The sequence below is a fragment of the Hemicordylus capensis genome, chromosome 2 (assembly GCF_027244095.1).
Source record: "Hemicordylus capensis ecotype Gifberg chromosome 2, rHemCap1.1.pri, whole genome shotgun sequence".
Taxonomy (NCBI): Eukaryota; Metazoa; Chordata; class Lepidosauria; order Squamata; family Cordylidae; genus Hemicordylus; species Hemicordylus capensis.
Genome location: NC_069658.1, coordinates 400,927,133 through 401,070,568, shown reverse-complemented (window position 1 = coordinate 401,070,568; position 143,436 = coordinate 400,927,133). Strand labels below are relative to the sequence as shown.

The following is a 143,436-nucleotide window of genomic DNA, read 5'->3' as shown; positions in this document are numbered from 1 at the left end:
GACCAAGGGGGGGGGAGGGGAGGGGAGGGTTCTCCGAGGAATCCAACAGCAGCAGAAAGAGTACCCGGGAGGAGGAAGGAGAAGTGCTCGATCTCGCAGCACAGTCCCCACCGCGTTCCCGATCCAAGGCAGAGAGGACGGAAAGGGAGGGAGGTCCTGCATTCTTCCAGCTGCCTGTAATGGATCCTTTTGTGAAGACTGGCTTTTATTGGAAGGAAATCTGGTGGCATTTGAATCCAACATGATGTTTTTATTTATTTATTTACTTTATAGCCAAGTTTGTTTACCGGGAAGGAAATCCCGCGGAGTTCAGTGGAATTTAGTCCCAAGTAAGTGTGCATAGGGCTGCAGCCTGAGTGCTTGAGGGAGATTGTCTTTCTTAGTCACTTCGTCGAAAATCGCTTCTTGAAAGGGGTTGGAAAGTTGCTTTCCTCACTTTCCTCCCACAGACACCTCCCCCACCACCACACACATACTCACACACACTGCTCCAGGCAAAGCTAGTCAAGATTTTCTAAAGACTTTATGAATATGAAGAAAATGTGGGGTTTAAATTTTTTATTATTACTACTATATTTATTGTTTTTCCTCGCCCTGCAGCAAAGTCAATACTCTGAGCTTGGCTTTGTTGTGGCACAGGCAGGCTGTTTCTGAAGGAGCGTCACAAGCAAAACTCAAGTCTGCGAGAGATCAAAGTCCAGGCCAGCCGCGGAAGTTCGAAAAGGGCCTGACACGCCCCTTTTGATCCACGTCAGAAAGAATCTGTGGCATTTAAAGACGTTCTTTGGCTCGCTGCTGAGCGATCTCCAGGAACAGCCTCCGAAAGGGAAGTGCTCTGGCAGCCTGGGTCTGTGGACCCCTTTAAACCTCTTAACTTTACACATCCCAGAAAAATCTTTACATACCCTCTTCATTCATTCATTCATTCGATTTCTATACCGCCCTTCCAAAAATGGCTCAGGGCGGTTTATGAGGGAGAAACGGGACTTTATAATTCGGGATTTTCTTAAAACCTTGTCTCTTTTAAGTAAGTAAATACACTTGATGTCACCGACAGCGTCGATTTTTCCTCTAGTATTTATATGGAGGGTGCTGGAGATATAGGGAGTCGCTTTGAAGGCGCGTCCCCCACCAGGAAAAAATGCCAAGAAGGTAGTTTTTTGAAATCAACACTTTCCCCCTTACTTCTGTCTTAAACACATTACTTGGTAAGGCATAGAAAGCACGGTAGCATCGTGACCTCAGAAAACCTAATAGTCTCAGGGCGGCAAATATCATCTTCTGCAAGCTACAACCTGTTACCTCGGTTGGGCCAAGTGGGCCAAGAACGTCAGATGTGTTGCTTAAGGCTGCAATTCCTGTGCAAGCATACTAGAGATGTCTGATTAGAAAAAAGCCTTGCTACCGCTAACAGTTTCCTAACTAGTAAAGAAGTAAGGTTATTACGCCGGGACGTGATCGTAACTTCCCTATGCTGCCCTAACATTGATTTATGCCCAGATAAGTAGCGATCCTATCCTGCTACAGCTAGAGAGAGCTATGAGCTGGGAAATCTCATCTTAGCCATGAACTTAACTAAGTGCGACTCTGCGCACAGTTAGACCGGAGTCAGTTCCGTTCTCGATGGGACTTACTTGAGTAAACATGCAAAGGATCCTCACCTGGTCTTAGGCAAACCATAGTTATCCTTAGCCCGCCCCCACTCCGACTGGAAAATGGGAGTAATCATACTGGCCTACATTACAGGGGTGTTGTAAGGAGTGCCAATAACATACGGCTTGAACACTTGACGTGGGTTACATAAATGCTAAGTAGTGTTGTTATCTAAGTGTAACCCGATGCAGCCAAGAGAGCACAATTCACGTCCTAGGAAGGGCGGTGACCCACGATTTAGAATCCTTTTAGCCAAGGTACTGGCGCCCCATCTTCAACACTAGATGTGGAAATAAGTCTTGCAGACGTCGCTGGAACTTCCTTCTAGATAAGGTTGCTATCCTGAGCATAATGACTTGATTAGTGTGTGTTCCCATATAAATGTTCTCCAGAAAATGCGAGTAAAGCACCTATGCACACTTACTAAGTAAGCCCAATTAAACACAGCGAGACTTTCTTCCGAGTAAACATGCATTGGATCGGGCCCCTTTGGATTTAAATAGTGGGGTAGGGGCAGCAGCTTTGTATTTTGCATAGTGCAGCGTCCTCATTTTGTTCTGTAGCTAATCAAAAGATTTCGGAGTCGACACCGACTCAACGGCACACTTTACCTTTAAGTGGGCGGGAGTCCTCTCGGAAGCCAGACGGTAATCTTTCGCATATTCCTCTGAGAGTAAGCCACTTTGCATATGCTCTGAGGACTTACACTCAGGAGGACTGGACCGTCGGGCCGGGTCGGGTCATGGCATATAAGGCGGGGGAAAGGCGCGAAAAGAATAGACTGTTACTTTAACTGCCCCTAAGCACAGAAAGTCAAACTCCCAAAAGGTCACTGCCGCTGTTCTCACTCCACCTCCAGAGAGCTGGAAAGAGGCAAAATGAACTCGGCAGAAGGAACGACCGAGTGCTTAAAAGGGTCTGCCGCGGTTCCTTCTCTCCCTTAGAGAGCCGATTCTTAGGGCTGACTCACACGTTGCACGCTGCGAGATTCCTCCTTGTCCCATGGCTGAACTCTCGCTGTCTGGTAGCTGACCGTGTGAACAGCTTCGCTTGAAAAGGATCGCGTTGGAGGTGACAACCGGTGATATGAAAGAACTGTCAGTGGTTGATGTGGTAGTTTCACAAGTGTAAATCGCTGTTTAATGAAGCAGCACTAGCGCTCTAGAGCTATTTCAGCTCCAGCCAAGATAATCAGCTTTTGTCCAGCTCGCATTGCATCCAGATCATCAAAGCTGCCAGGAATCTGAGGACACAGGTACTCACTATAGGAGCAACCTCTCCCCGTTCCCAGATCTTTGTGCACCACGTTATGAAGGTTACTTCACTGCCAAAATGTTGTGAAAAGAAAGACGTTAGTGGGAGGTTCTAATCATATCCCGAATGCAAGTTAAAGGGAATGCTGTGTGCGTGGGGAGGGGAAAGAATGGGACCATTAAGGAACCAAGGGCTATTAGCTATAATCTGCAGAATCCACTCGATATGGACAGTACCACGTGTGTGTGTGTGTGTGTGTGTGTGTGTAGGTTTGAACGGTATCCCAGGAAAGAAAAACTCTGGCATTCAGAACAATAGCGTATCATGGGGAAGACTAGCCTGGACTCTTTCCCTTGAGGTGCTAGTTTGTCGTGCAGGGAATGGGGAGTGGGGAGAAGGCGATCAGGGGTGCAGACAGAGGAAAATTTTGAAGAGCAACCCCTCTCTTACATTTCTTGGGCGGGAGAAAAGACACCTTTGCAGAGGGAGATGTGAGTTGTTAGGTTTGGTAGGAGGGAGAGTTGAGTAAAATAGCGGGGGACGTCTCACATGTTTAGGGGGGAACTGCACCCGGAAGGGAAGACGGCAAAAAACTGCACCCCCGTCTGTAACCTGAAGTAGTGCAGTCCATTTGAGGACAGCGTTAGCACCTGTTTCTGTCGCTTACATATACTGGCTCTGTGGGTTCTCCCAGCACTGGAAAGGGGCGGGGTGAGAGAGGCCCCCCCCCGCTTCTTCTTCTGATGCTTGGCAGCTTGCACACGGGAGGTGGCGGGGGTTATGACCGGACCAGTCAGTCTGCCAAACGGTGATCATCCGAGTCCTTCCCAGAGAGAGCATCTGCGCCGCTAACGGCGCTATTATGCTTAACTGGTTTATGCACGGAAACCTAGATGAGCTGCGGACTGATCCGGCAGCAATCGTCAACTTGCAGTGCTGTCGGGTTCAGAGCCCAGACTGCCCTCCCAGTAACAACAACTAGGCGACTGGGACTTGTCCAGAAGCCTCGCGGCCGAAAGGAACCTTCAGGAGCGGAACCTCCTTTTCCTGCCAGAAGAGACCGTGACTCAGAGCAGCCGCAGCCTGTAGGAAAGAAGGCACGCACCCACGGTGCTCAATGGGCCCTCCTGCCAAGGAAGCAAGCGGGCATAGGATGACAGACAGCTTTACTTGCAGTCCGAAGTCCAATCCCTGGAGCGATGTCTCCATGAAGATCGCAAACAAGCCGGCGAGATGTGCCAATGGTCTGATGGTGGTACAGTATAAAGCGACAGCAGCCTGCATATCTCTTCCGTCCGCCACCATTCAGCCCCAGTGCTTTCCTCTTCTTCAGTGAGGGCACTAGAAAAACCATTAAGGGGGGGGGCATAAGGGCAAAGTCCATTTCTGGGTGGTCCAGCTGTATCCCGCATGTTAGATGTCTGAAACAGAAATGGGGTGCAGGTGTGGGGGGCAAACTACTTGTCTAAGGAAGCGCTTGCCTCCCCCCCCCTTGCTCTTTCTGGAGGTGTTTTGGATGCAAGTTTAGACCTAAGTTGGATATCAGACAGCCATGGCTCAGTTTGATTTCGGGGCTCACCAGGCCTAAGCACCGGAACCAGATTTGAATTCCACCACTCAGTTCTGGAAGAACTGAGGGATAATGACGTATTTCAGTGGGAAACAGCTTCAGGAGAGATCCTGCATCCATCCATCTATCCATCTTTCTTTCTTTGGAACCTTTTGTTGAAAAGCGGAATATAAATATTGGTTGTTGTTATTGTTGTTTAAGATATACAAGGCGCTGGATTAAGCAGTACAGGTCTCCACGCCTCTGGGTTAAGGAAAAAGGCTTCCCAGGAGTGAGGGCACCCCCAGCACCTATCTATTTAAACATTAAGCACCAGTGGCATTCCTCCCTGCTTTCAGATACCCCCCGCAGCATCCATTGGCATTTATTTTATTTATTTACATTTTATATCCCGCTCTTCCTCCAAGGAGCCCAGAGGGGTGTACTACATACTTAAGTTTCTCCTCACAACAACCCTGTGAAGCAGGTTAGGCTGAGAGAGAAGTGACTGGCCCAGAGTCACCCAGCAAGTCTCATGGCTGGATGGGGATTTGAACTCGGTCTCCCCGGTCCTAGTCCAGCACTCTAACCACTACACCACGCTGGCTCCATGCCAACATGTCGTCTGTTTCCACGTGGCTGGATGGGCGAGGGTATCTCGTCCCTTCAGAAGAGGAAGCTGGTGGAGGAATAGCTTGGAAGGCGGTCTGAGGTCAGGTGGAACGCAGCCAGCCCTAGGAGGAAGCGCCAATGAACAGTTCTTGATCCCCAAGGAAAAGCCCTTAGACCGGTTCAGTGAAAAGCAGAAGGGATTAGTAGTGAGAAGAGGATTCGGAGCCAAAGTTAGGAACCAGTGGAGCGACTCGGCTAAACGGTAGGAGAACCGACAGGAGGAGCTGCTTGAAGGAGCTGCTGGGCGTAGGGCGGAGGTACAGCCAGGAGATCATGGCATGGGCATGACCTGTTTCCTCCCTTGGCCTCCTCCAGAGCAAGGACCGGGATCCGTTTGTTCCAAGCCTTCCTCAAGATCAGCAACAGTTTGATATTAAAAGAGGTGTGTGGGGGGGAGGGGTGCTTTCGGATTTCAAGGAACATCCATCCCCTCTCTATGAATATGGGACTAGTGCTTAGGACAGAGATATAGGAAGACTTCTTACTAACCGCTTGATCACTCCTGAGGAGAAAGAAGCTGCTCCCCGAGCACAAGCCCGAGTCGTCTCCGATGCCCTGTCTAATTCTCAGGAAAAGAGGGTTAGGACCCACAAGGCAAGGAGCTGTCGCACATCTGGACGTAGTGAGAAGATTGTACTGTTGCCAGCATTTTACTGCAGATCATTTCAGAGCCTCACAGACAGGCAGGAACCCAGCAAGTGAAACCGTGCATGCTTCCAAGCATGGAGTTACAGTGGAAGTCACTCTTCTGCATTGTTGCTTCTGAATTTCAGCAGCTGATACAGGGGAAACAGCGGGAGCTCCCCTGGGGGGGGGGAGGGATGAAGAAGTGGCAACCATCGCCAAGGCCGGCGTGATCCCAGAAACTATATTTTAAGATATTATTTATATCAGCAACTATCTTTTTAGATATTAAGCACGGTGGCCGTCATAACAGGCAGCCAACAGCGGACGAATACCGCACCCACTCCGTGTAAATTACTCCGAAAGACCGATTCACTGATGATGATGATCGCCACTAAACTGTCATCGAGGCTCAGCTACGCTCTTATAAATGCAAAGGGTGGAGGAAAGACCACCTTTCTACTATCCTGATTTGAATTTTGCCTGGGGTGCTTAGAAGGTGCTAAGAAGCCATTAGTCCGGGTTAGATGGTCTTGAGCACGTCTCTCTAGTGTCAGAAGACAGCGCCCCCTACTCCATCTCGGATATCTCCCTTCCTCTTCCGACGCAGAAAGGGCCCCAAGAAGACCACACAGCCGTTGGTGGCTTCCTCTTTTAACAGAAAACCCGCGGGGAGATCTGGAGGAGAGGCCCACCTCAAAGGCAGAAGGCTGCAGGGAGAAGTTCTGGAAAGGAGGAGAAGGAAATCGTCTACAGCTAACAGGACCGAGGATGACCGAGCCCTGCCTTTCGGGCCTGATTCACTTCAACGGTCAACAGACTCACGGTGGAGCGAAGATAGGAGCCCAGCGCCCTGCCTGGTTCTCGATCTGTCACTCTCTCCTCTAATCCGGTATAGGGCAGAGCGAGGAGCATAGCAAGGTTGCAGTGAGCCTTGCTCGCTGAAGACGAGAAGTGAAGATCTTCTTCGCCCCCACCCCAGCCATCTGCCCAAGTCTTTGCTACAGAAGAACTCTACGGACATGGTGTAAAACCGCACATTCCCGGAGTGCCCGTTCTCTTGCTCCTGTTCAAATACTTTCACACACTCCCCACACAGGCTCAGAATACAAACACACACGGCTCTTTTTTTCAGCCCAGGTGAGTCCGGGAGGTGGGAGGAAGAGAGCGGAGAGCGAGCTGTCACTCAGCCAGTGAGCCCCCCTCCCATTGCGGGCCCAGGGACATTTGTACCACCTTGTTCAGTTATAGCTATGCCCCAGGGCAGTGACCGGAGTAAGAGAAGGGGCAGGGGGAAGTAAATATCCCCAGATTTCCCATCTTTGTTCCTAAGGACGTTTTAGCTGTTTGGGCTACATCAGAGATGAAAGAGGAAGCACAAAGCAGCTGAAGAAGTGCAGGCAAGGGTTTAGGCAAGCCGCTTCAAGCGGAGTATGTGGATTAAAAGGATCCAGCTCGGAATTAACTGATTGTGCGGACCGGGACCTTTATGCCTTGGAGGTGAGGTCATCGCGTTGTTCATCAGGGTGATTGTTTTGAATTGCTTTGCAGCTTCTGATCCTAGTTTGAGGAACATATTTGCTCACTGTGATTTTGCCAGGCAGTCCTGGAGATCATCTTTCTCGTTAACAGATGGCACTAAATGATATGTGACATATACTGGAGTATGATATTGTGTAGTTATTGTGTAGCAAGTTATTTAGTTAGTTAGTTAGTTAGTTATATTCCACTCTTCCTCCAAGGAGCCCAGAGTGGTGTGCATGGTTATGCTTATGCTCACAACAATCCTGTGAGGTAGGTTAGGCTGAGAGATACATTACTGGTCCAGAGTCACCCAGTGAGCTTCATGGCTGAATGGGGATTTGAACTCTGGTCTTCCCAGTACTAGTCCAACACTCTAACCACTACACCATGCTGACTCTGGCTTTGAGGAGTCCCCCCAACCCGCTCATTTTACTGAACTCACCCCAGCAAACCAGTGTGGTATAGTGGTTAGGGTGTTGGACTAGGATCAAGTAGTCCTGAGTTCAAATCTCCACTCAACCAAAAAACTGACTGGGTGACTCTGGGCCAGTCATGCCTCTCTCAGACTAACCTACCTCACAGGCTTGTTGCGAGGATAAACTTAACCATGTGCACAGCTCTGGGCTCCTTGGAGGAAGAGCCAGATATAAATGTAATAACTAAATAATAAAAAACAAATACTAACCCATATCTCCTGCCCAAACCTGTCTTTCCTCCCTACCAAAAAAAAATTTAAGTGAAGAGTTGCTTCTCAAGTTTTCCCTCTGGAAAAACCCTGGAAATCATAGTGGTGACTCAAAGGCAACAGCAGTTTTAAGGGGCACAAGGATTAAATGAGAGCACTCCATATCTATTTAACAGTGTTTAATGATTTTTAAACTTTGGGATTAGTCCTTGTTGGGACCGGTTCCTTCAGGGAACAACTACATGCACTTTCCTGCTCTCCCCTCCCTCCCCCCCTTCTGTTCCTCAGGAGCGCTGTCGGAACAGATGCCTCGGTCAGGTACTCTCTATTAGGTTTAAGGACAACTGAAAGCTATGGGTCGGTTTGTGCTAGCCAAGACTATATCTAGACTAGAGAATCTCGTAGACGGAAAGGGACAGAATGGTACTCTTCCTTTTGAATATGTCTCATTCAAACTGGAAAGAGTTGTGCTCAGACATGGAAAGCTGAAGGAGAATTGTGTGGCTTGGCCTCCATGGGCAGTCTGTGTTGTCTTTCTCCCCGGGGGCAAGAATCCGGGATGGTGTTCTTTGGCCTAACTTTCCCAGCCTCCCCAAGGTTTCACGCATAAGGGCATAGGCATACACACATCCCTAAGACAGATGGACTTTTTCTGAGCTCTTCTTGGAACAAACTTGGGCAAACAAGGCTTGTGCTATTTGATCCAGTATTCAAAGCCACACAAAGCTGCTTTGCCTCTTGTTCACACAAACAGGGTAGTTTTTGGGCGGGTGGTTCAAAAGCTTCCCCATCCTTGAGAAAAGATTGGAACAGAGAGACTATTTTACATTTGCATCTGAATACATTACACGCTAACCTAGTAGAGCAAGGCCAAATCACGAGTCAACAAGGGCCAGTGTCCTCATCACTCTGCAGTCTGCATAATGAAACACGCTAGGGGTGGTGGCTGGGGGGAGCGGAACGGTTTACCATCTTGCGTGAAACAGAGAATGACTTTGGCCTATTCAGGAAGGCAAACCCACTTCAAATGTCCCTGTGATGAACATACGCCTACAGTTGGAGTGGGGCTAATTGCAATATTCCATTAGTGGTTATGAAAACAGTTTCAGGGATGGTATTATTTATTATAATTAGACATCCAACTTTCAGTAAAGCAGCACAATCTTGTTAGGAGCATTCCCGAGAGACTTTTTGACTGGGAGCAGTAACAATAGCCAGTTCCAGTCCTCTGTCCTCTGCCAGCCAATGACCAGCTAGCTCTATGACTATTGGCCCTGTGCCTCCCTGGCTAGGAATCAGTCTCTTTCCTCGCCCTTCTTATTTTTATTTCTCCCCATCCTTTTAGCCACTGAGAGTCTTTTGCAATGGATGTTTGGTTAAAATGCAGACTAGTAGCGGATGATATCATGTAGTCATGACTGAACAGCAGCAGCAACAACAGCAACAACAACAACAACAGTTCCACACCTGTTTGGGAAGGCTAGGCATTGGGTGGAGGAAGTGAAGATAATGCTCGCCTCGGATTTTAACTGGTGGGCGTAATACCTGCTCCAGTTGGAAGCAGAAGAAATGAAAGCTAGTGACGCCTTCAATGAATTCTTGACACACATCTTAGAAGTTGCCTTGCCTCCCTCCATAAGTACATGACGACGAATATTTATATATCGCTTTTCCCATATTTATATACCGCTTTTCAAGTAAGTGGGGCCAAGGGAAAATAAGTGAGTGGTGGTGATCTGTCCATCTCCTAGATCTGAAATCGCATAATAAATAGCTTAACAGGTCAAGGCGTAGAGGAGTTGAAAGCTGAGTGGTCATATGAGAGACAGTGTGATGTTATTGTGGATTATTGCACTAGGGCCAGGGAGAAGCGGGTTTCAGATGCAGGCTCAGCCCTTCAGCTCACTGGGCTGAACCATCATTTACTCTAACCTACTGCACAGGACTGTTGTGATGCACAGGACTGTTTGTGTATCACCTAAAACAGAGAAGTGGGACATAACTTAATTGGGAAGTGAGACCATGCATGTATGCCCAAATAACATTATAGTAGTCTGTGCCTCTATGTCCTTGAATGTTTCTTATACGCTCATCTGAAAGATGCACACTTTGAATAACCCAATAATTTTAAATCAAAGCCTCTGGGGAGGCACGCTTACAATCGCAGTTTACACCAGATATTGATTGTAGAGCTGAGGTCCTGAAACCAGAGAGACTTAATTTACTAAAGGTGCTCAAGGCTGGAGTGTAGGTTAGTTAAAGGCGAGTTCACATACATCGCTGGATGGCTGCAGTTTCAAGAGATGACTGACAGGCTTCACTCAGCGCCTTTCATTTCCCCCTCACATCAGCTCAAACGCTTTTTAATGGAGACCGTTCACACTTCAGCCGCGAGCCATCCAGATAACAGAGCCTATACGTACGTGAACCAGCTGCTCCCTTACTATAACCCCCTGATTCAGTTCGGTTCGGTTCTCAGAAACTAGTGCTTGTTCTGTAGTTTTATAGCACGTTCAGGATTCTGCCTACCTGCTATATAATCTCTATCTCGTTCCTCGGATAACATGGATGTGATATGACCTGAAATTTCCCCTTTAACAGAGGAGAGATGGTGAGTTGCCCCGTACACTCTTTAAGGTGCCAGGCAACTTATAACAGACACATTTGACTGAATGCCGGATTCTAGTCCTCAAGGGTGTTACAGAGGGAAGGGGGCTCATGTTCAAGCACATGGGCTTAAGCCATTTGTAGGCTGCTCTGTATAGGCAGAAGACAGGGGGGTTCCCTCGGGTATGTAAACTTCACCGTGGTATAGCCCGATCCTATAGGAAGTAAGCCCCGCTGAACTCAATGCCCAGAGAAGCGTGTGTGGGATTGCCGCCTTGCCTTGAAATAAAGTGCAGCTGAAACGCAACTTGCAACCCGGTTCATGCCACCTCCTCACAATCACAGCAGCTGGAATAATGTAATCCAGTATCACTACCACCCGGGCCTCGGCTTCCATTCCTATAATGAGGTAATTGCGAGTAGGTAACTGTGAGTAGGTGCCTTAGAGGATCACAGCGCAAGGCCGATGACCCTCCCCCTCCCCCAATATACCAGCTCCTGAAATCATGGTATTGTCAGCACGGTCTTGCTGTAGAGCATTCTTCCCGCGCACACACACACACACACACACACACACACACACACACACACAGAGAGAGAGAGAGAGAATTTCTACATAGTCAGTTGGACGAGATTCGGTTTTCAAATGTTCAGACCCCTGGGTTGCCCTCTGCCTCTGGGGTGGGAGGTCTCATTGCCCCAAGGCTGTGGGGAGGCCCTGATTGGCCGCCGCCCACCCGGGGTCAGCTCTCATTGACCTCAGTCACCTCTTCCTCCAGTTCCCCCCTTCCAGGTCCGCGCTGCCGGAGTCTCCCTCCTTTCCGCTTCATTCTTCCCCCTCTGGTGCAGCCAAGCGCGCTGATGGGATTGAACAGACACCCGCTGGGTCTTGGCTGGACCGGCCGCGAAGAGAAGGAACTCCCTGGCTCAGGGACAGAGAGCGCTGCTGCCTTGCTTGGAGCTGCCTGGGCAGCGCTTCCTACTAGGCACGACCACCAGCACCTGCTCAAGCGACCGTGATGGTGGTGGCACCGCAAGGACTGTCGTGCTCAAACGGCGATCCTCAGTCCAGGTGACAGGAGAGGGCTTGTGTGGAGGGAACTCAGCGACCCACGCGAGTGACGATGCGGCCCAGCTTCTGAGAAGGATAGAAGCGGCATACGTAAGCACACTTGCTTAGAAGGCAGTTCGCTAAAAATCGAGGAGGTTTTGCCTCCAGGAAAACAAACAGTGTGAGTAGCAGGGGATCATGCAAGGGTCTTCTGCTTCTCTAAGGTCCGGACACTAGACCTGCAGGCCTTGGGTCCTGATCTTTCCGACCCCGTGCTTCAGCCAAGCGGGCTATGTATGCGGAGCCGGTTGTGCAGAGAGTTTCCACTCCGAATCAAACCACATTCATTGGGAAGCAAGGGAGTCCAGAAATCAAATAACGCCTTCCCAAGAAAAGTCTGACTTGCTGCGGAAGGCTATGCATGAAGAGGAAAGGCGATTGTCTTCCCCTCTCTCTCCAGAAATGGACTGTTTCTAGACACTTGAAAAGAATAATCTTAACCGGAACTTTTCCTTTTTTCTTTCATTTTCTAAAATAAGATATTTTTTCCCGAACAACAAGCAAAAATAAATTGTGAGGATATGGAGATATTCTAAGGATACTGGGATATTTAGACGACACGTGAAGATTCCAAAACAGAAGCTTTATAAGACATCATAATGATATTCAGGATCCGATTAGGAGCCAAAGGCAGCAGGATGGACCTTCTTAAGCATAGAGGATCCACCCACCCCCTCTATACAGCCTGCTGTGCAGATCTGAGGTTTCGCCCTTGCTGTTTGGCCCTTTGCTCGAACTCCTCTTCCTGCCTCCACCACTCTTGGGCACAGATGCATTTTGAATACTGGGAAAGGACCTCCTATTCCTTCCAACCTCTCCTAGATGCTCGAGGACGTCGCTTCCCCCAAGACCGCTCTAGGATTCACATCCCACCCCCTCTCTCTCTTCCCCTGCTTCCGCATACCTTGGCTTGTGGCCCTTTGTTGTTTCCGGTCCTCCTTGTCACCTTGAGGGAGTGGAGTGGGCTTCTTGGCCTACAGCCATGCAGTCTGGGGCTCACTTCATAGGCCTTCAAGGTATTTCTGCCGCGAAGCTTCCCATAACAGGTCTCAGTGGAGGCAATGGAGCTGACTATTCCGGGTTAAATGGTTTCTCGGTTACAGCCAGAGTGTCTCGAACCCAAGCAAAACACTTCGTGGGTCATTCTCTGCATACCCTCGGAGACAGAAAGGAATGGGAGTCAATCCATTAGTGATTCCTATATTTGTTTTTATTATTCTTCTATCATGTCTGTACATCTGAGGAGAAATTCTAGGGATAAGCAAATATACTCTTCCTTTCCACTTCCAGCCTCTGATTGTTTTCTTGGCTGCAGCAAAGAAATGCTCGAGAGACCCTCCTGCTCCTTCCTTCTCCGGGTCCCCTTCCACATGAATAAATGGTTAGTTTGAGGAAACCATCACTTCTGGCCGGGAACTGGATAAGGCTGCTAAACACATACCACACTAATGCACACTCCAGATGAAGAATGCCTAGCTATTTTGATTGGGGCCCGACATATTTATTATAATAATAATAATAATAATAATAATAATAATAATAATAATAATAATAATAATAATTATTATTATTATTATTATTAACAACAACATTTATATCCCGCTCTTCCTCCAAGGAGCCCAGGTCCTAGTCCAGCACTCTAACCACTACATCGCGCTGACTCTTATCCCGAGCTGTGATGGGGCGGACAGAGGCCGAACTTCTTTTTCGGATGAGAAACAGGTTTATCTGCTGGAAGATGGGGGTGTGCTTGGGAGGACTGCCTGGCCAAGAACTGGAAGGCAGGTTAGGTCTTCTTCAGCGTGTAAGCTGCTCTGCAAGGGCGTCTCTCCAGAAGACTTTGCTTTGGCGCACTGTCAATTTTCCCCGGGCCTTGTGATCGTCAGGGAGGGGTAAAACTAAGCCACGCTAGCGTGACACCAGTGCAGGGCACCTTTGCCTCCGGCAGGAAGCCGCGACTGCCTCGCCCACGTGCCGCCTGCCCTTGTCACTTGCAAAGCACCCCCACCCTTGGCGCACTCGCAGAGGAGACAGTACGGCTGACAGGCCAAGAGACACACACCGTATTTATCGGCTTAGCCGCGCCTGTTGCATTCATAACCCTTACACTGAGACAATCAAGAGTGAGTTTCCTTATTACGCCCACTTGCCTTGTGCTCGGCATCATCCCCTGTAAACACGTGCCAAGGTTATTTTTCTTTAGAAACTACAGCTAAAAATCACACGACTTAAATTCTGGGTTAATTAACCCTGGCTAACTACTAAGCCATGGCTCCTACTCACATCAGTAACGACAGAGAGAATACTATTTAGTCATTAGCATGCAAGGAAAGATGGGAGGAAGATTACCACTCTGTAATTACCTTTATGGGATCTGGGGATGGATAGTTTGGGGTATCTGATCTGGATCAGATAGATCTCAGCAGGCGCTTTGTGCTATAAGAATTCACCAGATGCCTCACACACACACAAACATTAACCAATCTGCTCATTCTGATCTTATCGCGATACACTCCCACAGTCATGAGCAGTAAACACCAGTTGATGACACAGCCGGTCTTGGACGCGCCCGTTAATACAGGCTTGTGCACAATATAAACTGACCAGTCTGCTAACGCTGCGATCCTAAGCCTCCAAACCTGCTTGGAAGTACTTTTCCGGTCACAATCCCCTAATCCCATTACCCCACTGTTAACTAAACATAAGCACACAGAACTGAAATAATCGCATATCTTCTCCTGTCTACCCTTGCCTTCATGTCCCTTCCCTTCCTCTGTTGCCTCCCTTGCGACTATGTCTAGGCTTGGCTGTAAGCTTCTTGGGGCAGAGAACTGTTATCTAATTCGCTGTAAAGCTCGGGGAACATAGATGGCGCTATATAAATAATAAAATAATAAAGCAACACCTACCCACGGAGCTCAGGGAGACTTAGGAAGCCGTCTCATATCAAGTCAATATTGTCTACACTGACTGGCAGCGCCTCTCCAAGGCCTCCGTCAGAAGTCTTCCCCAGCCCTACCTGGAGATACCTGGGACCTTCTGCATCCAAGGCCGATGCTGTAGCACTGGGCTACGGTCCCATCTCCGAACTTACTGCCTAGAAAACATGTTCAGGATTGGGATGCCTGCACACTTACTTGGAAGTCACTTCAGTGACAGTGGCCTTATCACCTTTATTGGCAGGACAAGAGGAATTGGTTCAAGTGTATCTTAAGAATTCCCTCCCCCGCCAACGTTTTCTTTGTTTGATCTGTTCCGGTGCCAGGAGTGGTTTCGCGACCAATAGCAATACACAGTGCCGAGCCTATTGTCCCCTTCTCCCAGCAAGACCAGCTGTCCAAAAGAACTTTTACTGTTGTCTTAGAATAACTTCTGTTGCTGTGAGGGTACGTCTGTAAAGGGAGGCTATGTGTGCACGCTTTCGAGTGACACCGAATCCTTCATCACCCTGACTAAAACTAAAACAGGTAGCTGTTTAGAAAGTTGCACAGTTCTAGGTCTGCATATGGACGGACTTAACAAAAGCAGCAGCAACAAGATATCGCTTTCAGTGTTGTGCATTCAGTGTAGTAGACTGAGAGGATGGGGAGCAGACGGGCAGCAAGGAAACCAGTCGACCACTACCCCGCCTTTCCACCCGCTCTCCACCCCTTAACTCTACGCCAGTCCTGGCTCTCACAGCCAGACGCCCATCGGGACTCGCGCACAAGGCTGCGAGTTGACGTGCATTCCCTCCAAGCACCATATTTTTGCGCAGGCGCGAGAGCCACCACAGGCAGGGGCGAGCGTCCATCGCTGCATCTAAACAGCCACCTAGACCGGCAAACACCTTGTAAAAGATTTGACGCCCCGCCTCCCCTTTTCCAAACACGGGATTGGACGATTGCCCTGGCCCACGCCCCGCAGGGCCGTTCCCGATATTGCAACACTATTATATTGCGATGCCCCCAGGCGTGGGATGAGGTGGTGGGGGAGGGGAGCGTAACCAGCAGGCAGCCAAGAGCGATACAGACCCAGAGACAGTCCTTTCCCAGCCGAGGCATCGCGAGGCCGTCCTTGTGCTCCACTCCCTCGGGCAAGCCAGCTCAGATCGCCCACTGCTGCCTGTTTCCCCAAGTCCCATCGCTCTGGACTCCCCAGAGGGAAGCCTCTTGGTCCCTGATTGCAGCTCCCAGCCCAGAGAGACAAAAAGCGTGAGCCCGGGTAGGAAACAGGTGTTTTGCAGCCCGTATTTCACGAGGCAAACACACGCACACAAAGAGAGAAAGCGAGGAAGGAGAAAGGGAGGGAGAAAGCAGCAAGCCCGCGAGAACAGCGAATTTATCACACTACTAACGATCCTAAATAGAACTGCTGGCATTTTTTCTTCATAAAATCGCAATACTAGACCATTTTATTTCCACTTTCACACAGGCGCACGCTCTCCGAGACAGTCAAAATTGCAGCCAGATGGAGACAACCTAGGTGGAGAAAATGCGTTTACCTTATTTATCCGAGCGGAGGTGCACTAACATTGATGCTCGGCAGACTCCGCAACATTTCTCCACAAAGTGACTGGAAAGTGACCAGGCATTTTGTTTCCGACTAAAGTCTACCCATACCCAGTCTCTTGGGAGGAACAGGGAAGAGACTACGAGGCACATGGGGGTCTTCAAAAGATCGTCTATTATTGCTATCTGTCCCATTGATAAAGCAATAAGGATCCAGATGATTGTGAGAGAACCCCCTCCCCTCAGCCTCCACCCCTACGCTCTGCTCTGTAGGTTAGAGTTGCCTACTATAGATTTGATTCCGACCCTAACGCTCCTATTGATTGATTTATTGATTGTTACGTTTCTATACCGCCTTTCATTTAGGCGGTTCACAGAAAAGTTAAAACAAGACTATTTCCTTACCGGTAAAGTATAGGAAGACATCCCTCCTGCATTGTTTGGAGGCATTCTCAATATTGTAGTTGTTTCTACAGTACGTCAATCACCTTGGAATTGCTCTGATGCAAGAGGCGTTTATTTGCAGAGGCTCTAAGATGAGCATTTAGGAACGTTAAGCGATGTAGTTCGAAATGCTTTTCTTCGCACTTTGCCCACTGGGCTTGGTCTGGAAGAAAACCAGCACTACTGACCCACCTAATAAGTGATCGCTCTCGTTATCCTCTTTATCTCTGCGAGTTATTTAACGACTCGAGGATTGTGCTAGGAGCTGTACAGAGCTCCTCACGATTTTTATAGATTCCACCCTCCTACTCTCAAGCGGCAAATGGTGGATCGGACTTTGTTTTTAACCATTCTACAATATTGTGCAATTTTTGTTTTCTCTCCGTTTCTTTCCCCCAGATCGCTTTGGAAGAAAGCCCCCCCCCCACTTCCTGAAAGAGGAAAAAAAGTTTCTGTCTCCATCCCCACTTCCCACAGAGCCTGAACTTCTGAGTTGTTTCAAAAGGTCTATAAAGTAAACATAGTTAACTGGAGTAAAGAGGTAGTAAAGTCACTGAGGGATGAAATACAGGGAAATACTATCTTAAAGCAAATAACTGAACTCTTAAAGAGCCATTAGTGATTTAAAGGGGTTGGCGGGAGAGAGGGTTTAAGGGGAGATTTGCCAGGATGATTCAGCCACAAGGATACCAACATGCAGGAGAGGAATTCATCACCACTCAGGAAGAACTCCTTGATTACTTCGCACACGCACACGCACACGCACACACACGTGCAGCCACGTCCTTTGCAGACAGCTTTGCTCTGTCACTGTATCCCCCCAAGTCACTTGACGCCTCTGATGGAATGTGACATGCCCCACGCCTCCCCCCCTCCTTTTGCTCTCCTGCTTGAGCAAACTTGAGAAAAACTAAGCCCAGAGGTCCTTGGAGCAAGGAAACCAGAGCCTCGTATTATAGGCTCTTGAGGTCGCCTTTATTTTCACTACCCAAACTGTTGGAAAGTATTTAAACTTAAGCAGAAACAGCTGTATTGCTGGCGCTGCTCTTTGTTGCTGCGAAGGAGGACTTTGTAGTCTAGGACTGGCTTCTAAAAGGGAGAAAAGTTTTGGCCGCTATTGTCCCATGCGGTGATTTTGACGTAACCTGTCAATACTCTCGACCCCCACCCCCGCCGCAAAGTTGTATAAACCTCATCTTCTGTATTAACCACAATTCGATTATATATCGGCGGTATGTATCAATCGATCTAATCTACCTAAGCCATTATCCTTAGAGGTAGGTATACTGTATAATATAGTAACTTTACCAAACTCTGGCTCGCTTGTCTATTGATCTACACATTGATACATGGATGCTGAGCTCTTTGTCCTTGGTTCCAACCTACCACAACAGGACAGCCACAAATTGACAGAAAATCCGAATAGTCTGCCTGTGTCTCTTCCGAAGAGCGATGTTTGGCACCCTCTTAGTCAGTCGGAGAGAAATATTTTTGTTCAAGCCTATTTTAGAGACTAGTTCAGGTATCTATGTTGGTAGTAGGACTGTGGATCGCGAGCGATATTTTTTAATGCATATTTAACCATGTCAAGTATTTCCATCCTCACAGCTTAGTGCTAAACACTTTTTATTAGAAATGTCCCATTGTAGCCATAGGAGTTTGCTTTCAAGCAAGCTCATTTAGGATCGCAGCTTGATATGCCTTCCCGATGCAATCCCATAGGCATTTACTTGGAGATGAGAATCACCGCTGACCATGAAAGTTACTTTCAGGTAAGCCAACTTCAAACAGGATCTCACCTTAGCTCAAATAACTCTGTCTCCATAAGACAGGTGGGTCAATAAAGATCGGTAATAAGTAACATAAACCTTTCTCTCTCTCTTTGCTTGCCAATCTATACCTTTCTATTTTATTCCATTCATATATGTGTGTGTGTCATGCAGAAAACATGTCAGTTAAAGTCCACCGAGTTTTGCTCAATGTGTTGTAATAAAACAGGCTGTTGCGTTTTAACTTTCTTTGCACAGACGTCTAGGAGAAGGTGAATTCCTTGCAGGACTTCTTGTTCGCTAGCTGCACAGCACAGGAGCTTCCAGATTCAGCGGAATGTACAAGAGAGAGCTGAACCTAGAATGCGGCTCTTTCTTCGGCGTGTGTGCGAACAGAGGGCTGCTTCCAAAGGTCCAGGGCTGTTTGGATCGTGGCCGGGCGGAGGAGGAGGTGGACGACGTGGAGGAAGAGGAAGACGACGTCCCCTCCTCCAGGGCCGTGGAAAATGAGAGCGGGTGCGTGTGCTCTTTGTTGGCGATTCGACTTGTCCAGTCCAGTGTATATATGTGCGTGGATGTGCGTTTTAAAAAGATTCCATTCTTTTATCGTCGCTGCAGCTTTTCAGGAAACGCAGTGTCTCTTCTAGATGAGCTTGGAGTGGGGGCGGGGGGAGCGGTTTGAGACATAACCCACTCTGCTCCCGCCTCCTCCCGCTATTAAGATACACTATGCAAGCGAGAGAGGAAGGTGTACAGGCGGATGGGGGCTTTCTTGTGGAGCGCGCACACACAGAGCCAAAACCATCATCGCTGTTCCAAAGCCTTCCATTATCCCAGCCGTGTTTCTGGAAACTTGCTACCCCCTGTCATTATGGGCACCTCCCTTGCCCAATCGCTTAGTATTTCCCATCACTGAGGGAGGCAGAAGAAGGGAATTTCTGTATAGGCATAAGGAGGGAGCGTTGTTTATTGTGCAGGAGCAAGGAAGTCGGATTTAAAAGACAAACAGAAAGAACTGAAAGCTTTTCGTCTATTCTTTTCGTCAATTCTCTCTAAATGCCATTTATTTAAGTATCCCCCCACCCACCGCACCCGGTGGAGACTGGACGGCGAAAGCAGAGAGATCGGGGTGGGAGCGGATTGGAGAGCTGCAGCGAGCAAGGCTGGATCTGAAGGAAGAGAGGGGGAGGGAGGGGGGACTGGGGAGGGTTGCAGAGATTTGCACCCCTCCCCCTCTCCATGGCCAGACAGCTGAGGACCCCCCCCCCGCCCAACACCCCTCCTCTCTCTCTTCCTCAGCCGTTCTGGCGGTCTCCCCCCCCCCTCCTCCTCCTCAGGATGCAGCCTCCCCACCCCCCTCTCGCCTCCCTGTTCCAGTGGCTCCGCCCCCTTTTTCATTGAAACGCGGATCACGTCGCAGGGAGGCGGGGGCAGCTGGAGGGGAAGAGCCAGGCCCAGGCCGAGCCAGCGCTTCTGCAGCGGCAGCGGCCTCCTTCCCTCCCTGCTCCCCCAGGCAGGCAGGCAGGCTCGCTCGCTCGCTCGCTCGGCCAGCAACAAGTGCGGAGGCAAGCGAGGCGAGGGAGGGCGAAGGCTGACGTCAGCGAGCAGAGTATTATGGTCTGGGCTGCGCTGGCTGCTGCCTCCGCCGCCGCTCCTGCCCCCGCCGCCGCTTTTCTGCTGCCAGCGGCCGAGTAAACATGGAGCTCTCCGCCGTGGGAGAGAGGGTGTTCGCGGCCGAGGCCTTGCTCAAGAGACGCATCCGCAAAGTAGGTGCCTCCGCCTTGCCGCGGCTCGGCTGGCTTTGTGCGCGCGGCACCCGAGCCGCAAGGCCCGCGCGAGCGAGGCCGCAGACAGACGAACGGCGCTTCGCTTCGCTCGCCTCCTGCTTGGCTCCCCCCTTTCTGCAGCAGCACTTCGGAGCCTGCCTGCCGCTCCCCCTTTCTGCTTGCGCTGCGCAGATTGCCACCATCGAAAGCGTGATCTTCATCTTCTCTCGCTTTCTTTTTGAATGCATGCACGTTCGGACTGCCTGTATATTTTGCTGCATGGATTTTTGCATGCATATTTTAGCACGTTCTGCAGCACGCCCCCTTTTTCATGTATGCCCCCCCCATCCCTTCCAGCTTGCATCTGCGTTGTAGTGGCACGCTTTTGGCCTTTTTGCATATTTTTGACACATGTCTTGGAGTGCATCTTTGCTTTTATTGCATGCATGTTGTGGCAGGCAAATCGTTGTTTTCTTGCATTCTCTTTTATTCCCTCCCCCTTCTTCTGAAATTCATGCTAATTTATCCTCTCTTCATGACATCTGCAGGGTCGTATGGAGTATCTCGTGAAATGGAAAGGCTGGTCTCAGAAGTAAGTAACTGTCAATGCAACCCCTGCTGTCTAGTCCATATTTTGGTGGTGCTGGTCTTATTTTACTCTGTGTTAAAATTTAGGTATAGTACTGGGCAGAGGGATGGGATAGATTATTTTTTGAGTGACTTGTATTCTTCACATTCTGAAAAATAAGAACATCTGTGTATCTTTTATTCTGTTATTAACTTCTTCCTCCTTTTCTAGATACAGCACTTGGGAACCTGAGGAAAACATTCTAGATGCCCGCCTGCTTGCAGCTTTTGAGGAAAGGTATGCTAAAGGTCTCTAAATGCATGCATGCATGCATCATACTTATTTCAGCCATATCACTGCATTTTGTAGCAGTACTAAATTGATGCTCTGTTTTATTTTTTAATGTGTTTTTCTTTTCTCTTCTTTTTTTAAAAAAAAACTGCATACAGGGAAAGAGAAATGGAACTTTATGGTCCTAAGAAAAGAGGTCCCAAACCCAAAACCTTCCTGTTAAAGGTAAAAAATGAAAAGAGAGAGAGCTGGGCCTTCTATGCTATGATATATTGTGACATGCAGCATAAAGCAGTCTTAAAAGGCAGCATTGCTGAGGAAGATTCATTTTTTCTGCTGTGTTGGTGTGTGTATGTGAGAGAGGGGTGGGGAGGGAGGGCAGGGGGGAGCTGGGACCAAGATGGCATCACTGGCTTGTAAGTTGCAGTTATGAAACTGCTGTGGCAAAGTATTAAATCAATCCAGTTCCTCTGTCTGTTTTACAGGCCCAGGCAAAAGCCAAAGCCAAAACCTATGAATTCCGTAGTGACTCTGCTAGGGGAATCCGGGTGCCTTATCCGGGAAGGTCCCCTCAGGAGCTGGGCTCTACTTCCCGGGCAAGAGAAGGACTGAGACAAATTCCCCTGCCCCCTCAAAGCAGCTCCACCACTGTTACCACCAACACCTCCCGAGTGGAGACAATACAGGAAAACAGGGTTGGGTTAGAGGAAGACCGATCTGAAGGAGCCTTTAAAAAGCGAGGCCCAAAACCCAGGAAGGAGCTTTACAAAGACCTGCCAGAGACTGCAGATGTTGCCTCCAAGAGGAAATCAGTGGAAGCAGGGGAAAAGGTGGTGGTTGACTACCTAAAAGCCAGAAAGTTGGAAGAGGCAGCCAATCCTGGTGTGGCCAAGTTCAGTCCAGGACACAGTGTGATCCAGTTAGCCCGGAGGCGGGAGCCTGAGTTACCCAATGCTGTTTCTACCCCCAGAGCAGAAGCTGGCATGAAGCTGGGTGCCCCTGAGACTTATCCTCCCAGACTAACCAAGCACAGGGCAGATTTCCTGGATCCGAAAGGGCAAAGTGGTTTGGACTTGGGTGCCCCTAAGATTTTGCACAGTTCTGCAAACCAAGGCGGCTTATACCGAGATGGGATAGGGACCCAGGCTGGCAGGCCTTCCCTCATTGCCCGCATCCCTGTCTCCAGGATCCTTGGGGACCCAGAAGAAGAAACTTGGAGCCCGTCTCTCAACAACTTGGAGAAAGTGGTTGTGACTGATGTGACATCAAATTTCTTGACGGTTACCATTAAGGAGAGTAGCACAGACCAAGGGTTCTTTAAGGAAAAGCGATGAATTCCTTGGAGAAGAGGAGGCATTTAAAGGGTTTGGGTAGAGGCTGGCTGGTTTTGGTTTTCTTTCCTTTTCCTTTTTCGTGGACAGGATAAAAGTATCTGTCCTTAATTCATCCCCCCCCCCGCCACCAATTACAGTTTTGGTTGAAAAGATTATCTCTAGAGTTATATTTTCTATTAGATGTAAATATGTTATTTAAAGAAAAATACATATATATATCTATATACATATATATATATATATATTTCAACTCTAAGTTTTGTTTTGTTTTAATTTAAGGCTCTTGGAGAAGGACAGTCAAATGGAGAACTGGTGTATCTCTTGCCCCATTTGCAAGAGCAGGTGTAGATAGTGAATGACCTTATTAGCTAATTATAACATCTTGATTTAATTTTTTTCAATATTTTCCCTTCCCTTCCCCCAAAGATGATGTTGATGGCAAATAGGGGATAATGTATTCATTGGGGGCAAAAAGGCTCCAGTTTCTTGATTGTTATATTATAAGGTGTTGCTTTGTACAATCAAGTGTGCTGTATACACAACTGTTCTAGCTGGGCAGCTGAAGTGAGCACTTGACTTTACAGTATTGTCTTTCTTTTTGTTTTGCTCCAATTTAAAAAAAAAGTTGTTGGCTTAAAAAGTGTCGATTAAAAAACAGTTGAAAGATGTTTTAGCAAGGAAGTATTAACTTGAATTACCTTTTCTTGCAAGAGAAAAGGGGATTTGTATGTTTTAATATTTCAAAAAGGTGTCGCTGCTGCCATGCACTTTAATACGATTGTCATGAGGAGGAGGAGAGAGAGAACTGAACTGATACTTTAACTTTGTTTGCTCCCCCCCCACTCCTTCCTTTTCATTCCAAAAAGAAAATCTGTTTACATTCCTAACATGCCAGTAAAGTTGGGGAGGAGAGTAGTTCACTGCTCATATTTTAGGTTCTCCTGCTGTTATATTGAAAGTGGATTCTACCCCCACTCCCAGTGATTGCAGTTTCTTTCCAGGTCATTGGATGCATGTTTTTAAAAGTTTGTATCTTCCTCCATAAATTGAAGTCTCCAATTAGAGATGCAGAGGAAACCAATTACTTCCTTTTAAACCGCCAGTGAATTATTGGGGCAAGATCAGATTAAAAATGGGCTGCTGTTATGCAGGCTTTCTTTTTCTTGTACTTCCTGTAAGACACCCCGCCCCCTTTCCCTCCATCCCCCATCTCCCATGAGATTCTGCTCTCTGTGGTTAAAAATTGAGTAGCCTTTGCCCGCCACATTTATGCAAGATATAAAAACCCTTCCCTGCGCTCCTGCAGAAAGCAATATATGACATTTGAAGAATTCTATAATACCTTGCTGAACTCTGTCCCACTGTATAGGAACATAGACTGGTTTCCTAAGCCTGCATTAACCACCTGCATTAGGAGGGGGATGTGCAGAATGGGGGTTGGGGTTGTTTTCATCTATGTATCGCAGGTGCTGTGGTGTCCCTCTAGATATTGATTTAAGCACTGCTTGTTGGTTCAAAAAGCACAAATCTGCCTAGCGGCCCCTAAGGGCCTAGCAGGGGATGAGTAGCTATCTCCATCTTCCTCTGAATGGCCTACTCACTGGAACCTTTTAAAACATTTTCTAATTTGGAGACTGCAGAGGGGATGAAAGCACATGTGCATAATGAGAAGTAGTGGAGGAGGGAAGCAAGTGGGTGTAGGAAGAAGCCAGAGGGCCTTTGCACTTCCTGGGATCAACTAGAGAAACATTTGCTGCTTAACCCAAGCTGCATCTTCCATGTATTATTTTGCAAATTTTCTCTCACCTTTCTTCAAAAAAATCAGCATGCAGATTTTTGTTTAGACTTTATCAAGGTCTTAGGTTAGGTTCTTGTTCCCCATTCTTGTTTCTTTTAAAATAAAGCAAAGTTTGAAAACTTCAGTAAGTTCAAAGAACTTAAGTAACAGACTGCAGATGTGCTCTGTTCTTTTTAAATCAAACCTACATGAGGGACATGTAAGTCAACGTATGTATGCTGACAAAGGTTCCATAGTCCTCTACTGAGGGTGGGTGGGGCGAGAGGGTAGTAGCCTGGAGGAATCCCTCTTTGGTTGAAGTAGATCAGAAGTGTTGTCCCTACCTCCTCAGGTGTCAAGGGTGGTCTATGTTACCTATGATGTGTGTTTCTAGACATGCTCATGGGTATATAAAAGCTAGACATACATGTGGGTGTATATGTGTATGTACATAGTTACATATATTGAATGTATGTGTGTGTGAGTTATTTAATTAAGATTTGTAAAAAGGAAAAAAAAACCCCAACAGAACCTATAATCATTGATCTGGCCGAACCGTCTCAGAAGTGAAGCTTAAGTAGGTGTCTCCTGCCAATGTTGAATGTCTAATACAATACCTGCTTTTTATGTGAATTGAAATATATATATATATATATATATACTTTGTAAATAGAGATTTGGCTTTGTTTTGTGTTTGTTGCTCTGTGAGGTGGAAGGAGAGGCTCCTCCCTAGTTGCAATCCAGGAGATAGCGATGTGTATTTGCCTACTAGAGAGATCTGTGGAACTTGGGCAAAACTGAATCCCCTTTTGCTTAAGTCAGCAGTGTTGCCTGTAAAATAGGCAGGCGGACTGCCTGGGCTGCCATTGCCTGAGTGAGATGTTCCAGTCAAGGGAAAGGATTCTGTGACCATCTGGCTGGGTCAGTCTCTCAGCATGCAATTGGTGACCAGTTGATTCAAGATAAAATGCTGCTCTTGAAGCCCCTTTTGGGCTTCACTGAAATAAAAGGAATTAAAATCCAAGTAGACTGTAACCTGCGCCAATCTCTCTGACTATAAACTGGATTAGAGTCACCTGAAAGGTGGAACTTTACTATTCTTGGCCTAGGGGTGCCTCACTATCTTCAGTTCAAAACATGGACATAGAAAGCCGCCCCTCCCCCACCTGCCTGCCCCCATTTACTGGGCTCTGGAATTAAAAGAGGCTGGAAGATATTGGAGATTTGAGGTGGATGCAGCCCTATTTCTGCCATTTTGACATGCACCAAGCAGTGAACACTTCTATTTAGTGGACCTTAAAATGCAGGACTCAATTTAGGTATGAGGAGTTGACTTCACTGGGAACCATTCTCATAAGCATATTCTATGTGAGCTGAACTTTCAACTTGATAGAGTGGTGGAGGGATCTCAACAGGTACCCTAACAGAGATTAAGGAATAATGGCAAGGTCCTTTCTTATACCTGCTTTGAGTATTGTCTTCCTGAAAAGGAGGGCCAGTTTTCCAGTTACTTTGTGGCAAGGATAAGGTCATATATGTGCATGAAAAGTGGACAATTCACACTTCAATGCAACAAACCAATGACTGAGCTTCATTTAAAATACAGGACAAGCCTGTCTCTCTTTGGGATAGGCCTCTTAATCTCTGGCTGCATTCTGTTGTGGATTAGAAACACTATTAATATTAGGAACCCAGGGTTAGCTGTTGAGATAACAGACAGAAGACTGAGTTAATTTTCTCTCTGAGGGAAACAGCGTTTGAGTGCCTTCAAAGAATATTCCTCTCATCTTGTCTTGACATTGTCATAAGCATCATTTTATCTCAACTTGGGGGAAATAGGCCGCTTTTATTTTACCGATGCTGCCTACCCCCTCCCATTCTTGCCCAATCTAATCTGTGGCTCCTAATGCCAGGGAAAGGAAAATGCATAGCAGTGCTGTTAAAACTGCAAAGACCAGAGTATTCAAGAGCCATGGATGGTTTGTCAAACGGTTGGGTGCGGAGGAGGTGGAGCGACTAGAAAGACAATAAACTCTGCTGAAAAACAAAATCAAAACCCTGGTCTGCAAAGTTGTCATAGCATTTTTTAAAAAACCCTCTTCCACTACCAAGCAGCTCGAGGTGACAGGTATATATTTCCCCCACTCCCATTTGATCCTTGCAACAACACTGTGAACGGTGGTGGTGGTGGTTAGACTGAGATTTTATGACTAGTCCAACCAGCTTGGGGTATTTGAACACAGGTCTCGCTAGTCCAAGGTGACACCCTACCCACTACACCATAGGTCATCTTGGTTAGAAGAGTCTTGGTGACCATGAAAGTCATATCATCTTGGGCGTGGTGGGGAGTGAGCCAGTTTTTAGAAGTCTTTATAATCGGAAAGCGGTGAAGTAATTTGGCTTACTCAAGAGTAAAGCAGATTAAACTACGGCTAGTTTAGAATGGGTAGTCAATGGAATAGTATATTGTAGCAGCAGCAACTGTGTTGCCAACCTGAAGAGCGAGCCCTAAAACGGGTTAATGAGTATCTGTGTTCGCAGCACAAAAATAGGCTGCCTTTCAGCAAGAAGCTTCCGAATGAGAAGAGAAGATGGACAGAAGAGTGTGCCCAGCAAAGCTATGGAATTCTCCATCCATTTACCTTTGAACAAAGCCGTCTTCCGTTGATAGCAAAGCCCCTCGCAGAATGTGTGTGGGATGAGGTGGTGGTGGTGATGGGAGCGGGCATAGTTTTGTCTGTAAATACATGTTTTGGCTGGGAATGTCTGTCTTCTCCAGACACTGCGCCTGCTTAATTACTGTTGTTATGGCGTGCTTTCGTTCTGTTGTGTGCCATCAACCAAGCAATTAGCAAGGCCAGAAACGGGCTGGGCTGCGTGCTCTGGCCAGGCAACAGACAGAACGTACCTTGCGCTCCTTCCCACTTTTAAAGCATCTCCTCTCTGCTGAGTAACTCTTCCAAGGAGCTCGGGGGGTGGGGTGGGGAGAGGCTCTCCTCGGCCCGGTCAGCCTCACAACAGCCGGGTGATTTATCGACCACCTCGAGGGCACCCTGCGAGACGACTTGAACCCGATTCGGGCGGGCTTAGTCTGACCCTCCAACCACTACACCACATGAGCGATTCTCGACACTGTCCCCTTGGAAGCACAAGCGTTGAATGTGGCGTTGAAGTGGGGCAGAAGGAGGTAAAGTCTGGCAGACACTACCACCCTGTGAGCGGCCTTCTCCTTCTGCCCGCAAGAGGAGCCACGCGTTAGACTGGCCGCCCAATCCTGCGCAGGTTGAATTCCGAAGGAAACCCCCTGGAGTCTCGGGCTTTCTTCCAAGTAAGTGTGCTCACACAGGACTAGAGGCAACCTCGCGAGGTAGGAAAGGCACCGCAACTCAAGCCAACCGACAAACCTGCCCGGCTCTCGCTGCACACCCAGCAGGGCTCAGGGGGGCTACCAGGGGAGATGCAGATTTAACGGAGCGAAGGGATGCAAAGAACACGGCCCTCCAGCTCCATATTTTCCCACTGGCCTCCTCACTCCGAGGGGCCGCTGGAGAGAGGAACTAACACGGCGCCCTCGCGCCTAGCTACCACCCCTGCTTATTACCGACGTTACTTTCCCCAGAGCTTTTCGAACCGACAACGAGTTCCCAGGCGGAGATTACCCCGCCTTTTCACATTAGCTGCTGCGTTTGTTGGCAGGGGCAAGGGAAAGAGGAGGAGTGTCCCTCCTCACGGCCGCTTCTCTCTAGCGGGACTTGACTCCCCCTCTTGAGCCAGGCAGGCTGCAAACTCCAGAGCCTGCGGTGCTGGTAGGGTGAGCTTCCGCGGGACTTCAAACCGAAAGTGAGCGTCTTCGAGTTTGAACGGGCGGGGAGGGCTGGGCTTTCTCAGCATGAAGTGATGCTTGTACTTAGCCTTCTCCGCACGCTTGCTTCGAAGACAGTCACGCGTTAGCTCGCGGCACAGTCAATGGTCACACCTGCATGTGCCTCACTGATCTCTTGGTGACTCCACTCCAGTCCCAAGTTTTTCATTGTCTCCACTTCGGGGGGTGGGGAATAGTTTGACACGGGATTAGATGAAAGTCCTGCTTTTGACAGTTCATTCACACAGGCCAGTCCCAAACTGCTCCTCTCCCTGTACCAGCCCTTACTCACCTTACCTCGGGGCAGATCAACAGGAATATTGTTTCATTGTGGAAGGGACGTTTTCGTCGGCTGGAAGCAGGACTTTAACAGCGGTGGCCCCACGTTGTGGAATCATTTTCTCCTTGAGTGAGAGATGCAGCCTCCTTGACTATTTTTATTAAATGCGGAAAGTCGTGTGTGTAAGTGTAAATATCAGTGCGGGTATGACCTTTCTCACTATACACCCTCCTGATGTGAACTGTTTTGTTTTAAATTTTGCTACATATATTGATTTTGTTTAATATATATCTATATAAGCCACTTTGAGCATACGGGAAAACGGCCTATAATTAACACTTGCAAGACCTGAGAGCACACCGTAAACACAGCTATCTTGCTGAATAAGCAGATCTAGGTGTGGTCTATGCCTGGATGTGAGTCTTCTAGGGAATCCCCCTGTGGCCTGTACGCTTCCTTGGATTCCACCATGAAAGACGGGGGCGGGGGGTGGTAATACAAACTATAACTGCTACAGTGATGAGCGCATACATGAGAACTGGCCGTGTACTTCAGCCTGCGCGCCCTTTAGGTTTTCTCATTTCGAACTTTGCGAGTTCGAATCCCTAGATGGGTGAGGCGGAGAGCGGGACAAGGAACCCTCTCCCTCTTCACTAACCAGCCATTTTTCTTGGCTTATCCGAGTTCTATCTTCAGTTCTGACACGGGGCGGGAAGGAAAGGTCGCCTATAATCGGGCCAAAGGTTTAAATGCCTTCGCATTTGTAATCTCAAACTTTCTACACAAGCCTCTCTTCTGCTGTACTCCGATTTACTGTTGGGTGAAAGGCTCAAACCAAACACACACGAAAGTCCCTTTGGGCTGTCAGCATCTTTGCATTAAATCAGGAGCAATAGACGCTTTCGTGCTCCGTGATTCTTTCCTTTTTTCCCTTTCTTTTTTTCTTTGCATCGGTAAGGGTGCACACGTCTGTCTTCCAGACGTGTGTTTACACCGGAACTATCATAGGGGGCAAGTAACTTCGGGGAAATGGAGAGAGTAGGAGGAAATGGAATTAAAAGCGTTTAACGTGGATTCGCGAAAGAAATAGCTCAAGCGAGTGTGAGCGGATTCACACTGAATCCGAATCCTTCTTCCACTCCAGATAGGACAAAGTAGTCATAGGATCATAGGCAACTGCTTTAAACGAGTCAGACTATTGGTCCATCTAACACAGTACTGTCTGCACTGACAACAGAGGCTTTCCAAAGTTTCAGGTAGTTGTCTCTCCCATCCCAACTGCAGCGATTGGAACCTTCTGCAGGCAAAGCAGTTACTCTACCACTGAGGTAAGGCCCCATCCCCTAAGGGGCATATCTTGCAGCAGACAGTGCTCGCCCATTCAAATGTGAACCAGGGCAAGCCCTGTTTAGCAAAGGGGACAATTCATGCCCTTTGCCACATGCTCAGGCTCACTACCGCAAGACCAGTTCGTAGTGGAAGGATCTGCGTTCTTTCGGTGGAGAAGGACGACAGTCGCGTGCTGCCCGTCTCCAAAGAATGAAATATCAAAAGTGACTAGGCGACCTGAGCTCATCCTTAAATAAGAACAAGACACCTTTAATTAAGTAGCACAACGTCCACTGACAGGTTTGGATTTCAATTGGCTACTTTGGAGTAAATAATCTGAGAATCAAGGGAGCCTTATAGTGCGTATTTGCTTAGTAAGTTCTACCGTGTTCAGTGGGGCATATTATGCAAGTGGCAAAGGATTGCAGCCTAAATCCTAACTAACGAGAGACAACGTGGCTTTGGCCAGCTATAGCTAACTGGGACTCGGAGTTGTCGTCGAGTGGGAAAGTCTATTGCGGGTTGAAACAAATCCCAGTGGGAGCCGATACTCCCGAATGCCGATGCACTCACTGCTGGTAAGCATCTTTGATCAACTCATGGACTCGAAATGTATTCAGATGGACATTGAAAAGTGCGAACCGTATTCTGCAAGCCGAAATCAGTTTATTGTAGAAAAGACTCACTCTTGTTTCTGCAGAGTCTGCAGGGGCGTAGCTAGGGGAGAGGGAGCCGTGTTCACCCCTTTCCCGTGGCTCCTCGGAATGAGGGAGATAATGAAGAAAATAAGAAGGGTGGAGCTGGGACCCCGGAGTTGGGAGGCCCCGCTACTTTGAACCCATCCTCTTAATTATAGCTACACTCTTGGTCCAGAGTCCATCTACTCCAAGGGTTCTTAACCAATGGGACGCCAGGTGTTGCTGAATCAGGATTTCTATCACCTCCAACCACAATAAATTGTAGCTCTGGATGATGGGGGTTGTAATTCAGCAACATCTGAAGTATAAGCAGTTGGGAACCCCTGATACCCCATCGAATTGTGGGACAATGGACCCCAGAGAGGCTTACAAGAGAAATAATGAACATAGATTGATCAATAAGTGCATTTGAGGGCTGCAGACTTTATTTCCCCAGCCTTTGTTTATATGGCACAAAGGTACCTAGCTCGTGCTTCAGTTGTATTCATCCTCCAAAATTGATGTGATTTGAGTGTTAAGACCTGGAACTACCAGAACAGCATGTCTTTCTCTAATACCATTAAATGACTTGCATCGTCCACAATTTACAAAACCTTAAAAAAAAAAATTTAGGATGATGTTCTATTGTGGCTCATAGGTATATATCTATAACTATGCTTTTTGTTACCACTGTTCAGCCTCATTTAAGATTTCTTTACTTCATGAGCTGAGCTTCTGTGAATGGGGGGGGGGCATTTGAAAATCTTGTCTCTGGGCCCACTCCAACCTTGCTACGCCCTTGTACTTAGGAGACAGTTCCTTCCCCCATAGACTGTCCTCCTCCCTTGTCAAGCAGTCTCTTTCTCAGTCTTCTTCACCTTTCATCAGTATCTCTGCATCTAGTGAGCTCCAGTTTTTCCTTGGTATTCTCCAATATCCAGTAAAAGGAGGAACAAGGATTCTGGCTCCCTTTCCACCACTCCACACATAGTTAGAAAGAAAACTAGGAACTAATTTTAATAGTAATTGACTCACAGGTTCAGTCCATTTCAAGCCCCATGAACTAGTTTAAAGCTCAGGGTGTGCAACTGACAAACATGTAATCAAGCATAAGCATTTGATGCAGAGAAGGGTGGGGAGTGGGGGCTTTGGGTATTCCAAGTATTCAGCTGCAGGACCTGCTCTGGCCACTAGGGGTGCTTTGGTGCTGCACTCCTACCAGAACACAAAGCAGCTGTTGGGTAGGGAAAGCCTGCCCCCAACTGGCAGAAGGAGATCTTGAGGTAGAAGGCTTCAGGTCCATGAAGCTTGCTAGGAAATACAGAGACACAAACTGGAGTAATTGTGCTGTTTGAAGGGGGGAAAGGGGGTGGGGGGTGCAAAGCGTTTCCTCTAGTTTCTTTTCAAGTTCCAGAACCACTATTACAGGGAAGTTATGGCCCAAACATCTGGACTGGTCAAAGAGTTTTGTTTGTGGTGGTGAAGGATATTATAGACTTAAATGTCTGGGTTCAGTATCCACTCATACCTTCCTAAAGTAAATGAAAGTTTGAATAACCTCCAGTTATTCTAATACCTTTAACACAGAGAACTTATAGAAATGTAAGATTTGGGATGGGAATGGCTTGGGAAATCTATTGATTTACATAAAGTTGATTTTTTTAATATGGGGCATGTACACACCATGGTACAAGAAAGAAAAGCTGCTTTCAGCATCTGGTTTTGCAGATGCTCCAATTCCTGCTGTTGTATTTCCACAGGATGAGCTATGCAGCTCTTGGTCTCCATGCAATAGCAAAGCAAGCTTCTCCTAGTCCACCGCCATTTTTATTTATTAATTTATTACATTTCTAGACCACCCCAATCAAGGGCTCTGGGGCAGTGCACAAATTTAACAAAAACATAGCTTTAGAGCTTACATTAATCAGTATGTTTAATTAGGACAATAAATCTGCATAAGGATAGTAATCACATTGCCCGAAATAATACATATAAACTGTTCAGAACAAATATTTTCATCGTAATAAGGTACATGTATAGTCAAGTGCATCTGTATTACCTTCTCACTCAGTTTCAGCTCTGTTGATTATATATGATTCTCTTTGGCTAAAATAGCTTAGATTATATTACCTCTGCACTAAAGCAGCCAATTGATACTCCCTGTTAAGTAAAACAAGGTGGGTGCCCTAGTTTACTACCTTCCACCTTCCTTGCCATACATTTATCTTTAATTAAATTTTGCTTTTCCTGTAGCTTGTAGGTCACTTTCTTACCCACCTTGTACACATCCTTCCTCTTCTGTCATAGTATAACAATGAAGTTGTTGCACGGTATTACTCTGGAAGAAACAGCTAGACCACATTCCACAGTAACAGAAGCCCTATTCACATTGTGTTCAACACAAAATCTGCATAGTGTTCACACCTACAGATTTGTATGCATGCAGAGTTATTCACACTGTATTCAGCCTGCAAACAAGTTGGACACTTCCACTCTGTTCCCTGCATTTGAGGAGGCCTGTAGCCAGGTTGGTTTTCAAAATGAATGCATATATAAGTCATTCACACAGAAACATGTGCATCACACACATACAATGTAATGTCTGAATAGCAGGGGTGTAGAGGAGGGGGAATGTGTAGGGACAGAGCGGCAGTACTTCTTGGCTTCTCTGGCTTTTGGGGTGGGCATGACTGTGATGAGGCCTGTCATGGAGAGTGCCTGCACTTCTGAATTTGCAGCTACATCACTGCAGAATAAAGCTAGAGTTTCTGTGAGAACAGAACTTACTCTAGGAAACTGGAAGCACAAGTATACATTCAGCAGGCAACATGAAAGGGAATACTACTGGTCCTATTTCTGAGATGGATTCCCTACAGCAAATGTTAAAACCTGTACCCCATCTATATCTGGTCCCAATGACTGGTGTGTCAACCTTGTGTGAGCAATCACTTTACCTCTAGGTGTTCCCTCACTGTAGTTACTCAGTATAGCAAACACCACAATAGTACACAATGGCATAAGCAGACCACATTTGTTGTAAGAGATCCACACATATCCTTATTTACACTCAGAAAAGTTGCAGTGTTACAGAAAAATAAGATATTTGCCCTAGCTAGCACAGAAATTCCTGTTGCTGTGTGGAAAGAGATTGTGCAAGTAAAGACGTCTGCGGTTTCCAATGTTATTAGTGACACAGTTGTCTCTCTCTGATTTGCACTATTTTGTGAACTTCAAAGAGTTAAAAAAAAAAAACAGTTTGCCCTTGGGGAGCATATAATCAATTAGAATGTCTATATCTGGAAAGGTCTAGATCAGGCAGTATAGAAATATGATAAATAAAACAGAATGCTCCCAGATTGCAAGTGCACTCATCCAGTGCTTTTAGGATGTTTTAAGTTTGAAAACATGGCTTCACATGATTTCAGGAAATGTCGTGATTAAAACACGACAATGTTAAAAGCATTCTGAAAGTTGGCTTAGACAAAACCAAGAAATTCTAAGCTTACTTTCAGCTTCTTTCAACAATTCATGGAGGTGTTGTGGAATGGTCCAGAGCTAGTATGGACCAGATTTAACTGTAATAATTATCCTTCAATTATTTAATACTATAAATGTGATCAGGATCAGCCTGCAATCAGCTGTAAAGAGGTGGTGCTAATTTGAGTGGTCACCAGCAAGATGGCAGATTGCAACACAAAATGGCCTAGTCAGGATCCCTTAGGACCCTCTCCCATGTACTGTACATTTGGTTTGTATTGGACTGTAAACACAAAAGTTATTAGGGGTGGACTCATGGACATGGCGATCTCATAGGGCTTCTTCCCTTTGGAAGGCAGGATAAAACAAACCCTTGCTGGCTTTCTGGAATGGAGATGCAGCCAGCAAGGAAGTGAGTCTTCATTCCACCTGATGCAGAATTACTTCCAACTGTGAACAGTAATATGTATCACTGCACAAAGCCAGCTGTTCAACAGCAAGGCTGCTCCCTTGTACCCCTGTGTTTTGAGAAGATGAGACTTGGTACTGTTAGGTCAAGGCTAACACAAATGCAGCTCCAAGGATAACATAAAATTTTCTTCTTATCTAGAAAGTCATCTTCTAGGTATGCTTTCTAGGGGTGGGGCATAGCAAGGTTGTAGTGGGCCCAGAGACAAGATTTTAAAATGGGCCCCCCATCACTGCAGCTCAGCTCATGAAATAAAGAAATCACAAGTTATTTTTTAAAGGTTTTGTAAATTGTGGACGATGCAAGTCATTTAATGGTACTAGAGAAAGACATGCTGTTTGGTAGCTCCAGGTCTTAACACCCATATCAGTTTTGGAGGATGAATACAACTGAAGGAAGACCGGGCAGGGATGCAGCTGGGGGAATCAGTCATGTGACTTGCCTCTGCCCCCCCCAGGCAGTGGGGCCCCCAGACAACTCTCTCCTTGCCCTATTATAGTTACACCCCTGTCCAGGGGCTTGCCTATCAAAGCTGTGCAAGTTTAAATCAATGCAATAGTTTTTCTCTTCTCTGCCCATTTCTTTAGGAATTATTCAGCAAGCCATTTAATGTTGAAGCTGGCCAGTATTATTACATTGACAGTACATTTGTGAAAAAATGTTTATGTAATAGCTGATGCAGTGTCCTGCAAATGATGGCCTGAAGAATAACTAATTCATTTTTTATCAGTGAGTGTAGGCACACAAACAAAACTGGGAATCAAGCTAGTATAGGAAGTCATTCTCTTCCCCCCATCAACCTGTGGAAATCCGCTTCTGCAGATCATCATGGAAGCTGAAAACAAAGTAAAATGATAAGCCCACCAATGGTTCAAGATAAGCTGTGTTCCCCAAGCCCTCTGATGGTTGGAAGGGCTCCATTATTGTCCCTCTCTTGTATACTGCTACTGATGCATGGGGTATTAGTAGCTTTCTGATACTGGCTATTGGCCTAACTATTCTTAAGACAGTTTTAATACCCATCATTCAACGCTCAACATGAATTTGAAAAAGTACACTAACAGGATGACGAAGCGTGCAGTAGAATTAGAAAAGGCCACACAATAAAGCTGGAAAGTTAAAAAAATATTTATTGATACTAAAACCATGAATTGAAACAGTTATACAAAAATTGTCCAGCATATCATCTTCTAGAAGTTTTTTTTTTTTAACCTGCAAAATAATTTTAAAAAAAGACAGTCTAGCAATCTCAAGTCTAAACTAGTGTTAATGGCCAAGGAATAGTGGAAGATAGACATCACACAAGAGAAGCAAGCCAGCCAGCCAGCCAGGGTCAAGCAAACAAACCACAAACGCAGCAGTGAACCCACAGCAAGATCAATGGGCAGACATTGCTTTCAGCCTTATTTAATATTCTGGCTGGAAAGGCTGTCCCACTCTAACAAAGAACCTAAAGCTTTCCCAGGGTAATAACATCTCCAACTTTTGTTCTCTTAGCATAAAAGCAAAGAAACAGCTCTAGTTAAAGCAATTAGAAAATGTCATACGGAACTATTTGGTTTTTAAAAAATTAAGCACACAGTGATTGACACACATTACAAGAAGCACTGAACCAATTCTCACAAGTTTCCTTCTTGTGAAAGCCAATTCTCTTGAACTCAAAATTGAGTACACTGAACAGTATTTGTAGTAGTATTGGAGTATCAGAACAAAAACACAATCTGAAGTATATCTGTTGGGGTTTTTTTTGGCACTGTACATATTTACTTCTAAGCAAATGGTCTAAACTGAGCATTCCAATAAATTTAAGAGAGCAACTTAATTGTCTCAGGACCAAAATAAAAAAAATCCATTTGATATACAAATACTGCAGCACTATTAATTTTAAAGGTGTTTCTCAAGTGACAAAACTTGAAACAGCAGTTTGTCATACAACTAAAAGACACTCTGACATACAGCAGCAAACTTAAGAAAAATATATGAAATGTATGCTTTGAATGCTAGTTTTATCAACTAATAAACATGGATAGCACCAATTTGAACCATTTGTCCATGACAGATTAAGCTTAAACTGTGAATTCGAATGCAGTTTGTCAATGAGATGCTAATTTTTCTTTTTTTAAATCTTTCACTCACTTGCACATCAAGCATTAATCAGAAGAGTGGATCACCTTATTAGTTAGTTGAGGTGTTTTTAAGATTATAGACTTTGGAATTGAAATAGCTGGTTAACAGAAAGGCACAGCATTAGAGCTTTGAAGAGAAAGAAAGGGAAAGCAACCTTCAGTTTTCCAAGCAAGTTGTGGAGTATAAAGAAGCCTATATCCAATGGCACTGACTGAAGAGCAAAGTCAAGAATCCCAAGGAAATTGTACAGAGGTTTGAAGGGCAGAAGTACCCCTTGGTGAGGAGAAGCTGCTATACATTAAAATTACAGACAGAAAAGCAGCTTACCTAGAAAAGGAATAGACATACAGGTTAGGCACCTGGCAGAAGTGAGAACAATACAAGACTGGAAGCAGTAGGGCAAAACTGAATATATACTGATGTAAGCCACAATGCTGCAAGCTTAATGTAATGGGTATATACACACAAAATAGTTAGGGTATCTAGGAGAATAATATGTAACAGTGGGCTTTCTGGGTAGAAGCAAAGCTAGTTCCTGTTCATGAAATCTCAGCGGTACTAATGGACCCCTTACCTCTAATGAGCTTCAGATCATATCAAACTCATTGGAAACCATCCCAGCACAAGACCTCCTTTACTTGTGAAAAGATGGCCTAAGCAAAGCGAGAGGGTGGCATGTGTCTCTAGCAGACAGCTGTCACCTCCATTAGCAGAACAGGTCTATTTAGCATAAACGTTAACATAGTACAATGCTCCAGGACCTTGGCGCTCCATTAGGACTTCAATAGCTACCTGATCCTGGCAAAACATCAGACACATGCCAGCAAACACACTGCTCCAAAGGGCATACTCTAGAAGTTAAAGGGAATTTAGATTCAGAAAGGCCAAATATGTGAACGTTTGATGCACAACAAAGGCAGTGAGGTAGCAGGCACTGCAGTCCAAGTTTCTAGATCACTTTTCACTGCTACAGATGTAGAACCTGCCAACTCTATGACAAAGAACACCAAGCACTCCAACAGCATCTAGAACACCAAGCCTGAACTGAGCTAGGCTGTGCCAAAAGGTTCTGATTTGCTCATGGATGTCTTTCAGTCTTCTAAACAGAAACTTCATTAATCAATCTTAAACCAGATAAAGACAGAAGCAAACACATTATTTTGGCACTTTGAAAGGGAAAGATGGGTGCTTTGTTCAAAAGAAAAAACAAGACCATGCTTGTTAACCCTCATGTGGCTCCAGAGGACTCAGGGTAAAAACAGCAGTAGCTGCCATGTGAGCTTAGGGGTTCCTAACCTGTGGTATTCCAGCTGTTGCTGAACTACAACTCCCATCAACTCCAGCCACAGGAAATTATAGCTGGGGGTGATGGGAGTTGGAGTTAGCAACATCCTGAGAACCACAAGCTGGAAAACCCTGTGGAAAAGCCTAAATCAACTTCCATCACCTTGCTCAACAAACATGCAGGAGAACAGCATGAGAAGCAGTACTTAAAAAATAAATAAATCAAAGCTGCTCTCAAACATGCCACTTAGTGCATCATTGGAAACTTGCACCCCAGCTGTTAATACAGCTATTTGGAAGAAAATCCCATTTCAATGGAATTCACTTCTAAAGCAAGCAAGCTTAGGATCACCACTTTAGGTGGACAGATGCACTTCTACATCCATTAGAGTTGCTCCTGTTTGCATAAATGAGAGCAACATCTTAGCCATTTGAGTTTACAGCTTCTCTCTTTTCTCATCCTTGTTTATCCTATCACCATATGAACTCCTAGAGTGTAATATAACAGAGAACATGAAACCGGCAGGCAAAGCCACTATTTAAAAAGAAAAGTGGGACAGGGTTCCCATCAGAACAGTTCAAAAGCTTGCAAGCTAGTCTTAGGGTCATACTAAGACATGCATACTACCAACCTGTTCTACATTCAGGACAAACAGGCCTGACACTAATTGTCATGGAGCATCTCCTACAAACAGATGCACCCTGTAATTGTGAAGGCTACACAGAAACTTGCCCTTCCATCTCTAGAATATTCAGGGTTTAGGAATGAATAATCCACTCTCTGTCCCAACCAAGGCTGCCATTCCCATGACAGTGCAACATACCAAGGCAAACAAATAAGCCACTGCCAAGAGGGCATGATCAAATACAGCAATATATTCAACAGCATTTTTTTGCAGAATTTATGACCCAAAAGCTACTATTACCTGCATAACTTCCATTCCTAGTTGATCCCTTCCTCCTATGCCCTCTTTTAGAAGGTGGCCTTGGTGTGTGACAAACAAGTTTCTTTCAGAGTCCAATGGCCATTTCTAGGTGCTCATGTGGCAGCAAAGTATCCCTCTGCAAGCATGTTATGGACTTGGGGACTCATCCTAGGAGTACACTGAAGTCCTGGTAAGTCAGCAGGAACAGAATCAAATCTGGAAAGAGCTAAATTTGCTACTTAGTGCTAGCCTAAACCTTTGAGCATAAGTTTTGGCCCACAGGAGACATTTATTGTGGCATCATCATATTGAATCAGTCTGATTTCAGTTAAGTCCAAGCCCAACACAAATTTTGGTATCAAGCTGCTCTCCAGCTTGTTCTCTCTCTGGTTTCACACACTGGTACCAAATGTCTACTGCAGCTACAAACCATGCAGACCAGAACGTTTAATCCCCATTGCATATGAAGGCTGGTATTATGTGGCCTTGAGATGAAACACCAAGGTGTAGTCCCAAACACGGAAGGAGAAAATGAAATGGATCTGCCCATTAGAATGTTACTTACACACAGTGTTTGTGGCTAAGTTGTAAAAGTAAGGGTATGTCACTTAGGATCTGTCTGATAAGAGGTCCTGAGGATCTGTCCCCTAAATACTAAAGGTCCTCAACTCAGTTTGGCCAGCACAGGTCAGCAGCATTCTGTTCCAATCACTCTACAAACTGGGGACTCATTTAGGTCCATCTCTGCTCCCAAGATCAATTCACCATCTCTTGGAAATGTTCTGTTTTGATGGTGTGCACAAAGTATGAACAAAGGGACTAGGCAGCTCCACAATATTTGGAGTCTGTGCATGCAGGAATCACCCTTCACCTCATTAAAACCTCAGGGCTGCACTACAAAATTCCTATATGGAAAATATTTCTGTGTAAGAAATACTGTACAATCTGAATATTTATCTCAAATTAAAGCTGCACATGTGCAATGGTGATTCCATACACATATCCTGGGAAGCCACAACTGAACTCAGAAAGGGGCGAAAAGATTTACGTGCAGGTTGCATCGTATTTCTTCCACAGAAGTAACTTCTGTGTAGGCAATTTCTAATGTGTGAAGAATCCCTTGTAACATATATGTGTGAACACACACAGGCACACATGTGCGCACTAATAAGGAAAGGGAGGCTGGATGTCAAACTGAGTGCATACTGGTGCCCAGCAGATTAAAAAATGGTACTGCATTACGGACAGACTCTTCTGGAGCACTCCAAGACTGTTTTTGCAGATGCTTTCTTGCAGAGTTTTGGATAAGGGTTAATATAGAGCTAGTGCTTCTAGGGGCCCATGCTCAACCTGAAATAGCACACAACCTGCTTGACATTACAACCAATAGCGCCCAATCCCAAAGCTCTTAGGGCAATGCCATATTCTGTACCTTCCCCTTCATCTTCCAAAGCAAGGCAGACTTAAGGAAATGTAAACAATATTCTCATTTCAAATCCCTCTTTTGCAGCCTACTAAATGCAAAGGTGTTACCCTCCCCTCTTCAAGTTTAGATTGGGGTTTTACTGTCTCAGAAGCTCACACAAGTCCAGTCTTCTTTGTTTGGTGGAGGAATAAGGAATCATCTTCCTTGGGGAAACACACTGTTATTGTACTATACGTTTCTCTACAACTTAACAGGAAACTGGACACCCAATTCTCTTCTATTTCAAACCAGAAAGCTAACAGGTCCAAGCACAGAAAAACCTGGGCGAGTAGCCTTCACCTAACCTTCTTTATATTGGCTGATTTGAACAACTAAAGCCAATCCTTGTCAGGAAAAAACAGAGTCTGCAACCCTGTCCAAACACATTTTGGGCAGCTGCATCAGAACTTTGCTCCCAGAAAAGCTCTTGACAGGCTTCAGGGAGCTTCCACAGAGAGCAACAGAACCTCTCAGTGCAGGATCACTGCTTAGTAATATATAGCTTATAAAGGGCAGTAGCAGCTGGGTTCTCTCTCCCCTTCTGGCATCCAAGACAACAAGCAGGTAGAGTCAATGAGATGGGTGGTGTGTGTGTGTGTACATATAATTACATTCCCCTGCATGCCTCAAAGATTAATAATGTCTAAGATTAAAAAACCCAACACTGGTTGGCGATTCCTTGACAGTCACTGTGATCAGGTTTGCTGTCACATCTGTGACAAAGACGTGTTCAATGAGGCTGCGAGTGGGCTTCCAGTCCTGGCTAGTCTGGATGGAGACAGACATGTTCTGGCCTGCTCCAGGGAAAGAAGCAGAATCTCTGTCAGAATCAGAGCTTGTCTCCTCTTCCCCGGTGCTCATTTCTGATAGGGCTGAGGTCTTGTGATTCTCTGCTGTGGGACATCCTTCCTGTGCACACGCGGTGCTGCTTTTTGCTGCCAAATCTCTCTCACCAGTGGTAGTTCTTTGTGCTGGCTTCTCACTTTTACGAGAATCTGCGTCTGCTAACGGTGTCCCTGCACTCACAGAATTTGGCCCACTGCCCTTGGCCATACCAGTGTTCATAGCTAGATTGCTGCCAGCACTTTTGGCCACAGTCCCACAACTGTGACGAGGAAGGTTACTACTGCCTGTGGAATTTGGCCCATTATTCACACTCTGCAGATTTAAAGCTTGAAGACTGAGCTCCTGGTTGGAAGCTGGCTGGCTGCCGGGAGAGCCGGCAGGAACCTTGCTACCGTTGTGCAAGTTCTGAGCACCAGCACCAAAGCCCGTTTTCTGTTCCCCCAGTGCACTGCCACCAGGTCTCTTGGCCACTTTGGAGCCTTGCACGCTTAACTCCAGATCCCCAGCACTTTTCTGGTTTTTCAGTTTTAAATCCAGCCCTAGGCTACTCTTGCAGGACATGGCTGATTTGAGAGTCAGTCTCCCCACAGCAGAGGCCTCTGCTGAGCTCTGGTTCTGTGACATCCTGCTCATGTAATGCACAATGGAGCTCTGCCAACTGATGCCACAGTTTGGGCTTCCAGGCGAGGTACCTTTCACAACACTGGAGAGGTTGTCCGTGGACGAGGCACCAGAACAAAACCCACCAAATGTGCCTTGGGCTTCCTTCATGTGAGATTTAAGCATAGCAATGCCCGAACTCTGAGCATTGTGTTGAGGCTGCATCTTGCCCATTAATTTGGTTCCTCCTCCTCCTCCCCCTCCTAGCTCCTTCCGACCGGCTTTCAGCACCTTCGTTAGGTTGACAGTCCTCTTTGCTGCCTTCTGCTCTGGAGGCAGTGGCTTCCGCCCACGCTTCTTCCTAACAGGGTCTTTATTCTCAGGTTTGGCAACCAGAATCTGAGCTTTCTTTTGAGGCACTGGGTGACTCTCTCTGCTCCGCTGAGCTCTCTTTGTCTCAAGGTCACTTTCATCCTCTTCATCAGAAGAAGATGATGTGGAGGTAGTTGAGGAGGAGGAGCTGCTGGATTTGCTCTTTGGAGGCACCTCAGGTTCCTTTAAAAACAAATTTTAAGAAAAGAAAAGAAAAGAAAAGAAAAAAGCAGAGTTGGGGCAACATTAATATGATCTGTTTCACTAGCAGTACAGCCAATGAAGGTTTTTGGAGAATAGCCTTTAAATCTATCAGACTACAGAAGTCTATCCTATAATAAAGTAAGATGTTCCAATTCACATAAGTGGTTAAAGTACACAGTCAACTTCCTGCTACTAGAAAGAGTCTACCCGGCATGCTAACATTTATGCAAGGTTACATTATCTCAAGGTTGGAGTAATACAGCACATTCCATTTTATACTACCTAGACAGCTTCTTCAGAAATGACAACACACTATTTCCACTTTTATTAGCTTCAGTAAGGAAAAGCTGTTGATGGCAATTAGGCTTTAATTATTTACTTTCCTGGTTGTCTGTACAGAATAAAAACGGACTCCAGGTGACTAGATTAAGTACACTCAACTGTGGGATAAGATCAGGTTGTACAAGAGACTCCTTAGCTTCTGTGCAACCCCAAACATGATGTGATTCTCTTCTGTGGGGAAATCCCACCCTGCTGGTAGACTATAGTGCAATCCAAAATTATGACCCAAGTAATAAGCTTATGTACAAGAAAATATCAACCCAAAAGCTTGTATTATATCTCAATTTTTGTCTCCCAGAGTCAGTATTACTTACAATATTTTTCCTGGGTCTGCCTCTGGGTCTTTTGCCCCTTTTCCTATTCTGCACCTCTTTTTCGTGTTCCCTGAAAGAGACAAGATGGAGTCAGCCATCTCATTCTTCTCATTTTCTCCCTTGTCAAAATATGCCTCATTAAAAAAAGTATTACACAATTCCACTGTAAGTTAAGAAGTACATGTGATTTACCTCCTACACAGTTCTGTCTTAGTTTTCTCATGACCATGGGTGACCAACTTACCATTTCTTAAATGTGTCTTAAAAGGCTACCATACAGATGACCATGGCTGGTTTTGTGCTATTCCATGGCTGCTGTTGCTCTGCTCCTAGTTACTAACTAATTCTGTTGCTATGGAGTGAAGACATTAGCTCTACCTATTCATTCATGCATCACTACAGTATTTTGTCACTATTCCTTTTTTTTTTTAAACAGAAGTAAATGGTTCATGCTGTTCTTGCTATCTTTAAAATTTACTCATACTGATAATAGCATTGTTTCAAAGAGGTCAGGAGAACAATGTTCTCTCTCTTTGGAGTCATTCTCTTCAGAAAAATCTATAACTTCTAAAGAAGATTCCAATGTACAAATATCCAAACCTGTGAAGCCCTCTGTTGTGTTTTTGCTTAAACTTGTAAAGCCATACATTTTAAGAACCTTCACTGCAAAATTAATTTTACACATTAAAATCTATATCCACAGATCTTCCACTTAACAGCTCATCACATTTGACACACAGGGACAAAATATATAGGATTATTTTTCACAAAATCCCCCCACATACTTAAAAATGCCAGGACATAAGCAAACATTTAGATGGGTACTGTATTTAAATCTTCCAGGGAAAATTAAAAAGTAGAATTTAAATCTGAAACCAACAGGGAAAGTGCAGGGAAGAAAAGCTATTCCTTGCAAAGACAATTCTGGAATGTTCTCACTTGGAAGAATATCTTCCTCAATAAAGCTGACAGCCATAGATCACTAGCAGAGATGGCCATTCAAACAAGTGGGCATGTGTGGAAGTTACACCACTTGGTAAAGCAACCTTCTTACTCATTAGACTGTAGCAGAAGAAAATCATACTATGTCATATTAATATAGATAATCAAGCAATACCATGGTAGAAAACTTGATCATAAAGTAAGCTGGTTGTCTGCATTCATCTCATGTTGCATTTCTTTTTATAATTTTATCAGGTTCATATTATTTACATAAGAAATGCATGAAGTGTATGTCATTTGTTTTCATATGCATGGTCCACATATCTCTAAATTTATATGGCTCCTATGTCATACTAAGTGACATTGCCTTCAGCCACCCCACTTGCTGGAGCTTCCAACAAGTACATTCACAGATTCTGGATTTCAGAAGATCATCAATACATGATAAAAATTGCTTGGGGCAGGGAGAACCAGATGTCTGGAACTTTACTTTCAGTTTTCCAATGGGGAAGTAAACAAATAGGACATAGCAGCAACATCCCATTTTGATCATTGGTGAAAGCTACAGCACACTGTTTATGAACATATATGAGATCATCTGGAGAGGTCCATCTGCAGTTGCCACCAGTTTGGTGGCTATTCAGGGACAGACATTCTCTGATGCCTCCCCAAGGCTTTGGAATGTACTCCCTGCTGAAACAAGAGCCTCCTCATCTCCAACAGCTTTTTAAAAGACTCCCAAGATGCATTTATTCACTCAAGCTTTAAATTGTGGCTTTAAACTGTTTTAATGCTTTAATTTTGGTTTTAATTTATGTTGTTGTAAACTGCCCAGAGACATGAGTTTGGGGCAGTGTACAAATATACTAAACAAGCAAACAAACAGTACACCACAAATCCCAGCTACCTATCAATTCATAACCCCAATTTTAAGAATGAATAATTTCTTGCCATTCATTCTTTTAATTTTAATAATTTTTAAAACTTGTTTTAATAACTTTTATTCTATTGTTTTTATTGTGTCATGTATTTTAATATGTGACTTTTAAATATTTTAAATTTTGTACACCACCTAGAGATGTACATATCAGGTGGAATAAAAATATGACAAATTTTTACACTTATAAACATTTACACATACACTTATGTATTATTACAGTGTTCTTAGTTGTGTTTATTCCAAGGATTAAATTATAGTTCATTGTTCTCAAAATGATTATTTATACCCCTCCCCATGATAATTTTAGGGAGAGGGGAAAGCTATCTCGCCACAAAACAGTCAGAAGGGTTGTAGGATGGCAGAATCAGGTCCTTAGAAGATAGCAGTAGGCAGCAACCTGATCCTTTAATTGTGGCAACTGTGCACAGCTGGAGGAGGGTGTAGCCACCTACAGACAGCATAAAGGCAGCATATACCCCTTCCCCCTTACAGAGCAGGAAAGCAATTTTGAGGTCTCAGAAGATGTGCAGGCAATCAGAGCAGCTACACTTGGTAAGAAAGCCCATAAGCAGCCTGAACGCTGACCAAACCAGCAGAGTCCATTGTTGGACCTCATTGCAAAAAAGTGGCATGGGAGGACAGACTATTCTCATCTTGAGAACCATGCCAGTGAGAAGCTCCATATATGTGACAAACTATGTGATCTGGCTATATGGGGATCTAGAGAACACACTTGTTTATCCTTGATGGTACAATATAGGAAGAGAGCAAGGCCATCAGTGTTAACATATGCATGCCATCTTTTACCAGTTCCCTGGTGATATTTACTTGTTTTGGCCACTCTCCTAAATAAATAAATAAATAAATATAAGCACAGCCCCCATGGATCAGACCCAAATTGTATCTAGTCCATCTTTTTTGCTCTCCAGGGGCCATTGAGGGGCTATACCTCTGGGAAGCCCACAAGCAGAAGATATAGCCCTCTCCTAGTGGTGTTCCCCCCAGCAACTGGTATTCAAATACATACTGCCTCTGAACTAAGACAAGCATATTGTACATTTAATTACAGTACATTGTAGTTTGTTTACCACTTCCAGGAGTTTTCCTGAATAGACAATAGCTTCTTGACAAACGGGTAGTTAGGATTCTCTATCCCAGTATATATTACCTTGGGCTTCTGTGTATCTGCCATTTGGTTACCCAATTATGTTTGGAGAGCTTTTTGGGGGGTCCTCATTGCAGTCTGCCTTACATCTTACCATCTTAAGTTTTAGACCTCTTCTTTCAATATGCATAAAAACTTAAGCACAACATGGGCTTCACAAGATGGCATTTCTTTTGACTGGGAGACACAAGCAAGGGTAGAAGGTTAGCAAGTTCTCTTACAGCTAGTAAAGAGAGGTTCTGGTGTATTCTTTGTTTGGTGCAGATGCTGCATTTCTCTTCAGAAGACTGGTTTAATTGAAATAGATTAAGCAATCCTGAGAAATAAAAGATATCCTACAAAAACTGTCAGAGGTGGCTACTGTAAGACACCTGGAAACCGCTAACATGAGATTAGACTTCTGCAAAATATGACCCTTTTTACTTTTTAAAGTTTAATCTATAAGGGTAGTTGATTGAATCAACAATTCATCTCATCTAAATAGTTTTTCACATAACACTGGCTGACATACAAAGCAGTGGACCATAGACCCACAAGAAAGATGTGTCCATGCTACAGAAAGCTTTTCCTAGCTGTGCACGGGGGATTTAAATTATTTCCACTGACTGCAGAAGTGCCCCATGTCGCCTGAAAATACATCCCTGAGGGCTGCATGATCTTAGGAGTATAAGAAGCTACCTTATACTGAGTCAGACACTTGATCCACCTAGCTCAGCATTGTCTACACAGAGTGGCAGCAGCTTCTCCAAGGTTACAGGGAGGAGTCTCTCAGCCTTATCCTGGAGATGCCGGGGAGCAAATTTAGAACCTTCTGCATGCAAGCATGTGGATACTCTTCCCAGAGTGGCCCCAGCCCCTAGGGCACAGCTGCCCAACTTTGGCCCACTTGCAAATGTTGAACGACAGTTCCCATAATTCCTATCTACTGGCCACCATGGCTGGGGATTATGGGTGTTGTAGTGCAAAAATAGCTGGAGGGCCGAAGTTGTGCAGCCTTGCCATAGGGTGAATATTTTACAGTGCTCACATGTAGTCTCCTATTCAAATGCAAACCAGTGTGGATCCTGCTTAGCTACTCATGCTTGCTACCACAAGACCAGCACTCCCCATTTATGGGTGACACAGGGCACTTCCAGAGACAGTGGAAATGATCAACATTTGCTTCTGCCTGCTGCACATGTGGACGCAGCAGTAGTGAGGAAGGTCTCTGGGTGTTTTCTTGGCATGTTCATGGAGTGCTGCTTTGTATGTCAGTTACTGAATCTACTTGTGTGTGTGAATGTTTATGTGGGATGTACGGTAGGGAAAGAGACTAAAATAAAGCCAACCTTGTAGCTAATATGCAATACAGAAGTGGGGAAAACACACAGAATTGAGCATTATATGAAAACCTTTTAAGTCATGCATTTTTACACTTGAGGCTGAGGCCGGTAACCAATCAGCCCCTTAAAACATTTTATATTTAGGTATCAAGAAAGAGCTGGCTGTGAGCTGTAATTTATGGGTAACAATAAATATACAATGGGCTACTTTGTGCTCCATTTCCATAATTCCAGTTTGCCAACCTGGAAGAACCCTCCTTCCCCTCAGCAACATTTGTAGCTTACTCACTTCTTCTGAAAGGCCAAGAGAAGCCGGGGATCAAGAATGTTCTCCTCAGGTTCCCAGCTGTTGTGCCTAGAAAGAGTATTTGCAAACATGCCCTATTATCATAAAGTAAGCAATACTAAGATCTCTCTGTTGTACCAGCAGATTAAGAACAGAATGCTAGTTCCATGCACAGAGTGGATTAAAAAAATTGATTTGGAAGGTAGAATTTAAAAACCTTCCATCATTAAATGGAGGAGAGAACTGAGGCATGAAGCAGGGCAGGTTCAATTTGCTTAATGGACAGGACAGGGGAGGAGAGGAGTAAGGAAAACATTCACTTGACAGGAGGAAAACCTCAAATGGATCATGCATAACTTGAGAACACATGTGTGTGTGTGTTCATGCACAGGAGTAAGATGAGAAGTTGAGCAAGAAAAGGATAAAAGCACAGAGGAAAGAATTGGTTTGCAGGAGCAGCTGGGAGGAGATGCAAGCAGAGAAGGTTCTCTCTTACCCTGACAACCCCCCTTCCTCATGCAAGGGGGGGGGGGGCGGTAAAGCAGCCACCACATGCATCAATTGATAGCTCAGGTTTCAGAAGGGAATCCAAAGACAACAAGGAAAGCTTTTGCCTTTCTGTGTTGGAGCCTTGGTGCTCATACAGAGCTGTTCCTCTAGTGCCTCCATTACAAAAGGGGCACGGAGGTGACCCATGGCATGGCACTGTGTTTAGCAGGATAACCAGAGCAACGTGCAACACATGGGGGAGAGGGGTATACAGAGCAGGGAAGGAAAAATCGGGGGATTCGTGCATGGGGAGGGGGGAAAGGTGACACAAGTTACTGGTAAACAAAAGGAAGTCCCGCGGGAGGAAACGCTGCACTCCAAAGCCCACCTCCAATCCCAGACGAAAAACAGCCGTGCAAAAACTGAACTAACTTCCACGCGCCCAGAAGCGCCTCCAAAAGTAAAGAGACCTTTCGGAACCGCGCCCCGCCAAGCCTGGCTTCTTTTCCCAGCCCTCGACAACGACTATCTCTTCGCTCCCCACGGCTTGTTCGCCCCCAACTCCCCGGTCGCCTGGGCCCAGCAGCATCCCCAACAGTCTGCAAGCTCCAAGCCACGCCCCTGGACCCCCTTCAGGCCAACGGCCGGCTGGCGCTCAGCTGCTGCGTTCATTGTCCGGACTCACTTGGAAGACCAGCCTCGCCACTTCACCAGATACTCCAGCTTGCCCTGCGGAGGGAGAGGGAGAGAAAGAAAGGAAGGAAGGAAGGAGGCGGGTTAGCGAGAGGCGAGCACTGGAGGGAGAAGCTGCTGCTGCTGCTGCTCCCGGCCGGCTGCCCACCTTGCGGAGCCGCTTGCTGAGGATGCACTCGGCGGCGAAGACCTGCTCTCCCACGCTGCTCAGCTCCTCCATGGCGCTGCCTGGTTCAGCTCCCTCCTGCTCTGACTTGCTGGTGGCGGAGCCAGCGTTGTGCCTGCACAAGGCAAGAGGCCCCGCGCGCTCTCCTCGCCCACTGCCGTCCTCCCTTCGCCAGGCACAAGCGCGCGCGCCCGCCTGCTCCCCGCTACCCTTGCTTTGCTTCTGGTGCACACAATGCAGCGCGCGCGCAACCGACTCCGCCTTCCCACGCCCAGCTCAGGGGCTCCCCAAATTCCCAAGGAGCCAATGAGAAACTGGGAAGGCGGAGCCTGGGAGCTTCTAGGGGAGAAAGGGAGCCAAACTGCCGCTATTGTCTCTCGTGCCGTACTCTACCCTCTATAATCGGGGAAATTGGATTGCGGGGATTATGGGTTTCTGTAGTTTAATCCCAGGGGTAAAAAAAATATCGTGTTGCCCGGATTTGAATTTAGCATGCTGCACAGTAACCAGAAACTCACTCTTGAATAAGTGCCGCCAGTGCTGACTTCGGTACAACTTGGTCTGTATAATGTTGGGTTCTTAAGGACGCAAGTTTTATTTCAAACAGTTTGTACTTTCCACAAACTAGATAAGAGGAAATGTTTAGCTTTCATTCTGTGCGTGAGTTTCAGTAATGCCACTTTAGCTGCTTAGTCGATTGGTGTGTCCCGAACTGGTAGGTTTCCGACTGTAAAAGCCGAAATGTAATAGACCCTTAAAAACTCAAACTGATGCAAAAAAAAGGGGGGGGCGTTTTGTTTTTTTTTAAATTGGATGTGCTGGACACACATGAGGACAATATCTTAGACACGGACACTTCCAATATTATGTTTTTATTTATTCTTTTCCAGTCAGGACCCACTCAGAACAGACATTTTATAGACAATTAGTGTGCAAAACAGTGAAATATTTTAGTGAAACATGAGAACAGTGTTTTGGAAATGAAATGCATAAATTATTAAAATGTCATTAATCCCCCTCCCAGCCAAAATCCACGTTCAACAAACAACAGAATAGGATGAATGGTTTTAAGGCATCAAAGCCCGATTCATACACTAGAAAGGACTAGGTGGGAATTAATGCAATAAGCCACACAAATACCTCAAAATCCATGTTTTGGTACCTGTTTCAGGTGATAAACCTTATTCTGCAGTGCGGCGGGTGGGGAGACTGGGAATATAAACTTCTTTGTTTTCCAGAACAACCAGATTCACAGCTCATGGTGGGATACATGGAATGATACAATGAGCTATACAACTTCCAGAAAAATATCATTCCATACATTAACCGTTTCAGGAGATACATAACATTTGTATTATTGAAAAACAGTCCCCTGCCCTTCTTTGCACCATAAAGTAAGGGGAATCAAAATGGATGGGTTGCACTCCCACTTAAAAGTCAGGTTTGCAATTTGGGATTGCTTCTTGACCTGGGTCTCTTTGGAGTTTCAGATGGTCTTGGTAACCAAGAGTATCTTTTAACACTTTTAGATTGTCCATCAATGGTGGCCTTCTCTTGAGAAGTCTGATCTTCACAGTAATTCATGCACTAGTTTCCTCCAGACTGGATTGCTGCAATATGTTCTATGTAGGGCTGCCCTTAAAAAGAATTCAGAAATTTCACCTGGCTGCTGCAGCCTGGCTATTGACTGGGGCTGCCTATATGTTGTGTAACCTGCACTGGTTATCCATTTTGTTTCCAGGCTTAGTTTTAAACTCTAAATGGTTTGGTACACGAGTACTTTAAGATTCTCTTATATGTGGGTCCCTCCCTGTGTTCAGATCATCAACGGAGGCCTTGTTCCAGGTGCCAGAGGTACATAAAGCATCCACTAGACTAGAGCCCTATTCAGACATGAGGTTGTATGTGCATACAGGTATCTGCACACACATGTACATATTTTGTTGTGAATTATTTGTTATGTATCTGTATTCATTTTAAAAGTAAACTGGTTATAGGCTTCCTCAAATGCAGGGTATGTATAGGAAGAGAGCCACTGTACATATGTTGAACATAAACTGTGAATAACTGTGCACATACAGATCTGCATGTGAGTATACTGTATATAGATTGTACATGTGTTGACCATAACATGTGAACAGAGCAGAAGAGCAGTTCCTTTTGCGAGGTGGAACTGCTTTTATATACAGTATATCATTCACACACACACACACACACACACACACACACACACACACACACACACACACTATATATAGAGAGAGAGAGAGAGAGAGAGAGAGTGAGTGAGTGTGTGTGTGTATGTATGTATGTATGTATACACACACACACACACACACACACACACACCTTATATAAATATATAATCTGGTTTTGGTAGTTGTTTTTTGTTGGCTGCTGGCATTCAGATTACTTTCTGTTTTATTGGGATTCGTAAGTTAGTTATTATTATTGTGGTTCATTTAATTTTTCTGGTTTTATCTTGCCTTAAGTCTATTATTATGATTGTTCTTCTGATTTTTGCTGTGTGCCACCTTGGGCTGCCCTTCAGGTAGGAAAGGTGGGTTATTAAAGTTTAAAAATAAATACTAACAGAGGGATATCTGTGAATTGGTGCCATCTCAGTTTTCTGAGCAAGAGAAAGAATTGCTGACAGGAGAACATTATTTATGTGATAATATATGTGTGATCATAGGAGTGAGCATATGGCACTCTATAGTATATCTAAGGCAAACAAAAGCAAGTATCCAATTGTCCTCCCTGATGGAGTCCCAGAGGTAACTGACCTCACCCCTACTTTGGAACCCCATTTGTCATATAGCTAAGGGTAAAGTGTGCCATCAAGTTGATTTTGACTCCTGGCGCCCACAGAGCCCTGTGATTGTCTTTGGTAGAATACAAGAGGGGTTTACCATTGCCCTCTCCCGCGCAGTATGAGATGATGCCTTTCAACATCTTCCTATATTGCTGCTGCCCAGTATAGGTGTTTCCCATAGTCTGGGAAACATACCAGCAGGGATTCAAACTGGCAACCTTCTGCTTGTTAGTCAGGCATTTCCCCGCTGTGCCACTTAAAGCATCTACTTGGAGGTATATTCATTTGCTGCTTTGCTAAGTGGAATGCCTCATTTGGGAACACCAGGGCTAAGTCTCACTGACTTACCCTGGAAACTTGTTCCCCCATTCCCAATAGGAACAAACCAGGACTAAATTTTGGAAGGGTGGTATAAAAACCAAATAAATAAATAAATAAAGAAATAAATAATAAAGCTCACTAGAGAGAAAAACACTGAAATTTCTCAAAAGTTCAAACTATTTAAAAAACAAACAAACACAAAATCAGTGGGAGAATGCAGAGCCTGCCCCTTGAGGAGTGAGCATTAGGACATCAGTTCCCTCAAGGAAGGGGGGATCTTTGCACCAGGTATATGGGATCTGGTCCCGCTGGCTCCTTTGGTGGTGACTCGGGACCAGGTTTTCTCTGTGGCTGCCTGTTGAAATAAGAGCCTCTCCTTCTCTGTTTGCTTTCAGGAAGACCCTCAAGACGCACCTGTTTTCACAGACTTTTAACTGAATTAAGCTGTTTAATTTGTTTTTATTTTATCAGACTGATTTTACTGTGTTTTGTGAAATTTTAACTGTTTTTACCCTGTTTTATTTTGTATGTTACATTTTGTACACTGCTTAGGATGTACATATCAGGCAGTATAAAAACATGATAAATAAATACATTTAGTTCTAGAAAGTGTTCTGAACATTGCCCTGTACAGATAGCATCTATATGTCTGTCTGCACAGAGACCACAAAGAAGGAGTTGTTTGTTTTATCACCCAGAACAGGTAGAGGACGGTGGATTCTTCAGAAGTGTTGTGTCTTGCTGCATTATGCTGGATTAGTTGAATGTCATGTGGGATTCTCGGTTGCTCTGCACTAGCCCCAGAGGTTGGCATTCTGGATCATTTCTGCAGAATTCTTTGTGTTGAACATAATGGGTAGAACATGGATTTTTGTGGCGGTGTTGTGGCTTGCTCCCATCTAGTCTTGTGGAATGCATGAATTTAGTTTAGATTGCTCAAAATTTAGCATTCTGGGCCATTTTTCCATATTCCATAGTACTGAATGCAGGTGTTGTAGAAGTCTTGTAGCTCACTGCATCAATCCCACTTAATCCCATGTAGTGTATGAATCTGGCTGTGTTTGATGCCATAGAAATTGGAATTACTGGGGTTCTCTCTCTCTTTGCTAAAAATAGATTTGGACTATGTTTAATACAATTCTAAAAGGATGGATTTAATTTTTAAAATTCTGTTCTTATGTGTGTCTCCTCTCTCCTGTTGTTGTGTTGCCTCAATTCTGTTTAGAGAAGGCCAATTCCAGCCTGTTCTGTTCGAATTCTTGCACTGCCCTGATACTGTACATTTCAGCATCGGCATCCATCCTTTCTGTATAACAGTGAACCATACCAAATTATTAAGATAGAGATCAGGATAACAAACACACTGCAGTGATCAGCCTCCCCTCCCTCTAAAGAGGTAACAGGGAGTGAACCCTTGTCTTGACTGACAGGCTGGTAAACAACAGGGCAGCCAATCAGTTCACCAGGTGAGTTGGACCTAGAGAACAGTTGCTGGGAATTCTGGGAACAAGAAGGGTGGTCTTTCTTGGAGAGAAGCACGTGTGGAAAGGCTTGGTGTGGTGTAGTGGTTAGAGTGCTGGACTAGGACCGAGGAGACCAGAGTTCAAATCCCCATTCAGCCATGAAACTAGCTGGGTGACTCTGGGCCAGTCACTTCTCTCTCAGCCTAACCTACTTCACAGGGTTGTTGTGAAAGAGAAACTCAAGTATGTAGTATATCGCTCTGGGCTCCTTGGAGGAAGAGCGGGATATAAACGTAATATATATATAAATAAATAAAATAAATAGTGAGGGGCAATGGAGTTTTGCTCCCTCATGGTCAAAGCCAGCATGGAGGTTTCTCTCAAGGAATAACTCTGTAGATCCTTAAAAGAAAGGATTGCAGGAAGCTTGATCCTCCTCATGAATTGGGTGAGTTCAAGGAAAAGGAAATGTAGCATAGGGAACAGTTTGTTTAGTCAGACTGTGCGTTAGGAACTTATATTTCTTTGTATGTGTGTGCTTTTGCATATTCCTGATACTGTTCTGTTATTGTTTACCTGCAACATAATTGAAATAAGAAACACTGGCCTACGCTCAACACACCAAGGGCGTTGCAAAGGCCTCTGTAAACATTTAAGTGTGCATAAAGACAACCTATTTTTGTAACTTACTAAGTATTTTAACTGTTTCTAAAAGCTGAGACAGCCTCAGATGGAACCAGTCTGTAGTAATTGAAAAAGACTGTAACCATTTAAGCGTTTTTAAATGCAACCTATTACTGAAGCTTGAGACAACTTATTTTTGTAGACTTTTGAATAAAAGTGTTTTGGTTTTTTACTTTTTACAAGCCTCTCAGAGTGGGTTTTTAACTCAGAAGAAGGGGGATTTCTCTGGTGCAAACACGTCCTCAGGAGCTCAGCAGCTATCAGCTTTTCTCATCCTGTGTAAGGTTACATGTGGAAAGATTTTGTTGTATTTGCCCAATACCCAGTTACAAAAGGACCTTGGATTATAGCACCCAATCATAGAACATCCATCATGTTAAAAGAATGTCACTTATTCTAGAATACCAGAGATCTGTAGGACAACAGAACTAATATTTCAGATTAGAAACACCGTATAGCTCTGCAGTGTCTCAGTTTGCAGTGTTGACCACCTAGCAGGCAATCCTAGAAAAATATCGTCTGCCATGAAAGCGGGGGTGGGGGGAGCACACTCACAGTGAAGGTGGAATGAAGTGTACAAAAACTATAATCTTCAGACTGAAAAAAAAAATTCCTCCCCATAGGTGCTGCTTTTTTGAATTTTTATCTGCACTGAGGTGGGGGGGGGGTCAGTGTAGTCCTTTGCAAACTGGAAGTGGTAGCAGATCTCCTCTCTTTGAATCTGTGGAACAGGAAGAAAGAGGCCGTGGATGCGTTCACATCATTGCACTGTGCACAGCCACATCATGTTCTTTGTGACTCTGCTGACTCCTCCCTGAAGATCTCCTAGTCTGTGGACTAATTACTGAAGCAGCTGAAACTGTCCTTGGAAGTATTTAATGAGCAATCTGTCAGTGAGCAATTCTGAAGGAGAGGAAAACTTTGCAACGACCTTGGATCAGAAAGAGAAACAAGCAAGACCGTCAGCTGCCTGCTCTTGCCGTCCTATTGTCTTTAGTGTTGCTTCTCTCAAGAGGAGCATAGATGATGAAGTCTAGAGGTGCACATTGCAGTCTACAGTGCTTGTTTAGTAAGTGAAATGGAGCTGAAATAATGGAAGGAAGATCTCTGCTATTCTTAGCTAGGACAGCGAAAAGGAACTTCTGTATACAGAGGCAATATACATATTTGAATACCAAATGCTGGGGACAAACAGCAAAAGAAGACCATCATCTGCATGTCCTGTTTGGGGGATCTGGTTAGTTGTTGGAAAGAGAACTCCATGAAGTTGGCCTGATACAGCAAGATGCTTTAGGGACATAGGAAGCTGCCTTACACTGAGTCCATCTAGCTCAGTATTGTCTACCCAGACTGGCAGTGGCTTCTGCAAGGTTGCAGGACTGAGTCTCTCTCAGCCCTATCTTGGAGATGCCAGAGATAGAACTTGGAACCTTTTGCACTTCCCAGAGCAGCCCCATCCCCTAGGGGGAATATTTCATAGTGGTCACTCATGTAGTCTCCCATTCAAATACAAACAAGGGTGGACCCTGCTTAGCAAGCAGGAAGGGGACAATTCATGCTGGCTTCCACAAGACCAGCTCTCCTCCCTTTTAGCTGTTATAGTTCACGAGTGTATAAAGGATGACAAAGTTCTGCTGAGTGCAAAGGAGGAAAACATTCAAGCACAATCAAGTGAAAATCACTCTTTCCCCTCCTACTAGTGTCGATGTCACAGCTATTGACTCTGATTTGGGCACGTGCAGAGAGGAGCATCTGGCTCATTGTAATTGTTTGTATCCTTCTGCTAGCAGATTCATCAATGGCGTCACTGTTGAAACATAATAAGACCAGTGTTTATAGAGAATTCAACAGTCCACACTGACCATGGACACCAGGGCTAATGCATGTGATCAAACCTACATTCAGTTCACACATGCTGGCACTGGCTCAGAGTTTAGGCTTGGATCGGGAGGACAGGGGATGGGGTGGGGCCAGAAAAAGCACAGGATATGGCTTCACTAGGCATGAGGGTAAGAAAAGGGTAAGGAAAGACCCATTCAGCCCAATCCTTGGGGGTGGGAGTGGGGGAATCCCACTTAGTAGGGTTTCCTTTCAAATATGTGTGCATAAGATTGCAGCCTTAGGGATGATGAATTTCATGGGCACATCCTCTGTTACTGTTCAAGGTCAAAATTCTCTTTTATGCAAAAAAAGATGTAGAAAATCCTAGCCTTCTGGCAAGGCCCAGTGCTACCTACAGGTCTGGCAAAAAGTCTTTTACATAGTATGATGACCCTGTTAACTGAAAGCAAAATAAGAGACCTATGTATGCCCACTCATGGGCCTACTCATGTATGACCTATGTTGCCTCTCCAGCTATTGGATAAAGCCTGTTCCTTGTCATACTAACTTGTATTAACCAGACATTTGATAGTTGTTTTTTAGTGGGTTCTGTTTTAATTATGTGTTAATTGCAGTATTTAATTGGTCTGTGTAATTTAACTGTTTTGGGTTGTAAACTGCCTAGAGATTCTTGATTAAATGGTATACAAATGTAGCAGATAAAATACTGTAAATATATTGTTTAGATTTTCAATCTGCATTTTTAAATCTGGAAAGAGTTTGAAGGGACCAAAGGGCAGGGGGCTATCTGAGTCAACACTCTTCTCTCCCTTAGTCCCAGTCCTGGGATGACTTTGAATAAGAATACAAACAGGAACAGGGAGACTTGCTTCCACCATGCCACCTCACTCACAGTTGCTGCCACCATTTTTTAAAATCAAAAATTGAGTTCCAACTTCAAGTATCTTTGCCAGACAAATGCGTGTACCTGATGATCACAAACTGGAAGTACTAGAACTGACAAAGTCTCAGTATACCCTGTCAATGGCTTTTCAAACCCAATTTCCACTCTGCCTCCCAATATATTCTAAGCACCACAGCACTAAGTGGTTGGTCTGGGCTTTATTTCTCTTGCTCTCTTGGGTTTTTTTTTAAGGATACACACAGAAGAAATAGAGCATAACAGTGAGTGGAAAGGATGAGGGAGGGCAGGGCAAAGATGGGGGCAGGGGAAGCAGGGCATAATGAGCCTCTTACTCATGGTGAACAAAGGGATGGGTTGGAGGGAGTAACAGGCTGGAGTTGGAGTGTGAATGTATTTGGAGTCCTTATTAAAACAAGTAATTGCACCACCATTTAAAATAATGAATCAAATAATACTGCCCTTAACAGCTGTTTCAGATTTTTGCTCCCAACTCTTTCCCCCACCCCCCACTTCTCAGCAGGAACTGGCAATGCAGTGTGGTGTGTCCTGGATGGCTTCAGCCAAACATGTCAGTATCTATACTCACTGGCAGCAACTCTTCAAGGTGTCAGACAGTGATCTTTCCCAGCCCTACCTGGAGATGCCGCCAGGGATGGAACCTGGGACCTTCTGCATGCAAAGCAAATGCTCTACTACTTAGCTACAGTCCTGCTCCCATCAAAGGGGTGATTTGATTCCTTCCCTTGGCTAAGGTTGGCAAGAATTCTGATGGGTTGGCTATAGTTGACATGGCAGGTCGCAAGTGGTCCTGGGATATCCAGGTTAAAGTTAAGAGAAAACAAGCACCTCTGGACTGGAAACCGATATTAAACTGAGCTGTGAGAGGTTTTAAAGAGGCCCCAGACATCAGCTGGGTTTTCATCAGTCAGATATTGGAAATGTAGCATAATGGGGCAGCTGATGACAAGGGCTGTAACAGATTTCTCTGTTGAAGGGTCTACATGACCAGGTAGGTGGTTTGAAGGTATACACAACCCCCAATATCCAAAAGTATCCAGGTTACAGGGCACAAATTAATGTGAGTTCTTTCCAGGAGAACTGGACTGTTTGTTCATTTTCTGATATTCACCATGGTAAACTTAGTGAGCCTTGTACCCTCTCCTATAAATGTGGAATGTGAGAAGATGGCCTTTGTGTTCAAAAGGCTATGCTTTGCTCAGTCAGAGGCTAGCCAGAGGCTTCTTCAGAGCAGGCCTAATGTTCCCACAAGCCCCTAGTTCACCCTCGGACTACAGGGCTTCCAGGGCTGGGGGGAAATGAGAGGAATTAGTTGAGCCTCCAGGCACTTCAGGGAGAATTCCTGCTCATTTATTCACTCAGCAACCACGGAGAGCTTTTGGTATTTTAAAAATGAAACCCTGACTCATCTGGTTGCACATAATTTTATACTCTGCCCAGGTATGCTAGAAATCCTTGGAATGTTTTCTGCTATGTGTCACAGAAACATGGGGTGTGTGTGTTACAGTTCTGAGTAGCCAGCCAGGCTATTATCCAGCTGGTGGATGGAGCTGTACTTACTTAGTCATCTGGTATGGCATTAATGATACTTCTTATTATTTCCTGTGGCCATTGGAGCCATGTCCTCTTCTTCTCTGTCTCCTCAGCAAGCTCCCTTTTTCTTTTCTGTTGCTCCCTTTCCACTGGAGTCTAGGATCAGGGTGAGGTAGGTAGCAGGAGTGCTCCCTTCCACAAAGGCCAGGGGAATGCAGTTATGCGTGCCTTCATACAGCCTTTCAGACTGTCAGAAGCTCAGCTTATTTTGCCATGTTTTGATAAGAGGAATATATAAGAATGGTTACTACTACGACTGCTGCTGCTTAAAAACTGCTTTTCAACAAAAGTTTCCAAAGTAGTTTATGTAGGGGAAAAAATAAAATAAATGAGAAGGCTCCCTGTCCCCAAAGGGCTCACAACCTGAAAACATAAGACAGACACCTGCAACAGCCACTGGAGGGATGCTGTGCTGGTGTTGGACAGGGCTAGTTGCTCTCCGCCTAATAAATAGAATAAAATCACCACTTCAAAAGGCACTTCCTTGCTCAGTGAGCAGGGCAAACAATCCGTATTTAAGACAACTAAGCAGCACAGATGTCTCCTGAGCAAGCACCATCTTGACAGCAGCCCCTTCAAATGTTACCTTTAGTGGTGTGGGAGCTGTTGAAGTGTGAGTCCTTCCCATGCTTCTTTCAGTAATCTGTGGTCATGTGTGAGGGAGCATTTTGTACCATGGCCATTCCTAGAGTTACTCCTTTCAGAAACTGGAATAATGTTTGTGTGGGAAAGAACTGTGGTGTAGGCTCATCCCATATGCTTTAGATCTTCCAGTGCTATTGAGTGGTGTGGGAAGGTTCTATGCTATAAAAGATAGTGTCAGAATGAGATCTCCAATGGAGTAGGGCATTTATTTGTCTCATATATATCCCACTCTTCCTTCAAGGAGCTCTGGTGGTATACATGCCCTGTTTTCATCTTAGTCTCACAATAATCTTGTGGAGTAAGTAATCTTGTGGAGCCAGTGTAGTGTAGTGGTTAGAGTGCTGGACTAGGACTGGGGAGACCCGAGTTCAAATCACTCTGGGCCAGTCACTTCTCTCTCATTCTAACCTACCTCACAGGGTTGTTGTGAGGAGAAACTTTATGTAGTACACCGCTCTGGGCTCCTTGGAGGAAGAGTGGGATATAAATATAAATAAATAAATAAATAAATAAATTAAGCTGAAAAAGAGGAATATCCAAGGCCATCAAGAGTTTCATAGCTGAGCAGTAATTTGAACCCAAGTCTTCCCACGTGATGTCCAATCCCCTGCACACTACATATTGGCTAGCAGATAGGATGTCAGCACTTTTAGGAGGATTTTAAGTGACTTCAGACCTATCTGTGGATCATAATGCCTTCTAGGCTAGAACAAATAATTCAGTGTTAAACATGATTTATAGAATGATAGCAGAGAATGTCCTATAGGAATGCCGAAGCAGGATCAATCATAGACAAAAATTCCTTTGGCCTGGGAGTTTATGTATTTTATTTGCTTGCTTGCTTGCTTGCTTGCTTTTGTATTCTGCTCTTTGTCCTGGGATCCCGGTGAACAAATCAGTAAGCAAACTAATTTAAAACATTCAAAAATCATTTTAAAAGATCTAATTAAAAAACAACAAACGGCTACAAAACTAAACTAAAAGGAAGTCAGAGGTCAACCACTCACTGGCCAAAGGTGTTATGCAGGGTTGGGGTTTCCATCCCCAGCCACCAGAGCATTAGAGGGCGGAGGACACTGGCAGCCTGGTATAATTTTGACATTAATGTGTATAACTTTCATTAAGGCAAGTGTTGCACAAATAGCAATAGCAACAGCACTTACATTTATATACCGCTTTATAGCCGGAGCTCTCTAAGCGGTTTACAATGATTTTAGCATATTGCCCCCAACATTCTGGGTACTCATTTTACCGACCTCGGAAGGATGGAAGGCTGAGTCAACCTTGAGCCCCTGATCAGGATCGAACTTGTAACCTTCTGGTTACAGGGCGGCAGTTTTACCACTGCACCACCAGGGGCTCTTCAAATGTAAATATTCAGCAATGGCAGTGGTAACAAACAATAATAATGGCAAGAATCATAGTAGCAGCAACAAGGACAAAAATCTACATTTTTTTAGCAAGGCATAATGATGTATCTCATTCACTCACACATTCATAGGAGGAACACAGGAACACAGGAAACTGCCATATACTGAGTCAGACCATTGGTCTATCTAGCTCAGTATTGTCTTCACAGACTGGCAGCGGCTTCTCCAAGGTTGCAGGCAGGAGTCTCTCAGGAATCTCTCTGTCTTGGAGATGTCAGGGAGGGTAGCCAGCTATCCCAGCTGTGCTGTGCCAGCTCTGGTATGCTGTGCTCTCAGGAATCCAAGCAGCTGACGCAGAAGGAGTCATAGCCAGTGCTGGTAATGAAGATGAGCCCCATGCTCCCTCTCTTAAAGGAAAAAAGGAGGAGGGAGGATCCACGGTACCAGAAGGAGAAAAACAAAAACAAACCGTGAACAGAATGATCTAATAGGCAATTAGAGAGCCAGCGTGGTGTAGTGGTTAGAGTGCTGGACTAGGACCGGGGAGACCCGAGTTCAAATCCCCATTCAGCCATAATACTAGCTGGGTGACTCTGGGCCAATCACTTCTCTCTCAGCCTAACCTACTTCACAGGGTTGTTGTGAAAGAGAAACTCAAGTATGTAGTGCACCGCTCTGGGCTCCTTGGAGGAAGAGCGGGATATAAATGTATAATAATAATAAATAATAATAATAAAATAGAAATAAGATGGAAATAAGATTTAATCAATAAACATACTAAACATGATATAGAATATACCCCAAACCAGTATATATGCAAAAGGTGTATAACAGAAATATGCTATACACAAAACCAGCCAGGTAAACATCTACAAACAGCATGTATGAATGAATGAATACAATTCACATAAACAGATAGTAAATAGTAAACTCCCACTAGGAGCCCCAAGTCTGGTGGAAGCAAAAAAAACCAAAAACCTAACAGCCAGAAGTTGGCATCAATATGTGGCTCCAAATTCGCTCACATCCACAATAACAGCTCTTGTAGTTATCTTGTATTCCAATAGTTGGGAGCGATGATAGGGATGTAATCGGTTGTACTCAAGGTTTGAAAAGTTGATAACAGGAAAACAGTACATACTGTGTAGTCTACTGAATGCCAGCTGAAGAGACTGGAAAAAGCACGAGACTGGAAAAGGCACACAACAGCTGCCCCAGGATAAATAGCTGTTTCGCTAAACGCTTCTTCAGGAGCACATTTCATCAGTCTCCATTGCAATATTAACAATAATATGCAGGCTCAGAACACAGTAACACTCAATAAAGTTCCTCCAGGCAGGTAAAAGCCTAAAAGCATACTTTTCTGCATGTATGCATTCTGCATACATGCAGAAAAGAGGGACAGGGCTTACCACTACAGTCGTAGCCCAAGGTGCCATAGGTCCAAACCCAGCTGGGAGGAGAGCTGGTCTTGTGGCAACAGGCATGGGTTGTCCCCTTTGCTGGGCAAGTCCACCCTGGTTTGCATGTGAATGGTCACTACTTCTGTGAATATAACACTTTCTTTCCCACTCTCCTTCCTTTAATAGGAAAAATAAGGCACCCAAAACTGAGACAAAAAAGACAGCTAGGTTTTACTAAAAAAGACAGCCAGCCACAAAGCACGGAGTGCCACCACAACTGGGCAAGGCTGTGTCAGAAGGGGCGTAACTATAATAGGGTAAGGGGAGACAGTTGTCTGGGGGCCCACTGCCTTGGGCCCCCCCAAGTTAAGTCACATGACTGACTCCCCCAGCCGCGCACCCACCCAAGATTCCTTCAGTTGTATTCATCCTCCAAAATTGATGTGAGTGTTAAGATCTGGAGCTACCAGAACAGCATGACAGCATGTCTTTCTCTAGTACCATTAAATGACTTGCATCATCCACAATTTACAAAACCTTTAATTTAGGAGGATGATGCCATGTCATTCATTTTTATTATGTGTTTTAACTTTTGTAAACCGCCTTGTGATTGTTTTTAATGAAAGTGGTATATAAATCTAACAATCAATAAATTCTTTTTAGAATGTGAGCCCTTTGGGGACAGGGTTCCATCTTATTTGTTTGTTATTTCTCTATGTAAACCGCCTTGAGCCATTTTTGGAGGGGCGGAATAGAAATCGAATTATTATTTCTTGTTTACACAGTCAGACAGGTGTTATTGACTGGTTTGTTTCATCCAGACATCGAGTCCTTCCCAAGGACCTGGGATGGCTGAATTTTATCATCAATACTGTTGGTTATTATAGATATCGTGGCAAAATATAGGCTGTTCCAAGTAAAGCTGCTTTTTGTAATTGGCTGATGGTGATTTCTGTGGCCCCTATGGTGTTGAGGTGCTCTTCAAGGTCTTTTGGGACTGCACCCAGGGCGCCAATTACCACGGGGATTATTTGGGTCTTTTTCTGCCACAGCCTTTCAATTTCAATTTGTAGATCTTTGTATTTGGTGATTTTTTTCTATTTCTTTTTCTTCTATTCTTCTATCCCCTGGTATTGCTATGTCGATTATTTTCACTTGTTTTTCTTTCTTCTCGACTACAGTGATATCTGGTGTATTGTGTGGCAGATGTTTGTCTGTTTGTAGTCGGAAGTCCCATAATATTTTTACATCTTCATTTTCTTCAACTTTTTCAATTTGATGGTCCCACCAATTTTTGGATACAGGTAGCTTGCATTTTTTGCGGATGTTCCAGTGTATCATCCCTGCTACCTTGTCATGCCTTTGTTTGTAGTCAGTCTGTGCGATCTTTTTACAACAGCTGATTAGGTGGTCCACTGTTTCATCTGCTTCTTTACAAAGGCAGCACTTGCTGTTTGTGGTTGATTTTTCGACTTTTGCTCTTATTGCATTTGTTCTTAGTGCCTGTTCTTGCACAGCCAGTATTAAACCCTCTGTTTCTTTCTTCAAGCAACCATTCTTAAGCCATTGCCAGGTCTTGGTGATGTCTGATTTTCCACTTATATTGTGCAAATATTGACCATGCAGGGGCTTATTTTTCCATTTTTCTGCTCGGTTCTTGACTTGTTCTTTCTTGTAGGTCTGCTTTCTTTCATTGGTGTTGAATAGTTTTGCGTTATTGACCATTTGAAGTGCATCTTCTTCACGGTCCTTGATATATTCTTCAAGGCCTCTTTTCTCCTCCTCTGCTGTTTGATGGACTTGCAGCATTCCTCTTCCACCTGAGCTGCGAGGGAGATATAGCCTATCAACATCACTGCGGGGGTGCAGAGCATGATTGATGGTCATGATTTTCCTGGTCTTACGATCTAGCGTCTCTAGCTCTGCCTGGGTCCAGTCTATTATTCCTGCAGTGTATCTGATAACAGGTATAGCCCAGGTGTTTATGTATTGTATGGTGTTCCCGCCATTGAGTTTGGACTTGAGGATTTTTCTAACTCTCCTGATGTATTCACTTCCCATTTTTCTTTTAACTTCAGTGTGTACGATGTTATCAGCCTGGAGAATGCCCAAGTATTTGTAATGTTCTTTCTCTTCCAGGTTCTTGATCTTGCTTCCATTGGGCAGTTCTATTCCTTCTGTTTTTCTTATTTTCCCTCTGTTCATTATTAATGCAGCACACTTGTCTAGTCCAAACTCCATTGCTATATCGCTATTGAATATATGGATAATGTTTAGCAGTGATTCGATTTCTGACTGGGACTTTCCATACAACTTCAGATCATCCATGTACAGCAGATGGTTGATTTGACTTGTTGTTTTAGATGTTTGGTATCCGAGGCCTGTTTTGTTTAGTATTTGTGAAAGTGGGGTCATGGCGATTACAAACAACAGAGGGGATACTGAGTCCCCTTGGAAAATGCCTCTTCTAATGCTAACCTGTCCAAGTGTCTCACCATTGATTGTTAACTGTGTACTCCACATGCTCATTGCTTTTTATTACTTGGAACTGCACCTTTTGCTGGGTCTTTCATTATGACATGAGTTTTCCCAGTTGTTAGCCATTGTTCAACATCACCGCCTTGCAAAATGTGATTGAACTGTTTTGATAGTTGTTTATGAAGGCCTGTTAGGTGTTTATGCCAAAAGCCATGCAGTTCATCGTCGCCTGGCGCAGTCCAATTTTTAATTTTCTTTGCTCTTTCACTTATTAATTCTGGTGTTATTATTAGATTTTGCATTTGTTGGTTACATTTTTTGACCTCTTTCATCCAGCCTGCTTTTTTATTATAATCTATTGGATTGTCCCATAATTTCCCCCAGAATTGCACTGTTTCTTCTTTATTTGGTGTTTCTACGTTTCTTGCAGTTTCTCCTTCTATACTTTGGTAGAAACGTCTCTGATTCGACTGGAATTGGAGATTCTGCCTGTGTTGTGTAATTCTGGCTTCATATCTGCTAATCTTCTTTGACACTGCTGTTATTTGCTGCTTTATTAATTATTAACTCTTGTTTACACAGTCAGACAGGTGTTATTGACTGGTTTGTTTTATCCAGACATCGAGTCCTTCCCAAGGACCTGGGATGCCAGAATTTTATTGTCAATTGTTATACATATCATCACAGAATATAGGCTGTTCCCAGTAAAGCTGCTTTTTGTGATTGGCTGATGGTGATTTCTGTGGCCCCTATGGTGTTGAGGTGCTCTTCAAGGTCTTTTGGAACTGCACCCAGGGCGCCAATGACCACTGGGATTATTTGGGTCTTTTTCTGCCACAGCCTTTCAATTTCAATTTTTAGATCTTTGTATTTGGTGATTTTTTTCTATTTCTTTTTCTTCTATTCTGCTATTCCCTAGTATTGCTATGTCGATTATTTTCACTTGTTTTTCTTTCTTCTCGACTACAGTGATATCTGGTGTATTGTGTGGCAGATGTTTGTCTGTTTGTAGTCGGAAGTCCCATAATATTTTTTACATCTTCATTTTCTTCAACTTTTTCAATTTTAATAAATAAATAAATAAATAAATAAGAACATAAGAACAGCCCTGCTGGATCTGGCACAAGGCTCATCTAGTCCAGCATCCTGTTGCACATAGTGGCCCACCAGATGCCTCTGGGGAATCCACAGGCAAGAGGTATGTGCATGCCCTCTCTCCTGCTGTTGCTCCCCTGCAACTGGTATTGAGAGGCATCATTCCTCTGAGGCTGGAGATAGCCCACAGCCATCAGACTAGTAGCCATTGATAGACCTGTTCTCCATGAATCTGTTTATGCCCCCTTTAAAGCCATCCAAGCTGGTGGCCATCACCACATCCCATGGCAAGGAATTCCTATAGATTAATTATGCACTGTGTGAAAAAGTACTTCCGCTTGTCGGTCCTAAATTTCCCAACCTTCAGTTTCACGGGGTGACCCCTGGTTCTAGTGTTGTGAGAGAGGGAGAAAAATTTATCTCTGTCTACCCTCTCCACTCCATGCATAATTTTATACACTTCGGTCATGTCTCCCCTTAGTCACTTCTTTTCCAAGGTAAAGAGCCCTAGATGCTGGAGCCTAGCATCATAAGGAAGGTTTTCCAGTCCCCTGATCATTTTGGTTTCCCTCTTCTGCACCTTTTCCAGTTCTACAATATCCTTCTTAAGATATGGTGACCAAAGCTGTACGCAGTACTCTAGATGTGGCCACACCATAGATTTGTATAAGGGCATTATAATATTAGCATTTTTATTTTCAACCCCCCTCCTAATGATTCCTAGCATGGAATTAGCTTTTTTCACAGCTGCTGCACACTGAGATGACATTTTCAATGAGCTGTCCACCACGACTCCAAGATCTTTCTCCTAGTCAGTCACCGACAGCTCCAATCCCATCAGCATATATGTGAGTGTAAATGTCCTGTGTAAATAAGGACCCAGACCAAACCTCAGAATCCCTAGCTGATCCTCTGGATCAGGCCTGCTCCACTTTGGCCCTTCTGCAGATGTTGGCCACAGTTCCCATAATCCCTGGCTATTGGCCACTGTGGCTGGGGATTATGGGAGCCGTAGTCCAAAAACAGCTGGGAGCCAAAGTTGAGCAGGCCTGCTCTGGATGCAGAAGAACCAGTCCCCTCTTGAGGATTATAGACCATACCCTGAACTGGTCCAGCATATGGTGTCAGTCTTGGGCTTAGAGACACAGCAACTGAAACATGAGACTGCAGATCCTGTGTTTGGCCTTTATTCAGTCGGCTTCTGCAGCACTACTACCCTTACCACTTTTGCCCACTTCCACTTCAAAGAAATTAGAAAACCTTTATAAAGTACACCAAAGTGATGTGCCCTACCTGTTTTTGCATCCCAACCTAACTCAATAGTTGGGTTGAGTCTTCTTAGCAAGGGGCAAAACTGAAGACATGATCTACCCCATCAGATCCTGATGGCAAAAAGCTAGATTCATTTGGTAAACGGATATATGCCGTTGCAAGCCTTCAGGTACACACAACAAACTATTAGGGGTGTGTGGCTAAGTATACCCATTTTCTCTTTAAAAAACTTGAACCTTTCATTTGACAGCTTCAAACAGGCCAAAAGAATACAGCTATGACCTTTAGCTATGACCTTTTTATCTGTAGGCTTACAGACATGAGGCAGACTGCGGTTCTAGGGCAATGGCAACGGTGGTGGTACTATGGAAACATGCATGGCCATATCAGCAAAGTCCAGTTAAGCAATGCGCCTGGACCCAACACTCTCAATGAAGATCATCCTACCAACCATTCTGCCATCATGATGTCAGAAGGAACAGTTATTAACCTTGCAGTTCCTTTTGCAAGTCAACTACATGATTGCAGAAAACCACACCTAAGTCCAAGCCAGCCTACGATAAAAGGGCCTGACACAATGACCGGCTCGAGATTGCTCCCTTTTGCAGAAGCATGGTAGGCAATTACTACGGACCAGTGGGTGATGACTATAATTTGATTGGGATTTGCAATCTACCCCATCAGAGCCTGATGGCAAAAAGCTAGATTCATTTGGGAACTAGATTCACCTTTTTCGGGAACACATTGTACACAGTCTACCCCGTCCTACAATAGGAAGTTTGATCCCTTATCAAGAAAGGCAGCTTTCAGCTAGTGTGCACCAATAGGGATATGCACGGAACCGGGTGGGGGTGAGTCAAAGGCAGGGGGTGCATCTTTAAGGGTGGGGGAGGGTGCACTTTCCGCTCCCTCTGTTTCCCCCCCCCCCGCTGGCCCTCCGTTTTCTTAAAGTGCATCGGGGCGGCAGTGTACCTCCCTCGCAAGCACACTTCCGAGATATGTCCTGACCCCATTGTAGGGTCTAGTCTGGAAAGCGCCCTGGAGGTTATTGTCTGATGGGCCTGATCAGAGGATATAGAGGCAGAGTGACATTATATTCACTTAATATGTTATCAGTTCTCCTTTTCCCTCCAGTAAGGAACTATGGAGATTATCTTGTCAGACAGTCAAACAATTCTAATTCTCATTTTAAGTAAAAATGTGGATACTTCAGAATGCAGCTAAGGGGAAAACTTGAGGCATTCATTTATGTCTTTCGCTAGCCCATTCCAATGAGTAAATATTTTCAACACTATTGGTTGGAAAATAGCACCCTTTCCAATATATATATTTCATCGTGTTCACTATTGGTGTTCTGCAGGAAAAGAGGCATGCCATATATCTGCCCATGGGATGTCATAGGATAGACCCAGTCAGAATCTGAGTATGCATTGAAAGAAAAAACACTGTTTATCTGGCTTTGGGATCTCCAGGAGTCAGATGGCCAGAGACTTCTCCAGCTCCTGCGGCTTTTGGGTAACCATAGGAACACCTGGAGCAACCCCCAAGCTGCTTCCCTGACAGGCAGCTTTTCTGGACTTAGCATCCAACTTCTTGGTCAGTTAAGACCCCCTGGGCAGCAAATGTCTTTCCAGCACAGGAGAGAGAAAGGGAAGCAAATGGTGTGGAAATGCGTAGCAAATTGAGATGCAATATAACACAGGCCTCTCCCTGCTGTGCTGTGTGTTTCCTCTTAGCCTGGGAGGCAGGACAGGCAGATGGGGAACCAATCATTCTGGGAAGGGGAAAACAATAATTGTCCTGCCAAACATTTCTTGTGGAAAGAAGCACCAGCTCAAACCTCCTGAGGGTTCTTGGCATTTATAAGCCAGAGCTCTGACAGATTCTAGTCAGTTTTGTTTGTAAAACACGTCTTTAAAAAATAAATAAATTTGGCCACTAAATGCAATTTGGGAATGGATGTCCAAAGTGAAATGCTAAGCTTTCTGTCTGTGTTCAGAGTAACCTCATTTCACTGGCATACCATCCAGTGTGAGGGAGGAAGGACTTCTTTTACTTTCCAGAGCACTTAACTTGGTGTGTTTGGGCCATATAACATCCTGGTGAACAGTGCAGAAATGAGCTCCCTGGTGAACTAGTGCCAAGTGTACTAAAGAAACCTGTGCCTGAATACCTTTGTACGAATCAATCAGTAAAGGTTTTCTCCCTCGCAGCCATCTATTCTCCAACTAAAGAGAGAAGGATCCCTTTCCATTTACTGCACAGCACTAGGAGAATGTTTACAGGATCATGGTCTATTGACTGACTGGTGCATGCTTGTATAAACAGTACTGATAGGAATTATAAGACACCTGTACTCTGAAATTTCTGCAGTTCCAGAAATCTTATCTCTTTTAATAGTCAGACATATGAAGTCCACGATTAATAGTCAGGCATACGAAGCCCCGCCCTCAGGTCCTGCTATGCTGCCTCATCGTGGAGGCAGGGTGTTCCTGGGAGGGATGAGCGAAGTATGCCGGGAGGTATACTCCCAGTAGGGTCACCCAAAGCACGAAGGTCATCCCAGTTGCCCAGCTAAAGCAAGCAGGCACCCATATTGGGCAGCAGCGATATAAGAAGGTGCTGGAGGCGGATGATCACTTCAGTGACAACGGCAAAGGCATCATTTCACAGTGCAAGAGAAGGCAATGGTAAACCACTCCTGTATTTTACCAAGAAAACTACATGGATAGAAAAAACGGAATGATTGTTGATGTAGTGCCAGATGATGGGCCCCTCAGGTCAGATGGTACTCAACTTGCTACTGAGGAAGAGCTGAGGATCTCTCAGAGTACCAATGGTGTTTATGACTAAAGCCTTTTGTGGTTAGACCAAAGCCTTTTGGATGTCTAGCAGTTGATGTTGCTATGCAGGAAAAGAAAATCCGAAGCTGCAAAGACAGAATTACAATGGGAACGTGGAACGTAAGAAGCATGAATATGGGAAAGCTCGACACAGTGGAAGATGAAATGAATTGACTACAGATTGACATCCTGGGCATCAGTGAATTAAAATGGACTGGACTGGGACACTTTCAGTCAGAAAATCACACTGTTTACTACTCAGGACACGAAAACCAAAGAAGGAATGGTATTGCTTTCATAGTCAGGAAGGATATAGCAATGACAGTACTTGGGTACAATGCGGTCAGTGACTGACTAATATCAATTAGATTTGGTGGATAACCCTTTAACACAACAGTTCTTCAAGTCTATGCCCCAACGATTGATGCAGAAGAAGAGGAAGTTGATGAGTATTATGCTCAAGTTCAGTCTGAAATTGACAGAACATGCAAGCAAGATGTGATGTTGGTGGTTGGAGACTAGAATGCCAAACTTGGAAAAGGTAAGGAGAAAAACACAGTTGGCCTATACAGCCTAGGAAATGGAAATGAAGCAGGAGAACGACTTCTTAGTTTCTGCCAAACCAATGATCTCTTCATTGCTAACACATTCTTCAAACAACCAAAGAGGCACCTATACACATGGACATCACCAGATCAGACATCACAGAAATCAAATTGATTACATTATTGGTGCAAGGAGGTGGAAGAGCTCAGTTATAACAGCAAAGACATGGCTGGGGGCCAATTGTGGAACAGACCATGAACTTTCCATGTGCAAGTTCCAAGTCAAGCTAAAGTGGAAAACAAAGCTGCAGCTTCTATGATATGATCATGAGAATGTACCCACCATTTTCAAGGAGAACATCAAGAACCACTTTGAAGTTCTGAACCTCATTGATAGGGAACCAGTGGAACTGTGGAATGAAATCAAAGAAGTTTTAAGGATGAATGTAAAAAGAGACTGCTAAAGACAAAGAAACAGAAGAAAGCAAAATAGATGTCAGAACAGATGGCAGAAATTGCCCAGAAGAGGAGAGAAGCCAAAGTCAAGAAAGATAAAGACCTCAGGAAGGAACTTAATAGGGAATTTCAGAAAGCTGTTAGAAGAGACAATGAGCAGTACTACAATGACATCTGTAAAGATCTTGAGGTTTGAAATAGACAGAAAAACAAGGCAAGTTTTCCAAAAGATCTCGGAACTCAGAGGGAGGTTCCAACCTCAAATTGGTATGTTAAGGGATGCCAGATAGTAACTGATTCAGAGAAGATAAAACAGAGATGGAAGAGGTATACTGAAAATCTGTACAGCAGGAACATCAACATACAAGAAACTCTAGAAGATATTCCCTACTTGCAAGAACCTCTATTATGGGAAGATGAAGTTAGATCAGCACTCTGGTCATTACCAAGTCAGAAGGCTACAGGAATTAATGGAATAGCAACAGAAATATGGCAGGCAACAGAAGAAGAATCAGTCAAGGCTCTAACTAAACTACGCCAGCAAATTTGGATAACGACACAGTGGCCAACAGATTGGAAGAGGTCAGTCTACATACCCATACCAAAGAAAGGAGACTTAAAAGATTGCGCAAACCATCACACAATATCCTTAATTTCACATGCTAGCAAAATAATGCTCAGGATCATCCAATGCAGTTTAGAGCCCTACGTGGAAAGGGAAATGCTTACTATTCAAGCTGTTTTCCGAAAAGGCCGAGGAACAAGAGACATCATTGCTGATGCACACTGGATAATTGATGAAGCCAAAGAATACCAAAAAGAAGTCAATATGTGATTTATTGACTACAGAAAAGCCTTTGATTGCATCAACCATATCAAGTTTTGGAATATCCTTAGGAAAATGGGCATCCCAGAAGATTATTTATTTATTTATTTATTTATTTATTTACACAGTCAGACAGGTGTAATTGACTGGTTTGTTTTATCCAGACATCGAGTCCTTCCCAAGGACCTGGGATGCCAGAATTTTATTGTCAATGTTGTTGCTGCTGTTATAGATATCGTTGCGGAATATAGCCTGTTCCCAGTAAAGCTGCTTTTTGTAATTGGCTGATGGTGATTTCTGTGGCCCCTATGGTGTTGAGGTGCTCTTATTATTATTATTATTTCTTGTTTACACAGTCAGACAGGTGTTATTGACTGGTTTGTTTTATCCAGACATCGAGTCCTTCCCAAGGACCTGGGATGCCAGAATTTTATTGTCAGTTGTTATAGATATCGTCGCAGAATATAGGCTGTTCCCAGTAAAGCTGCTTTTTGTAATTGGCTGATGGTGATTTCTGTGGCCCCTATGGTGTTGAGGTGCTCTTCAAGGTCTTTTGGGACTGCACCCAGGGCGCCAATGACCACTGGGATTATTTGGGTCTTTTTCTGCCACAGCCTTTCAATTTCAATTTGTAGATCTTTGTATTTGGTGATTTTTTCTATTTCTTTTTCTTCTATTCTGCTATTCCCTAGTATTGCTATGTCGATTATTTTCACTTGTTTTTCTTTTTTCTCGACTACAGTGATATCTGGTGTATTGTGTGGCAGATGTTTGTCTGTTTGTAGTCGGAAGTCCCATAATATTTTTACATCTTCATTTTCTTCAACTTTTTCAATTGTATGGTCCCACCAATTCTTGGCTACAGGTAGCTTGCATTTTTTGCAGATGTTCCAGTGTATCATCCCTGCTACCTTGTCATGCCTTTGTTTGTAGTCAGTCTGTGCGATCTTCTTACAACAGCTGATTAGGTGGTCCACTGTTTCATCTGCTTCTTTACAAAGGCGGCATTTGCTGTTTGTTGTGGATTTTTCGACTTTGGCTCTTATTGCATTTGTTCTTAGTGCCTGTTCTTCTGCAGCCAGTATTAAACCCTCTGTTTCTTTCTTCAAGTTGCCATTCTTAAGCCATTGCCAGGTCTTGGTGATGTCTGATTTTCCACTTATATTGTGCAAATATTGACCATGCAGGGGCTTATTTTTCCATTTTTCTGCTCGGTTCTTGACTTGTTCTTTCTTGTAGGCCTTCTTTGTTTCATTGGTGTTGAATCGTTTCTCGTTCTTGACCATTTGAAGTGCATCTTCCTCACTGTCCTTGATATATTCTTCAAGGCCTCTTTTCTCCTCCTCTACTGTTTGATGGACTTGCAGCATTCCTCTTCCACCTGAGCTGCGAGGGAGGTACAGCCTATCGACATCACTGCGGGGGTGCAGAGCATGATTGGTGGTCATGATGTTCCTGGTCTTACGATCTAGCATCTCTAGCTCTGCCTGGGTCCAGTCTATTATTCCTGCAGTGTATCTGATAACAGGTATAGCCCAGGTGTTTATGGCTTGTATGGTGTTCCCGCCATTGAGTTTGGACTTGAGGATTTTTCTAACTCTCCTAATGTATTCACTTCCCATTTTTCTTTTAACTTCAGTGTGTACGATGTTATCAGCCTGGAGAATGCCCAAGTATTTGTAAGGTTCTTTCTCTTCCAGGTTCTTGATCTTGCTTCCATTGGGCAGTTCTATTCCTTCTGTTTTTCTTATTTTCCCTCTGTTCATTATTAATGCATCACACTTGTCTAGTCCAAACTCCATTGCTATATTGCTACTGAATATACGGACAGTGTTTAGCAGTGATTCGATTTCTGACTGGGACTTTCCATACAACTTCAGATTGTCCATGTACAGCAGATGGTTGATTTGACTTGATGTTTTAGATGTTTGGTATCCAAGGCCTGTTTTGTTTAGTATTTGTGAAAGTGGGGTCATGGCAATTACAAACAACAGAGGGGATAGTGAGTCCCCTTGGAAAATGCCTCTTCTAATGCTAACCTGTCCAAGTGTCTCGCCATTGATTGTTAACTGTGTACTCCACATGCTCATTATTTTTTAAATAAATATCTGAATGTTTTTGCTGACACCAGTTGTTTCTAAACATTTTAGTATCCATCTGTGAGGCAATGAATCGAAGGCCTTCTTGTAGTCAATCCATGCAACACTTAGATTTGTTTTTCTTCTCTTGCAATTTTCTAAAATCATTTTGTCAATCAGCAGCTGGTCTTTTGTGCCTCTGGTGTTCGGGCAATTTCCTTATTATTTCCGTTATTATTATTCCATTATTTCCGTTGTTATTATTATTATTTTATTCGATTTCTATACCGCCCTTCCAAAAATGGCTCAGAGCGGTTTACACAGAGAAATAACAAACAAATAAGATGGATCCCTGTCCCCAGAGGGCTCACAATCTAAAAAAACATCTCATTGTTCTCATGAGAGACCTATACACAGGACAGGAAGCCACAGTTCAGACGGAACATGGTGAAACAGACTGGTTTTAGATCGGCAAAGGAGTAGGACAAGGCTGTCCACTTTCTCCTTCTTCATTCAATTTATATGCTGAACATATACTGAGAGAAGTTGGATTGGAAGAAGATGAGCGTGGTTTTAAAATTGGAGGAAGGAACGTCAATAATCTACGCTACGCTGATGATACCACTCTGATAGCTGAGAATGCGAATGATCTGCAAACTCTAATAATGAAAGTCAAGGAGCACAGTGAAAAATGCCTTATGACTAAATGTAAAGAAGAGTAAACTAATGACAATGGGTACAGCAACCATCCTCAGAATTGATAATAAAGACACTGAAGTGGTGGATAGCTTCTGCCATTTAAGTTCAACCATCAACCGTAAAGGATCCAGCAGTCAAGAAAAACGGCACAGACTTGCACTTGGTAGGGTTGCAATGAAGGCCTTGGAAAGGATACCATGACGTGTCTATAGCTAGATTAGAATAATTTGGACAACGGTTTTTCCTGTGACACTCTATGGATGCGAAAGCTGGACTTTGAAGAAGCAAGATAGAAAAAGCATTGGTGCTTTTGAACTTTGGTGCTGGAGAAGACTTTTGAAGACACCACGGACAGCCAGGAAAACAAACAAACAGATCATAGAACAAATCAATAAAGCATTTTCACTCGAGGCACAAATGACCAGGCTCAAACTATCATACTTTGGACACATTATGAGAAGATCCAGCTCCTCTGAGAAGTCCATAATGCTGGGAAAAGTTGAAGGAAAGAGAAGAGGATGACCAGCAGCAAGGTGGAAGGACCTGATTATGACAGCAATGAATGCATCACTAAGAGACCTTAAAGGCCAAGTTGAAGACAGATCATCCTGGAGAGAATCTATCTATGTGGTTGCTAAAAGTTGACACCGATTTGATGGCATTTTCAATAAATCAATGAAGCCCACAGGCGATCCATATCATTTCCACGCTGCTTCCTGAAATCTAGTGGTAATTATTCAGTTTGGGTGGGAAGAGTAATGGAGTCACGCTGGTCAAGATATACAAGCATTTCCATCTTATTCCTTCCCTGACAAAAGACATTCCTCTTCTTCCCAGATGGCAGAGGTTGACATCCAGGCTTCTCCAATGGTCAACTTTAGATTTCTAGATGAACTTCTAACACTCAGGAAAGAGATGTTGGAATCGCTGTGGATAAGAATCCAAACAGTGTTGGTTTGGAGAGAATCTTAGACTGCATACTTACTTGGAAGTAAGCCTGCTTTGAACCCAGTTGGATTTTCTTCTGAGTAAACATGTGGTAGGATCATTCTGTACATTACTCTTTGGCCTGGCAGGCAGAGTTTCCAGCTTTTGAACCAGCCCTTGTAGCTTTCCTACCAGCTGTTTGAGCTGCAGCAAATGGCCGATGATAATATTAATCCCTGTAACAAAACACAGAATGGCCCTGACTGAACAAACTGAACTGTAAATGTTGGGACAAACAAATGCAGTAAAGCACACTAAAATATTAACACAGGTATATGTAGATATTATCTAAAAAGAAAGCATCACATAATTCCTCTTTCACAGACCATGAAACTTAACAAAGATTGCTAGTACATAAAGAAGTAATTCTTGCCAGATGCATTTTGATTACACGGGGTCTTTTCCCGTGGTATTACAATACATATCAATTGTTCCAGACTTATACTGCAGGCTTGCCAGTGCCAAACTCCTTTACAAAGGGCTGGTCTGTCCACTAGGCGAACTAGGTGGTCACCCCTAGGGCACCAAGTGGGAATGGGCACTGATGGCCTGGATCACATGCCACCCAGTAAGCCAAAAACAGGGCCAGACTGCCCGCTAGGCAGACTTGGGTGGCCGCTTGGGGCAGCAACCTGTGGAGGCAGCAACCTTCCATCATCCGAGCGAGTGGGTGGTGACTGAGCAGGCATTCCCCATCCTATCACCCACCCTGCTGCCCACTTGCTCTCTTAACCACCACTGACCGCTGCTCCTGATGTTGCCAGCTGCTTTGAGGCAGCTGGCCTGCCACAGCACATTATAATCACATATATAGCCATGTCACTCGGTGATGTCATTATAATGTGCCATGGTAGACCGGAAGCAGCTGGCAGCAGCAGGAGTGGTGATGAAGGCAGCAGCAGAGTGATGAGGACAGCAAGCGGGCGACAGGGACAGACTGTCTGCCTGCTTGGATGACAGGAACTGTTTACCCACTTGGATGACAGGAGATGCCTGCCCACACAGGTGATGGGGACAGAGGGCACCAAAGCCAAGCTTTGCCTGGGGCACCAGCAATCCCTGGGCTGGCTCTGCCTTTACAGGTAAGCAAAATCCCTCTCCTCTCAAAACTGTTCTCTAGAGTGGACAGCATGGATACAAGCATCCATTCTTATAGGTTTCTTAGAAGAATGGATGTTTGTAATGTGCTAACAATTTATGTCTACCAAGCTAGAAGTAAGAGCAATTGTGCTCTGGAAGGGACAATTTTGGGTGGAAAGTTTTTTATTTTTGTTTTTTTTTAACTTAGCACCAGTTGGAGTTGCAGTCACCATCTAGTACTCTGAAGGAGGGGCATATTTCAATACAAATCAATGGGTTGTCATGATCTTCCATCTGAGTTGCATTAATCACCTACTTTTCAGCAAAGAAACTCCAGCATACCAGCCAGAGAGATTAGACCAAAACCTTGTAATTTTGGGCTCCATGGCAACAATGCCAACTAGGAGTGACTGATCATTTCAACAATATGCTAATGGAGTTCATTTGCCTGGAAACCTTCCGCTTGCCCATTCTGACCCTGCAGCTGCAAATGCAAAAGGCTTGGGGGTGGGTGAGTTGAAATGCAGTTATGGCTATTTCAATAGCAGCACAGCTTGGGAGCCACCACCTGCAAGCAAATGGTACTGCAGAATATTGGCATGGTGGTGTTGCACAGTCCAAAGGTAATCAAAGGGGTCACTTTTCATTCTAGGCAATGCTGCAACGCAACTGGCAGCAAACTGTGCTAATGTGTGTTTTTTTAAAAAAATCCAGCACAATGCTTCCTCTGTACTAAGAATGTAAATAGCCATGTTAACATCCATATTAGCATTTTTGGATTTTTCCACTTTAAGGTTACCTACAGTATATAAAGCTGTTCTTGTTACCAGATGATGTTTGGCAGTTGGCTTAGGGAACAAGTCCCATTGAAATTAATGAGAACTGTGCAAGAACATTGTTCATCTTCTCGAAAAATCAGTTTTTGTTTGATTGAGAGATACTTTTGTCGTGCTTACAAACATGCCATCTGTACTCAAAAGCTTTATGAAAGGGATTTGATTCAGACTCATCTAGGGTGGCACCTTTGAGCTGTGATAAACCAATTAATTAAATGCATTGATCAATGCTTTTAGTCATATGCACAAGCATCCATATCTACTCCCTGGGGTTTACAGCTAGTACTTGGCAATCAGAGCTGTAGGGTAGGATTAAAATCTAAAATGATGTGTGAATCACATTTTCATCCCATTTTGGATTTTCAGGTGTAGATTTATTGATCCTTGGTATTTACGAGTAGCCTACCTGTTCCTGGATTGTGATGCTATTGTTCATTAATCTGTTATTTCTGATAACTTTTATTTCAATATTTGTGTAGCTAGTGATCTAATTTTTTTTCTAATGTATTAATAGTTAAGATAAATATTGAAATACAACACAGAATGAATAATTTCAGATTACAAAGTGATATGAGGCAAGGGAGTGAATAGCAAAGTATGAATTAGGTGTTAATTTTATTTTTTAAATTTATTTTATTTAAAATATTTATACCCTGCCCCTCCAGTACATTACAGCTCAGGACAGCTCACAACATTTATAAAACAGTTACAATATAAAATCAGACTAATAAAATTAACCAAATCAAACAAGTTAAAAATCCAAGCTAAAAACTAAGAATTATAAAAACTATAGAACTTACCAGATATACGCAACTGGTGAAACATTATAAAGCCGCTTTAAAAAGATGTGGTTTTGGTTTAAAAACAAACAAACACAGAGAGGGAGCATGGTGATGCTCTTCGCAGGGGGGAGGGGGGCATTCCAAAGCCAAGGGGCTGCAACTGAAAAAAAGTTTCTAGCCGCTGTCTCTAGTCCCTGCCAATCAGTTCTCTGTTAGTGGCGGGGCCATGAGCAGGGCCTGAGATGATGAGTGGAGGGCCCTGGCAGGTTCATACGGGCGAATGCGGTCCGACAGGTACCCTGGCCCCAAGATGTGGAGGGCTTAAAAGGTCAACACCAGTGCCTTGAATCTAGCCCAGAAGCAGACTGGTAGCCAATGAAGCTGTCGCAGGATGGGTGTGATACTTGTGAAGCAACTTGCACTCATAAGCATCCTTGTGGCAGCATTATGAACCAGCTGAAGCTTCTGAACCATCTTCAAGGGCAGCACCACGTAGAGCGCATTGCAATAGTCCAATCTGGATGTTACTAAAGCATGAGTGACTGAGGTCAGGACTGTCTTCTCCAAGTAGGGTCACAGCTGGTGCACCAGCCGTAGCTGGTAAAAGGCACTTCTGCACACCACCACCACCTCTGCCTCCCAAGGACAGCACTGTGTCCAGAAGCACCCCCAAGCTGCAGAATTTGTTTTTCAGAGGGAATGTAACTCTGTCCAAGACCAGATTTAACTCACTACTTGGATAATCAGTTTTACCAACCCAGAGTACTTCTGTCTTATCTGGATTAAGTTTCAATCTGTTTGCCCCCATCCAGTCCAGAACAGCCTCCAAGCTATGTGTATCGGATTAAAGCCTTTGTCTCAGAGCAAGCTCATGTGAGGGAAAGAAATGCTGAATCATCCCTGCTGAGCTGCCTGGCTAGGCTTCTCCTAAAACTATTCTATATCATCAGTATGTTCAAAATGCTGCCACCACAACCCCTCTTATCAACAGAGCTTGAACCTTCCTGGGCTTGGGGTGGAATCCCAGGGAAAACTCTTTATTTTGCTATTGGATGAATACAAAAACCTTCCACACTGCTGAGCACTTGAGAATGCTTTTGCACCAGATAAATCCCCCTTCTGCCCCCACTTCATGAGTTAAAAACAAACTTTGAGAGGCTTGTAAAAAGAAAAGAACAAAAAATAGTTTTATTCAATTACTACAGCCTACTTCCATCTGAGGCTTCTAGCTTTAGATACATTCAAAGATACTTAGTAGGTTACAAAAATACGTTGTCTTAGGTTTCAGTTTAGGTTGCCTTTAGACACACTTAGATGTTTACAGTGTCTTTTTCAATGCTCTAGGTGGGTTAGGCATAGGGCAGTGTTTCTTATTTTAATTATGTTGCAGGTAAACAATACTAAAACAGTATCAGGGATATACAAAGCACACACATACAAAGAAATATAGGTTCCTAATGCAAGTCTGACTAAACAAACTGTTCCCTATGCTGAATTTCCTTTCCCTTGAACTTGCCCAATTCCTGAGGAGAATCAAGCTTCCTGCAATCCTTTCTTTTAAGGATCTACAGAGTTATTCCATGAGAGAAACCTCCATGTTGGCTTTGACCATGAGGGAGCAAAATTCCATTGCCCCTCACCAAGCCTTTCCACATGCACTTCTCTCCAACAAAGACCGCCCTTCTTGTTCCCAGAATTTCCAGCAACTGCTCTCTAGGTCCCACCCACCTGGTGTACTGATTGACTGCCCTGGAGTTCACCAGTGTATCAGTCAAGACAAAGGTTCATTCCCTGTTAACTCTTTAGGAGGAGGGGAATCTGATCACTACATCTTCTGCCTTCCTGATGTCTGCTGACTTAAAAGATAGGTAGAGCTGGGTGTTGTCAGTATACTGATGGATGACCTCTCCCAGAGGTTTCATGTAGATGTTAAACAGAATGGGGGACAGAATAGATCCTTGTGGCACCTCATAGGCCAAAGGCCAGGGGGTGGAGCAGGCATCCCCCAATGACCAACTGAGTATGACCCTCAAAGTAGGAGTGGAGCCACCGTATAACCATGCCCTCAAGTCCCAACCTAGAGAGATGTCCCAGAGGGATACCATAGTCGATAGTATCGAAAGTGGCTAAGAAATCCAGGAGAACCAACAAAGTCACACTCCTACTATCCATCTCCTGGTGTAGGTCATTCACCAGGGTGACCAAGACAGTTTCAGTCCCATATCCAGGTTGGAAACCCAACTGGAAAGAGTCTAACTAATCAGATTAATCCAGGGCAGCCTGGAGCTGAGACACCACCATGTTCTCCAACACCTTGCCCAAGAAGGGGAGGTTAGAAACTGTTCAAAAGTTATTCAGGTCATCTGGGTCCAATGAGGGCTTTTTTAGGAGAGGCCTGATGACTACCTCCTTCAGCTGAGGGGGGACCACCCCTTGCCTTAGAGAGGCATTCACCATTCCCTCCACCCATGGACCCAGTCCCTTCCTAGAATTCCTCACCAATCATGAAGGGCAAGGGTCGAACACGCACATGGTAGGCCTCAGCCTTCCAAGCAGCCTGTCCACCTCCTCAGGCAACACAGTCTGAAAACTATCCAGTATAACAAAACCAGATGGTGCATTGGCACCACAAAAATTGTAGCATCCAAGTCAGAACAGATGTGACAATTTTATCCGCAAAATGTAATGCAAATTGGTCACAGAGGGCTGCTGAGGATTCTGTTTGATGGTCTTTGGGATCCTCACCAAGGAGTCCCTGAACCACGCAAAAAAGCTCCTCTGGATGATATTGAGCAGATGTGATGGTGGCGGAAAAGTAGGATTTCTTCGCCACCATCACCGCCATGGAGTAAGCCCTAATATGGGGTCTAGTTTCTGTTCAGTCACATTCATTCCTTGTTTTCCTCCAACGACACTCAAGCCGTCTACCAGCCTGCTTCATAGTCTGCAACTCACCTGTATACTTGGGAGTCACTTGGGCTTGGTGGGTCAGGAGAGGACACCTAGGCACAACTGTGTCAATCGCCAGACCCATGTCCTAATACCAAAGGGAGCAGGCCATCAACAGGATTGTCCACTCTCTCAGCAGGAAACTCCCCCAGAGCCATCACGAATCCTTTAGGATCCATAAGCCTCCAAGGGCAATCCTAACTGGCCCCTGGCCCCTGCAGAGGTGTTTTGGGTCCACCCTCCATCCAATCTTCACCAGATAATATCCACGATAATACCATAATACCATCCATGATAACGGTATTGAAGCCTCCTGGACTATCCATGGAGCACCACTGTCCATCATTGACCCTAAGACTAAGTCAAGTGTATGGCTTGCCACATGTGTGGGACAAGAAATTAGTGGAGATAAGTCCATGGTCATCATGGAGGACATGAAGTCCTGAGCTGAACCAGACAAGGCAGCCTCAGCACGGATATTAAATCCCCCCAGGACTAACAGCTGTGGGGTTCTCAATGCCACATCTGAGACCACCTCAAGCAGCTCAGGCAGGGAGACTGTAAGACAGTGGGGTGGGTGGCATACCAACAGAATCCCAACCTTGTCTCATGATCCCAGCACTGCATGCAGGCACTTGAACTGGTCAGAATGGCGGACATTGCATCTAATGAGGGAGATGATCTCCTGATGAACCAGGGCAACCCCACCTCCCTGCCCACCCCTCCTTGGCTGACACATTGTGTAAGCTTATTCTCTCTGCTAGAACATGTGGGTTGTTTAAGCCAAGACTATCATATTCTAATGGGTTGCTCAATGCACGGGAGCGACAGCCATAATTATTCTCTGAAATGGTTTCTAATAACTTTCTATGCCAAACGGTGAATTCCACTTCAGCTGGACACTTTGAGAGGAGGATTCAGACTAAGTTTGTCATGACTAAGCACCACTGAAATTAAGGGGACAAAGTTGGTTGTTGGTTGTTGTACCATCGAGCCGTGTGGTTTTCTTGGTAGAATACAGGAGGCGTTTACTGTTGCCATCTCCTGTGTAGTATGAGTAATAATGACTAAATTAAGTCCCATTGATGGTAAATGCCCAATTTTTTACATTAAGGCTAATCACATGATTATCAAAATGAAGGTAGCAGGCATGCAGCCCAGGTTTGCAGACTCATGAGAACTCGCACAAAACCCTCCAACCAGGGGTGTAGCTACCATTGCACAGGGTGTTCAAAGAACTCGGGCCACCATGCCCCAGAGGCCATGCCTGGTGCTCCAGCCATGCCCCCTGTGCCTGATGTCAAATGCAGAGGTCACAGCCAGGATCACCTCTTCCTGCTTGCAAAGGCAGAGACGCATGTTCCTGGACAGGCTGGGAACCCAGTGCTGGCTGAAGCGTCTAAAAAATGGAGCCGTGCAGCTCTGTTTTTGAGAAGCTTCAGCCAGTAGCCATGTTTGTAATAGAGCACTATGGCTACAGGGGCTCACATGTATGAATGTGTCACTATGCCGTGCATGGTTCTTTGCTAGTACTGCCTTCAGTAGGGCTGTCCTGCCTCTTTGTGGCTAATCAGGGGACAGATGATGAAGTAATGAGGGCTGACAGTCTCCTGGCAACATACAGCATGATGCAAAGGTTTTGCCTATCCTCTGAGGACCTTCTTTCCCCCAGCTCCCATTTGCAGCAATGGAGACTATGACTGCCATTATTGTCTGGGTGCTGAGTTTGCAGACCTAAACAGAAGGTCTGCTCATCTGTGGGAATCAGGGTAAGAGGTGTTTTTGTTTTGTTTTTAAACTCACACAACTATTCCCATATGATCACGTGCAAGGCCCCATTATGTTCTTTCCCCTTGCAGTTTTGGAAAATAACCTGTTCTTCAAAATGTGTAGCCCTGAACATTATAACAAACCAGTAGTATTAAGGAGTATAGTTGCTTTCTGGAAGTTTCAGGAACAAGCATTCCTGCTCCCTCCCTGCAGAAGCCACCTATCGAAACAGATATATAACAGTACTTTAGCATTTGTATATCACTCTTGAATGTTCAAAGCATTTCACATGCATTATCATCTTGTATCCTTGCAAATATCTTGTAAGGTAAATATTATTTTCATCCCCATGTTGCAGCTGAGGCAGAGAGGCAGTGGCTTGTTGAAGATCTCCTAGTTCATTCATTCATTCAATTCCTTCCAAAAATGGCTCAGGGTGGTTTACACAGAGAAATAATAAACAAACAATTAAGTTCAGGGCAAAAGTGAGAAGTGAACCAGGGAAGTCCTGGTTTACAGCTCAGTCTCTTAACCACTACACTGCACCAGCTCTCTCTGTACCATATAAGCATCTATCAGCACTCCGGTAGTATGAGAAGGTGCCTGGCCTCCTTACCCTTCATGCCAGCCCCCTTAGCTATTAGCCCTATTCAGACATTATGTTGTAGCTGTATTCAGATGCCTGTACACAGGTACATGTTTTAAGTGAATGACTGTGTCTGCGTTAAAATGAACATTTTAAAATGAATGTGGGGTGGAGGCCCCTTAAAATGCATGGTACAGAGAGGAAGTGTACTGCTGTGCCTGTGTTCAGCAATGTTTGAATAACTGTACCTATGCACACCACACACTCGTATGAGTGTTGGACATAACGTGTGAATAGGATACTGTTTTTAGAAGCTGTCGGGGGAGTGGATTCATTAAAATCACTGGGAGTGTAGGAGTGGGGCTTGGTTGTGGATTTCATGAAGGACCGCCCACCCACCCCGCCCTTCACTATAATTCAGGCACCCGGCACTCAGCACAGATGCAGACCTATCCTGAAGATGCTTCAAAAACGTATACATGGAGTGTGGTTAGGGTGTCACTCATCACACTGGGAAGCCTTAAAGGGCCAGAAAAAAGATCTTATATTAAACAGCACTGCGATAAGCAATGACTTGAGTCATTTCCACAGATGACCAATTGATATAAGCTTTTAAGGTCCAATAAGCAGCTGTCCATCAAAAGCATTTAAAAGCAAGCTTCGCCCTGTTGTGCTGACTGCACTGTATTTTCTAGATTATTTAATTATATTTTGCCTCGACTTCTGGAAAATGGTGGTTTTTTTGTTTTGTTTTTCAATGCTAGCACTATTGTAGACCTGGCCGCCTCGCTTCTCTCTCTCTCTCTCCCCACTCCCACCCGGCCCCGCAACAGGTTCCCAAGCCAAACATTTCCTTCCTGCTTTGCTGAGTGGAGAGCACGTCTCTTGTTTCATCTCATTAGTGGGAGAAGTCCACCACCGGTGAGCGCAGCCGGAACTGGTTGCCATGGAAACGCATGTTTATTGAGCTCCTGAGATATGAGGTACTAGGTTGGGGAGAGGCACTCTCAGACATTTGGGGTGGGGGGAGGCTTGCGCTGCTCTGCCTGTGGAGCCTCCAGCGCCACTAGCAGAGTGTCCGGGCAGGGGTGTATGAAAGCCTGGCCCCTGTCCAAGGACCAGGGAATGGTCTGGGAGTTCCATGAAGGGGAGAGATGGGGGGCTTGGCTTCCTGTGCAGGCCAAACAAGCTCTGAGTAGCTCTGGATCATTGATTAGAAGGATACTTATGCTATACTATGTAAGCTAATGACCTAGGGCCCTTCATACAGGTAGGACTGTGTGTATTCCATATAAGCACAGAAGGAGCACAGTTCAGCAAGCTCAGAATTCAGAATCATAGCTTGGTTTGTTCACGACAGTCATGGCTGTAAAGACAGGCTTGGATGTGGGTGAAGGAGTGAACAGGGAAGAGTAGGCAATGTCGGTGAAATCTTCAAAGCCAGAGAGGGGGCTTCAGAGGAGTTGGGGGTAACCAGCGCTTCAGTGCCACACAGAGCTCCTTAGCTCTCTTTCGTGATAGCAGAATAGACAGGCCCAAATAAGCAAATTGTCCAAATAGGAATACTTTTATTTTATAACATGAAATTCGTCAGGAGCTTCTGTATTACGAGTCCAGGCTGGCTGGTTCAGTTCAAGGGTTTCTCTGACAATTGGGGAAAGGGATACATGAGAGTATCTTTACCATTATGTAAAGTACAGTGCCGTAGTGTCTATAGCAGAATACTGTAAAACGGGTTTTCTGCATTATTATTTTTAAAGCAGAAGCCCTCAGCAGCTGGAATCCAATAGGCAAAACCTCTCCCAGCATGGAAATATGGAGACAGAAAAGCTGCATGTTGTGTTTTGCCTGTCCTATAGCTGTCAATGGAAGAATGCCTCTGTCTACATGAACTTGCCAGTCCTAGCTCAGATAATCAAAAAGTCAATATCACAGATTGTCAAAAGTAGCCATCATGGTTGTTGGGGACTCAAGATCCTGGTCAGCTCATTATGCATATTAATCTCTCTCTCTCCTCTTTCATTCACAAAGGAGGAATGGAAGCTATCCCTTTACTTTGCTGGCAAATACTTCTCAATGCTCTGCTGCTTTGCAGCTTCCTGCAGATTATTTTCAAAGATATGAACAATTTCCCCCTCCTCAAATGGCAAGAGAATTCCCAACTGCAATAAACTCTTTTGCATTGTATGTACATTACTAAAATGTGGAGAACAGATGGACAATTCAAGCATCAACTCATAAGGCCAAGTACAGCAGGAATTACGAATTAAAGTCCTGCCGGTATTACCAATTTCTAACAATATAGTCAGTACCAGAATTGATAATGCAACAGGTAGCTTTCCCAGGAGGGTGTATGTGTGCATGGCAGTGAGAGACAGGCAGACAGACAGAGGAAGATCTGGAATTGTACCAGTATGGTGGGAAAAACCTCAAATTGCTGTTTTAAGATTAGCTAAATGTAAATGGAGAAGAACCAAAGACATTGTTTCCAGCCCAAAGCATGACAAAAATCATAAGCTATAACTATCCAAGAGCTATGCCCCTCACCCTCCTTTAAAAAAAACACACCTCAGTGTTCATTCTTGGAAAGAAAAATGCTTGCCAGTAAGATGGGAGATCCATCCCCCATACAAGCCAGTGGGGGAGATGGATATTTTGAGGAAGAATAAAGAGGATGCAATTGGAGCACAGATGAAGTGTTACAAAGCCTACTCCCTTGTGGTGGTAGCACTGGAGTTTCCAGTGTCTAGAGGAGGAAAGAGGTTTTGCTTCCCTCTTCAGCAGTGTTTTCCATTGCAGCCCCTTTGCTCTCTCAAAAGAAGTTGGTGATAGCTGCTCACTAATGTGATAAAGTAAAGGGCTTGCAACTGTGGAAGAAGCTGAGATGGGAACCAAACTTGCCCCTACCCTGCATATTAGTGACCACAGTTGGGAGAGGGGTAGGGTTGCCAACATTTCATTGCCAGAATGAGGGACACAGGTTTGAGGGGGCTGGGGGCCTGGCTGGGGGTGGGGCAGGAGTATGCAATGGTAAATGATACCGCAGCCTGAGTATCATTGACATATATGTATTTGAATTATATGCTATTGCATAATGCCAGCATTATTATTTAAAACATATTCAAGTTATACCACTTTTCAACCAAAAAAATTTCTCAAAATAAGAAGCTGCTTGCCCCGTCACCAAAATGAGGGACCCATGCTGTCCCTATAGTATAGGGACTAACATTTCATCCCTGAAATGAAGGACATTCAGTGTAATGAGGGACAGTTGGCAACCCTAGAGAGGGGGAAAGGTGTGAGGGGGCTCACACAGCTGTTTCCCTGATGCAGCCCCACAAAGATCTCCTCCCATAGAAGCCCGGAAGTGCAGGATGGTGAATTCAGAGGTGGGGGTGGATGAAGATCCGGAGTGTTCCTCCTGTCCCTTGCTCACTCCGATTGCCCTTCCTTTTGTTCACTGGGAATACCTTCTTGTGCTGTAATGCTCCTTTCCCCTGTGAAGACATAAAGATGGAATCAATTGGTGTTATTATTTTCTTCCATGTCACTTATGGACTATTCTGGTAAACTATGCATACAAAGGGCTTTCTCAAGTGAGTGTTTTTTTAGGATCCCCTCAGTGCCCCAATTAGTTTCTTTTGCTCTATATATCAATTACACCTTCAAGCCAATGAGTCCTTCCCATGTAGTTCTGGGCCTTTTCCATTCAAAGGAATGTCAAAATCTAAAGCATATGGAAGAGAGTGGTCAGTATACAGTGTAATTTCCACTAGAAGTTGCTTTAGTAATAGTCATGGATTCCCTTGCCCTCAGCTCAAAATTGTGGGGGATGTACCATAAAATTGTCTCTGTTACATCTTGTCCATATACTGCACATCAGTTCTGAGAATAGAATTTGGTATTGTTTTGATGTCATGATTTCAAATGCCAGGTTTTTGGCACCATCCCTATGCTGTAGTGGGGGAGTCTTACATAAGAGAACAAAGATGGTGTCTGTCTGGAGGGATGAGGTGGTCATGTTGGTATCACTGGGGGTATCTGGCAAAAGTGCTTGCAGTAGTAGCCCTCAGTCTTGACTTACACTCCTGAGGCCTTCTAGTGATACAAACATATCTTGGAGCTGCTTCACATATTGCAAAGTTTCTATATGGAAGAGTCTTGAAATAATTGTGGGATGATTATCACACATGCATGTTTTTCATTTTCTGAACAAATGCTAGGCAGCAGCAGTAACCTCTGTGGCTGACATAATGCACAGACTTCTGTCTGCATTTTAATGACACATTTGCACCATTTTGCAAGAGCACTCTTGCACAAATGCATGAAATCGTGTAAATGGAGTTGTGTGAAGGATGGCCATTGGAAATAATGGCTGCCAATCCATCACACAACTCTGCTTGCATGATTTTGCACATTTGTGCAAGAGCGCTCTTCTTGCACAATTGTGCAAATGCTTCATTAAAACGCAGACAGAAGCCTGTGCAGTATATCAGACAGTTTTTCCTGTACACATACATACACACAGCAAAAATCTCAAAAGGCTATTGCATAACTAGAAAAGGTATAGAAGAGGGCAACCAAAATGACTGAGGACCTGGAACGCATTCCTTATGAGTAAAGGCTAACATGTTTGAGGCTTTTTAGATTAGAAAAAGGGTGACCAGGAGCAGGGGACATGACTTAGAAAACCATGTATGGTGTGGAGAGAGTGACTAGAGTGGAGTTTCACTAGAACCCATGTTCTTCCAATGAAACTGGCAAGAGATGTAGAATGGGCTAAATGCGGTTTCTTCACACAGCACATATTTATTTGATGAATTCACTGCCATAACATGTGACAATGGCCACTAGCCTAGATGTTTTAAAAAGAGAATTAGTCAAATTTCATGGAAGACAAGTCTATCAGGGGCTACTAGTCATAACAGCTACATGCTACATGTTGTTGGGGAACACAGCCTCTAGGTGGGGACCATGGTCTTCAGGTCCTGCTTATGAGCTTCTCAGAGGCATCTGGTTGGCCACTATGGGAAATGGGATGCTGAACTAAATACAACTTTGACCTGATCCACTAGGGTGTCCTTATGTTAGCATCCACCTTGATCCATATATAGGCTGCATGCACATGGAAGCACGCTCCCACATATGTACCTCTGGCAGGATGAGAAGCTACATGTGCAAATGGATACATAGCGTCCCTCCGCAATCCAACAGAAGTGGCTGCACACAAGTAGTGCCCCCCCTCTCCCTCCCTTCCCTCTCTTTACAAATCTGTAATCCTGCGTGCATAGTGTGTTGAATCCAATGTGTTGCACAGAGATAGCTCATTGCCTCTTGCTGCTCCAAGTGAATTGCAATGCACCAACTTACCCCTTCACTAGCCTTGCCCCATGGGCAAGCCTGGCACTCATGCAGCCCTGCCCTCTTTTCCCCAGCCTTGCTTGCCAGGCCAGAGGCAATAAACCTGAGATGAGATGACTGCTTCATCTTGACTCGTGAAAGGATTGCCCTTGAATGGGGGTGGGGCACCTGCACTTGGCAGCCCATGGCATACTCGTCGCCTGATGCCATCAGCTTACCTTGCCTCATGGGAGAGCTGCCCTGGTGATGTTGCATGTGATTTCCACCACATAAGAACACAAGAGTAGCACTGCTGCATCAGACCAAGGATCTATTCAGTCTTGTTTCCCATAGTGGTCAGTCAAATGCCTCCAGGAAGTCAACAAGGAAGAACCGAGGGGGCAGGGCATGGAAGTGCCTTTTGTGGAGGAATTTTGTAACACGTGAAGTGGGCCTCATTCACTCCTTGACCCAAGACTCTTAATGCACTCTACAAGAAGGGTGGACGTTTTTGATTCTCTGGAGGGGGATTTCAAATGGGCATTGGAGGAGCTTTTGAGCAGAATCACTTCACTGCTTCAAGCAGTGAAGTGATGCTCTTTTCCTCAAGTACAGTAAGCAGAGAGAGCTACTTCCCACTCTACCACAGCCTGATGGAGAGAACTAGGAGTGGCACTCTTCCCTGAGCAGCACTTTTCCCTGCAGGTATTTCTTCCAGCACTTACTAAAACAAGAGAAATGTGACATGAGTTAGGCTGCTTCTCATGTCATTTGAAGGAACTGGCAAGTGGCTGCTCACCTGTACATAGCAGGGATGTTAAGCCTCTTGGAAAGTGCACACAAAGCTATCTGGCAACTTGAGGATTAATGTTGTAGGAGAGCCAGCAGCCTCCTCGTGGTGTCTGGGAAGCAAAATCTACTGGAGCTATTTTAAGATGGCCATCTTGTATGAGAGGGGCCAAAGGCCAGGTTGTGAGGAGAGAGAGTTGTTGGTGCTTTCTGTTCACAAGTTGAGGAGATGGGAGGCATGCAAACCCATAGTCTAGGGGTTCTCAAACTTGGGTCCCCAGATGCTGTTGAACTACAGCTCCCATCATCCCCAGTCGCAATGGCCAAGAGCTAGTCCACAAGTCACCTCAGGTCAGCACTCCAATACCTTAGAAACTAGGGCAGAGTTGGAAGGCCTTTCAAGCCATTTCCAGCTTCAACCTGGGGGCTTTGGGGGAGGGATGAAAAGTTTCATAAAATGGTGCGCCTCACTCACATTGGGAAGGAGACAAATAGGGCAGGGAACAGTAAGGGCATACCTGCTGCCAGAAGGTAAGCAAGGTGAACTTTTTCTCCCTGTCCACTCCACTTCCTCAAATGGCTAAAACATCTTCTCAACTATGCAGGCTGCAAATAGGGTTGAAAAGTTGGGAGGGGGGCACATTGGCTCACCAGGGTTGTCAATCCTCCAGGATTGCCTGGAGCTTCCAGGAATCAGCATCAATCTCCAGGTGACTTTTGAAAGCAACCTTGGAAATTTTTAGTGGCTTGGCAGTATGAAAAAATATTGGTAAAAATACTCAACAGGGGGTGGGTGGGATCTCCTGGAATAATTTCAGTTAGAGTTGTCACTCCTATCTAGGCCGAAGCTGTATATTAAAAATAAACACAGTTCCAGTTTTTCATACCTGGTTGGTGCCCTTTCCCAGGAAGCTGGAAAACATCCTTACAAAAGCACATGACAAGGAATCCCAGTCAAGAATCTCAGAAAGGCAGCGAAGCCTAACAGCCATGTAAGTTTCCAAGTGGCAAGAGGAGAAATTGTTCTGGTCCCTGTAATACAGAAGGGAGCAACGTGAGACAGGAACTGCTGTGTGGTAGCAATCAGGGGATGCAACAGCTCTTAAATATCTCCTGCAGAAGGTTGGCATCAGGGGCGTAGCTAGGGGAGAGGGGGCCGTGTTCATCCCTCTCTCTGGTGGACCCCCAGAGTGAGGGAGATAATGAAGGAAATAGAAAGGGGTGGAGCTGGAGGGCCCTCAGGAGCTGGGGGCCCGTGTTCGTTGAACCCTGTCGCTCAATTATAGCTACGCTCCTGGTTGGCATGTATTTTTTTTATGTATTTATTTAAAATATTTGTATCCCACCGTTCCAGGACCACATTGCTCAGGGCAGTTCACAGGCAATAAAAGTAATAACATAATATAAAATTAACAAAATTCAGTGAAAAACAAGAGCCAGTTAAAACCTGATTCACAAATTAAAAGCTTATGATAAACCAAGAATAAAAATTAACATCTCTCTCTAAAATGGTGGGTCTTTAAGACCAGAATGATCTTCTAGTCCCTTCCAGATCATTGAAAGGGAGAAAACAAGATTTCTTAATGCAAGGAGATTGCCACAGGAATTGCATCAGGTTTGCAGTCTTAAGATTGAGCTTTCACCCCAAGGTTCTGAATCTGCACCCAGGGAAGGAGTAAGCAGTGCAGCACAGATCTGGGCACTAGATGTCAGTATTTAAACAAAAATGTCTGAGCTAGCTTCTTGGGACCAGTTCCCACTGATGTGATGATGGTCTGTATACTCACCAGCACACATGACCTAACGTGTGCATCAGGCATATGCCCAGTTTCTGCAATCTTCCCATCTCAACAAGGTGAGGGAATAACTCAGGGAATAAAATGTCGTGTATAAGGTATATAATAATCCATGTAATGTGTGCACGGCAGACTCACTTGCAGCCTAGTGCCCCACTGCACATACAGTATTTACTGTTACATTTCCAATAATCTGAACAGACCTTTGGTCCATGATAAAAACAAGGGCTCCATTTCACACTGCTCAGCTTCACTATCTGATTGTGTACATGAGCAACTGTTTCTGTCATTATGGCTGCTGGGAAAAGTTCAGCGTTGATACCTAAGGTAGTTGCTAGGTTACAGTTTATAGCACCTGGTTCACTCTAAGTGTTCTCCATATGCTTGGGAACAATCCCCTGGGAAGGAATTCAGCAGTGTGAGCTGGCCACTGTGGTGTAGCGGCTAGAGTGCTGGACTTGGAGTGGGGAGACCCAAGTTCAAATCCCCATTCAGCCATGAAGCTCACTGGGTGACTCTGGGCCAATCGGTTATTTCTCAGCCTAACCTACCTCACAGGCTTGTTGTGAGAATAAACATAACCATCTCTGGGTTCTTTAAAGGAAGAGCAGGATATATCCATTCCAATAAACTAAACTAAACATGGCCTGTAATAAATATTTTTGTGTTTGAAAATATCTGCTCTAGGCTAGCAGGAGACGGGGACAGCAAGGGCTGGGGTGGCATCAGTGCTGGATCTCAGCCAGAGGGTAGGGCTGGGGCAGGGTAGCGTGTGGCCAGTCTCCTCAAGTGGCAAATGGCCATGAATGGCACTGGCCACATGAGGTGCGTAGGGTCCTCTGCTGAAAAGCCATCTTTTCCAGATAATCAGGTGGTTCAGCTCACTCGCAATATAGTCCCATCCAAGTCCTTAACTAACACGTTCTGAATGCAGACGTGGGCAGCAAGTTAACATTTTCCCAAATGGTTGCTGATGTTGACCAAAGGTAACTTTGCAAGAAACTTGTTAGAAACAACATTGACAGCAGCCTGGACATAATTAAGGGGAGGCAACATATGAGACTGTATCAATCCACTGTGTTCACTGATGATGTTGGCACCAGTATGGCTTATTGCGGTCCATGGAATGGCTTGATCAAGAGAGATGTATGGGAATGGTTTTGCAGGGTGCAGCTCTGCACAGCCCTTCAGGTCAAGAGATGTGGAAATATGCAGAAGGGAGTATACAAGAGTACAAGGAAATAAAGGAGGAATCCATTCCTTGCCCTTTACCCCTGTTTTCCAGCATCAGCTACACAGTAAGGTTGTGCACATGACTGTTTCTGGGGCAGGCAGGGCTGAACCCACCTTCCCCCCCCCAGATGATCAGTTTTCTCCTCTTCAATGTGCCACCACATGCCCAAACCATTGGCATTGCTCCTGGCAGCGTGGATCGCTGGATGCTGGGAAAACGAGTCCCCTCCTCCAGGTATCCTACAATGCACCTTGTGATGAGCTCGGTACATTGGGGGAATCCCCCGTGAGTCAGGCACTCTAGGCGCCCGACTCTCTCTGTGTGTTTGGGCACCTAGAGACCCCGGTCCTGGGGTTGAGGGCACACTTGCATCCTCTAACCCTGGCTTATTATTTATTTATTGGTTTGATTTATATACCATCCCTCCAAAATGGCTCAGGGCAGTTAAAAGTCGGGGTAAGAAGTCGGGCTTATAGAGGCAGAAGAATTGGGATCGGAAGGGATCCCAGCACACCACATGAGCCGCCCAGTCTGGGCTGCCCTATCCTGGGTTGGGCTGCTCATGTGAATAGCCTCAGTGAATCAGTACCCACTGGGCACTAGCCCATTTGAACTAATAACTATTGACAAGGTAATCTACAAGTATGTGCAGTCCTTTCCAAACCCACTTATGCAGCTTCTTCATGGCTCTCTCCAATGAATTAAAGAACTCCTATGGTTAGATGGCCATCAGGGGACTCACCAGTCAGAAAGCTCCTTAGCACTATAGAGTATATAGCAGGTTCCCCACTCTCATGATATTTTTATTGAGGCTCAGGCAGGTCATCTAACTTGGCACTAGGGATGTGCACAGAACCACGGATGTGCGGTTCCAAGTTGGCGGGCGTGTGACTTTAAGGGCGGGGGAGGGTGCTTCCCCCCCCCCGCCTGTGCTTGTTTCTGGTAAAAATCTTCAGGGCGGCAGCGTAACTCCCTGCCGCCCCTTCCTCAGCTGGAATTGGCCAGAATTACCAGGTGCACGTGCGCCTGTTGCGCATGCCCCCGTCTGACGTGCACGCACGTGACAGGCGCACGTGCACCCGGTACTTCCGGCCACTTCCGGTTGAGGACGGGGAAGGGGTGGCAGGGAGGTACACTGCCACCCCAAAGGTTTTTATTGGGAAGGAGTGCCGGCGGGGGAAAGTGGTGGGAGGGGTGAGTACACCCTCCCCTGCCCTTAAAGTTGCACCCCTACTGGCTCCGAACTTCGAACTGGCCCTGGGGTTCAAACCTGTTCAGCGGCCCATAAAAGGGCCTCCGAACAGGTTCATGCACATCCCTACTGGGCATGGCACAAATAAGTTATCTCTTCCTGACCAGACCTCTCTCAGTGGAGAGCAGCTGTGAGCTGACTGAGGACCCCCAGAGAGAGGCTGACCCCTTGCCAGGAAGTGGCCAAGGGATAACCTCAAGCACTGGGGATGGTCCATGAGGCAGAACAAAGGGTATTGCAGCAGGAGCAGGGAGAGAGCATCAGCCAAGGAGAGGGGAAGCGATGGCTAGAGATCACCTACCAGAAACTGGGATCAGACCAAAGGTGGACTTATGAGCAGGGGGGTCCCATAAAATGGTGGGCTTCAAGCTTCTCTTAGCAAACTGGCATGATACTTAGTCTTTAAGACCATTTGCACAGCTTTAATTTTCAAGCTGGAGTGAAACAAATATGAAATGCAGTCCCCCCCACCGCCCACACTCATATTCATTATATCCCACTATACTGTGCTATTTATTTGAATGTATCAGGCTGAATTGTATCCGTTATTGTTTCATGCTATTTATAAATCATGATGTGCAGTTTGCTTGAAAAGTGGTCCATATCTACCTTAAATAAAGAAATAAATAAATAGGTAGGTACAATGGAGTAAGGAGGCCATAGGTGGCCTGTGTTCAGGTTGCCTGCCCCCCCCCCAGTGGCAGCACCCACTGCCCCCTGCAGGCACGCATGGATGGTAGTGGTGGCCCCCCCGGTGAAGCAGCCCAGGGTCGGCTGCCCTGCCCTCGCCTCTTAGCTGACTGCCCTAGTGAGTGGCAGGAGCAGGGCAGACTATGGTGGGCTGCTTCAGGGAGGCCACGACCGCCACCGTGCATGGTGGGAGAGAAGGGGCTCTGTGCTCGCCTTGGTGGGCACGTAGAGGTGCCCCTTCTCTCCATACAAGGCGGCGGCAGCAGCGTCTTCCCTGACAAAGCTGGCTGGGCTAGGCTGTCCTGCTCCTGCCACTCAGTGCGGCAGCCAGCCGCAGCCTACCCTGGGGTCTTATGTCAGGGAGGCCGCTGCTGCCACGAGTGTGGCAGAAGTGGAGGAGTGCCATGCAGGGGAGAGAGGTGCTGTTGGGTGCCCTTCCTGATGGCGTCTCCGGCAGCAGCTGCACATGGGTTCTTGGAGCCCATGCACACAGTTACAGCTCCGCCCCTGGGGAAGTAACTGGCCACTTAGTTCGCTACAGTACTGACAAATTAGCAAGCAGCAATATCAGACCTGCATTTTTGACCAGCATATGCTGTGTGGCTTCCAAGGATCCATCGTTTGGCTCAGGAGTGATCTCCAGAAGTTCACAGAGGAGAGCATAAACATTCACACTTTCAAAAGGCTCGACTTCTAGCCCTCTTCTGAAGGCTGGTCCCACAGCCCGGAATATGGTCTTCATGTTTATATCTTCGTTGTCAAAGCCATGTTCCCCCTTGTTGATCTGCACTTTGATTCTCTGCAAAGGAAAAACTTATTTTCCCATTACTGCATTTTTTTTTTGGGGGGGGGGGCTTAGTTCTCTCCATCCAGAAGGCAAAGATGCAGCACATTTTCCATCTGTTGAACCCCATACTCCTGCATTAGGGTGGAATGATTTAAATCAAAGAGAAAAGAACAATAGTATGTATTTGCCTGCACAATACAATAAATATAACAATGACACTTAGTTTTAAAGGTGCATCTGGTCTCTAATAGGTTTTTGGTTTTTTTTAAAAAAGATTGACTTGGCTGACATTGGGCAACTGATTTAAATCAAGTTTCTAATTTGGAAATTCATATATTTCCTGAACACCATGCATGCTATTTATTTGCTATAACCATTAAAATGCTTTGGCTTGGAACTAAATAGAGCCTTTATCTAACCTGGGAGCATAATCTAAGACCTTTGGCCATGCTGCCTATGTGTGCTGCAAATAATAGACAGATTTCTGCTGCCTTTTGCACATGATAAGGATACTAAGCAAGATCTTACTTGAAGGCTAAGGCTGCAATTCTGTGCATTCTCACCTGGACACAGAATTGGCCCTTTTGGCACCCTAGGTGAAGTTTGACGTTGGTGTCCCCCTGGCTTTAACTTGGGCCATGCAGGCTGCTCATTCACTGGGACAGAAAAGAATTCAGGATGGGATACAGAGCAGAGCAAAGCAAGTCAAGTCAAGGCAAAGCTGGCTGGCTTTGCTCACTCACTCTTTCTCTCCCCACCCACACACCCCACTCCCCCTCCAGGGAGGAGAGCACATGGGGGCTCTCAGCAAGTCAGAAATGCCAGTGATTGCTTGGAGAGGGAAAAGGAGATATACAGCACCCCCCAAGAACTGGTGCCCTATGCAACTGCTTAGGTTTGCCTGGTGGACGGGCTGGCCCTGCCTGGACATAAAGACCACTGAACAAAATGGAGCCTCTGAGTAAACATCCATCCATCCATCCATCCATACAACTGGGCTTCAAGTGTCCAGACCTTTCAATAACCCAAAGTTAGTAGGTATTATTGGGCAGAATGGTGTTTCTCAGGGAGAAGGAAAGGAAATGTCTACATTGTTTGGTTAGCAGAGTCCTAAGTATCCCAAACTTTTTCTTAAAAAAAAAATAAAAAAAAAATTGCAGAGGTCAGACACTTGGAGACATAGAACAGGAGTGCAAGGTATGTATCTCCTTCAGGGGATCCCTCATTCCCAGCAGGCCCCTGGCCCTGATGGAAGCAGAAAGGCTTGGGAGCTAGGGCAAGCAGTGGGGAGAGGCAGCTGGCAACAGCGACGGAACCCAGAGAGAAGCCAGCTGGAGGGGAGACAGCAGAGGGCTTCCTCCCACCACCCAGGAACAGCACAGGCAATGAGCAAGGGGTGGGTGAGTGACTGTCAGCAGGGAGGAAACAGCCCTGCGGGCCAGCAAACAAGTACCTGTGGGCCGGACCCGTCCCATGGGCCATATGTTCTACAGCAGTGTTTCTCAATGTTTTTGGAGTCATGGACTGGTACATTCTTTGTGCACAGTTTCCTGGACCAGCAGTTAGTAAAGGGGTCGCCTCCCGCAGGCACTCCCCAAACCATTTCAAGCCGGAGGGGCACCACTGCTGTGAGCTCTCCGGAGCTCATTTCCAGGCAGGCAGCCCTCACTGCTGGGATAACACTCATTTAGCTTTTTCAAAATGAACGTTATCCCAGCAGCGAGGGCTGCTGGCCTAGAAATAAGCTCTGGAGAATTCCCAGCAATGGAGGGCTCCACCAGCTTGAAATTGTTTTGTGGGGGGATTAATTCCTCCAGCACGGACCGGCACTCAACTGCTCATGGACCAGTGGTTGAGAAACACTGTTCTACAAGGCTGCCTTATGATACCTTGCTAGTCTTTGGGTCCAGTAGGCAGTTCATAGTAATAAGTACAATGACTGACAGGATGAGGAAAATTACTCAAAGTAGTCCCATTGTAATTAAAGTTAGGCATTGCCTAAATTGTTCTTTTAATTTCAATGGGGTTACTTTGAGTAATTTTCTTTATCATGTCAGCCAGTATATGGCTTACTGTGTCATATATAGTACTTAATCTCACGAGTCATATTTCCCCCTAAGGTTCTATTTTTAACAAAGGAAGGCAGCCTTTTATGCTTTTTAAAAAACGAGATTACAAGTCTCTTCAAAAATAACCTCATTTAAAAGGAAATCTGAATGTAAATACAAATTAACATGTTTTTTAAAATTCTTACTGAACAGTAAAAAAAATCTGATCTAAACAAAAAATCAACATTTAAAAATAATCTGGGATTATTTTTAAAGGCATAGATTAGCATTTATCCTGCCTTGTACACATACAGTGAGAAGAGTCAATGTGTCATATCTGTGTAGATGTGCTTTACACACATGTAACAGAAATAAATATTAACTCCATGTCACCGTTAAATGAGTACTAGGCTATGGTGTCTTGTTTAACATCTAATGCTTCCACTCTGAGAAAACAGAATTTTATGTAAAGGCTTTCATTTCATGTTGCAAATGGATTGCCAGAACACTTTGTACCCTATCTAAGCTTTCCACAAGATCCAGGATTTCAAGACTGGCACTTCGTTTTGGGTTTATCAGTCAACAGACTTGGAAGTGGTACCTGAATGATGGGATGATAGGTGCAGAAGGCCTAAATGAAATCTATACACCCCTCTCCCTGACTCCCCCCAATTTAGCCATATCATGCTCCCCTGTAGCCTTCTAGTTAAGGAGGTCAGTCAGAACAGAGGCAAGTGGGCCAGCCCCATGTAATTTGAGCACGGTTTGAGATGCTTATGACAGGAGGTGGGAGTCCCAGAAGTAAAGCTCGATTTGAAGCCATCCTTAGGAATTTTGGGGGTGGAAGGTAGGTATGGGAGTAGGATCCCTCTCCCTCACCCCCATGCTCTGGTTTTCTTGAGAAGGAAAGGCAGAAAGCGATGAGGGAAAGCAAGGGAGATATCCACTCCATTCTGATAATTTCATTACACCTAGGGACCTGCTGGGAATGTATAGGGAATCTGATGGAGGGGTGACAAGCATACTGGAATCAGTAATCACTGTATGAGAAAGCACTTAGGGGGTCATTTATCTGCCCTCTCCCCACCATCCTCTTTTGCCCACCAAAATAGATCTCCTTGTGCTTCCCTTGCACAAAAGAGAAGGTGTAAGAAGGGAAGAGAAGAGCTAGAAATGCTTATTTAGGGAATTAGAAACATCATACCCCATGGATCACGTAGCCAGAGTCACCGTACAACACAAGAGGTGAGACCCGAGTATTGTTGGCATAATGGAATCTCTTGGGGAAGTCCTCCTTCTTATAGACATGGAGTTTGGGGTGAGCCTGTCTCAGAGCCTCATAAACTTGTTCCAGTTTTCCTGGTTTGGGTTCCAGAAGCCCCAGTGGTCCATAGTCTACCAACTCAAACTTGATGTCACTAAAAGAGAAGTTCTTCACAGTTCGCAGGAAAATTTCGTCCTCTTTGATGACTTGCTCCATGCCGTGGTCAGATGTGATGATCAAGTTGAGCGTAGAGTTCATGTTCTCCTTGATGCGCTGTCTCAAGTAACCAACTGTCCGATCCACCTGACTGACCATGTCTTTCCTTTTCTGTGATTCTGGGCCATATTTGTGTCCTGTGGAGTCAGGTTCTCCAAAGTAAAGAGCAACAAAGTCAAGACCATCCTCAGTGAACCACTTCATGACGGTGTCAATGTTCTGCCTCCACTCAGTCTCATTGTCATATTTGTGAAAGAGCTTCTCCACTTTATTCACATTCACCCTTTCTCCTTGGTAGGTGGCATTACCTCCAGGGAAAAAGAGGGACGCTGTCTTTAAACCCTAGAAGGAGAACAGCATAGGCCTAGAAACTTATGACATCATAGACAAGTCTGCACGTTTAAGGGCATCTCCAGCAAACACAGCTTCTGACATTAGGTGCAGAATAACTCATCCTAAAATTCTAGTTCTGGTTGCAGAGAAAACCTTGTAAACACACTGGCTGACATGATATGCACCACGGCAACAATGGTGTAACCCATGCCATGGCTTCTGAGGACTCGTAAGCAGCCCCATCCAGAGGCGTAACTAGGGAAAACGGCGCCTGGGGCAAGCACTGAAATGGCGCCCCCACACGCCCCCCGCCCGCCCCAACATACTACATTATACTTAGGTTTTTCCTCACAAGTGCCCGCCGCCACCGCCAAGCCAGGCCACTGACTGGCCGCCAGGCGCCAGCAAAGCAATGGGGGGGGGGGCGCGGGCAGCGCGGAAGGGACCGCTCGTGGGGAGGGGGCGCCGACGCGCTCCCTTGACTGCTGCAGTGCTGCTGCATAGGGGTGTGCACGGAACCGCAGAGCTGCGGTCCGGCACTGTGGGGTGGGTTCCTTTAAGGGCGGGGAGGGTTTACTTACCCCCCCGCCACTTGCCCCCGTCCAGCGCGCGTATTTAATGTAATAATTGGGGCAGCAGGATACTTCCCTGCTGCCCCTTGTCCCTCTGCAATGCCGCCAGCTTTGACTCACAGTTTTGAAAATAAATTACTGCTGCCCAGTGCCAATAATGAAGTTGAAGAAGAAGCCGGCCTCCACTTCGGCGCCTCTCCACCCGGCGGCTCCCCCAGGAGCCGCCGCCGCCTCCCAGCAGCCACTGAGAGCGGCTCTGCCATGGAGGACGTGCCGCGGCGCCGCGGCAACCCTCACTTCCGGCTACCATGCGACTTTCCCCCACATACAGAGTGGCTGCATTCTGCCACTCTGTATGCGGGGGAAGTCGCATGGAAGCCGGAAGTGAGGGTTGCATCACTTCCGGCTTCCATGCGACTTCCCCCGCATACAGAGTGGCAGAATGCAGCCACTCTGTATGTGGGGGAAAGTCGCATGGTAGCCGGAAGTGAGGGTTGCCGCGGCGCGTCCTCCATGGCAGAGCCGCTCTCAGTGGCTGCTGGGAGGCGGCGGCGGCTCCTGGGGGAGCCGCCGGGCGGAGAGGCGCCGAGGTGGAGGCCGGCTTCTTCTTCAACTTCATTATTGGCACTGGGCAGCAGTAATTTATTTTCAAAACTGTGAGTCAAAGCTGGCGGCATTGCAGAGGGACAAGGGGCAGCAGGGAAGTATCCTGCTGCCCCAATTATTACATTAAATACGCGCGCTGGACGGGGGCAAGTGGCGGGGGGGTAAGTAAATCCTCCCCGCCCTTAAAGGAACCCCCCCACCCGGACCCGGACCAGCCAGATCCGAACCGGTCTGGAAAGTCCGGAGGCCTTTACAATGGCTTCCAGACCGGTTCGGACACACCCCTACTGCTGCACTGAGCAGGAAACATTTGTATTAACAAAAATAAATAAATAAATAAATAAAAAAAATTTTTTTTGTCATGGCAGCGCCCCCCACGTGACCAGAAAAGATGGCGCCCGGGGCACGTGCCCCCCCTGCCCCCCCTATAGTTACGCCTCTGGCCCCATCACTGTTCAGAACAAACAGTTGTGTAAGCAACACTACTGCAGTTATTCTCATTTGCTGCAGTGCAAATAATTGTGGTAGCACTGCTTGCACAGCCACTCTTTTTTAACAGCATCAGGGCTGTTTATGAGTCTGCAGAAGCCTCAGCACAGATCACATCATTGCTGGTATGGTGCACACCATGCCATTCAAGGTGTTTACAAAGTTTTATATGGCAAAATATGCAGCCAGATGTATTGGGCTTTGTATATGTGGTATTTTCAGACCCCATTTAGATGCCAATGATATCTTTGGGAGTTTGACAGGGCCCAATCCCTCCCCTAAGCTCCCAATGAGCCTCCAAACCTTCTCCTCCTGCTTTCCCCCCACCTCCCCCAAAACTTCCAATCCCTCTACATTACCCACTCACCCATTTATCTGGCTTGCAGTTGCAGAGATAAAATAGAGGGAGGTAGGAAGGTTTTTTCCTCCTCTCTCCGGAGCCTGGTACCTTGCTCCAGGCACGGCTCATGAACGCGCCTCTGGAGGGGCGGTGGGTGGCTTCTTTAAGGCAAATGGAGCTGGTGCTCCATGCCGCCCAGCAGCCCCCATGGCGGGGAATCGCCTCTGCCACTCACCTGGCTCCCATGGAGGCGAGCCCCCGCCAGCGGCCAGGTGAGTGGTGGAGGCGATTCCCCGCCGCGGGGTCTGCTGGGCGGCATGGAGCACCGGCTCCGTTTACCTTAAGGAAGCCACCCCCCCGGAGGAGCATTCACGAGCCACGCCTGCCTTCCTCCAGTCCACCATTGTTGCTGTTAGAGCATCAAGAAAGGTAAGAGAGTGGGAGGAGGGAGGATGAGATTTGGAGGTGGGAGGTGGACAAGTTCTTCTCTGGCTCAGATTTTAAACTGAGCCAGAGAAGAACCTTTGGGTTGAAATTCTCACCTCATATTTGAGGTAAGCATTATACACGGCCAAGAGCTTTAGTGCTCTTTGCCATTCCCTTTCCCCACACATTAGGCTGTTTACTCTATGCTGTAAAGTAAAAAAACATTTTGTATGAAGATATTCAAATTCTGTGCCTATTTTTTTTTGAAGAGCTAAGGTTCTCAGGATGCTGAATAGTGTGCCCAGTTCCAGTTCTCCTGTAGAACTGCAGAATCTACTCTGTCCTACTTATATTATTCCCTGTCCTCTCTTTCTTACTGCTCATCTCACTCTAATCTTCATTCTCCTTCTTTGTTGGCAATCACTGGCAAAAATCCTCAATTATCTGAAAACCCAGAAGAAGAATAAATCATGCAAAATCAATGTATGCATTCTTTCAAATATCTGAGCACAGAATCTGGGTTTCCTTGGCAGGGAATTGATTTTTTGTCTGCAGTAATGTTACTGAATACAAATGGAGCTTAATTCACAAGGCTGGAGAGTCCACTGAGCAACCTTCTGGTCCAGTGGTCAGTGATTCCAAAATGAGCTTGTGGGCCTATATGACTAAATGGTATAAAATGTTACGCAGTAAGGAAATGTTCAGTCCCTGCACCTGTATTGTCTGCTAAGTAAATAATTGATGTTGGTGACTGTTATCAAAAAGTATGTATGTTTCGGTAACAGGGGCTAAATGTACTCTATAATTTTTTTTTTTACCCCTTGAGAAATGCCTCCCCTTTTCTGTTCTTTTTCAGATGTGAACAAGTGGCAGGAAGGGGAAGAGTTAAGCAGCTCCTCATCTCTGTTACAGAATGTGGCCTCAGAGCCTGCTGCTTAGTAAAAAAGCAAAACACCAAAAAACAATCTAGGGAAGGAAATACACAAGTGCCTGTTATGTGGAGCTTGGCCTTTTGGGGGGGAAAGTGCTGCTCTCTTTTGGGGCAAATGTGCCTTTTGCCCGACACTTGGAGGCCTGGCCTCTGCTGAGTGGAAGCCACAGGAGGGAAAAGGCACAATCTGTTTCAGCACCCAGAGCACACAAATGCGAATTGTTGCTCCTTACAAAATGTGGGACCTCTCTGTATGCCTCATTTTGAGAGTCATAATCAGGTCCTGACAACCATCATTTAGTTCCTGACAACCATCATTGTCGCATGACAGAAGCTAAAGCTTCATTTTCTAGTCCCCTGGGCGAGGAGGGCCCATCCTCAAAAGCTTATTTGAAAACCATTAACCAAGCCTGCCAAAGGGATAATAATAAGGAAATCCTCAAACATCTACAGCCACAACTGTCTGCATCCAACTTTAAAAATAAAAATAGTTTAGTGGCTTGTACCATTACAAATATGTGCACAGAGGATGCTTGGGTTCTGTTCTGGGTTTTATCCATGTTGCTTCCTCTCAGTGTTTCAGTTCTTTATAACACAATGGGTGACTTTTATATCTGCTTCCCTCATAAATACAAAGTAATCTTCTGTCTGTTTAACTAAGACTTTATTCCAGAAACAACTGCATTTTCTCCTTCTCCTTTCTGACTCCACCCCCACCCCCTACTCTCTACAGGATCCCCACTGGGACAAAGTTCTCATCAAAAAAACCATGAAGAATTACTAGACAGAATGCAACAGTGTCCAACAGAGCAAGTTGCAAAGTTACAGCCCTAAGAGCATGAAGCCTTTTGAATGGAAGGCGCAAAGGAAGCAGGGGCATGTTCCAGAGCTGCCTAGTTCATGTTTATGGCTCACCTGTCTTTGTGCTGTGATCCAGATAGGGAGGCTGCCATTGTCCCACCAGGCGGATACCCTCTGTGTGTTGTAATAAGGCAGCTTCTGCCCTGTGCTGGCATTGAACCACATGTTGTGGATCACTCCATGGTTCTCAATGTACTTTCCTGCCGGGATAGAAGTTGAGGGTGGGGTTAGATACAAGTGGTCTGCTAACGGAAAGGAGAAAGGAGGAAACGATTCTAAAACAGACTATAGTGATCAGCCTCCCAGCTCTAATAGGGTTAACAGGAAGTAGGGATGTGCAAATCAGTTTGAATTAAAACTGGTTCAGTTCAATGGTTCGAATTTGAACCAAACCAGGCATTGGGTTTGACCTGCTGGTTTGAATTCGAACCGAACTGAGCCTGGTTCAATTCAAATTGATTCAAACTGGTTTGAACTAGTTCAAACCTCCAAAACTGGTTTGGGTGGTAGGCATCCATGGGTGCCAACTACCACCCAAACCCCAAGGCAATGGGACACTCCTACAATTTGTTATGAATTTTTGAAATTTTTTATTATTACCCATTATTCCCTATGTGGAGTCAGCTGACTTGGACTGGTTCCTTACACAGACATTATAATTCTAAGACAACCCCCCACAAAAAAACCCTTATATGGCTACACAATTAATTATCATACTGAGTTTCTAAATCTATGCAGAATTAACTATAAATTATGTCAAAATTTTATTAGACCAGTGCTCACCATCACAGTTCCAAGCAGTGTTGGCCTCTACAGATGAAGGCTGCTGTAACTGTGAGCAATGCAGCAAAGTGGGGTGGCGGGGTGAGTGGTGCACCATTGTGGGACTTCCAACCCATTTGTAATGCTACGGGACCTCTTAAGTTTGACATAACTTAGGGCTTCAGTATGTCTTAACCTGGCCTTGGCTGTAAGGTTTCACCCAGGGCTTCTGTGGACTTGGAAGCAAGCCCCAATGCTGTTCAGAAGCAGCAGTTTCACATTATCAAAATTTTCTTAATTCATGACTATTAGAATAAATGTGGTAATGTTGTTTGCAAATCTGCTGCTTCTGAATAGCGTCAGGGCTTGCTTCTGAGAGCCATACAGGTCCATACGACTGCACATCATTCAAACCACCACCAGCAAAGCAAAACCTCCAGGGGCTCCAGCCATACAGCCAACATATAAGGCCTGGGACATTGTTGGTTGAGGAGGAGAGCTGGTCTTGTGGTAGCAAGCATTTGCTAAGCAGGGTCCACCTTGGTTTGCATTTGGATGGGAGACTACATGTGAGCACTGTAAGATATTCCCCTTAGGACAGGGAGCCATAGCTTAGTGGAAGAGCACCTGTTTTGATGAAGAAGGTCCTACCTTCACTCCCTGGCATCTGCAGGCAGGGTTGAGAGAGACTCCTGCCTTGGAGAGGTGCTGTCAGTTAGTGTAAACAATACTGACCTAGATGGACCAGTGATCTGACTCAGTATAAGGCAGCTTCCTATGTCCAAGGGTTTTGCAGCCCCTGCCTTCTAACTGGCCAGGAGACCTAGATATAAAACCCGGAGACCCAGATATAAACTGGGTCTCTTCAGTCCTGGTTCTGGATACTCTTCCAATGGCCTGTTGTTTGGATGAAATGTTAGCAACCCTTCTCCCCGGCTCATGTTTCCCTGACCTGTGGCTCCCATCTTTATGCATCCTCTGCTATGGACTGACTGCTGCTCTCTCACCCATGCCTGCTTTGCCATGCTCATTACTTCACCTGGAGAAACAGATGCCAGGTGATCTCCATGAATGTGTTAGGTTAGTGTTTCTCAACCACCAGTCCATGGACCGGTGCTGGTCCATGAGCAATAGAGTGCCGGTCCATGCTGGTCCATGAGGAACTAATCCCCCTGCAAAAAAATTTCAAGCTGGTGGGGGCCTCCATTGCTGGGAGCTCTCCAGAGCTCATTTCTAGGCAGGCAGCCCTTGCTGCTGGGATAACGTTCGTTTCGAAAAAGCTAAATGAGTGTTATCCCAGCAGCGAGGGCTGCCTGCCTAGAAATGAGCTCCGGAGAGCTCACAGCAGTGGCGCCCTGCCCCCCTCCGCCCAGCTTGAAATTGTTTTGGGGGGTGCTTGCGGGGGGCGACCCCTTTACTAACTGCTGGTCTGGGAAACTGCGCACAAAGAATGTACCGGTCTATGATTCCAAAAACATTGAGAAACACTGTGTTAGGTTGTCATTCTTGGGCCTCTACTGTGAGGGTTGACTAGACATTTGGAAGCCCAGTATAGCAATGTGTTAGGCAAAGGATCCTCCAGCTAATCTTTGCCAAACTGTTGGGTGGCTCTGCCCACTTACATAGCCTCTTATGTCCACCTGCTTCCCCCCGGTTATACCTGAACTACTCTCCTTGTTCTCAGATCTTCTACCACTCTACCACTGCAATTCAACAATAATAGATAGATAGATAGATAGATAGATAGATAGATTTGATTTGTATACCGCCCTTCCAAAATGGCTCAGGTTTATTTAGATAATGGGACATCAAATGACAAATTTAGATAATGGGCCATGAACAAGGTAAGTCATACCTTAGTTATGATATCACTGTCCCCTTAACACTACCCAAACAGACTGCTCAGCTCCACAAAAATGGGCACTGATCTGAGACGGCATGCATGGAATTAGCCTCATTGCTTTAATGATCTATGGAGTCCAGTGGCCCTGACCAGTTGAGTGTTTGGGGGAAGATCTATTTCATCTAATACCGCCCCCACCGCAATTGACCTTGTAATAGCAGTGCTGTCACAAGATATTCAGGCGACTCTAGCAAGAATGGAATCTGAATCTCTGAAGACACTCAAAGAGAAACCAGTGATGGTGGCACAGAGTCAGCACAGAGTCCCCTTAAGATGATATATACAAATAATCCTTGCTTTTTAGCATGCATGATTTTTAGGAGCAAAATCATCGTTTTGCCAACTATGTTAAAAAAAACACCCCATGTTAAATAAAGAAAACTAAGCACACCAGTTACATCAGTTTTTTATTACCTCCCCTTCCTCAGGAAGCCCTCTGTGTCACCCAAAAATATGTCCTTGAGGGGTGTGCAGCCTTCAGCGATATTTTGGGGGGAGGCACAGATGCTTCCTGGGGAAGGGGAGGTAGTCAGAAATTGCCCCTTCTGTAAGTTAGTTGGGAAGTGCTATTAACCTCCTCACCGCACCATTGCTTGCTTGTTCTGTAGGTCAGCCATTATTGTTCATATTATGGGCTGATATGATATGCAAACCCTGCATAGATGGCAGGGCTTTGTGGAGCTGCTGCTGCAGAGACAGAAGTACAGTGTTGAGGCTGGAGGGACTAGGGAGTAGCACAAGAAGCATTACCACCCTTTCCCCCATTCATGACAATGGGGAAAACTGAAGTAATGAACCAGGGAAACTATCCTGCCCTTAAGCAGAAGAGGCTGAGTGTCATTTCTTATTCTAGGTGCCCTGCTTCCTCCATCCCCTCCCTCTCTTCCAGGGGTCCAGGCACTCACCTGTAAGCAGAGTGAAGTGGCAAGGACTTGTCTGGGTGGTAAAAGGAGGAGTCATGTAACGTGCCTTCACCCCATCTCTAGCCATGGCATCCAGGTTGGGGGTGTCTACATCCTGGTCATAATTCCAGCGAAAACCATCAAAAGACACCAGCAGGAGCTTAGTACGGTTGCTTATTCCTTGTAGTGGAGCACAAGCTCCGAGGGCAACCAGGGGAACCAGGAGCCCCAGGAAAGCAAACATCTTCCCCTGTGAGTCAGAGACTGAAGGGGACAAACACCGCAGAGGCTACGATAATATACACAGGGCAGGGTCTCAAGTTCACAGCTCTATCATATCCACCCTTTACCCTTTGCTTGCGAACAACATCCTGCTGCTGAAACTCAAACTGTTTATCACACGTGTAGTGTAATTTGTGAGTGAGTGTTAGGGGGTGGTGGAATTGGATGATAGCTTAAGGATCTGCTTGAACCAGTTTGGAGGCCCTTTTAAGGACCTCCAAACCAGTTCGAGCAACTGGCTGTTAGGCCAGTTTGAGGGCGAGGGGGGTCGCACTTTAAGGGTGGGGCAGGGTGTGCTTACCTCTCCCTCCACACCCCCCACCAGTGCTCCATTTTGCAAGGATCCTACGGGGTAGCAGAATCCCTCCCTGTCGCCCCATCCCCTCTTTGCCCTGAAGTACCGGTTGCGCGCCTGGTACTTCCAGGCAAAGAGGGGACGCAGCGGCAGGGAGAGATGCTGCCAACCGATCCCGAAGGATCCTTGCAAAACAAAGCACCAGCGGGGCGGGGGGGGGAGCGGGGGGAGGGGTAAGTGCACCTTCCCCCGCCCTTAAAGTTCAAGCCCCTTGCCACCCCTTGCCACCACCCCTGCCTGGTTTCATGCACATCCCTAATGATAGCCTCATATTTTCCTTCCTTCCCTCCTTAGAAAGATCAGCATTAGAATATTTTGTTATTAGCACCTTTGGGCATATTAATGGTAAGGAGGGAGATAAATATTTTTAAAAGAAGCACATACATAAATGCATATATTCTGCACAAGACCCAATGGTTTCGTGGTGAATGACTTAGGAGGTTTTGCCTTGAAAGGCTTATGAGGCTGATTCACACAATCCTAATTAGGGTAGGAGACCTGTCTTACACACACTTGAGAGCTGTGTGGGCTCTCACTCACAGCTCCCAAAACTGGGTAGGACACATCTCCTATCACATCCTCCCCCACTACCTTGCTTTTTTATTCACAGACAATAGGAAAATGGGAGCACGCACAGCTCCCAAACTTAGGTAGGATGCATCTCCTACCCGACTGAGGATTGTGAGAACAGCCCTATGATCTGGTGTGGCTGGATGGGAAATGGAAAGTTCATTGGGAGTAACAATGGAGGAAAGTAGTCAGACCCTCCAAGGAGAATAAAAGCTGAGGACAAAGTTGTATGTATTTCACCATGTCCCAAATGCAGGAAAGTCTGTCTGTCTGTCTGTCTGTCTCTCTCTCTCTCTCTCTCTCTCTCTCACACACACACACACCCCAGTCTTGTTTCATCTGTCAAGTGACCTTCATGTGTTCTGCGATGTTATCTGTTCTACCACACACGGCTGGGAAAGTAAGGATGACTGTCAGGCTTTATATCAGCCATTTATTTCCTCATCCATCTTGTCCTGAAGCCTACAAATGTTCTCATGAATAGCAACAGAAACAATAATTTCAATATGAAAATGCATATACTACTTTTCAGCAAATAAATAAATAAATAAATCTCAAAGTGGCTTATATCACAAATGGGCAGAGAAGATGGTTCCCTGTCTCAAAAGGGCTGGCAGTCTCAAAGGAGTACAAGGGAGCCACCTGCCGCAGTGGCTGAGAACGAGGCTGTGCTGAACTGGTTTGGGACAGTTGCTCTCCCCCTGCTAAACAGAAGGGATCCACCACTTTAAAAGTTGCCTCTTTGTTACCCGTTACATGGACTTATGAACTCCAACACTGAAATAACATTTGGATTACAGCAGATGCTAGCTTCAGGTTGGAAAGTAATCTCAAAGCTGTACTTAAAGGTAGAGAGCAATCAAATGTAGTACCATCTAGTGATTGCGCCCATGACATGGGTTACCCAGTTCCTGTTGCTATCCCTCACTGTAGAGCAGTTTCATGCAGACACATTTCCCAGTCGACATCGGAGAAGCATGGTTGCTCCACTTATTTCAGATTCTCCTTGTCTGCCTTGATGCACAGAACTAGAAATATATGGTTTTGATTCCAAGGAAACTCAGAAATATGACAGTTTTTTGTTATAGGGGTACGTGCAGCATCTTGCAGGTTGGAAGTCCCCCTCAGTGTGGGCTTGCTGAGTGGCATTGCCTTCTCCCCTGCATCCATGGCCCTGAGGCCCATGGAGCAAGAAAGCCATCCATCTGCTGGCTCATAGCCCTGACTGAGACAGGCGCGACCTGACCTTCAGCATGGCAGAGTTTTATTATGTCGACTCTCCGCTTTATCAATTGCTCTCGCTTTTTATGACTTCTCTGGGGTTTTATCACTGCTGCTGACTCACCTTGCAGTGAAAATGGGGATTAATATTTTAAGGGAATTATGTCATGTGGCTCCCCAGAGGCTCCATGCTATTGACCTTGGTGCCTTTTCTCATGTCCCTCCCTTTTTGCTTGCTTGGTGGCTTTTGAGTTCCCTCCAGCCACTAGGCTTTTTGCCTGCTTTGCCAATCTCCCCAGTTATGGAAAGCAAAGCAAATGGGAGGTATCAGCTTGACTGGCTCTTCTACTTGTTTTCTTCTGGGCAGCCCTGGAAGGAAGAGGTCTGGGACCTTCAACCACATTTCCTGTCTCACGGATGGTCAGATTTCCAACTTAACTCACAGGTTCTTTTTTTACATCTTCCCTGTCTCCTCTAATCTTTGTTACCTTGAAGAGTTCACTAAGATATCCCTCGAGAGAATGTCACACCACAGCACTTTGTGCAACCACCACCTTCTTGATGATTTCTGATCCTACCACTGAGATCATGATCCTTGACGATCTTATAAGGTCAATCTACAGATATCTTCATTGATACCTGCAGCCCACCTGCTACTGCATACAGGAAATCAAGCCCCATGAGAATGATTTATTTGAATAGGAGCATCTCCTCTCCTTCAAATATCATTCCCTGGTCTTGGAATCCACCTTACGGATTAGCATTCTCAACATCTTCAAGGCCAAACTAAATGTTATGTTAAGCTCATCATTAAAAGGTAGGTTTAAAACCAGATATGTCTCCTCATTGCACAAAAAGAAGCTTTGCAAAGGCACTGGATGTGTGGGGAATGGGAGGTTAACACTTCCCCCTGTTTTACTGCTGAAAATTGACCTTGAAGCAACTATTTGCAGCAAGTAACCCATGAATCTTCCACTACAAGGATGCCCAGAAATAGGTCTGTGTGTATGTGATGCTGGTCCATTGTTAAAGCTAACAATAATAGGTAGTGACATTTTAGTGGGTCCTAATGATAGCATTGCCCTTCTGTAATTCAAAGCAGCCTGATCAGTGCCTGGGTAGGTGAAGGGATGGGAGTCCAGTGCTCTTTGTGATCCCAAAGTGTTCTAGCATTCCCAGATGTCTGGAATGCAAATGTAAGAAGTAATTGAAACCATTGTGCCTCTTGCTCCTTAAGTCTTTCTGCTGGTTCCCTTTCACCCTCCACATAAAAGTCTAGGCTACGATTCAATGCAGAGTTAAGTGGACTTCAGTCTGTGTGGCTCATGACCTTAGCCTTTATTCTAAAGCCCCCAACTCCCCTTTCTTAGACTCACATTTCCTCTCCTCTCCTCCCTTACGGCCAGACTTTGGCCTGCCTCCAAGGCAGGCTGCAGAGCAAGAAGATAGAGGTTGTCGGGGTGTCTATCCCCCCAACGATGATGTCTCCCTCCTGCCCAGCGGATTCTGGCCACTCAGCTATGGTGGGAGTGGCATACACCCCGTCACCTGTTGCCTATGAGACATGAGCAATGGCAGCAGGGAATATCTGCAAGAGGTGCCAAAGCGGCCAAGGGCAAGTGGATGGGCAGACATCTTTGCTAGGGCAACGCGACCAGGCACTGCAGGGACAGGTCTTGGAGAGTGGTACAAGGATATGTGTGCTTGAGTTTCACCTGAGAATACAGGGTAGTGGGAGGGTGTATTAGGACAGGAGAGAGAGAAGAGGCTGATGTGGAGGACTGACTGGGCAGTGCATGGCTAGGTTCGAGGCTAGCGAGACAGCCACAAGAAGGGTGAAGCAGAGAACCCCCATCCCTTCCATTACTGAGGCCTCTGGGGAGATAGCCCTAAGGCTCCCCAAAGGGGGAGGTGAGCCAAGCAAGCCAAGGGGCACGTTTTAACTGTATTGTAGTGCTCTGCATTAATATTGCATTTGGCGTATTGTTTTGAATACTTCATAAGGGTCTTCATAGGCACAGGCTCACCTAGGCTAGGGCAGGCCAGCCTGGGTTAGGCTGCATGTGTGATGCACCAGGAGCGAGGTTGCTCCCAGTGCTGTGCCTGTGCCAAGCCCCACTTTCAAACCCGGCATTTAGCCGAGGTTAAGGGTACCTGGAGTTAGCTTAAGCGGGGCCTGCAATCGTCTGGGCGGTCGATGCCAGGTTAAACAGCTTCCCGCCGGCCCAGCACCATTTCCGGAAGCGAGCCGGGGGGAAGGAGTGACCGCACTGAGCACGGCAGCTGCTCTAATGAGAGCATCCACTGCACCCATACCCCAGCAAGGCACCCTGAGATGTGGCAGAGAGGGGGAGCCCTTCCAAAACCAGCATCTCCCTTCCCCACATCACTGCTTGTGTGAGTGCGTGGTGTGGTGGAGGGGAGGATGGCGGCTGCTGGGAAAGGCAGGAGGAGAGCTTCTGCCTTCTCTGGCGAGGCCTTGTGCATGGCCTCCTTGACTGACTCTCCCATCCCCATCCATCCTCACTAATCGTACTCAGTGCCTGCCTTAGCAACCTAACATCAATTTGAGAGCAGAACTAGACACCGTTTAGAAAGACACAGAGCAGAGCTGCTGCTACCACTCTGTGACAGAAGGAGATGTGGCCCACATCTTGGTCACATCTAATACAACATATCTGATGTGTCATCATCACATATGGGAGTGGGGATTAAAGGGTTAAACCAAAGACCATGTAGAAAAAGGAGGCACTGGAGAGAGCTGTAGCACCATAGACACGTTTGGGGAGGAAGTTCCAGGCAGGCAGATGGGACAGCAAGAGAGGCTGGACAGAGCTGATAGAGAGCAAGAGATCTTTGGCCAGCTGAGGGTGGCAGAGCTGGAAGAGTAGAGTCCCTGGGCAGGGCTTGTACAGGGAATGACCAGGGCTGAAAGAGAGAGTTGGGCAAGGCCGTGCCGTGGAGAGCATTACATGTAAAGGCACGGAGCTTGTTCTGGAAAGAGAAGAGACACCACTGAAGGGGATCTGAGGAGGGAATGACATGGTCTGAGCCAAGGTGAATGACTTGGTGGTAGAGTTCTGGGTGGAAGTGAGATATTATAGGAGAAGGCTACAGAGGGAAACTTGTGGTGCTCAAAGCAACAGACAACCACATCAGGAGTCAAAATTTTAGCCATGTGAAGTGGAGAAGAATGGCAAGATTTTTTTTGCAGTTGTACAGAGAATAGTGACCCAGCTTGGTAACAGATGGAACAGGGGGAGAACCCGCTGCCAGTCTGTGTAGACAATACTGAGCTAGATGGACCTATGGTCTGACTCAGTATATGGCAGCTTCCTATGTTCCTATGTTCTTATTATCTAGGAATCAGAGAGGAAGTCAAGACTGCGCACCTGATACATGGTGTTGTTGTTAATGGATATGGAGAGAGCTCAAGGAGTGGAAGGCTTGAGAGGAAAGATAAACAGGTCAGTCTTGGATGTGCTAAATTTGAGATAGCAACGAGACATCCAAGTGAGTATATCAGAAAGGAGGCAGGTGGAGATGCAGGACTGAACAGAGACAGAGAGCTCTGGGGTAGCAAGGTGTTGAGTACTGGTTAAGAAACTACACTTTGGAGTCGAAAGGTCTTTGTTTCAAATCTTGCTTCTGCATTAACTCACATGATAGCCTTAGGCAAGCCAACCTCTGTCAGCCTCAGTCCTCCATCTGCAATGTGGCAATAATGCGATGCTGACCTACCAAATGATTACTGTGTAAGGATTACAAGATGATGTAGGTGAAGCACTTGATCATTCAGAACTGCTATATTCATGCTAATTATTATTGTTGCTGGGTGTCAGCAACATTTACCCAGCTAACTAAGCAAAGAGGCACCTTTTAAAATGGTGATTCTCTTATATTTAGCTGGGGGAGAGCAACTGTGCCCAATCCCAGCACAGCATCCCTCCCAGTGGCTGTTGCTGGTATCTACCTTTTTTTTTTGTAAGATAGGAACATAGGAAACTGCCATATACTGAGTCAGACCCTGTTGGAAATTCTCTGTGGTGAGAGAATCCCTTTCTCATTATATCAGAGTGCACAGAGGCACAACACAGCAGAATTTAGTTAGGCATGCATGTATGCTGAGAGTAAAGTAACTTGGAGCCAATTCATAGTTTCAAATCAATGTATAAGGCATTTATTAAAGAACTCCATTCTAAATAGGAAAGTGAGGAGTTAGGATCTCTAATCTATCTATCTATCTGGATGCAGATGGATTCTGCATCTTCTCTGCACACATGGTGCAGGGAGAGAGGCTTGCCATGTTGCAAGGTAGAAAGGCAGGTAGGGAAGAGAGAGAGGAAGGAAGTTAATCCCTGAGATTAGCAATCTACATATCCAAAGGGATAGTGTCAGAGCAGTGGAGAAGGGGTGACCAATGTCTTGACCCTCTAGCCCTCTGACTCACTAGTCTGTCCTCCACTGTCTGAGACAAGAGACAGCGCAAAGTCCTTTAACGTCCAACACACCCTTGGTCCATCTAGCTCAGTATTGTCTACACAGACTGGCAGCAGCTTCTCCAAGCTGCAGGCAGGAATCTCTCTCAGCCCTATCTTGGAGAGATGCCGCCAGGGAGGGAACTTGGAACCTTCCCTTTTGGGTCATGGATCTATCTGTCTATCTATAATGCTTTGAGAACTTATGTTGAAAAGTGGTATATAAATATTTGTAGTCATCATTGTAGTAGTAGTACTAGTAGTAGTAGGTGGTGGTGGTAGTGGAGGAGGAGGAGGAGGAGGAGGAGTGAAAACCATGGAAGCCTGGAAGAGATGTGGAAGATTGACTTTGGTAGAGCTTTCCCCAATAGAAAAGTTGAACAGATGATTGGACAGACAGAAGGACAGTTAACCCAGAACATCACCATGAATCTTGAAGGCTCACATGGAATCAGGCAGGACAGAAGAGGACCAGCTATAACTAAGGCAGCAGAGGACAAGGAGAGCAGTGTGGAGACCTTTAGGCCTGGCAGTGAGACATTCATCTATGATCTTAGAGAAGGCAGTTATAGTGGGATTCTGAGGGTGGGAGTCAGCCTGGACATAGGCGGAACTAGGGGGGCAGGCAGGGCACGTGCCCTAGGCGCCACTGAGGGGGGGCGCCATGCCAGTTCCTGCCACCCCGACCCCATTGCCCACCTGCCCAGCAGGGGCATAACGAGGCTGGACTGGGCCCAGAGACAAAATTTTAAAATGGGCCCCTCGCTGATACACACACACTCACTTCACATGTGACTTGCCTCTGGGGGGCCCCTTGAGGCGTGGGGGCCCCCAGGCAGCCGCCTCCCCTTGCCTAATAGTAGTTACGCCCCTGCTGCCCAGCCCCAGGGCCCCTCAGCCACTTGCCTCCAGCTCTGGCCTAGGATCGGCGATGAGGCCTAGATCGGAGCAGCCTGCAAACTGCAGAGCTCTTCCCTCCCCGCCTCTCAGCTGATCGACGGGTGGGCAGGGCTTCCAGAGAGGCCTCCCAGTAGGCCTCCCTGAAGCCTGAACTCGGCAGGCTCCAGCAAGCCAGGAAGGAGGCTGGCAGAGCTCCCTGCAGCAGACCAGACCATCCAGCACAGCCCTTGCAAGGTAGGCTGTGAATTCCTTTTTGTGGTTACCCCCATATATAGGGATCTGCTTGCCATAGGGCTTTGATATGGGGGGTGGGGCAAGACTGAGAAGTCTCTGAATATTTAATTTAAAACAGACTGGAAAATGTGCTGGCTTTAAAAACAAAAACTATCTAAAAAGGCCTATAAGTGGCTTGTTTCATGTCAGAAAATTACAAAAACTTCTGGAACAAATATTTATTTATTTATTTATTCATTCATTCATTCATTCATTCATTCATTCATAAATGCCCTTATGTTCAAGTTGTTTTGCAACTCAGAAGGTCTGAGTGAGAACAGTGAAGCATGTGTTGTGCTTTTATTTTATTTTATTTTTCTTGTGTGTGAACTGCTCTCCAATAACTTGCAGGGACTTCAGAGTAAATCTGGCCAACATGTGAATGCAGCACCTCCATTCCAGAGGAGATGTGTGTTAAAGGGCTTTAAAAGCCTCCTGTGAAAAACCTCCTGGAATCAAACTTTACTGAATTTGTTCAGAATTCTGAGAAAACAAACATAGGCTCACTCTGCATGGTTGAAAGTCTCCTTTGCTAATCTGCAGCGAGGGGGCCATTTTAATAATTAGCGTTGCTAGTGTGTTCTAGGCATTAAAAGTAGCACAAATATATAGTACTCAATGTATATCACTATATACTGTGAAGTGTGCATGTGTGTATTCAGTGAAATGTATTTTCAGGCAGCATACTTATTTTGAAATATCAGACTTAAATCTTTGGGGGGCTGGGATGTAAATAATAATAATAATAATAATAATAATAATAATAATAATAATAATAATAATAATAATAATGTGTGGAGGCCCTGGACTTTGAGGGGCTGGGGGCCCATTTTAAAATCTCATCTTGGCCCATTCCAACCTCGCTATGCCCCTGGCGGTCACTACACATGGGTTTTTGCACAACACCTGCACAGAAGAAACTTCCATATAGAAAATGTGTCTCTTGTAAATTGACCGTGAATTTTCCATCCATGACTGGGATATTTGAGAGTTAGAGTCAATAATAAAAGAACAGCACACTGCTTGTGACAGGAAGGGGCAAATTACAATGATTTCTTAGTCTGGCAGGGGCTGGTTTTGGCCCTGGCAGAACTTGGCTGTCTTGCTCCTGTTTCAACTGCCTCTGTCTAGTGTGGCAAACTAATGTATCCTCCTACCTCTTGATGTCAAAGTAAGCACTGGTGTGGTGAATGCACATATACCCCATCATGAGCCAACAGTCATCATAAGACAAAGGCTGGCAGGAATCATTTACACACACACCCCACCACCACCGCCACCTTCTTCTTCCCCTATTTTGCTAGTGGCTATTTGGGCAGGTGATCCTCTAGGACAAAGTCATGTTTTTTAAAAAAAGAATGAGATGAGACAGAGAAAATGACACTTGGAATCCTCGCATAACTCCTGACTGTTGTTCTAGGTCTTTTACAGAGATGGCTCATGCTTTCAGGTTTTGATCAACAACCATGTCTAGATGGTACAGTGTTCCTTTTAACGGGGATTTCCAGATATTGCTGACTACAAGTCCCATCATTCCTGCTTGGACAGTGGCGCAATTTCAGTGCTTGCCCTAGGCACTATTTTCCCTAGTTACGCCTCTGAGCCTGGAGGGGGTCAAGAATGGAGTTGAAGGAGAAAAGGACTAGGAGTGAACACCAGCACACTCCAGGAGTCTGGAGGCAATGGGAAGAAGGGAGACCAGCAGTTAGTTAGCGGATAAGGAACAATCAAGGGATGGAGTTTTGAGAATGTGGAAGATGAATATTTGAACTTAAAAAAAATATGCCAAGGCTCAGCATTCCCAATTCTCCCTCACTGGAGTGGCATCCACCTGCAGTGCCTTGGTCATCACAGACTGCTGTTTAACAAAGATGTGACAACATCCTTTCAACAGTGTCGCGTGAAAAGGAGCAATCATTTTTATCAGCCAAATGTATCTTCATCCCCACCCCTCTGTTTTTAACCTATCAAGCCAATGGGATGCTCCTGCCCCAGGGTTGGCTGATACGAGAGGGATGAAACACTGATAATACTGTATATCATGGTGATAGCCTCCTGCAGGTGAGCCTCTGCCTTAGTCTGCAAAAAGCATTTGATAATGGATGCTTTTTAGTGCTTATCCAGAGATAAAATATCAAGGAAGATCTTTGTGCTTGGATAAAGGACTCTACCTTTGGTCCACTTTAAAGTTCAAAGGCCTAGGTGTAGAGACTGGTTAGAAGGTGAAGGTTCTCTGGAGTTATCTTGGATAATTTAAGATACAGAGACAAGTTGTTGGTATCTAGTCAGAAAGGTTGGTTCTTCATAGGGCCTACCTTGAGCCAAAGAACCCCTGTTCAGTGAAGGCTAAATCTTAAGAGTGTTTCTGACATTACATCTTCCTACTCACATTCTGATATTATGTATAGGGAAATGAACAGGAAATAGTCACAGATGGATGTGTCTTTGTAATGTAGGCATCGTGAGACCCAAGACTAAGACATGTGATTGATGGAGAAAGTCCCAGAAACTTTAGCTAAACTGTTGCACACCTAGTCTGCCTCAATGGCCCTTGCAGTTGGAACAACAGCTTACACTTGTCATCACTGGGGTATTAGGATTCTGATTGGAATAGTGCTGCAGAATTAAGGACTGTACAGAATGGAGATCCACAGGATGAGACACAACAGGAGAGTGTTCTTCCTTGGAAGGTCTGGGAGCAAGTGATGGTTCCCATCAATCCCACGTGAGGCACATTTTTTTTAGGCCTGTGTGAAGCTTTGGCCCAAGCAGAGTACTCTGCACAGCCCCCTTGGCACTGGGCAGAGGTGACTGTTCCCATTGTGCAGTGCTTCACTTTACTCAGTGCCATTGGGCTCCTTTTAAGGGAAACGGAATCCTCTCAAACCCCAGCACCATCTCGGAAGATACACATGGAATGTCCTCCCCATAATGTCCTATGGGAAAATCTCTGGGAAGCATGACACTTCTCAGTAGTCCATGGGCACCTTCCAATATGGTGCTGGGGCTTGACAAGGCTCTGGTTCTCTCTAAAGGCCCCTCCTTGGTCCTGAGAAAAGTGCAGCACTGCAGGGAAGTCAGTACAGTAGGAAATGGCTTTTACATCGAAGTGTGTTTGGTTTTGCCAACGTGGCCCCCACCTGCAAAATGGTGAAGATACGCGCAAATAGAATAATGCATGAAATGATAGCTTTTGCTTGGCCAGTGCATTGTTTAAAAACAGAGGTTGCACATCTGCTTATATATTGGATAAATATATGGGTAAATTCAGATTATCAAGAGCCAGAGAGCTGCTGCTTAAAAGCTTGCTAAAGTAAAGTTGTGCCGTCAAGTTGGTGTCGACTCCTGGCAACCACAGAGCCCTGTGGTTTTCTTTGGTAGAATATAGGTTTACCATTGCCTACTTCTGCACAGTATGAGATGCCCAGTTATCATCCCTGCTACCTGGGCAAAGAGGCACTTTTTACTGTGGTGATTCTCTTTATTTAGCAGGGGGAGAGTAACTGGCCCTCTCCACCTCCAGCACAGTACCTCCAGTGACTGTTGCTGGTGTCTATCTTATGTTTCTTTTTAGAATGTGAGCCCTTTGGGGACAGGGAGCCATCTTATTCATTTATTTCTCTATGTAAACCACCCCGAGCCATTTTTGGAAGGGCGGTATAGAAATCGAATTAATAATAATAATGATGATGATTATGATGATGCCTTTCAGCATCTTCCTATATCGCTGCTGTCCAATATAGGTGTTTACCATAGTCTGGGAAACTTACCGGCAGGGATTCGAACCAGCAACCTCTTGCTCTTCCCTGCTGAGCCATTAGGTGGCTTATACCACTTGGCTCCTGGTTGTCTAAATCCAAAACAGTGTTTCCTGTCCTAAGAGGGGACAAATTCTGGATGCAGGATCCCGGTGCTGTTTGTTGCTGTCCATCACTGATTTGGAGATGAGATTACATAGCATAACAATTTAACTAAGTAGCTGGCTGGCCCATAAAGATGTCATTCTACCTATCTCAAAAGAGTCATTCCTTTAACCAGGGTTACAATTTACATTCGTGAGAGTGCATCTGGATAACCTTGTCTGAGATATGAGAGGGTGTGGGCAGATGATGCTCTCCCCATGTTTTGCTTTTTGTCATGGGAGTGACTTATAGAGCAGCACCCTTGTCCCTTGAATGAAAATTGTTGGAAGTTGCTATGCTCAAGTCTGGCCACAGGATGGCACTGAATAGCAATGTATTGGACAAGCAGCCACCTTTCCCTGTTTGTGTGTAGCTGGCCATGCCAGGAGTCAAGCCTTCTACTGAGCAACCTGGAGCCACTGCTGAAGGACATAGCAACTGAAGTGAGGCATGCTATTTGGGAATGGAGGAGAGCCGGCCTGCATCTTAAAGCGACTTTTGCCGCTGTGTGGTTCAGAAGCCCTGAAAACATAAATTAAGGATCTACAAATTCTGAGGCATCCATGTAAGAAAGAGATATTTGTTTCCAGCTGTGGAATAACCAGAAGGTTGTGAGATGTAGTTTAGAAATACTAGCTTCAGAGACATCACCAGAGCAGCCGGGATCCCCTGGCTAAGATGGGAGGGAAGCAGCAGGAGGGGCTTAGGACCCTGAAAGAGCTGTTGGGAAGCAAAGGCTAATGCTGAACTATGAGCGGCCTGTGGATTGGGACTGAGGAGGTGCAGGAGGGGCTTGCCATACTTTGCCATTCTGGGCTTGAAGCTAACCTGTGGTCCTTTGGGACACCAAGTGAGATGCAGCCATTCTGGGATGGCAGAATTTCTGGGGCTCCAGACCATTTGAACAACTCCATGTTTTGCTTTGCTTGCACATTCCTATGATCACATGGTTTGCAGCAGTCTATGTGGCTCCTAATGGGGTATCTGTATAGACACACACATACACACACTCAAGAGCTTTCAGTTTGAACATTCTAGACCAAGCAGGTGGTCACTACGCAGAGCTCTAATTGGCCATAATGCCTTCCCTCTGTCGTTGTGGTTTATGCTACCATGCACAAGTGCCCTGAAGAGCTTGCTGACCCTCTTTTTGTACTTTCTGAGCCCCTCTGCACTGCTCTAGCATGGACCTCTTTGCCCCCCAAACCACTCTTGAGATCAGATGCCTTGAACACCATGCATATGTAAATGTGATGTTGAGCCACTGGCTACTCCATGCTTGGCTGTGAGCCTGGAAGGAGCTCAGGACTGTGATCTGAAGGGGGTGGGGGTGGGGTCAGGATTGCTGCTGGGTATGCTACACAACCCCCCTAAAGGATTTGCAGGTGCACAGATCCCCATTAAACCTAAGTGTTTGAGCAGTTACCTCCTCATTTTATTGAACTTCCCCCAACCCAAACCTAACACCCCCCCTTCCCAAATATATACCTCTTTATTATGGGGTATATAATGTGGCTTATAAACGCAAGTTATATATATCGTGTTAACCCACACATTTCCATGTACAGTTTTCTACCCACTTAAAGGAAGAGATTGTGACAAGGAGGGGACTGAGCACCAGTTCTGCACAGGGGTGTGACTATAATTGAGCAGATGGGTTCAAAGAACCCAGGGCTCCCGGCTCCTGAGGGCCCCCTAGCTCCACCCCTCCCTGTTTTCTTCATTATCTCCCTCTCTCCGGGGGGTGGGGGGCGCCGCCAGGGAGAGGGTCAAACGCAGGCCCCTTCTCCCCTAGCTACATCCCTGTTTTTGCACACACGCATGCCGGGCTCAGCTGTGGTGTCATTCGTGGGTGGGGGTGAGGTGGAATAGGCTTCTGCATTTCCAAAGCCCAGATCATCAGGCCACCATGGACAGAAGGATGCAGTCAACCCTGACCTGTACCCGGATCCATAGACCTGCACTAAACATCACCAACTGACCGTGCTCAGAGTGCTCAGATGCAGACTTCTTTTGATCAGGTTTCCTTGCAGATGAGGCTGTGTATCCAGGTATTGAATCTCAGCTCAAGCACACTGGCACCATTCAGGCTCCTCCGTGCTCAGCCAGCCGAGGGGTGTCTCCCACTCAAGGTTATGCCCTGGCAAGCAGGAAGGCCCTGACTCAGCAGCAGTTCTGCTTCTGCTCCCCAGCCGCTTCCTTGCAGCTCAGAAAGATATTTCTGACAACTTTCCTCCTCCGATTTATAATATTTATGATCCATTGGTATCCTGCCCTTCCTTGAAGGAGATTAGAGGTGCAGGGCTTTTTTCTTACAATGGGCCAGAGAGGCAGGTGGGGGCTGAGTGAGGGCGGTCTGCAGCTCAAGGCCACTCAGGAAGCATCACAGCTGGAGGGGAGATCTGAATGGTGGCTTGCCCACCTCTAAGCCCCACCACCACTGCCACCTTTGCCACTGTATGCATCAGAGGGATGGTCAGCACTTGCACTGACTGCTGCTGATGACTTGGATGCAATGATGAACAGACCTCCTCCTCCTCCTCCTCCTCCTCCTCCTCCTCCTCCTCCTCCTGTCAAGAGCAAGACCAGAGGCATCAGGGTAAATGCAAGGCTGTGGCACCCCATTCCCTAAAAGCAGCTAACACAATGATGACATTAAATATGGATTTAGTAGTTAACAGTCTAAGCCACCTAATGGCACAGCAGGGAAGTAACTTGCCTAGGGAACAAGAGGTTGCTGGTTTGAATCCCCGCTGGTGTGTTTCCCAGACTATGAGGAAACATCTATATCAGGCAGCAGCGATATAGGAAGGCATCATCTCATACTGCACGGGAGATGGCAATGGTAAACCCCTCCTGTATTCTACCAAAGACAACCACAGGGCTCTGTGGGTGCCAGGAGTTGACACCGACTCAACGGCACACTTTACCTTTACCTTTAGTTAACAGTCTGCACAGCCTAGCTTGTCATTCTCCCTCACTTGCATGGTATGGCAAGAGAGCTATCCATAGCATTGAGGGTATGCCTCCCACCCGTGCCAGCAATATGTCTTGCAAATGTCCTCTCGCATTCAAAATGCACCGCTAGAACCTCCACTGTCCTTTGGCCTTCTCCTTGCCTTCTCTGCTGGTTTCTGCTACACTCAAAATAGCTGTTTCTAGTTTCTTTCCAGTCAGTTTCTTCCAGTGCAACCAGCTTCCTCTCGACATGGCCTTGTTTCTGATCCAGGTGGACCAGTTCTCTGTCCCCAGCTCTGTTCCAAGCACGTTCCTGCTGTGAAACTGCCTCTTCAGTCCCAAGCGATCTTTTGCATGTTGTAGACAAAGTCCTGGAGTTGTGCAGACATTTTGCATCTTCTGTACCATATTGCATGAACCCCAAAATAACAACCATTCTAAAGCAGAGCTATTTTTAAATAGTGTTTAGTCTTTCTGTGGCCTAAATCTCCTTGTCACTGCAGTTTAGAGAAATGTGAGCAAAGCTGTGTCATGTCTACATTACTGGGGGTGGGGGAGAAAAGAAGAAGAAGAAGAGCTATCCTGCTGCTATATCTGTACTGTTGTATTACACACAGTGGAAAGATGGCCTTTTCTTCCGGCTTTCCTATATAGCCTGCCAGTTGGTGGTAGACAAATGATGCTCAGTGAATAGGTAGTTTGACTGCTTTTGGTCTTGAGCTCCTGCAGGGTATATGTAGAGGGTCACATCCATCTCCAAGGACCAGGGCTAGCCCAAAATAGTTTGCTACCCGAAGCAATTTACCTCCTTTCCCTACAGTGCACATCTATACTGCATACTTTAGGGGAGGGGAGCTGGTCATGTGGAAGCGAGCATGAACTGTCCCCTTTGATAAGTAGGGTCTTGGTTTGCATTTGGATGGTATTGCCCTTAGGAGATGGGACCATAACTCTGTGGAAGAACACCTGTATCCTTGCATGCAGAAGTTCCCAGGTCCAGTCTCTGGCAGCATCTCCAGGTAGGGCTGGGAGAGACTCCTGCCTGAAACCTTGGGGAGTCACTGCCACAGTCATTGTAGACAATACTGAGCTTGATGGACCAATAGTCTGACTCAGTATAAGGACACTTCCTATGTTTCTATGTCCCTCCCCAATCTATAGGGGGAAACCATAGTGGAGCACCTGCTTTGCATACAGAAGGTCCCAAGTTCAACCACCAACATCTCTACTTTAAAACCACCACCACCACCCTCTGGCTGGGACTCAGTAGAGCCACTGTCAGTCAGAAGAGATAACACAAAGGCAAAACTGGGAACAAGGCAGCTTCCTCTCTTCTCCTGGTTCTCCCACAAGCTGATGGTGCTCACAAATCTGTACATTGCTGTGACAAAGCACCCTACTAAAGTCATCTCTCTAGGTTGTGCTCCCTCTCCATCATCTTAACACAACAACAGGAATCTTATATCTTCAAATCAATATCTCTAAGGGGAACGACACAATATCACTTTTTTCACAGCCTTAAAAGGCGGGGGGCAGCGGGGCGCAACGCATGGCAATTAGCCATCTTTTACTAGTGCCTCAGACCTGCCACCTCAGCAGATTCTGCCTTTCTGTCTCAAGATGGGGCCAGACCTACCAACCAAGGAAGAAAGGTAAGAAACCCATATTGCCTGATAAGAGAGGGCGCATGAGAAAGAGCCTATCTGTCTGGATTGATTGACTGATTTACAATTTATATCCCATTCTTCCTCCTAGGAGCCCAGAGCAACGTACACGGTTATGCTTATCCTCACAACAACCCTGTGAAGTAGGTTAGGATTTTGTTGTTCTGCAAGCTGACTGGATTTGGGAAGAGGGCTGGGCAACCTATGGCCATCGGAGAGGGATAGCTGTGAACCTGCTTCTGCATGCCATTCCCATTTGCATCTGCTCAGCCTGCATATGGGCAACTGAATATGTAATACCCCTCCGATGTTCTCTGCTCCAAAGAAACTTTCCCTGCAAAGGCTTCCATTAATGCTCCACCACTTGCCTCAATCAGTTGTTTACAGTAAATTAATTTTGATTTGACGCTTCTCTGATTTATGCTGTTTGCAAGATGACAGCTGGGAATCCACGTTGGCATGCTGAAAACTGTACTGAGGGAAAGCCTGGATCCCCACTTCAGGTTCTTGCATGACACAAATGTAGGTGTGCTGATGCCTTGGCCAACACAGAAGTTGGTTGTGGGCGAAGCTGATTGATATTTTTTGAGCTGTGTTTTGGAGTATTAGGCAATCCCAGAACACTGTGTAATACAGGTGTGTATTTTGAGAAACTGGCCCATAAATAGGTAGCACTCCCACCATGTTCTAAATGACATTCTGATACTATCCAACATGTGCGGACAGAGAGAAAAGAAAATGCACATCCTCTCTAATAAAACGCTTGGTGTCCGTCCGTGGACGGACACCAAGCGTGCGTTCGTGCCTGGCCTGTTCTGGGCATGCCCAGAACAGGGCAAGGGAGGCACGAACGGCAGGACCCGGCGGCCATGTTGGGGCCGGGAGAAGGAGAAGTGGCCGCCGCCTACGCCAGGAGGAGAGTGCGGGAGAGGCGGCGGCGCAGCCGTGGCCACGGCCAGAGGTGGCGGTGGCCGCGACGGGGCAACTGGCGGCGGGAGTGCGGGTGAGGTGGCGGCGGGGCCAGAAGCGGCCGCCGCAAATAAAGGAGAGAGACGCCGGGGGAAGAGGCGGCGGGGAAGCTGGCCGAGGTGGCGGCAGAGCCGCCGCCGAGGCCTGGCACCGCCAGTAAAGCCAGGCGGGGGGGGAACCTTGGGGCCCGATCCCACCATTCCCGTCCCCCCGCCAAATTACTAAGGGCCAAATTGGCACTGAAAAATGCCGCCGCCGAACCGCCCTCCCAGCTGCCCGATCCCACCATTTGTACAGGAAAGAGGAGCTCGCTAGCAGAGCTCCTCTTTCTGCAAAGGCTCTTCTCAAACTGGTGCTTTGAGCGGAAAGGGCGTCCTTTCCGCTCAAAGCGCCAGTTTGAGAAGAGCCTTTGCAGAAAGAGGAGATCTGCTGGCGAGCTCCTCTTTCCTGTACAAATGGTGGGATCGGGCAGCTGGGAGGTTCGGCGGCGGGGGCCGAAAGCATTACTAGCGCCCGTTTTTCAACGGGCTAAAATTCACTTGTTAGCTATAAGAGCAAAGAAAGGAGAAGGTAACATAAGGTCTGTCCCTGATAAACATGCAAACAGCAACAGCAGTGCAAGATATAACTAGGAACCCACAGTGCAGACGTGGCCTAATTTTCTTAGTGTGTGAGTATGCAGTATACTGACAGCTATATGCAAATTAATTGGATCCATCTGTCTATCTGTCTATCCATCTCCATCTATCCATCTATCAATTAGGTAGGTAGGTAGGTAGATAGATAATTGAGAGCCAGCGTGGTGTAGTGGTTAGAGTGATGGACTAGGACCGGGGAGACCCGAGTTCAAATCCCCATTCAGCCATGAAACTAGCTGGGTGACTCTGGGCCAGTCACTTCTCTCTCAGCCTAACCTACTTCACAGGGTTGTTGTGAAAGAGAAACTCAAGTATGTAGTACACCGCTCTGGACTCCTTGGAGAAAGAGCGGGATATAAATGTAATAATAATAATAATAATAATTATTATTATTATTATTAATAAATAGCTAAAGGTTCATTCCTGTAATACCACTTCAAATGATCACTGCACTTGAAAAGTTTTTACCAAATAACATCATGCCCACCCCCCACCTGTAGGACCTGCCTCTGTTCCATTCTCTTATGTGCATCGTTCAGTAGCAATAACATTATTAGGCATACAATATTCACCTGTGTTTTATGCCAACACCCCCAACTGAGGCTATGCAAAACACAGTATGTGTGCCTGTGTAGGAAAGAAGGGAGGTGGGGACATAAGAGGCTCACTGTAGGACCCCTCTACAACTGCATGCCTGACTCCATTCTTTTGCATGGTTATTTTTCAGATGTGCACACAAGTGAGCCTCTTCTGTCCATTGATTCACATAATGCATGAGACAAAACATCCCTCTTCTTGTTGGATCCCCAGTGCACTCAACACTTGCAAAATACATGAATTGCATTGTTTTTCATCAGTGACAATGCATGTGCATTCCCCTCACATGCATATCCTAATTGTGGTGGTGGTGGTGGGGGGATAGCCCTCACAAAGCATCCCTGTGTGTCCTCATGCATTAACCTCATTTTGTGTGTGCATATAGGTTTGATGTGTACCTGCATTTGTGGGTTTACTGCCCCCCCTCTCTGCATAACCACCAGCCCAGTTTCCTGAGCCGGCACACGCCCCTGTGCCCAAGGGCAACACGATACCTCCTAAGTGGGTGGCTGGAAATACCTCTGTGACACCAGTACTTTCTGCAGCCAGTGCGTGGCGTGTGAAAAGTAAGTTATGCACCTAACATGACTTTACACACCCGTGCACATGTCTTGGAAGCCTGTTTCTGGCAGCATTGTGAGGCGTAGCGCTGCCCTCAGGCGAGGCTTCATGAGTTTCCTCCGCATTTGCGGTTCGGCTCGCTCCATAGGGCTCTCCCAGGCAGGCAGCATATATGATGTCTCCTCCTCCCCACTAGGCTTGCCATTTGGCGGCCTTTCCACATCTGCTTGTCTTCCTCAGAGCTCCCTCGAGCCGCCTGCCCCGCGACGTTCCCATCAGAGGCGGCTCCTCGTCTCTCCGGTGACCTTTGGAGAAGCACAGAAATGCCGAATAAACTTTTGCAATCGAAGCGGGAGGCGGCGGGCGGCGCCTGCGGGCTACGGAGTGGCTGGTTCGTCGGAGTCTCTCATCTCCCTCGCCTCTGTCCGTGGTGCTGAAACGCCCTGAGCCAATCCCGGCCCTGCCAAGCGCTGTAGCCTCCTTGACGGGCCCAAAGCGGCCACGCTCGCATTAAATAACTGCAGACTTTACCCAATTTAAAGCTGAGCCTCACGGCGAGGTCCCGCAGACACAGGCAGAGCTGACCTTTCCAATCCGGGTTGGCAGCTCCTGGCTCTCGCACCCTCCCTCTGGCTCCTCCACACACCCTTCGGGGAAGGCTAAATGTGCTTTAATGGCGTGTACTGTCACTTCCCATCGATCTCACCTTCTCTATCAATATGTGCACAGGAGTCATAATCTTCTGCTAATCCACCGCCCCCTCTGCGGAAGGAGGGCAGGCCAGCGAGCCTCCCCTTGGCTAAACTTTATTAGGAGGCCCGGGGAGGGGGCGGGGCGGACAGTGCTTTCTTTCAACGCTGTTTGTAGGTCCGAGTCTCTAGCCAGGAGTCCGTGGCGGGGTGGGGGGAGAGAATGTTGTTGGAGATGCATAGGCCTGAGTCTCCTCCATTTGCACTTAAGATCTGAAAGTTAAGTTTGGATTTGACATAATCTCTCTTGGTGTGGTTTAGCCTGGACTTTAGAGATACCAGCAATGACCAATATCTGTATTTTTAGGGGCTATTCTATTTTCCAGCCACCCACAGACCAGTATTACTAATTTTTTGCAGGCATTAACTGCTCCCCCCCCCACACACACACACAAGATGGCTGAGCGCCTCTGGACATCAGCTAGTAATAAGGGCTTCGCCTTTATGCAGCACATGAGTTCAGTCATGCAGACGACGACGTGAAGAGAACTTTAGCATAACACTGCAGTGTATCCATCGTGATCAAATTCAGGACTATTGAGGGCTAGTATAAAAGTATGCTGACAGGCCATATCCAGGCCAACAGACTGCCAACCAGATATTGCTGGCCTAAATACTGCATATCCTTTTGCTAGTTCCCTTCCTAAGTGAGCGTGATGTTCCTTCTGGCACCCTGTAGTGACACCTTTGCTACATATAACTAGTGTGGGCCCCACAGCTCCAGTCATTCAGTGTAGCAGCAAGATGTTCCTATTGAAATATCACAGAAACACATCACTTTCTCAGCGATAAGACAATGAGCACACCAGGAGCCCTGAATCCCTTGGGATATATTGCTATGGATTAGGGACATGGTGGCAGAGGGACTGCAATGATCTTGCTTCCCAGAGCACCATTGGTTTATTTCCTAATCAGGAGCTGACAAGATATTGTTTCCTACAATAAAGAGGAAATTCCTCTTCTTCTAGGCGCCATTAATAATAATAATAATAATAATAATAATAATAATAATAATAATAATAATGTTGTTGTTGTTGTTGTCCTGAACTCTTCATTGCTTCCCTTTTCCTGAGTAGTCGTCACCTAGTGTGGTGGGGGGATGGCCCAAAATTCTCTCTGCTTTAGATAAAAGTCAGAGACAATGTTTGTGACTGGCAGATCCTGAAATTATTGATAAATGCTCATTGGCCACTGGAGCCTGGTGAATTGCCAGCCAAGCAACCCCAGTGGATTTTTCTCTTGCCAGCATCATTTTTCTTGATGACAAGGTGTTCCGGAGGAGATGGGCTGGGGTTTAGCTTTTGTGTAACTTTTCTCCCCTTCCTATGCATCACTTGTTCTAAATGATCTCAGCCTTAAGGACAGACAGGAGGAAGCAGGAATTAATGGCCATAATTGTTTTTCTGGTGTACCATACAGAGAGCTGAGACCTAGGGATGTGCACGAACCTGTTGGGAGGCCCTTTTATGGGCCTCTGAACAGGTTCAAACACTGGGTGGTTCAAAAGTGGGGGAAAATAACTTTAAGGGTTGGGGAGGGTGCACCTACCCCCCGACCGCATTTCCCCCACTGGTGCTTGCTTAAAAACTGGTCCAGTGGGCGAACCTCCCTGCCACCCCGTCCTCTCCTCAGACCGGAAGTGAATGGAAGTAGCCTGTGCGCATGCACGCGCACATGCCCAATGTGCGCATGCACTATTTCCGGTCACTTCCGGTCCAAGGAGAGGACGGGGTGGCAGGGAGGTAAGCTGCCACCCTGCCGGACTGGTTTTTAAGTGAGCCCCAGTGGGGGAAATGCGGTGTGGCAGGGGGAAGTGTACCCTCCCCCACCAGTTCCCTGCACATCCCTACTGAGGCCACAGTTCGAGACAAGAAACAACTCAGGTAGAAGCTCTGTAGTCCACCGCATTAAGTTCTTTGACCTTGCCTGGTGAGAGTTCTTTTGGCTACAGACTCCAACCCAGTCATGGGCTCTGTTGGGGATTGAAAATAATTACCATGGCTGACATGAGGAGGAAAATTATTCAAAGAAGTCCCATTGCCTAACTTGTCCTTTTAATTTCAGTGGGAGTACTCTGAGTAATTTTCCTCATGTCAGCCCATGTCTTAGCCTCACTTTTCATCTGTAAAAATGAAAACGTTGCTTATCTTAGGGATTCATTTTGCAAGGATGAACAAGATGAGGGCTGTAAAGCACTTTGCAAACTAACACCTTCACCCTACAGAGCCATAACAATGCAAAGCACGCCTCATATCAATGTAATTGTAGCAGCAGCCTCTTTGAGGCAAATGGGGCAAATCCATCTTTCTGTTGCATATCCATTGTAATTTCATTATAAAAGCTTACACATGGATAGGTTACACCTGCCTGCAACCTTGGAGAAGCCACTGCCAGTCTGTGTAGACAATTCTGAGCTAGATGGCTTGGTATGACTTGGTACAAGGCAACCTTCTGTGTTTCTAAGCAGCTGGCACCAATGTGAATGAAATGGCCATAGACTGGCTTATACAGCATGCTGAAACTATGACCAAGAAGGCAGGGGAGAGGGTGGGTGGGGAGAAGGCTGCGTGAAGCTTACCTTCCCCCCCAGATGACCCATCTGCCGTTGCTGGGAGTGTGAAGTGTGCTCCCAGTTGATCCTCTGCTGCGCGAGGCAGTGCAAAGCTCTGGAGGCTGGGACAACATGTCCTGGCCTCTGGGCATTTCACAATGCACCGCACACTGAGCATTGTGCAATGGGTGATTCCCACAGGAGATGGGCACTCTAGGCATCTGTATCTGTTTCTCCATGGGCTAAATGAAGTCTGAGGATACACATGATCCTGGAGCGTGGGCTAACGGCACATTGATGCCATCAACCCAGGCTAAAAACCGGACTTAAAAGCTGGGCTGGGTGCTTTTGCCACTGCTGGGATTGGGCCCAATCCTGGCGATTCTCACACACAGCCTAATTCAGGCTGGACGTCCCTAGCCTGGGGTTAAGCTGCTTTTGAGAACAGCCTCACTGTGTTCTGTTCCTGTTTCACATGCACCTCCATTTCTCCTATGTAATCATCTTACATCTGACATAGTTGGCAGATACTAGCATGATTGTATTGATTAACAGAAATGCTAAGGGGATTTCCTAGGTCCAGTACATAAATGGAGGAGGGGAACTGATGGTGTGCCCCCAAAGTCCTTTGCATCATTGCAGAGGACTCTAGAGCAGTTCTGATTTGTTCAGAGTCCTGACCAGGTCAGAAGAAGTGGGTGAATCTCTCTCGTGATGACTTTGATCTGGCTGGTGTCATTGGCTTGTATTTGGGCCCAGAACAATGGGCATCAGCCATGCCCGTTGTCAGAATGCCCACAAAGCTGCTCCAGTGTTGTATTTTCAGGAAGCTCAAAATGCCAGCAAATGTGCTGCAAGATGAAACATTGGGGCGCTTCTCACGATCAGCAAAAATCGGGCTAGCAGAGGCCCCCCTCCCCCCACCCCACCCCCCACCCGGAGCCCCCACCCGGAGCCCCCACCCGGAGCCGGCCATTGTGTGGGTGGCCGATCCAGAGACCCAGTCCATAGTCTTCTCAGCACAGGGTCTCATAGGCTTGGACTGTACATAAGTATTCTGAGTTTTAATAGGAATGTGGGTGTCTTCCCATATAAATCAGCTGAGAAGAACCATGCTGTGAAATATTGCTTGTCCAAAATCCATGTCCTCATTTCAGGGCTCAGAATCAGGAGCTATCTGTATCTGGATGAAGTTTCTTTGGCTCCTGTTGGTCTACCAAAGCAGCTGAGAGGCAGAGATCAGACCCTACAAAGTCTCTGCAGTCCACACAGGTCAGCATTCTGTACTCATCATGGATTTGTCATGGGAGTGAAGCACTTGCCTTTCACAAGGCATTTCCCATACTGAGCTGTGGAGAGGGCTCAGTGGTAGATCACATGCGTTGCATGCAGAAGGTTCCAAGACTGATCCCTGGTTTGTTCCGTTACAAGGATCTTAGATAGCAAAGTTGAGAAAGACCTCTCTCTTTCCAAGGCCTTGGAGAGCCACTTCTAGTCAATACAGGCAACTGAAGCGTAGTTATATGTCCTGGTTAAATGCTGGTTAACCAGAACAGTCTGACCAGGATTGCCCTAAAATTGTGCGTTCTCACAGTCAGCTCTGTGGGGCTTGCTGATCCAGATTAACTTTTTAACCAGGATCCTTGCAATAGTGAGAATGCAGCCAGTATAATTACAGGAGCTAGGAGAATCAGAAACTACCATTTGCTCTCCATAGAGGGTTAACACAGTGTCCCTCAACTAGTGCTCTTAGTGGGGCCTCACTCTCTGCCCACAGCATGTGGCTTGGCTCCATGGTCTGAGTCATCTGGAACTCTGTGTTCTGCAAGCACCTTCCTGCAGTGGATCTGCTCTCTCCTTGGGATACACTGTATACTGAGTTATATAGACCGGTTCTGGGGAAAGAGGCTGGAATACGTGGCTAGGGGTGTGTATGGACCGTTTGGCGTGGTTTGGTCCAAACTGTGGGTATGTGAACCATTTTGGTCAAACCAATCAGCTGTGCTGGTCAGTTCAATGAACCAGCTTGAAGTGGTTCCAAGCAGTTCACGATCAAACTGCTTGAACTGGCCCAATTCGTGATCAAACCGAACCTGCACATCCCTATACATGGCCTTTGGGTCCTTTCCGGCACTGTTTCTATGGTGGCATCAATGAGTCCAGTAACATTATCACTGACTTGCTTAAGTGTCCCCTTGCATGCAGCAAATAGTGATTAAGCAGTAAGACAGCTGGATTTTCCCGTATGCTCTTACTGGGCCGACTGAGAGGTTATATTTTATCACTTACATTAAACCTCCCTTTTGTGTGTGTGTCTGTTATTTTGTGGCCTGTTGGATCCATGCTGATTATATTACTGTACCATCACCCCAGATTTCACTGCTGATCATATCACACATCTACTGCATTACTCAGCATGCCCTGGGTTAGATTCTGTTGCAGTTCTTGCAGGAATAGATCTCTTTCTACTGATCTCTTCCTTCAGTCTGCAATGCAGGAAGCAGTGCTATATTCACAGGTGTGTAATGTGAATCTGTATAATCCTATTCCATAGACTAGGACCATGGTAAGCACAAGCAGTTGTGTTAACAAGGGCTGAGAACTCTGGTGTGAAATATGTGCAACTATACCCACTATTTCCTTCCTTTATATAACTCTCCAGAAGCCTGGCTTGGGTTTGCAAATGAGGACAAGCTCAGTCATTGCTAAACGATCACATTCCTATACAGGCGCCCCCATGCACACACACACACACACACACACACACACTCCTGAGCCCAGCAAATACCCTATTACAGTTGTCATGGAAATTAGAAAGTGTGTCTGTTTGAATTTCCTCAGTGCAGGCCTGCTTGTTCCCAGCGGTTGCTACATCAGAGAGCCTCTGGCAGTGCTAATGCGGGCGCCACTCTCATTAGATGGCTGGGATGCTCAGTGGGCAGCCACCATTTCCCCCCAGACAGGCTGGCACTGAGGACCGAGGGCCACAATTGAACGTGTCAGGCTTCTTTAAGCTAGAGAAAGTGAAGATGTTTCACAGCAAACTGAAAGGTGCGATTAATCAATGCAGTTCCCCAGAGGATCCTGGCCTGTCAGGCACAAAAAACCACATACATCACAGCAGGGGAGAAAGGAGGGAAGGCCTTGCTGGAGGGCTCTCTCTCTCTCTCTCTCTCCCATGGCTATTTTATTTTCATGTAAGCTGCTGGTTTCTTTGTGATTTGGAATGCGGCTAGGCAAGATTGGGGCCAAAACTATCAGGAAACTAGCACTGTGCACTGGGATCCTCAGTCGGATAATGAGCCGTTGTGATTAATGGGTGGGTGGGTGGGTGCAATGCAGTAGTTCCAACATACTGGCTGGATATGCCACTTTTCCTGTTCTTACGGGCAGGCAATTAGGCAGAGCCACCCTTGTGCCATGCCGTCCAGTGGCAGGGAGGGGCAGGGACAGGAAAAGCATGGACCAGAGTGATGGCTTCCTTCCAGCCAACTGGCTAGCTTTTTGATGGTTTTTGTTCCATAGTGTCTGTTGCTTTTAAAGATGTTTATGGGGCATGGGATTGAACTGGGAGTGTTTCATTGCTTAATTGCTGTCATGTAAGAAATGGGTCATAAAATTGCCAAGGAAGGGAAAGCAAAATCTTTGGAGGTAAAATCGACAGAGGGAGGTGTGTGCATGGAGAAGAGCTGGAAAGGGATGAAGGGGAAGGAAGGAAGGAAGGGAAGTGCTGCCTGCTGGGAGGGGGAAAGTGGGAGAGTTTTTCTTACAAGTATTCCAAGAGGGATTATAGATATGAAGGCTCTGTCAGACAGTGAACCTTTGGGACCAGCCATGCTCCTCCCAATGGGATAATGTGGGAGTGGAGAGAAGATGAGGGAGCGGGGAAGCAGAAGCCATTCCTTTGCCTCCGTCAGTTGCAAACATGATTTAGGCAAAGGCAGGAAGGATAGGCCCACCTGCCATATCTCACCAGGTGGAAAGGGGATGCTGCAGGTTATGGAGCTTGGTGCAAAGAGGAACATAGGCAGCTGCCTTATCCCAAGTCAGACCACTGGTCCATCTAGCTCAGTATTGTCTACACCAGGCCTGCTCAACTTCGGCCCTCCTGCAGATGTTGGCTTACAATTCCCATAATTCCTGGCTATTGGCTGCTGTGGCTGAGAATTATGGGAGTTGTAGTCCAAAAACAGCTGGGGGGCCTAAGTTGAGCAGGCCTGGTCTACACAGACTGGCAGTGGCTTCTACAAGGTTGCAGGCAGGAGTCTCTCTCAGCCCTATTTTACAGATGCCAGGGAAGGAATCTGGGACTTCATGCATGCAAGCATGCAAATGCAACCAGGGTGGACCCTGCTTAGCAAAGGGGACAATTCATGCTTGCTATCACAAGACCAGCTCTGGTCTTTCCTGTGGGGCAGGAGTTCAGGCTGCTTAACAGGGGTGGTGTGACATTGCTTAGGGCCTTGAGACAAAGCCCTACAATGGAACTCCCATGACCCTACTCCCTGTTAACCTTTCATGGTGCTTCAGCATCCCTGCCCGATCCTGGCTTATTCCTCTGGGCCCCCAGTTTACCGGAATGGGAGGGAAGGAGATGTTGCAGCCACAGCAGGTGGATAGTGGTGACAGGCCAGTGGGCCAAAGGCTGGCTGCTCCCTCCTACCCTCCCCCTTGGCAAATGGGGAGCAGTGGGACATTGGGTAGTGACAGGGGATATTCTGCCTTGCCACCATTGGGGGGGGGAGGAAGAGGGTCTGCTGCTTTCTTTCCATTTGCCAAAGGGAAGGGAGAGGAGGAGGCACCACAAGTCTCTTGGCTCCCCCTATTTTCCCTCAGCAAATGGGCCTGCCTCCCAGAGCTGTCTGCATTATACCAGGGGACTCTGGGAGAAAGGCCCTTTGCAGAGGCGGGGGGGGGGCAGTGGAAGAAGGCAGCAGGGCCGTCTTTTACAGATGGAGAGGTGGGTGGAAGAAGGCAGCAACAGTGTGAGGGACTTGTGGCCGTGCTTCCTTCTCCTGGCACCCCCAGGTGGGCTCCGGGGCCTCAGGAGTCAGCTGTTGGCCTTCCGTCAGGGCCTGACCTGGCCAGCCCCTGATGGTAGCCCTGGTGCTTAAGTTTTGCTGCCCTGTGCAAGGCAATGAGTGGAGCAGTAGACAGGACTGCTTGAGACCTCTCACTACCCTGTTTCAGGCTGGGGCCTACAGGGATGACCAAGGACTAATTCCAGAGCTCATTGAAGAGGATCAGGAACACAGACAGCTCACAGTGGAGCTGGACAGATACAGACTTGATATGTTGCTCCAGCCATGACTCTGCGCCAACTGAGGACTTAAGTGGTGCTGCTGCTGTCCACTCTGATTGATGCTACCTCCAGCTCCACCTTCTCTGGGGAGATTTTGGCACTGAAATGGGCTGCTGCCTCTGAAGGTGGGGTGGCAATTGGGAGGGGCCCTCCTGCACTGCTGAGGGGTCTGAGGAGTTGCCCTCAGAAAAGCGGGGCAGAACTGCCTCCTCAGGCCATGTAGGTCGGGGGTCATTACTGGCTGCTAGGTTGCCCCTCCCATGGCAGCTACTGATGAACTGGTACATTCTTGGCAGGGGGCTGTGGTCCCTTCAGTCTCACCCTATATATAGTCTCCCTAGTGACAGTTTTTGTACTCCCAAGCAACATAAAGAACAAAAATAAAAAATCCCAGAAGTAAAGGAAATATATTTAATGTAATCAATCTGTTTTCAATTTTTATTTATTTAGAATATCATCTGCTTGCACGGCCCATACTTTCTGTTCCTTTCGATGGCAGTGTACTGGCTTACAGAGTCAAATAGGAAGCCTAAACACACATCGTTGTTGTCGGCATCATCATCATCATTGTGGTGGTGGTGGTGGTGGTGGTAGTAGTAGTAGTAGTAGTAGTAGTAGTAGTGGTGGTGGTGGTAGAACAATGCATATTTTGCCTTTCTGTTGTGCTGAGCTGTTCTGGGTGACTCACAACAAAGGATTAAAACAATAAATAACACATTTGACAATTTTAACATTTTAAATAGCTGTAGTTAAAAACTCTTTCAGTTGTTATAGTTAACGCACTTACCTTCTTAAATCGAAGGGGGGCTTACTAAACTCCACATTGCTGTTGTGGCATCTGCTGTGTGTCCATCCAGGGAATGCTCTCTTGTTTTTAATATGTGCACCAAAGTAACAAGCACTGTGCATTCTTGCACAATGATGTGTGAGAATGATTGCTTGTGGAATCTCCAAACTGGCAATACAAATGGCACTACTCAGAATGCAAAAAGGGTAGACAAATTTGACTAGTGTTCATGGATGAGTCCCTTGTGGAGAAAGGTCTCTTGGTCATATCCCAAGAAACAATCTAACACCAACTCTTTGTTGGTGGGTCTTGTGCTGGTGGGGCAGAGGGAGGGATCCCAAACACCGATTGTGTCTCCCACCAACCCATGCAAAGCAGCTTTGGTTTCTTCAGGCAAACCACCATGCAGTGGCTTCTCCTCAAACTGATTGCTCCTTGCCCCTTTCCACCCCTTTCTCAGCATCTCTCTAGTGATGTGAGAGATTAAATGAATTAAGAGTACTGGAACTTCCTCTCAACTCTTGCAAAACGTACCTTTCCAGGTGGCAAGCATTTCCTACCTTCACCAGCAGCATTTCCATAGTTCTTTCACCTTGCCCAAAATGAAAGTGAGGGCCAGGGTTGGGCTATGCCGTGTCTCTAGAGACACCTGGCTGTTGCCACTCAGGGCCGCTGGCCCAGTTCTGCTGATATTTTCTCTCTCCCTGTATGGCTCCCTTCATTATTTTCCTACTCCCTGCCCCTGGCACTATGTCGCAGCTCCTCCTCCTTTCTGTTCACCACATTAGCACAACGAAGAGCTGTTCTCCCATTTCTGCGTCTCAGTGCCGCACATAAAAGCAGCCCTGATGGCCGTGGCGTGATAGCGGAGCCAGAACTTAATTTCACAGCGTTTTTCGCGTAATACTCCATAAAACTGAACAAATTTGCTGGAGTCCAAATTCCATCTCATTATGCGGAGTCGGTGCAAAAGCGGAACCCTTTTAGATTCCAGGGCTTGCAGGCCCACTAAGGGGATGTTACAGAAGAAGGGAAAAAAATAATTAATTAGGTACCGCTCTGTATCTTTGATCCTCCATCGTGAGGCACATTAAATAAAATGCCTGGCTCATGAATATCAACGTGGCATGCGCCTTTATATTTTGGTCCCTTCTTAGAAGATTAAAAGTGAGTCTCAAGTAGGAGGGAAGTTGGGGAGGGAGCGTAATCCTTTCCTTCAGTAGATGTCTTCTGTGTTCATGTTTAAAATATGCATGAAGGCTCCTTGGCAGAGCAGATACTTGTGGGACCAGGCCAGAGGTGGAAGAGCAAGGGGGCCCTGTGTATTAAGACTGAGGCTTTGTGTGTTAAGACTGAGAATTATGGGAGCAGTCAGGGGGTGAAGAGCAAAGGGCTGGAGGTCAACTGGGGAAGGAGAGCTGGAGAGGCACTCAAAGTTAATAAAAATCCTAGGCTAGGTCAGAGAGAATGAAAAGGTATGAGAATGGGGATGATGGCTGAGTTGGGCGTGACAGGTATGATGGAGACTGGGTCCAGGGCCCTTCCTGATCCATATTCTGCTGCACCATGTGGCGAGTCGATTAGGACTGCAGAGCAAAAGCCGAAATGGGTGAATTATATTCCCAGGTCCCAGAATAGCTCCACCCCACCACCCAGGTATCTCATGGGTTCCCCTGACTGGTTATAAATGCTTCCAGCTTAGGCTAGGGTCACCTCTATCCAAGGATATGGTCTCAGGTGGCAAGTGTGCCACAGGGCAGCAAGTGTGTCCCATGGCCTCATCCCCTGCTGCATCTGTCACCCAATCTGCCTGCTGCAGGTCTACTACCACTGCCACTCCATCTTTCCACTATTGCACTGCTCTTCCTGCCTGGGCATGCTCTGTCCACCCTGTCCCCTGGGGCAGAGTTTGCTTCCTCCGCCTCTTTTTCCTTACCAGCTCCTCCTCTTGGGCCATGCTCTGCCACCTGCCACTGCCATCACTGTAGCGGGCACTACTGCTCATCATCTGGCTTTGCCTGCCCACAGTCTGTCCTATCTGTGACCCATTGCTAGAACTGCTGCTGCTCAACAGCACTCTCCACTCTTGTTCACTCACTGGCTCACCCATTGACTCCTGGATTTCTCCAGCACTGCCCTTGGTGCTGGGGAGAAGGTGATGATGATGGATGAACCAGGGAGCAAGCAAGTGTTGCTGATGTCAGAGGATGAGGCAACGGTTGCCAAGGCTGTGGAATGTTGGGAAGGAGGTAGTTTGCGTTGGAGAGGAGGGAGAGGAGGCGAGGAGGAGAGGGGAGAAGAGCCATCAGGCTGGTGAACCATCAGGAGGTCAGCAAGGGACAGGATAGCCGTGGGGATCAGGCAGGAGTGGGAGGCCTGCTACATGTGTCTAACAGACTCTGGAGCTAAAGATTACAACTGGTTGCTCTGTACTCACTGGGATACTGGGTGTGGATTCTGTGGACTGAATATTGAGATCAAAGGGGAAGGAGAGTATATTTGGCTTTAAGGGGAAGGGGACTTTTGTAAATTTTTAGGGGAAGGGACCTTTTTGTAAACAAGCAGGGTCTACTTTGCTTTGCATTTGGGTGGGAGACTACATGTGAGTGCTGTAAGATATTCCCCTTAAGGGATGGGGCCATAGCTTAGTGGAAGAGCATCTGCAGATGGTCCCAGGTTCCTGCCCTGGCATCTCTAGGTATGGCTGGGAGAGACTCCTGCCTGCAACCTTGGAGAGCTGCTGGAGCTAGTTGGTGCAATGATATAAAGCAGCTTCCTATGTTCTTATGTTCCCATGTGAAGAAGCCAATCCTATTCCATTAGTGAACCATCCTGACAAGGGCATTTTTGTTAGACACAATGTTCTACTACAGTTATTGTTCTTTGCTGTTCTAGGTCCTTGTTTTTAGTGGACCTTCTGATGGCAGCACTCTTGTGTTGGAGATGAACTTCCAGTGCACCGACCTTTTACACCAATTGTCCTAATGACCATTAGGGGCATTGGAAGTAGAGACAGTGAGTAAGTGTCTCCCTATCTGTCCCTACTCTATGACCCCTGAACTGACTTTGCAGCACTTCCTGTGCTGAGTCACAATCCTTCCTTTCCTCCTAGAGAGCAGATGGAAACATCTCTCTCTCTCTCCTTACCTATCCATTATGTAGTCCTTTAGATTAGATATAGGTCTTTCCTATCTAAGTGTATTTAACCAATAAATATTTAGTGTTTAGTCATACAAGGATCTCCATGTGTTTTCTCTAAACAGCTGCAATATCCAAACCACCCTCTGCTACCTACTCTGTAACTGAGGTGTGTGCTCATTCCTTAGTGCTCTGCTGTTTAACCTATTGTGGTTAAAAATCAACAACCTCTAACATCCTGATGATGCAGGCACATGGTTCTAAAGGGTGCCCCAGAAATTATCTTTGTTCTGCTCAGTGTGTAGAGTTACTTTAAGGACAGAGTAGCAGAATATGCTCCCCTGATTCCTCTTTTGTGATCTGAGTCCAGTGAGATCAAGAATCACCCAGCTTACAAAAAAATACTGATCATCACCATCCTTTTACTGACAAATTCTTTTTCAAGGATGCACAGCAAATAAATATTAAATGGTGATAGCTATTAAAAAAATCCTGGCAGAGAGGAAGATTTTACTGCAAGTTTTATTGTCAGTCACTAAATTTCCTGGTGGTTGACAGGCCTGTCAGTATCTCAGCCTCTGAAAGGAATGCCAGTCTTTGCATTCGCTGCTTTATGATGTTACTTATTACTACCTTTTTGTTTTCAGGATGAAGACAGAGTTACCAGACTGTTGACAACTGCCTGACTGCTAAGAGAGACCTTTGCTCTTGCTTCAGACTGCAGGATGATTTACAAAACAATCCTATCTTGGTGGTGAGGCAGTGAAGCAACCACATGTTGTCTTTGGAGGGGATGGATGAGAAGTCTTGTCAATGCTTGAAACGGTTGAAACTGAGGCAGGCTCATCACTTCCTGGCTCAAACCCACCTTCTCAGCATTTCTGAGTATTCACAAGACCAGTCATCATGCCCAAATGGGGTAAACTTGCTGGCCTGCATCTCAAGATGGCCACGGGAATCTCCCCTAAACATTGCTAAGCAAAACCAAAGGTCCCAATCAAGCTGTCCTTGGGTGCAACTATTGCCTGTGGCAAATGGTGGTGATAGTCATGCAGGGCTGGATCAGTGCAACAGCTAGGGGCCAGTTCAGTGAGGCCTGGGTAAGCATCAGAATGAAGATGTGGAAGTGCAACCAGATGCACATCTTATCATCTTACATATGGATGCCCACATCCATGCACCAGTCTTTCCCACTGGATCAGAGTGATAGTGTGAATTCCTGCTGGAACAGGTGCAATGGAGCACAGAGAAAGAAGATTGCAGCAGTATTTGCTTACATCCTGACTGAGCATGCACCCACATGGCAGAAAGAAATGTCCTTGCTGCAAAGTGTTTCCTGAGTTCGACAGTGCCTATCATGCAAAGGGGAGTGTGATTTAAATGTCCTACACCACCTAAAAATATGTCCCTGAGGGCTGCACAGCCATCAGGGACATATCTTCAGGTGACTTGGGGCCTCCAGGGGAATGAGTAATTGGCAAAAACCTCCTCCCTTGCATAATAGGCGCTGCAGAGCTCAGGAAGCTCTCAGCAGCAGAGACATCTTTTCCTGGCAGGTGAGCACATGCTCAGTCAGGAAGTCAGCTAGTGACTAAATCATGTTTACTTATGTTGATACATAATTACATTTGTTTGAATACATTAAAAACAAATGAGCAAAGAAATGATCTTGGGGTTTCTTGCCTTCCACAGCAGCAACATGAAACCTAAGCCTGTAATTCTAGGATGAGGAAACCATTCTAGATAGCAAATGCATGAAGATGTATATGGTGGCAGTGAGGGGCAGGCAAGGCGGGCAGTGAGGGAGACCCATTACAAGAATGGTGGTGTGGGTGCTACATGCTGGGTAGCATCCACAGTTATCCTTAGCCTGGAACAGTGGAATTTGTCTGAGCATCATTTAAAACACACATCACAAAACTGCACCTCTGGTACTTGACAGAGTTGATTTTTAAAAAATCCTTGAATCCCCTTGGCTCCCGAATCCAAGTCCTGAGTTAGCAACAGAGTCCGGGAGCCCTAGTTCCAGGCACTCCTGGGTCCGGCTGCTTGCCTTGGGAGTATGGAAACGAGGAAGCAGATCCTCCTCTTGGGGTCAGCAGCAAAGCGAAGCAAGTAGATTAAAAATGCCCAGCCAAAGCAATTCTGCCGAGGAGGGAATGCAAGAGCCTATTTCGCCTGATGAAATTAATTAATCTCCAAGCCAACAAGGATGCTCTCGCCTATTCTTTACTTAATCCATAACCCTGAAATTATGGCATCTGTTCAATACAGATGAAATTAATTACCTTGGGAAGTGGGCAACAGGTTGCATTTCTAATGCCCCCTTATCACATACAGTAATCAAAGCTACAAAGTGCTTCCCTGAACAGACCCGGCAGCAGCCATCATGGGATTGTTTGTAGCAGTCATTAAACACCAGAGCAGCTTTCCTCATAAATCTGGTGCAGCAGCTCTCACTGTTCAGAAAAGCTGCAGCCAGTCGGGGGGGAAAGGGTCATCACGAAGAGCGGGGGCCGAAGAATCGGAGCAGGGGGCCATTTGCTAGCAACAGAAGGCATTCCTGGAGCGAGAATCCAGAACTTGGGGTAAGGAGTCTGGTCTGGTGTCACAAACTGAGGCCCCGGCGGCCCCCTTATTTCCTTAATCCTTGAAACATGCAAGAGAAGGTGCTGGAGAAAGATGCTGTGTTGTACTCTCATTTCTTTAATGCTGCTGCCTTGATCCACAGAATTTCAGCTCATGTTTGTTTTCAAAGCACACAACACAATAGCTACTGCAGTTGCAAGGCAAAGATCCAGAGGGTGAACTAAGGTTTAATTTAAGAAAGGAGGGAAGAGAGGGCAGCTTCACACAGATTGAAATGGCAGCACCCGAGGTTTGCAGCCTGGGGAGCATGCAGTCCCCTCCATCCCTGTGCAAACCTCTACTTCCTGCCCAGGTTCCAATATGCCAAGACAAATTATGACCTTCAGACCTACCAATCTCGGCATATCCTGCCCTACTTCTGTCAGGACGCACGACATCTGCAACTGAGATTTGAAGCAAGTTACAGGTGTCAAGTTCCCTGATAGGAGTAAGGCACGATATGCCGAGACTGGTGGGTTCAGATGCCATGACCAGTCTCACCGTATTGGAATGTAGACAGGAAGTAGGTGCTCATGTGAGGCTGAGAGGGCCAGCATGCTCACCCAGGGCTGTGGGGGCTTGCTCAGGTGCTGCCATTATGTGTGAACCCAGCTGGAGAAAGAGAGACTTAAGAAAAATGTCACACACACAACCACTTGCTTCTTAAATTTGGTGCAACCACAACCAACTATTCTGGAAAGTTAAATAATCCTAATGAATCTAAACCAGCCTTGCAAAACTGATGACCCACCAAGCCCATGTATTATGAGCTGGAGGCTATCACGTCTCCAGTGGCCCACCATACATGGCTGCTAGGCTGCATTTGGTTTGGCAGGGCACAAACTGAACAGTCTGGGTTTAAGGATGCCTTTTTAAAAATGTGTGTGTGTCCCTTACCTGCAGGGCTGTTCTGTGCTACTCCCATAGCATGGGCATACCATGCCCACAGTCCAATGTATATCCCCCAGTCATACCAAAGAGAGTGAAAGCTTGTTATTGGCCTAGGAGGATTGTTGCCATTTCCATTGCCTCACTTTGTATCTGGTTTTGGCAGCCATTTTTGTTCAGCAAACTCTCCATGCTTTACCCTCTCTGGGATATAATTTCTGGTTGATAGCCAAACCATTTCCAGCTAGAACCTCTGGTTGCCTTCCATTTTCATCCCACTACCCAGGTGTCACCCCCTAACATCAGGTTCCATTCATCATTCATCCTTTGACACTTGGTGTGTGTGTGTGTGTGTGTGTGTGTGTGTGTGTGCATGTGTGACAGACAGAGACTGCTCCAGGGGGTAGATGCTGCAAGAAGTGTAGTTCCTTAAATTGCTTGGTAGTGTAGTTCAGATGAGTTTGTAAACAACCTGTCAGAATGACTTTGAGAGATCAGAATTGCCTCTTTAAGGTCAGTGAAAAGTACCCGTGAATGACTGGATGACTCTTTTGATCAAGATTAGGAACCTTTTCCACAACTTTTCACACTTAATGGCTGGCACTTTTCACACCTAATAGCTTTTCCACAACTTTTCACACATAATGGCTGGCACTTACTTGGGAGGTCAGTTGTTCTGTGCTAGGAAGTAGCAGCTCCAGGACCATTTTGTGTAGCAGACTCACAAGGCCTGGTCAGTCACAGTCATGTTGGACAGACAGCATTTCTGGTTCGGCAATGGAAAAAATCATTGAAGAACCAAGCTGGAAAGCTGCTGGTCCTTGGGCAGAACTCAAGGGGCAAAGTTTGTTACAAACCCACAGAAGAACAACTGCAAGTGTGTGTGTGTGTGTGTGATAGGTCTATTTCACATAACACCAAAAGGACAGGTTTCTTTGTTTCTAATATGGATCAATCATGTCTTTACTGGGACATTTGAAGAGTATTTACATGTCTGAAAATGCATGGTTAACATGTGCTTGGGTGGTCTGTCATTTGTGTCCCTTGGAAACATTGTTTACCACATTTTTTCAGACATCTGAAGGCTCTTCAGCTGTGACAGAGAAGATGTGATTGATTCAAGTGCTGGGACCTGCTTTCTCTGTGAAGCAGCCCTCTAGATAAAGAAACTCTTTCTACAGATAGGTGAGTTTCAGAAAGCTACCGCCTTACATTTTCAGAGACCAACACTGAAAAATAATGAGGGGGGGAAATGATGCACCTGATCCTGGGAGGAAAAAAGAACAGAGTCAGTGTCTAATGATGTCGCAATTTGCTTATGGTGCAAATCTGGATGAACGATGGACTAATGGGTACAGAGGAGTCTGGTCACAAAGCAAGTCTCTGGCCTCCCTGGGGAGAATCTCCTTCCCCTGCTTGCTGCCCTTGGCCGTTCTCTCAGGGCAGCCT

At 46.0% G+C, this 143,436-nt stretch overlaps 3 protein-coding genes and 1 long non-coding RNA gene across 8 annotated transcripts; 2 read left to right on the top strand and 2 right to left on the bottom strand.

Annotated features, from left to right (window-relative positions):
• Positions 1-19,782: 19,782 nt before the first annotated feature.
• Positions 19,783-23,009, top strand: CBX8 (chromobox 8). Its single transcript, XM_053295468.1, has 5 exons — positions 19,783-20,148; positions 20,697-20,740; positions 20,948-21,013; positions 21,166-21,232; positions 21,493-23,009. The coding sequence occupies exons 1-5, from the start codon at positions 20,080-20,082 to the stop codon at positions 22,339-22,341; spliced, it is 1,095 nt and encodes a 364-aa protein (XP_053151443.1). The 5' UTR covers positions 19,783-20,079; the 3' UTR covers positions 22,342-23,009.
• Positions 23,010-35,322: 12,313 nt separating this feature from the next.
• CBX2 (chromobox 2) lies at positions 35,323-48,925 on the bottom strand. Its single transcript, XM_053303735.1, has 5 exons — positions 48,678-48,925; positions 48,522-48,565; positions 47,351-47,416; positions 42,693-42,762; positions 35,323-42,015 (listed from the first exon to the last, which is right to left on the bottom strand). Exons 1-5 carry the CDS (start codon positions 48,747-48,749, stop codon positions 40,648-40,650), a joined length of 1,620 nt encoding a protein of 539 aa, XP_053159710.1. The 5' UTR covers positions 48,750-48,925; the 3' UTR covers positions 35,323-40,647.
• A 35,658-nt stretch (positions 48,926-84,583) lies between these two features.
• ENPP7 (ectonucleotide pyrophosphatase/phosphodiesterase 7) lies at positions 84,584-114,479 on the bottom strand. Of its 3 annotated transcripts, XM_053303567.1 has the most exons (7): positions 114,389-114,479; positions 106,580-106,840; positions 103,064-103,209; positions 98,176-98,793; positions 94,710-94,935; positions 90,052-90,196; positions 84,584-86,532 (listed from the first exon to the last, which is right to left on the bottom strand). In XM_053303567.1, the coding sequence occupies exons 2-6, from the start codon at positions 106,818-106,820 to the stop codon at positions 90,090-90,092; spliced, it is 1,338 nt and encodes a 445-aa protein (XP_053159542.1). In that variant the 5' UTR covers positions 106,821-106,840; positions 114,389-114,479; the 3' UTR covers positions 84,584-86,532; positions 90,052-90,089. The 3 variants fall into 3 exon arrangements, with proteins under 3 accessions (XP_053159542.1, XP_053159545.1, XP_053159543.1); XM_053303570.1 differs by lacking the exons at positions 106,580-106,840; positions 114,389-114,479 and adding an exon at positions 104,423-104,467; XM_053303568.1 differs by lacking the exons at positions 106,580-106,840; positions 114,389-114,479 and adding an exon at positions 103,793-103,904.
• A 64-nt stretch (positions 114,480-114,543) lies between these two features.
• LOC128348057 (uncharacterized) lies at positions 114,544-140,105 on the top strand. Of its 3 annotated transcripts, none has more exons than XR_008317900.1 (4): positions 114,544-114,616; positions 130,402-130,516; positions 138,229-138,352; positions 139,119-140,105. It is a non-coding gene; the product is annotated as an uncharacterized LOC128348057 (long non-coding RNA). The 3 variants fall into 3 exon arrangements; XR_008317902.1 differs by lacking the exon at positions 114,544-114,616 and adding an exon at positions 125,707-125,949; XR_008317901.1 differs by lacking the exons at positions 114,544-114,616; positions 130,402-130,516 and adding an exon at positions 137,603-137,661.
• The last annotated feature ends 3,331 nt before the right edge of the window (positions 140,106-143,436 follow it).

Bases quoted from the DNA above. Each gene is read 5' to 3' on its own strand.
- CBX2 (XM_053303735.1), bottom strand. From the start codon at position 48,749: ATGGAGGAGCTGAGCAGCGTGGGAGAGCAGGTCTTCGCCGCCGAGTGC. The intron at 48,566-48,677 runs GTGGGCAGCCGG...CTCCCTCCGCAG, and splicing joins TCAGCAAGCGGCTCCGCAAG to GGCAAGCTGGAGTATCTGGT. The intron at 47,417-48,521 runs GTGAGTCCGGAC...TACTCTTTCTAG, and splicing joins TGGCGAGGCTGGTCTTCCAA to GCACAACAGCTGGGAACCTG.
- CBX8 (XM_053295468.1), top strand. From the start codon at position 20,080: ATGGAGCTCTCCGCCGTGGGAGAGAGGGTGTTCGCGGCCGAGGCCTTG. The intron at 20,741-20,947 runs GTAAGTAACTGT...CTCCTTTTCTAG, and splicing joins TGGAAAGGCTGGTCTCAGAA to ATACAGCACTTGGGAACCTG. The intron at 21,014-21,165 runs GTATGCTAAAGG...AACTGCATACAG, and splicing joins CTTGCAGCTTTTGAGGAAAG to GGAAAGAGAAATGGAACTTT.
- ENPP7 (XM_053303567.1), bottom strand. From the start codon at position 106,820: ATGTTTGCTTTCCTGGGGCTCCTGGTTCCCCTGGTTGCCCTCGGAGCT. The intron at 103,210-106,579 runs GTGAGTGCCTGG...CTATCCCGGCAG, and splicing joins CCACTTCACTCTGCTTACAG to GAAAGTACATTGAGAACCAT. The intron at 94,936-98,175 runs GTATGATGTTTC...TTTCCTTTGCAG, and splicing joins CTGGCTACGTGATCCATGGG to AGAATCAAAGTGCAGATCAA.